The 103,992-nt window shown below is 36.9% G+C and overlaps 12 protein-coding genes, 1 long non-coding RNA gene, 2 other non-coding genes and 2 pseudogenes across 19 annotated transcripts; 11 read left to right on the top strand and 6 right to left on the bottom strand.

The window, feature by feature from the left end:
• Window positions 1-4,291: 4,291 nt before the first annotated feature.
• LOC103945298 lies at window positions 4,292-6,879 on the top strand. The gene is made up of 3 exons (XM_009355846.3): window positions 4,292-4,758; window positions 5,490-5,837; window positions 5,922-6,879. The coding sequence occupies exons 1-3, from the start codon at window positions 4,324-4,326 to the stop codon at window positions 6,543-6,545; spliced, it is 1,407 nt and encodes a 468-aa protein (XP_009354121.2). The 5' UTR covers window positions 4,292-4,323; the 3' UTR covers window positions 6,546-6,879.
• Window positions 6,880-14,792: 7,913 nt separating this feature from the next.
• LOC103945347 lies at window positions 14,793-17,688 on the top strand. Its single transcript, XM_009355906.3, has 2 exons — window positions 14,793-16,923; window positions 17,276-17,688. Exons 1-2 carry the CDS (start codon window positions 15,108-15,110, stop codon window positions 17,356-17,358), a joined length of 1,899 nt encoding a protein of 632 aa, XP_009354181.1. The 5' UTR covers window positions 14,793-15,107; the 3' UTR covers window positions 17,359-17,688.
• An 18,828-nt stretch (window positions 17,689-36,516) lies between these two features.
• On the bottom strand, window positions 36,517-38,203 carry LOC103945296 (3-oxo-Delta(4,5)-steroid 5-beta-reductase). The gene is made up of 2 exons (XM_048580207.1): window positions 38,015-38,203; window positions 36,517-37,915 (listed from the first exon to the last, which is right to left on the bottom strand). Exons 1-2 carry the CDS (start codon window positions 38,051-38,053, stop codon window positions 36,782-36,784), a joined length of 1,173 nt encoding a protein of 390 aa, XP_048436164.1. The 5' UTR covers window positions 38,054-38,203; the 3' UTR covers window positions 36,517-36,781.
• A 2,264-nt stretch (window positions 38,204-40,467) lies between these two features.
• Window positions 40,468-42,728, top strand: LOC103945294 (protein TRIGALACTOSYLDIACYLGLYCEROL 5, chloroplastic). Its single transcript, XM_009355843.3, has 5 exons — window positions 40,468-40,622; window positions 40,733-40,815; window positions 40,895-40,939; window positions 42,210-42,242; window positions 42,360-42,728. Exons 2-5 carry the CDS (start codon window positions 40,776-40,778, stop codon window positions 42,521-42,523), a joined length of 282 nt encoding a protein of 93 aa, XP_009354118.1. The 5' UTR covers window positions 40,468-40,622; window positions 40,733-40,775; the 3' UTR covers window positions 42,524-42,728.
• A 76-nt stretch (window positions 42,729-42,804) lies between these two features.
• Window positions 42,805-45,346, bottom strand: LOC103945295. 3 transcript variants are annotated; one of them, XM_048580205.1, is made up of 5 exons: window positions 44,936-45,346; window positions 44,394-44,504; window positions 43,628-44,263; window positions 43,352-43,535; window positions 42,805-43,129 (listed from the first exon to the last, which is right to left on the bottom strand). In XM_048580205.1, the coding sequence occupies exons 1-5, from the start codon at window positions 45,011-45,013 to the stop codon at window positions 43,107-43,109; spliced, it is 1,032 nt and encodes a 343-aa protein (XP_048436162.1). In that variant the 5' UTR covers window positions 45,014-45,346; the 3' UTR covers window positions 42,805-43,106. The 3 variants fall into 3 exon arrangements, with proteins under 3 accessions (XP_048436162.1, XP_048436163.1, XP_009354119.2); XM_048580206.1 differs by having other exon boundaries at window positions 44,390-44,508; window positions 44,941-45,346; XM_009355844.3 differs by having other exon boundaries at window positions 44,390-44,504; window positions 44,936-45,341.
• A 2,466-nt stretch (window positions 45,347-47,812) lies between these two features.
• Window positions 47,813-49,198, top strand: LOC103945293 (protein arginine N-methyltransferase 2). The gene is made up of 3 exons (XM_009355842.3): window positions 47,813-48,156; window positions 48,256-48,651; window positions 48,739-49,198. The coding sequence occupies exons 1-3, from the start codon at window positions 47,883-47,885 to the stop codon at window positions 49,050-49,052; spliced, it is 984 nt and encodes a 327-aa protein (XP_009354117.2). The 5' UTR covers window positions 47,813-47,882; the 3' UTR covers window positions 49,053-49,198.
• An 89-nt stretch (window positions 49,199-49,287) lies between these two features.
• LOC103945292 lies at window positions 49,288-51,835 on the bottom strand (annotated as a pseudogene).
• Window positions 51,836-62,634: 10,799 nt separating this feature from the next.
• On the bottom strand, window positions 62,635-65,542 carry LOC103945291 (subtilisin-like protease SBT1.7). Its single transcript, XM_048580204.1, has one exon. It carries the CDS (start codon window positions 65,280-65,282, stop codon window positions 62,967-62,969), a length of 2,316 nt encoding a protein of 771 aa, XP_048436161.1. The 5' UTR covers window positions 65,283-65,542; the 3' UTR covers window positions 62,635-62,966.
• Window positions 65,543-66,596: 1,054 nt separating this feature from the next.
• Window positions 66,597-71,467, top strand: LOC103945285 (glycine-rich protein 5-like). Of its 3 annotated transcripts, XM_048580201.1 has the most exons (3): window positions 66,597-70,606; window positions 70,685-70,752; window positions 70,838-71,467. In XM_048580201.1, exon 3 carries the CDS (start codon window positions 70,861-70,863, stop codon window positions 71,347-71,349), a length of 489 nt encoding a protein of 162 aa, XP_048436158.1. In that variant the 5' UTR covers window positions 66,597-70,606; window positions 70,685-70,752; window positions 70,838-70,860; the 3' UTR covers window positions 71,350-71,467. The 3 variants fall into 3 exon arrangements, with proteins under 3 accessions (XP_048436158.1, XP_048436156.1, XP_048436157.1); XM_048580199.1 differs by having other exon boundaries at window positions 66,597-70,752; XM_048580200.1 differs by having other exon boundaries at window positions 66,599-70,606; window positions 70,685-71,467.
• A 1,681-nt stretch (window positions 71,468-73,148) lies between these two features.
• LOC103945286 (acyl-CoA-binding domain-containing protein 3-like) lies at window positions 73,149-74,725 on the bottom strand. The gene is given in 5 exon segments (XM_048580202.1): window positions 73,149-73,590; window position 73,781; window positions 73,886-73,944; window positions 74,105-74,254; window positions 74,257-74,725. Coding segments are annotated over 5 exon segments (729 nt in total). The 5' UTR covers window positions 74,458-74,725; the 3' UTR covers window positions 73,149-73,272.
• A 227-nt stretch (window positions 74,726-74,952) lies between these two features.
• Window positions 74,953-77,704, top strand: LOC103945287. Its single transcript, XR_007256849.1, has 2 exons — window positions 74,953-77,277; window positions 77,466-77,704. It is a non-coding gene; the product is annotated as an uncharacterized LOC103945287 (long non-coding RNA).
• A 125-nt stretch (window positions 77,705-77,829) lies between these two features.
• On the bottom strand, window positions 77,830-81,812 carry LOC103945290 (annotated as a pseudogene).
• Window positions 81,813-82,702: 890 nt separating this feature from the next.
• Window positions 82,703-84,293, top strand: LOC103945284 (40S ribosomal protein S29-like). Its single transcript, XM_009355833.3, has 3 exons — window positions 82,703-82,864; window positions 83,228-83,327; window positions 84,077-84,293. Exons 1-3 carry the CDS (start codon window positions 82,803-82,805, stop codon window positions 84,083-84,085), a joined length of 171 nt encoding a protein of 56 aa, XP_009354108.1. The 5' UTR covers window positions 82,703-82,802; the 3' UTR covers window positions 84,086-84,293.
• On the top strand, window positions 83,590-83,696 carry LOC125475630. The gene has a single exon (XR_007256950.1). It is a non-coding gene; the product is annotated as a small nucleolar RNA snoR99 (small nucleolar RNA).
• On the top strand, window positions 83,830-83,954 carry LOC125475627. The gene has a single exon (XR_007256949.1). It is a non-coding gene; the product is annotated as a small nucleolar RNA SNORD14 (small nucleolar RNA).
• Window positions 84,294-85,358: 1,065 nt separating the features above from the next.
• On the top strand, window positions 85,359-87,313 carry LOC103945283. The gene is made up of 3 exons (XM_009355832.3): window positions 85,359-85,833; window positions 86,686-86,747; window positions 86,970-87,313. Exons 1-3 carry the CDS (start codon window positions 85,734-85,736, stop codon window positions 87,165-87,167), a joined length of 360 nt encoding a protein of 119 aa, XP_009354107.2. The 5' UTR covers window positions 85,359-85,733; the 3' UTR covers window positions 87,168-87,313.
• Window positions 87,314-94,823: 7,510 nt separating this feature from the next.
• LOC103945282 (QWRF motif-containing protein 2) lies at window positions 94,824-100,370 on the top strand. The gene is made up of 6 exons (XM_009355831.3): window positions 94,824-96,692; window positions 97,661-97,780; window positions 98,050-98,163; window positions 98,265-98,354; window positions 98,955-99,062; window positions 99,676-100,370. Exons 1-6 carry the CDS (start codon window positions 95,253-95,255, stop codon window positions 99,748-99,750), a joined length of 1,947 nt encoding a protein of 648 aa, XP_009354106.2. The 5' UTR covers window positions 94,824-95,252; the 3' UTR covers window positions 99,751-100,370.
• Window positions 100,371-103,992: the final 3,622 nt, after the last annotated feature.

Below are 103,992 nucleotides of genomic sequence, written 5' to 3'. Positions count from 1 at the left end.
AAATCAAGTGAAATCAACCGATTAGATTAAATATGGTGCCTGAAAAGTTAAAAAGTATGTGTTTATCAATGTCCTTCATTGAATAAATGACCCAAATAAAGTAAAATTAGAAAATAAAACATTGAGCAAAACAGGTCTATAAATCAAAACTCATATTTTAGCTTATAACTACTTATAATTGTACGTTTATGTTCCTATTTTAAATTTGAATTCTATAAACACAAAAAGGAAAGTGCTATTTACATATTTTAGCTTATAACTATTTATCATTTGTTAATTTTTACCTATTAATTTTCTTTAATTTATTCAATTCGATAGTTAAAAATTAAAACGTATTCATAAAATGTAAAAATAAATGTGTAGACTGTATTATCCGTAAAAAAATAGTGAAATGAAAGGATACCTAATTTTGACAAAAAAAATAAAAAGGATACCTAACTTATTCCAATCAATCAAAATCCTCCCTCTAATAATCCAATCCATGGATAAACAAGAAAAATGGAAACCTAACTTATTTCCGTGATTGGCGTAGCTGCTGTGTTTTCGCCGTTTCAGACTGAGGAGGAAGTGTAGGTGCGGGACACTTTATTTTATTTTCTGTTATTGTCTCCATCAATCAATATAAAATATGAAATCTAAATTGACCAATGTCCATCAGATACTTAAAAGTTGACCGGCTTACGTCAGTTTGAATCAAGAAAACAAAATTATATAAACAACAAGCTCTCACGTTAATTAAGAATACGAGGAAGAACTATAAAGATTTGGAAATAGACTTTGAAAAAAAAAATTGAGTATTTAGAGCAAAATAGAAGAATTGACACAAAATCAAGCGCAGTGGCGTTGTATGATTCATACAGCTAACCTCACTTAGTGGAAAAAAAAAATTATTGTTGTTGTACGAGGGTCTTATTTTGTTGAATAGAAACGTTGAGAACTGGAAATGGATCTTCTCCGGATCCCTTCTTCACTAGTCCACCAAGTTCACTGATTCGAGCCATTGAAATATGATCAAACGGCTAAAGCTATTATAACTTTTAAAGGGACCCTTTGTTTGTAGCCGTCAGATCAAAATTTCAATTATCCGGATGAGTGGACTTGGTGGAAAGGATCCGGAGAGGATTCCTTTCCTTGAAAACTTGATATTAGTTTAAGTTTATGCATCATATTTAATTTTACTAAACTAGCTAGTAGTTTAACAATATTTTTATGCCAATTATCATAATATGTCTTAAACTTGAGTTTCTTTCATTGATAAATAAGATGTCTAACCATTTGAGGAACTTGAACTTAGTTAAAAAATATTCATCTTTACACATGAAGTACCGAGTTTGATTTCCTCTCTTAAATATAACGTGTATAAAAATAACAAAGTTGGTTGATTTAATTTTTCAATTTTGCAAAAATCTATATGCTAGTTAGCTCATCCTCCAAAGTCCCAAGACCATTTAGAACCCTAAGAAGTTGACCAAAGTTTTAGGTCTAGACATATAATTGCAGGGAACAAGTAAACTCACTCACGCAGGAAGATTTTGTGGTGGCCTCGCATCGCATGGCAAGAAAATCTATTAAAAAATGACCCCACGAGTTCAACAACCAAGACTTCCTGTTGGGTCTATAACAATCTAGTCTTTTGTCACCCCCCTCAAGTCCCGCTCCATGTTAGGTGGCTAGGTCCATGGCCATCCTTTAGATTAAGGTTGCAAATTATTCAACAAATGATATTGTTTTGAATCGTAATTATTAGGTTGCAAATTAATGAAAATGTTGAAGATAATACTTAGGTTTACGTTGAATTACTAGATAGTAACATAGTATGTTACGCGTTGGCTTAACATTCTATTAAGTAGTCATGATTATAAGTCCATCGCATGCTGGAATAGACCAAAATAGGGTTATATATATTTTAATGATGAGAGGGGTCATTCGAGTATATCTAAACAGGTATTATGTTTACATATGGATCCCTACACCATTGCATTACATTTAAGATTAAGAATATGTGTAATTAGACCTGCTTTTTACACATCTCTTGCTATTTGGGATGTGACCCTATTCACATCACCGTTGGCTGTACACATTGGAAGGACAACAATGTTCTTAAAATGCTCGATTGCAAGTGGGCTCACCATAGAAGGACAAAAGAAAGAGGCCCAGCCGAAACTAAATTAGTTTCAGACTTAAGAGGTTATCTACGGGGACATCCCGTAAACTTCCTTATGTCACTATTCCCTATCGCTCTTGGAAATTTGGAATTACAAACATAGAATGTATTTATGACGCTTTTAAATTGGCATATTTATCGATTTGTTCTCCGAACTTATATAGAATTGTCAATTTCCCTCATGAATTTTTATAATAAGTCAGTTTCTTCCTTGAACTTTAGTTTTAGCTAATTACTCTCCTAAACATTTAAAATTAGCCAATTCTCCCCTTATTGCTAGATTTAAAAAAATTTAATCCAATTTTCCGTCTGTTTTGATCACATAGACAACACATGAAAACTGTATGAGGGTAAAAAGAATGGAAAATTTGATGGATGAAAATTAGATAAATTTTTTAAATCCAACGCTAGGGGAAAATTGACTTTTTATAAAATTTTAGAGAGTAATCGGCTAAAGTTAAAATTTAAGAAGATAATTGGCTAAAACTAAAATTCTAAGAAAAAATTGTCAGCTTAATACAATTACAAAGTAAACCAACAAATACCTCTTTTAAATTTACAAACGACGAGAAGCAGCAGCCCAGCAACAAGCCAACAACTAAAAGGCGCCAAACCCCACAGGACCTCATGGCCTCTGCCATATCATATTGGTCCCGAGAAAGATTATGCCCCCAAATTTCCCAGTTTTCCGAAACCAGAAAAACTTTTTGAAATTGTCAGGGCATCGTGGTATCGTATTGTATTTCCCTGCTGGCTTCCGTGGCTCTGGCTACGGTCCTATAGGGCTAACGTCCTCCTCCTATGAAACTCTAAATTTGAAGTATATCACATCACATAGTGTCAGTATTTTAAGTCAATAATGTTTCACAACTTAACTAAAGAGTCATCAAATATAGTTGTAATGTTATTTTTTCACCTATATAGTTGTTATGCTTGACTATGTAATTATTAGTATTACATAGTCATTGTTAGTATTACTGGGAGTAAATATGTAAAATGTTAGTTCTGTTTAACACTATAAATACAAAGTGTATGATTAATTATTGTTTAATGAGAAATACAAGTATTATAGTTAAAAGTTTTCTTTCACTCTAAGCTTTCTATGTAATAAGTCTCAATAGTAACAAGATTATAGGTGTGAAAACATGAATTTGATTTGCAATACTATTAGTGTTGCATCCAAAAAACAATTGATTGGATTTGGACGATTGAACTATATCACTGTCTAATCGAAAGACATTGATAAGACCATTCTCCTATAAGTACGGTTGGACGATTAATTTGGCACCTAGAGTCAAATAGCCACGTGATTCAGTTGTTAAAAATGTTTCTCCACTATAACGGTGTTTAGAGTTCAAAATAGACTAACATATGTATATTAACTTAAGATAAAGTCACATTCAAACGCATATAAGTTTTTGTCCAAACACACCAACTCAGAAAATGGGGAAGTGAAAATTGACTAAGCCGTCCGCCCTTTTCTTTAGAGGCAGATTGTCTATCCTCCTATTTAGATGTCCTTCTCATCCTCTTCTATTTTATGTGATCACGGTTAAGTCACATCAACATTTTTATATCAAATTTTTTATAAAGATAATTAGATAAAAAATAATAAAAATATAAAATATTAATATAATTTAACCGTAACTATATAAATACGAAAGGATAAAAAAGACATCCAAACAGAATGACAGACAATCTTCCACCCTTTTCCTTCATTTCTTCCCGCTGTTTGGCCAAACCCACCTGCCAGACAAAGAAAAAGTTAAAAAGTTAAAACACCACTATTCTCCTTTAATTAGTCATTTAGCAGATAAAGACAAACAAAATAGAAAATCAAAAGAGAAAAATAAGAGGTATCGCAGAATCAAAGAATTTCAGAACGTAAATAAATACAGTTCTCTGCTCTCTCTCCCCTACAGAAGTAGCAGTAGTACTGTGTGCTGCAGTGCTGCTTGTCTGTCTCGCGGCAATATATTTCCTTAATTTAATCATTACCACCCTTTTTATTTCCTCCAAAAATCAAAAACCAGAAGTTGCTTTCGCCAAAGCTTCCGTCTTTCTTCTCACTCTCTCACTTTTCCTGCAAAACCCACAAACTAAAGCTCTCATCTTTCTACATCTTCTGCAGAGTTTTGGGTGAGGGGCAGATTTGTAAAATGGAGAGAAAGCAGGGGTTTTTTTCGGCTTTGAAGGAGGAGGTGACGAGGGGTTTGTCGCCGGGGAGGTCGAGGGCGAAGAGTCCGGCACGGAGCCGGTCCCCAATGTCGGGTTTATTGAGGCGGAGGAGGAACCACCACGTGGCGCAGCCGGAGCCGCTGATGGTTCCGAGATCCGGGAGCTTGAGGCTACCCGAGGCGCTGTCGCCGCTGAAGGAGGGCCCGGATGGGACGGACGGTGAAGATTCGAGGATGGAGGGGAAGTGGGGCCACTGGATGAAGGGGCAGCTGTGCAGGGCTCCTTCCGTTTCGTGCTCCGCCTACAAAAGGTCGGATCTGCGGCTGCTGCTTGGGGTTCTGGCTGCGCCGCTCGCCCCGGTGCACGTTAGTACCACCGAGCCTCTGCCTCACCTTAGCATCAAAGACACACCCATTGTAAGTACTTCTCGTTACTTGTAAATTTTGCTGATTACTCCTCCAACTCCAATTAATTTCACTGCATGCTGAAAACTTGAAAGGGTCCAAATTTGGGTATAAATTTGACAACTTTGGAAGTTGTAAATTTGTTTATGTTCATTTTTGTGAAAATTAATGTCTCTGTAGATTTTTTTTTTTTTTTTTTGGGTTGGTTTGGTGAGTTGTTATTTTGTTCACTCATTGTCCAAGTTCCTGAAAGAATTAATTAAAAAAAAAAAAGTTCATTAAGTAGTTTACTATGCATGCCTGAATTATATATATAAAAGTTGGTAGGACATTTTGATTATTTGCTCGACATGTTTATTAAAGTTAGTTCCTTTGACTTTACGCATGCTGATCTCATTATCATAAGGGAAAGAATTTGATGGGTACAGTCTGCGTTGCAACCGGTTGTATACCTCTCGTGTCATGCGATGAGGACAGAAGGATATACAACCGTGGATAGATAAGAATCTCTCGGTTTGGTGGCGATTATGATCTCATTGTGCAGTTATCAGTTTCTTAATGTAAATTATATGAACTGAACTGGAATGTTGAATCCGAATGTTTGATGCAAGTATATCTACAGACTACAGATGTGAAATCTAAGGCTCTGGGGATTAATTTCATTCCACCATTTACTGGATTGGGGATTAATTTTCGGTTTTTATAGAGACCCTCTAAACATCATTTTTGGATATGTTTTGCAGGAGAATTCATCTGCTCAGTATATATTGCAGCAGTACACAGCGGCATCGGGAGGGCAGAAGCTTCAGAACTCAGTCCACAATGCTTATGCTATGGGAAAGGTGAGAATGATCGCTTCGGAGTTTGAAACAGCTAACAGGGTTGTACGGAACAAGAATTCCTCCAAAGCAGCAGAGTCGGGCGGCTTTGTCCTGTGGCAGATGCATCCAGACATGTGGTATGTGGAGCTTGCACTTGGCGGCAGCAAGGTTCACGCTGGTTGCAATGGGAAGCTTGTGTGGAGGCACACACCTTGGCTTGGCGCACATGCTGCAAAAGGGCCAGTTAGACCCTTGCGGCGTGCACTTCAGGTAAAATGCTAGTCCTACATTGTTTGACTCAGTTTTCTTTTTCCATGCACAATTTAATCATTGTGTTTATTTTATTTAATACAGGGACTTGACCCGAGAACCACTGCTAGCATGTTTACCAATTCAAGATGCATTGGTGAGAAGAAGATCAACGACGAGGATTGCTTCATCCTCAAGCTTTGTGCAGATCCTCTGACGCTGAAAGCCAGGAGCGAAGGGCCTGCGGAGATCATAAGGCATGTTTTATTTGGCTACTTCAGCCAGAAAACAGGGCTCCTTGTACACTTGGAAGATTCCCATTTGACCCGCATTCAAAACAACGGAGGTGATGCTGTTTACTGGGAGACCACAATCAACTCATTCCTTGAAGATTACAAGCCCGTTGAGGGGATTATGATTGCTCACTCAGGACGTTCTGTAGTAACCCTATTCAGGTTTGGAGAAACTGCATTGAGCCACACCAAGACCAGGATGGAAGAAGCTTGGACAGTCGAGGAAGTGGCATTCAATGTCCCTGGCTTGTCAATGGACTGTTTCATCCCTCCTGCCGAGCTAAGATTTGCTACTATGAGTGAATCCTGTGAGCTCCCTCAGGATCAGACTGTAAATAACTCCACGGCAGCAAGTGCATATCGAGCGAAGGTTGCATCATTTGAGAAGTCTCATGAAGGCAATGCAAGTAATCTTATGCGGAAGATGGATGTTTAGAAGGATAACTGTAATGGACTGACTTATATTAAAGGTAGGTATGGTAAGATAGAAGCTGAGTTGCGTGCAGAAGTTCTGCATTGGATCGATGTAGTTTCAAACTTGTACATAGTGAGTTGTCTGTAGATTTTCTCAGGTGCCTGGAAAATTGTCGTGCTCGAGTGTAAAATCATTGTGGAATCGGGGCTTGGGGTTTTGGTGGATGATTGAGCTGCGTAACGGAGCTCATTTAGAATCAGTATTCCTTTTAAGATCAGTTACTATTTATGTAAAATTCGTATTTTGTAGACTTTGATATGGTGCAAAATCGTACTTAATATCGGATTGTCTTCCATGCTCGGTATTGTACCTTTAATGGCACGAAGTCTAAAATGCAGTAAAATTGAAGTTTTAGGAACTGGGATTACTGAAGCTCATGTCAACATACACGAGTAAAAACTAAAAAAATGTGTTAACAAACGGGTTCTAAGTTTTTATGATTAAGGCCAGTAGTGACACTTTCTATCGTAACAAGTGACAATGATTTGTTAGGGAAGGAGTCTTGTCTACGGAAACCGTAACTTCTAAGGTTTAAGAATTAATATTGTAATATGATCTTGATTGTATTTCATCATGAGATTTTTACTTATACACAAAGCATATACATTTTGTATATTTAAATCTTTGTGCTATGAATAAAATAATCAGTCTATATTTTCTATATGTTTACGCTACGAGAGAGAAAAGCTTCTATTATAGTGTTCCATCAACCTTTTCCTAATTTTTGTTCCCCAATCTCATCCCAAATGCTAAAAAAAAAAAAAAAAAAAAAAAAAAGAAGTTAAAATTTTCAGCCTTCAGATGGTGTGTGCAATTGAGATTTTAAGGGAAATTAATGAATTTATAAATCTATGAATTTTAATGGAGTTTAAATAATTTGTAGAGATTTCATGTAAAATTTTTAATTGAATTTCTTTGAAATCTCAGGAGATAAATAAGTGAGATTTGTGGGGGATTAAACTACGCAACAAAATCTCTATAACTCCATTAAATTCCTCAATTTTCTAAAATTCTTTAAAATAAGTTCCTAATTGAATCTCAAATTCCTCAACTTTTTATAACTTTTTATAATTCTAATTGAATACACCCAGATTTTTAAAGATTTTAATAAAATATTTTAAAATCATGATTAAATATACAAATTTCAGAAAATCACTTAAAATTTTGATTAAATGCCTAGATTTGATTAAAAGTATCGAAATTCCTCAAAATCTTAATTCAATACACCGTAGAACGAGAGTTTTAATTTTCCATTAATTTTGTATGGGTGTGTGATTATTAAACTCTATTTTGAACCTAGTGCAAGTAGTGATACAATGAACATACATCCCTCCCTTGATGTTTATTTTACGATGCATTTCATGTATTAATTCTGCGGTTCATTTCGTGTGTTAAATCCTGATGTACTTCAACCAAACCAACATGAAGATACATTGGAAATATCAGTAGGGCAGTCCTATATATAAGAATTGGAGATTAAGAGTGTTTCAGAAACGCAGTGAGTGCCTACTGAATCGTAAAAAACTTTTAAACATGGAGTCGAAGGCTGTCCTTTCAGGTTTTGCAGTAATCGCGATGACGCTATTGATCGTTGCTGGTCATGCAGTTGCAGAAGAAGAACGTTGCTTTCAGGATTGTCGTAGTGCTTGTGATTTGGATTTGCTCACGCCAGATGAATGCGAAGAACAATGCTTCCAAAAGTGTCCAGTTCTACCTTCCTTGGCTCCAACTGCTTTTACCTTTTATCCAACTGATCGTTGCTTCACTAAATGCATGGAAGATTGCCATTTGCCTAAAGAAGTGGAATGTGCTAATACATGTTTCCTCAAGTGTGGATTTCCACCGAAGCCTTCGTTGCATTGAAATATGTCTATCACCTGTAGAATAAATGTTTGTGATCTTTAATAATGTGTAACAAGGCTCGTTCTGAAATTTGCCCTCTACTTTCTATTTTGTTTCGAGTTATTTAAATAATTCATAATTTATAAAGTAAAACATAAAAAATTGAGTTGGAAACAAACACTGCATTGGTTACTGGTTTGGTTTTGTACAAATGGTGCATGATTTGAATTTTGTAGGAGTTCTTTATTGAATTTTTTTGTAAAATCAAGCAAAATGAAAGTCATATGTTAGGATTTGAACTCACACGCTTTCACTAGGTTGCAAAACAAAAACCCACTAACTATGAGCGCTCTTCTCATATTTTGATCATGTTTCTTAAAAACAAGGTAGAAAAGATAAGGTCATACAGTGACACCACTTGCACACCGTCAAGGTTGGCCTAGTTGTATCTATAGTGTTCAAAGTGGGGAGTTGATTAATTCCCTCTTCACCACATATTTTTTATGATCTACTGTGATTGGTGATAAGATTTTGCAACTTAGATTCTTTCAATACGCACATTGATTGTACTAATTTTGTCAACTGTCCTAACCAACATCGGCTAAATATTCAGAATTTTAACATTTGATCAATGGTGTATTGGAAAGCCAAAACAAGAAAAAACTACATAATCACACAATGATACGATGCCTAGCACCTGCAAATCATTCAAAAACCAACTGCCTAACACTCCAGTATGAGGAGACTCGAAACCATGTCCCATTTGACTCGCATTCAGAACAACGACGGTGATGTTGTTTACAGGGAGAACACAGTCAACTCATTCCTCGATGATTACAAACCCGTTGAGGGGATTGTGATTGCTCACTCAGGACATTCGGTAATAACTCAATTCAGGTTTGGAGAAACTGCAAGGAGCCATACCAAGACCAGGGTGGAAGAAAGCTTGGACAGTTGAGGAAGTGGCATTCAGGGTCCGTGGCTCATTGCAGTTTCTCCAAACCTGAATTACGTTACACTACCGGATGTCCTGAGTGAGCAATTGTAGGGTCCGTGGCTCATTGCAGTTTCTCCAAACCTGAATTACGTTACTACCGAATGTCCTGAGTGAGCAATCGTAATCATTGAGGAATGAGTTGACTGTGTTCTCCCTGTAAACAGCATCACCTCCGTTGTTCTGAATGCGGGTCAAATGGGACATGGTTTCGAGTCTCCTCATGCTGGAGTGTTAGGCAGTTGGTTTTTGAATGATTTGCAGGTGCTAGGCATCGTATCATCGTGTGATTATGTAGTTTTTTCTTGTTTTGGCTGTCCAATATACCATTGATCAAATGTTAAAATTCTGAATATTTAGCCGATGTTGGTTAGGACAGTTGACAAAATTAGTACAACCAATGTGCGTATTGAAAGAATCTAAGTTGCAAAATCTTATCACTAATCACAGTAGATCATAAAAAATATATGGTGAAGAGGGAGTTAATCAACTCCCCACTTTGAACACTGCAGGTACAATTGGGCCAACCCTGAGGGTGTGCAAGTGGTGCCACTGTATAACCTTATCTTTTCTACTTTGTTTTTAGGAAACATGATCAAAATATGTGGAGCGCTCATGATTAGTGGGTTTGTGTTTTGCAACCTAGTGAAAGCGCGTGAGTTCAAATCCTAACATATGACTTTCATTTTGCTTGATTTTACAAAAAAAATTCAATAAAGAACTCCTACAAAATTCAAATCATGCACCATTTGTACAAAACCAAACCAGTAACCAATGCAGTGTTTGTTTCCAACTCAATTTTTTATGTTTTACTTAATATTATGAATTATTTAAATAACTCGAAACAAAATAGAAAGGAGGGCAAGTTTCAGAACGAGCCTTGTTACACATTATTAAAGATCACAAACATTTATTCTACAGGTGATAGACATATTTCAATGCAACGAAGGCTTCGGTGGAAATCCACACTTGAGGAAACATGTATTAGCACATTCCACTTCTTTAGGCAAATGGCAATCTTCCATGCATTTAGTGAAGCAACGATCAGTTGGATAAAAGGTAAAAGCAGTTGGAGCCAAGGAAGGTAGAACTGGACACTTTTGGAAGCATTGTTCATCGCATTCATCTGGCGTGAGCAAATCCAAATCACAAGCACTACGACAATCCTGAAAGCAACGTTCTTCTTCTGCAACTGCATGACCAGCAGCGATCAATAGCATCATCACGATTACTGCAAAACCTGAAAGGACAGCCTTCGACTCCATGTTTAAAAGTTTTTTACGATTCAGTAGGCACTCACTCCGTTTCTGAAACACTCTTAATCTCCAATCCTTTTATATAGGACTGCCCTACAGATATTTCCAATGTATCTTCATGTTGGTTTGGTTGCATCTTCTTAATTACATCAGGATTTAATACACGAAATGAACCGCAGAATTAATACATGAAATGCATCGTAAAATAAACATCAAGGGAGTGATGTATGTTCATTGTATCACTACTTGCTCTAGGTTAAAAATAGAGTTTAATAATCACACACCCATACAAAATTAATGGAAAATTAAAATCTTGTTCTACGGTGTATTCAATTAAGATTTTGAGGAATTTTGATACTTTTAATCAAATCTAGGCATTCAATCAGAATTTTAATGATTTTCTGAAATTCGTATATTTAATCATGATTTTAAAATATTTTATTAAAATCTTTAAAAATCCGGGTGTATTCAATTAGAATTATAAAAAGTTATAAAAAGTTGAGGAATTTGAGATTCAATTGGGAACTTATTTTAAAAAATTTTAAAAAGTTGAGGAATTTAATGTACAATTGTGTTACAATTGTTGAAAATTGTAGATTGTCTCAGGTGCATGGAAATTGTTGTGCTCGAATGTAAAATCATTTTGGAGTTGGGGCTTGGGATTTTGGTGGATGATTGGGCTGCCTAACTGAGCTCATTTAGAATCAATACTGATTAGCGATTCCTATTAAGATCAGTTACTATTTTATGTAAAATTCGTAGTTTGTAGACTTTGATTTGGTGTGTACTTAATATCTGATCCCCTTCCACGTTTGGTATTGTACCTTTAATGGCATGGTGTCCAAAATGTAGTTAAATTGAAGTGTGGACGTGATTTCAATAAGGGCTATTTTTAACCAGGTGCAATTACTGATAAAACGAACATACATCCTTGATGTTTATCTTAAGATTCATTTCATGTATTAAATACTGATGTACTTAAGAAGATGCAACCAATCCAAGGCGCAGATACATTGGAAATATTAGTAGGGCAGTCCCCTATATAATAATTGGAGATTAAGAGTGTTTTAGATGCGGAGTGAGTGTCTACTGAATCATAACACAGTTTTAAACATGGAGTCGAAGGCTGTCCGTTCAGGTTTTGTGGTGATCGCGATTACCCTATTGATCACTGCTGGTCATGTAGTTGGACAAGAAGATCGTTGCTTTCAGGACTGCCGTAGTACTTGTCATTTGGATTTGGTTACACAAGATGGATGCGATGAACAATGCTTCCAAAGGTGTCCAGTTCTACCTTCCTTGTCTCCAACTGCGGTGACCTTTTATCCAACCGATCGTTGCTTCACTAAATGCATGGAAGATTGCCATTTGCCTAAAGAAGTGGAATGTGCTAATACTTGTTTCGTCAAGTGTGGATTTCCACCGATGCCTCCGTGGCGTTGAAAAATGTCTATCACCAGAAGAATAAATGTTTTTTATCTTAATAATGTGTAACAGGACTGGTCCTGAAATTTTGGGAACCATGTGTTAAAATTAAACTATAACTCTCTATTTTGTTACTAGCTTTCTTGAGTTATTTAAATAATATAATAACTTAGAATTTATAAACTAAAACATCAAAAATTGAGTTGAAAGCAAACATTACACTGGTTACTAGTTTGATTTGTACAAATTGTCCATGATTTGATTTATGCAGGATTTCTTTATGTCAATTTTTGGAAATTAAGCAAAAATGAATGTCATCAATGTCAGGATTCGAACTCACTAGGTTGCAAAACACAAACCCACACTAAACCATGAGCGCTCTTCAAATATTTTCATCATATTTCTTACAAGAGGCCCTGTGCAGTGGCACCACTTTCCACACCTTCAAGGTCAACGTAACTGTACAAGTGTTGATCTGTGGGCAGTTGATCAATTCACTCTTCACCACATATTCTTTATGATCCACTGTGAGTCTGTGATTGATGATAAGATTTTTACAACTTAGATTTGACCAATACTCACATTGGCTGTACTGAATTTAACAACTGGCCTAACCAACATTGGCCAGACATTCAAATTTTCACGTTTGGTCAATGGTATAATATTGGCCCACCAAAGCATAACAAGAAAAAACTACATAACCACTCGATTATACGATGCCTTGCACCTAGGAGGAGGCTCGAAGATGACCAGTTTGCAGCAATCTTATGGCCTACAGAATTATTAAATTATCTGTTGAACATGATATAATCCTTCATATTTCATCATGCTTTTGCGGCTTGCAATAACACCAAAGAGAGAGGATGCAGTTTGTAACCCAAAAAAAAAAAAAAAAAACTCTTCCAGCTTAATTATCTCTCATTAGTTTTATTTAATTTGAGTTTTTTTTTTTTTTTTTTTTTTTTTTTTTTAAGTGAGGATATGTTAACATCTTTTGAAGATTGAAAACAAAGGTATTCCAATCATCATGAGCTTTAGAAACCAATGTAGGTATTCTCCACGCCAGTCGTACGAACAAGCAATAAACTAAACAACATCACAAACATGTCTGCACATCTCAATACCTAGTTACCAATCACCAGAGAGTCATGTTACACACACGAGTTTTCGAAGTGTATTGTTTAAACCCTAAGTACCTTTGTAGAGAAGATTATACTCTAATAAATCGCCTCTTTTCATGTTCTCTTGTTTGTCCAATCTATATATACTATGTGTATGTAACAGCCGCATATTCTTGAGACCTCCACCAGATGTACTAAATTACTAATTCTGTTTTCTAAAAGTTTTGCTAGTTAGGGATTTAATACTTGTTTGAATTAGGTTAAGTTGAGGAGGACCATATGAACTACCTTCTACTACAGCAGACTAAAGGAGAGTAATTTACATGATACGGGACACTGCCATGGTAGTGTATCCTTGCCATTTAAGTCCGAAACTGAAACCACGTTTTCAAGCTGTGGTCCCTCAGATCGCTCAAGCAACAAACCCCATCTGTAATCACAATCCATTTTGCTGCATTATTATAAGTTAAGTAGAATAGAAGGACCTAGATTTTGGCTTTTAGAACAGCTTTTGGAGGATTATTAGTAGAGTAGCATTAGACCTGTTGACAAGGGAACTTAAAACGAAAATCAAGGTTCCAGACAACATGCTGTCAAATGTGCATTGAAAAGCAGAAAGTTTTTTGTTCTAACAAGTGTTTATTGGTTGGAATTATACTTGGTAGATTTTGAGAATCTACGATATATCTTGCTTAAGCGATCCTTAAATAGCTGTATAAAGACAAACTAGTATTTACAAGAAACAATGCAGATTAATGAAGAAACTAAAAACTAATAATCCTGATTCAAAGAAATTAAAAGGCCTTCCATCCGAAATGAGGACCACTTTGCTTTGCAATGTCGAGTGACAATTGCGAAGGCCTGTTTCTTTGTTACTTTTATGCCTGTCACTAGGCCAGGAATTTGTAAAATATGTACCCGACACCACATGATTCCATACAAAAATTGGATTCAATATTACAGATTATATAAGAATTAATTAAGCTTCATGTAAAAGGAATTTAACAAAGTGCAAACCCACCTTAGAAATCAGATCCTCAATCGCGACGCATTCATATAATTTTTGTTTGAAGTGCCTAGCATTAATCTTAAATGTACCCATTCATATAATTTTTAATTTTTTTTAATCTTAAATGTACCCATTCTTAAATATACCAATTTGTTAGATGTAAAATGTACCTTTTTTAATATAAAATGTACAAATTTTTTATATAAAATTTACCCAATTTTTTAATATAAAATACATTCAAATTTTTTTAATCCATTTTTAAACTTATATATGGGTACATTCTTTTTTTTGTTGATTTAAGAATACACACACCCACACACACACACAATATAATAGAGAGTATAATTTATATTTTATTATTTTTAATTCCACAAATTATGGGTTTTAAAATCTCATTAATATAAACAAATACAAATTTCAATTTTTAATTTTTAATTTAAAAAATATAGTAACTTACATTATCACATTAATGTCAGAGACTTCGATAAAAAATTAAAAACAAACAAGATTTCAATCAAAGAATATTGATAACTAGGGACCGCATCTAAAATGTCCCTATAAATTTATACCAGTGCATACCAGAAAGAAATACACACGAGTGTATACATTAGTGAAAGAGAAGTTTTGTTTACGACAAACTATATGTACATATAATTTAAAGTAGAAAAAATTCTAAAGGCACAAATAATTCTGAAGTACAAAGATGCTTCACAATATATAATAGGATTTTTAAACACTATACATGCGCCATTAATGTCACTAAGCTACAACACCTGGCCACTCTGCCCACTTAAACAATTTTAACCTATTCCTTTCAGTTCCCCCTATTGCTCTCCACAAATCCAAAACCCTAAACTCAACGTTCGTCCTTCAGTCATGGATTACCTGAAGAAAAAGGAGAAGAAAACCTTGCCCACCAATGGTACAAAGGAGCAGGCTTGCACTCGACCGTTTTGCTTCTTCTGCACCATGAAAGAGCCAAACTCCTTCAAGAGAAGAGCTGGAATATCAGCCTGTTTTAAGGAACTACCTCTCAGAGAAGACCAAGGAAATGTTCTGGTGCTGAGCAGCCTATGGAATGTTGCTATGGCTCACCCTGACGACCCGGAGTTCCCATCCCTTGGAATCTTCGAGTGCATGGCAAGGTTTATCCACAAAGGCATCAACAATAAGAGTACTAGTTGGATTCAGAGGGACCAAAACATCTACATCCCTTACTATGCAGCTCATGTCATTGGTTCTTATACCATGAACAAGGCTGCGTTTGCCGAAAAGGCGGTGGCATCGGGCGTGATTCCTCCACTTTTGGAGCTTCTGAGAGGGAAGATGAGTTGGGTCGAGCAAAGGGTCGCGGTTCGAGCACTAGGTCACCTTGCAAGCTACGAGAGGACATTCGAAGCTGTGGCGGAATACGAAGAAGAGGTGGTGAATTTGGTCATAAAGTTAGCCTCTACATGTCTTGATGTGGTATATGTTAGTTTTGTCGGGGTGAAGGATGAGATAAAAAGACACAAATATCACTGTAATTTGCTCACAAGAGGTGTTGGGGGATTTGAAATGGAGAATTGCAAGGCTGAGGAATGGGCTAGTCAGCTTCAGTGTTGGTCTCTCTATATCTTAAATTGTTTTGCTTGCAAAGAGAGGTCTTTGAACCTCATTTGCAAGGGGAATTTTTTGAAAGAGTTGTGTGGAATGTGGGGTGGATTGGCAAATCACTCATCCCCAGCTGGGGTTGGACTTGTTAGGATTTTGTGCTATAGTAAATATGGAAGGAAAAAAATTGCTGAATCAAAGGTAGTTATTGAGAGCCTGTGTAATCTCTCAAGGTCTTCAGATGACTGGCAGTACATGGGAATCGACTGCCTCTTGTTGCTTCTCAAAGACCCCAATACGAGGTACAAAGTTATCGATATGGCCGCCTTGTTTCTTGTCGATTTGGTTGAGCTCAAAAGCCTTGGAGATAGATCAAACTTAGGTGAGGCAATCACAAAAGCACTTCTTCTGAACGAGTTGAACAAGAACAGAAGAATTGAAAAATGTTTGGAAGAGGTTTGGAATTTGAAGGTACAGAGGAGGAAGAAGGAGAGACTGTTGTCTGAAGACAAAATTGAGGAAAGTAGGGTTTTGGTGGATTTAATGAAACAAGAAGCAAATCATATGTTTTGTATAGGAGAAATAGAGGAAGCTATAATGAAGTATTCTGAAGCATTAAAAATGTGCCCATTAGGGTTGAGAAAAGAAAGAATGGTGCTCTATAGCAATAGAGCTCAGTGTGAATTGCTGATCGGAGACGCAGATGCCGCCATTAGAGACTCGACAAGAGCTCTCTGCTTGTCGAGTCCAGTGAATTCTCACAGCAAAAGTCTTTGGAGGAGATCACAGGCATATGACATGAAAGGGTTGGCCAAGGAAAGCATGATGGACTGTTTGATGTTCATCAATCGGTGCATCAAGTCTGAGAGTAGCAAACGTGTGAAGGTTCCATACTATGCCGCACGTATGATCAGCAAACAGATGGACGCCACGTGGCTTTTTGCCACTGCCAGGTCAAAGATGACAACTGTTGATGATCAAGACTTTCAAGAGATTAAAGAAGTACAAAAGTCAGAAAGTAGGGTTAACTTACACGAGAGTAGCAGTGACAAGCAAGATTACCATGATGAAATGATGAGAATTGTGATGCAGAAGAAAGGTATGTGAACTAAAATTAGCACTCGAATATCATAATAATGAGATCCTTAGCATGATAAGAATTTACATGATGACGCTAATATATAATTATTATGGCATCCTGTATTAATAATACAACGATATATATCAATTTTTTCTATAATGCGTCGTAACATTAGCACAGGATGCTACAATAGCAGTGTACGAGCTCTTTCACATTACAAAAGATCAGTGGTAGATGTTTGAAATTCAAGTACTGGGTTAATATATTTGTTTCATTTTTCCAACGTGCGGTGTGCGTAAGTCTATGCAACTTTTTAGGGTTTATATATGTGGAAAGTATCATTCACTTTTGTACTATATATCTTTTTCAGGTCTGTCCACCATTTTTGAAGAACCTTTAACTCAATTAAAGGAAGAGAGTTGGAGAAAGATGGAAAGGACGAAAACGATGTAATTAAGCTTTGGTCGTGGCCCAGTCAGTGTAAGTTTTTGTGATGGGTCATTGGGTCTCAATGCGATATGGAAACTTGTGGCCACAAGATGTTAAGTTTTTGTTGAAGTTAGGGTTTATGCAGTTGATAGTGTCTGTCCTTCTTTGAAGCTATATATACAACTGCATACGTTAATTTCCTTCACCATCAGCACTTAATTAGTGTTATCTTTAGGTTAAGCGATATATAAGGTAGTGTTTAATTTCTTGGCCAATCAGAATTAACAATATCTGATTTGACGATCTAAAAACTTACTTTGCATCTGATAATTAAGAGAATATTACTCAACTGTATTTATATGTTCGAATATATATATGGCAAAGGTGGAGAGGACCACTTGGGCATATTGATTAAACAAGTATATTTCAAATGAAGAGAAGGACGAAATGAAAAGGTTAAAGGTATACCTAATTCCATAACATGGCTTTTCTGGTTGCACATGCATGCCCTTGTCTTCTGAAGTTACTCCATTTTATGATCTTGAATATAATGTGTTTATCATAATTGTTGTTTTTGGATGAGAGATTTCTAAAAACAAATTAATGTAGGAGTCAAAAATGTCCTATAAAACATTAGAATGAAGGGTTGAAAATGCGTTTCTCAGGATTACAAAGCCTCTAGAAGGAAGATTTTCAAATGACTCATTTTAAGCAGTCGTTTTGAAATTTCTTCGTAATATTTTCAATTAAACTCAATCTAAAAAGCTACATGTTATATAACCGATTTTTTGTTTTCCCATGTTGTGCTTGAGATATGGAGAAAGTTTATGGTGGAAATAACTAATTAAGAAGAGTGGAGAAAGAATGATGGGAGAGATGTACAAGAAATTATAGAGACTAAAAACCAAAAACTACTTCAAGTCATTTTTACTTTCAAGAACTTGTTTTCGTTAATTCATCTTTGTTCTTTCCCTCCCTCTCACCACACTTCTTCATCCTCATTTCTCCTTTATATATTCGTCGTATCTAAGACCCAAAAAGTAGAAACAACTCAAATAATTATCAAACAAGTCTTAAAAGTTATATTTAAAATTTGAATGTGGCAGTAAGCATCTACTTTTAGATGGAAGGGTAGGTTTTTTTTAAAGAACTTTAACGAAAAGATCTCGGTACTGTTCAATTTAACGAAAAATCATATTTTTACATTAAAAAGTCAATCTTGGTACTATTCACTTTACTCTTTATTTTGTCCTTATCATTAAAATTTAAAGTTTTCAAACCATTTTCATTAGTGCTTTTTTTTTTTTTTTTTTTTTTTTTAATCTGGACTAGAAGAAAGACGTCAAGCACCCAAACCTAACCAAGACCCCCACCCAAACCTAACAAGACCACAAAAAAAGGCATTACATAATTCATCATTCAGAGGCCTCTAAGTTTCCAAATTACAAAAGATGATCAACTAAATTAACCAGTTCAATTTAACCCTAGAAGTCCTTTTCATGATCAATTAGGTAGAAAGAAAAAGGCGATGTCATGATTTTTTTTAATTTCTTCAGTCTATCGTCACATATTACAATTTGAATAAGTTCGGCAGAATTACACCCAGATCAGGCAATGCAACTAGCTAGACACAAAATCTCTACTTTATGATATGCTGTCTACTCTGATTTCTTTTCGTGGTAGGCAAGCTGTACATTTCTGACTTTTAATTCATTGTAACCTAGGTTAACTTATATATATATCGGCTCATCCTCAATAATTAGGTCGGAAAGTTGCATACCATCATGCGTTGTTATTAATTCATATACTTCAAGAGTGAAAGACCTTGAAATGTCAAATATTATCGTCCATTCATATTATAATATATGACTTATGAACACTTCTGATAAAACTGAGAAATGAGAGTCAAAAGAAGAAATGTAGAAAAACAGAAAGAGAAATATGACTATGTTGTAAAATCGGCGGTGTGTGTGCAGTGGAATAAATGAAACAAGACACAATATTTATGAGATTCCTTTACAGTCAATGTGACTGGAGTACATCCTCGAGGCAGCAGTGGTGCTTTCATTTATAATCTGGAATAATAAGAGTACAATAATAACTCTCTCTATTCTCTCCTCTCTTGTTCCTCTCTTTTCTTTCTTCCTCTTCCTTCCTTCCTCTCTCTACCGTGTATCATTGTGTGCATTTGCTCTCATCCATCTCATGCTTTTATAGGCACATATTTGGAATGTCAAGAGAATGATAGTGCTTGCTGCCTTGCTACCAGCCAATATGTACAGCTCCAAAGCAAGATTCCCATATATAAAAAAAGATAGGTTAGTGCTCATCTGGGCCATCCACATTTTATAACACTCCCCCTTTGATGGTCATATGTAAATATCGGCTACCTCGTTAAAATGTTGATCTGTTTTGGATGCTCCGCATGATGAGTATCTCCCCTTGATTTCAAATTCTTTAGGTTGATGCGTATCTACGCCATACTTGAACTTCTGTGGGCTCATCATTGATCATTCTACTTCAATCTCTTGCATAGCAGAAGTGGTGCACAACCTTTGCCTTTGAATGATCCTTCAAAACATCACTTCTCAGTGACTCATCCATGCTTGACATCTTCAGTGTAAAGAGCCAACATTATATCAACTGTTATGAGGTATTTGCTAAGGAAATTCAAGACCTAATAACAGTTGAAGATGATTACTTGAGAGCAATGTTAGGTAAGCAATTAGGGAAAGGTCCTAGGTAATCGGTTCCAGATCAGAAGTTTGATTTCAGATTTGGACTGATTGCTCTCTTTCTCCTTGTCTTGCAGGTAAGAACAACGACAAAGAAAAAGGACAAGGGGAAAGCATGATATAAGATACTTTTACTCTTGAAGAAAATAGTAGAAGGTTTTGATACTGATGCAAAACTTCTAGATCAAAACTATTTTCTTGTTGAGGAAATGAGTTAAGCATTTTGAGTAACTTGGTTGAAAAGGTATTCTCGGAGAGGAAGAAAACTGAGTATTTCGAGATGCTTCGTTGAAAAATGAACTCTTGGAGAGGATGAAGAGTTAGGCATTCTTGCAGGTTTGCCTTGCCATGGAGGACGAAGGTCAACATATATAAGGATTTTCCAATAGCAAGTAATGGTGCTATTTGGGATCATTTCCTTTATGCTTGTCAGTAATAGTGGTGTAATTGGAACTGTAAAATTCACACATTTCAACTTTATTAGAGATGTTTGACACAGTTGTCCGTGATATTCGAAAAAGCTGAGATTGCATCTGAAAAATGTCAACGAACTTTATTCTGGAAAATCTGACTTTTGAAATTCACAAAGTGGTGCCTCTTTGGTTTTTGAACAAGTGGCCATGTTGCCTCTTCTTTTATAGATGCATCAATTGTGTTCAAAATGCAAGCTCGAAAAGTTGTTGCCTGTAGAAATTTTCCCCTTTGCATTTTCCTTCATCATTTCTGAAAATGGCTTGTCCATCTGATCGTCGTTTTAATTTGAATGTTGAGGAAGATGTAGACATGTCTCCTCAAGACAATATATGGCACTTATTCTTCTTATCTGCTAATGGTCATCTTACAGTTGGGGACTCTGTGATGAAGAATGACATAACCACTATAGTTATAGATGGGAATCTTCTCACTCCCAAGGATAGCTGGATACTTTCAAAATGGTCTGATGAATTAGTTGTTCAAGACTTTTTTTCTTTCAGTGCTCAGTGTGCAGGCTCTGTATCTAATATGAGCCAACGTCTACTAGCTCTAACTCGCTAAGTCAAATCATTAATGGCTGGCAAGTCTTAGACAAGAGATTAAAAAGCTTAAACATGAAAATAGAGAATTGCACATACTTGCAAATAATTACTCAACGGTAATGAAAAGAAAGCTTGAACAACTGCAGGAATCTGAAAGTCGAATTCAAAGTGACCATCAGATGTTTATGGCCCTATTACAAAGGCACACATTGCCTCCACCGTCTGAAGATCTACCAAGTACAGAGGCTCCAAATAATCAACCTTTGATGATTCTTCTTTCTGGAGTCCCGCCAAATATTGAGGCATCACATGATCAATCTCAAGTGCCTCCTCCTTCTGGGGTTCTGCCAAGTACTTGAATGTATAAAAATTTCCTCCACTATGCCTGAAAACTTTTATTCCAACTTGTTAGATATATAAGCCCATGGAAACTTCTAGTTTCAGAATCAATAAATAAATGAGGAAACGATGAAATATTCTAGTTCCAGGAATAGAAATCAATGAACCTTTTAACGGATAAGAATAGTGTTGTGCTAAATACAATAAAGCATATACTTCACTAAGATATGATACTTCTAAATCAAATATCAATTCATTTTTACTCTCACGAAGATAAATGACTAGTGTCTAAATATTGGGTAATCATTTGAGTATTCAACTTATAATCTTCAATCAATATGGTTCTTTAATATCATAAACATCGTGGATAAGATTCGTGTTGGCATATTGTTCGATCTGTAGCTCGAGACTATATTCCTTTCAACATTTTATAATTTTTCTAAACCCTTCAAGAGTTCCAATCTAATATCATCAACTCTTGCAAGGGATTTTAGTATGTTGCAACAATATCATAATGAAAGTACTCACTAAGGCAATTTATACCATCCATTGGTATTTAATACATAATTTATGTTTTACCCCTTCCAGGGCTTACTTCAAGCAATTTGAATCCTTCATGGATTTTCTACACTTCATGACACATTACCCTTTTAGAACTTATACAAAGCAATTGCTCCCATGTATACTTAAGGGAATTTACTTATGGAGATATGATGTGGGCGACTCACAACCCTTCGTATATAATTCTCCATTCATATGAACTCGTTTACTAGAGTATAATTTCAGGTTTCAATTAGTAACCTTGTGTCATATTATGTGAGTGTATTTCACTGTATTACAAATGCACATATGTAACCTTCTTGGTTTAACATCATTTGGCTATTTGTATTATATACATGTATATAGGTCCATTTTTCCCACGTTCTTACAAAATTGTAATGGAATTGCCTTTCTCCCTTTTTGGCCAATAATTTTTCCTTTCACCGATGAAAAAAGAACGGGACTCAATATTAACACAACTCATTGATGAATTTAGTGGCTACTTGTAAAAACCAAAATTACCATTGGTTATTATCAATCTGTGATCCCATATTCTCATGTTCATGCGTATGCATAAAACCTTTTCATTTCTTTAGATATTCATTGCCTCTTCAAGGGCATTACAATATTTCTTCCAGGATAGTCATGGTTTAGAGAATGCGGATCATAATATCCTCTCGAGTGTTATATAGCTTGGATTTTAATCTCCACTTCTGAGAGTTGAGTCATTGGAACATATACATATATCATGCTGCATGCATGAGACATCAACATTTCCATGTACGCGGATTGTCCTTTCTGGGACGTGTATCCATGCAACAATTGTCATGCTTCCGGCATGTAACAGTTATGCTTCGAGAATGCAATAATTCAATAGTGTCATATTCTTTTTCTTTTGAATGATTGAATCTTTTGAGTCTGAAGGTCTGCCACACTTCAGGCAGTGCAACAGATAAATCATTTGCTGCCACATTATCTTGTCCAACAAGGACATCAATTCATGTAGGCACATTTGCATCAAGTATATGTGATTTTATCACTTTCGTTGCTTTATTAAATGCATCTGGCATTTGATTGGCACATCGTTGCATCATTCAATTATTCTCACTTCATTTTCAAATTGATTGATTCGTGAATCAAAATAAGACAAAATGGGTACATCCCACAACGATTCTCGTCATTCTTCTGGAATGGTATTTTCTCATCGTTCTTCTGAAATGGTATTTTCTCGTCATTCTTCTGGAATGATATTTTCTCATCATTCTTTTGGAAAAATCTTTTCTCCCCCTAACGACAAGAAAATTGTCTTATCAAAATGACAATCGGCAAACCACGCAATAAACATATCCCTAGTCAAGAGTTCCAAATATTGAATGATAGATGATGAATCAAATCCAACATAAATTCCCAATATGTGACGATGCTTTATTTTAGTACATTGTGGCAGTGCAATAGGCACATAGATAACACAACCAAAAACTCGTAAATGTGTAATGTTTGGCTAGTGCCTAAACCCGAGTTTTACTGAGAAGTATTAATGGTTGGCAACAAGTCTAAACCGAACTAATAATGCATCATGTAAAATGACATGTCCCCATGTAGAAAACTAGCAATTTTGTTTTCATGAGTAGAGCGCAGGTAATCAATTTCATCTGCTTAATAAATGCTTATGCTAAACCATTTTGAATATGGACATGAGGAACATGGTGTTCAACATCAATGCCCAGTGACATGCAATAATCATCAAAACTTTGAGATATAAACTCTCCAGCAAATATGCATGGATTATATCATCATTTACATGAATCAATGAACTTATGGTCCTTATTTAATAGTCTGTGGACTAAGACTTTTATGGCTTTTATTACAATAAAATTATGGCACTGCAGCACTTCAAACTTACAGTACTCATCAAGGAACTTCATGTCCGATCTTAAGAATCAAGGGACTTCATGCCCGATCTTTTTACATGATGGAATTTCAGGTCCAATCATTTTATATGATGAGAATAAAAAAATTGCAGGTTCTGATCAGATCAAGGAACTTCGGGTCCCATATATACTCATCATAACAAAAAGAAGTACAATAAACAAATTAAAGCAATATGCAGTAATTCCAGCCATGGTAAATAAATTGCTTTTGAGTAAATAAAGCTTGTGACAAGGGTTTTAATTCAGCATCATTCATATAAATAAATCAAAACTTCAAGCAAAGGGAGATAATTCCACCCACTGTAAATAAATTGCATTTAAGTAAATGGAACTTGTGAAAGGGCTTTAAACCAACATCATTCACATAAATAAAGCAATAATAGAAAAGGGTGATGATTAAGTTTCCATCATTTTTTCTTTTCTTTTCTTTTTCTTTGTATGCCACTTCCTTTTGTTTCATCCCTTTGATTATTATTATTATTTTTGTTTCACAGTTCTAAGTCCCTTTATTTATCCAAGAAGTGATAGTAACAATAAGTCTCAATAATATATATATATATATATATATATATATAGTTGCTTCAAGAAAATCAGTAGTACAGAGATTTGAAGATGAAATGAAAAGATTTTCTTATCTATGAGATTCCAGCTGACAGATGTGAATCGGATTTGTGGCATTGTGCATTGACACGAGAGTTTCTCGTGCTGATAACGTGTTGTAAAATCGACGGTGTGTGTGCAATGGAATAAATGAAACAAGACACAATATGTACGACATTCCTTTACAGTCAATGTGACTAGAGTACGTCCTCGGGGCAGCAGTGGTGCTTTCATTTATAATCTAGAATAATAGGAGTACAAGGATAACTTTCTCTCTCTATTCTCTCCTTTCTTCTTCCTCTCTTTTCTTTCTTCCTCTTCCTGCCTTCCTCTCTCTACCATGTATCATTGTGTGCATTTGCTCTCATCCATCTCATGCTTTCATAGATACAGATTTGGAATGTAAAGAGAATGATAGTGTTTGCTGCCTTGTTGCCATCCAATATGTACAGGTCCAAAGCAAGATTCCCATATATAAAAAAGATAGGTTAGTGCACATCTAGGCTATCCACATTTTATAACAGACTGTGTATTGAGAAAATATCTATTTCATTACATCAAAATTGCTTACAATGGTAAGGATTTAAGGGCTATATATAGTAAACATACATAACCCACATTTACAAGAATATCCCTTTAACTAACACACACAATTACAATTATATCTTTCTTAACAACCTTATACTTCTAACTACCTTAACCTCTTATAAGCACCTTGACACATATGATCATGCCATATGTCACAACCATATATCATTGATTAATACTCCTCTTCAAATGAAACTGGGAGTTGCCAAGCTTGGTTTGCAGAAGTACTTAACCTGAAACACAAACTTTAGTTGTGAACAGATGATTGTTGCAATGATGAACCTAATACTCCCAACTTCAAATTGTTATAGTGTTTCATAAAAGTTGGAATTTGAAGACCCTTTGTGAACACATCTGCAACTTGCACCTTAATAGGTATATATTGCGCCACAACATCTCCATTTTGAACTTTTTCCTTTATAAAATGGAAGTCTGTGTCAAGATGTTTGATTTTGGAGTGAAATACTGGATTGGAACATAGTGCTGGGGCAGAAAGATTGTCACAATGCAATCTTGGTGGATTTGAAATTAACTATTTAACATCTCTAAGTAGAGATCGAATCTAATATACATCAGTTGCACAATGAGCAAGAGCTTTATACTTTACCTATGTGGAGCTTCTTGAAACAGTTTATTGTTTCTTAGACTGCCATGACACTGGATTGGATCCCAGATAAACAACAAAACCAGTAATTGATCTTCTTGTATTAATGTCGGCTGCCCAATCAGAATATGAGTATGCCTTAATAATATATTCATCAGATTTAGTATACTTTAAGCCACATTGTAGTGTTCCCTGTAGATACCTTATAATCATTTTCACTAAATGCATATGCAAATCTATTGGTGAAGTCATATACTGATATTCCAAATTAATTGAATGTGCAATATCAGGTCTTGTGAATGTCAAGTATTAAAGTGCACCCACAAGATTTCTATACTAAGTTGGCTCAGCTAATGGAGTTCCTTCTGCAATAAGTAGTTGTGAATAAGGTTTAGAGGGTGTGGTTGTTGGTTTACATGTCTCCATTCATGCCTTCTTTAATAACTTCTTTGCATATTTTGACTGGTTAACAAGTAATGAGCCATCAGGTTGATATTGAATATGCAGACCCAAAAAATATGTCAATCTACCTATATCTTTGAGATAAAAAACAGCTACAAGATCTGTAATCATATATTGAATCTTGAGAGAACTAGAACCAGTTAAAATGATGTCATCGACATAGAGGAGAAGTAAAGTAACATTTGTCCCATCATTGTGGACAAACAAACTTGAATCTGATAATGCAGCTTTAAAACCAAGTGCAGGAAGAAAACAGGTAAATTTCGAATTCTATACCCTTGGTGCTTGTTTGAGGTCATATAAAGATTTGATAAGTCTGCACACATGAGTTGGATGAGTAGGATCTACAAAACCATGTGGTTACTGCATGTAAACCTCTTCTTCTAAGTCACAATGGAGAAAAGCATTTTTTATGTCTAATTATCTCAATTCCTAACTAAATTGAGCTACCAATGTAAGAATGATTCTTACTGTAGTATACCTAACCACAGTACTGAAGGTCTCAGAGTAATCCAATCTTTCTTGTTGACTGAAACCTTGAGCAACTAACCTTGCCTTGTATCTTGACACACTGCCATCTTGGTTCTCTTTTTATTTTGTACACCCACTTGTTGCCTATAATACTTCTATTTGATGGAGGATGAACTAACTACCATGTACCTTGAGCTTGTAATGCATCAAACTCCTCATGCATTACTTATTGCCACTGAGCTTACTTTAGATGCAACCTTGAAACTCTTTGGTTCTTCAACTTCACTTAAATCAGCCAAATTGAAAAACTACATATATTGATATCATGTGTAGATTCAACAGAATTGTCAATTTGTAAAGATGACAGTTCTGGTATAGTAGCTAAAAATGAGGAATAAGCACTTTTGGATATAGCTCTTGTCTTAAGTCTTGTCTGGATATAGTTATTTGAAGCACTAGATTGATTAATGCTCTCAATAGCAGAAGGAAATGGAAGAATTACCTATAAGTAGTGATGAATCAAGGACATGAAGCAAGGGAGATGTATCAGTTGGACTGGAAAGAGTATAGCTTGTTGATGAATGTGTTTCAAATTCTTGAAACCTGAGAGATGAAGCCAGAAATCCCATTGTGGGATCATGTAATCTAGATACAGTACCTATAGAACCTGATGATTGATCTGAGTTCCAGACGAAACCGAGTCATTCACAAATCTGTCTTGAAATTGAGGAAAATAAGACAATGTCTCCACATAGTGACTTTGAGTAGCTGTGTTGTCATGAACTGAATGCCTTGATGGGATTTGAACGGGAATAACTACTATTCTTACATTAGGCTCACTAGTGTTTAACTTCTGTGTTTGAACTAATTTATGAATCCTTTTATAAGGGAATACAATCTCATCAAACATAATGTGTCTTCAAATAATTGCATTTCTAGACTTTAAGTTGTAACAAGTAACTCCTTTGTATCCCATAAAGTATCCTAGAAATATACTTATCTCAGATCTTGTCTGCAATTTATTTGAGTTGTATGACCTTAACCATGGATAAACTGCACACCCAAATACTTTCAAAGACTTCAACTCTGGTGGTTTTTTGTACAACTTAAGATATGGTGATACCATTGACAGAAAAGAAGGGTTATTGCTCAAAGGAAGAAATGAGACTTCAACGACTCTGGTGGTTTTGTGTACAACACTTCTGATAAAACTAAGAAATGAGACTCGAAGGAAGAAATGCAGAAAAACAGAAAGAGAAATATGATTGTGTATTGAGAAAATATCTACTTCATTACATCAAACTTGCTTACAATGGTAAAGACTTAAGGGCTATATATAGTAAGAGAGCTGTTAAACCTACCCCATTGTCTTATTTCCCTACCCACGTTATATTTACACCCACTATAAATAGTTAAAAAAATAAAATGTCATTTTCCCACCCACTATTATTTCTAAAATAACCCTATATATAATTAAGGATAAATTTCTCTTAAAAAAAAAAAGAATATAAACAAAACTTCTAAAAACTAGAAAGAAAAAAACCTTGATTCCTTTCCAAATTCCAATTGGGGTGGGAATGAAGAATTTTGGGTTTTCATTCTTTGCCTTTCCCCTTTTGTTTTCTTTTTCATATGCAATTTTCATTTTTGCCACATATGTTGGAGATTCTCTTACTTTGTCACACATTTTTATACTTTCTGGGTTCATTCTAGTTTTATAAGTTATTGGTTAATTTGTGCCAGATTATTTATTTTTGTTATTGATAAGCTATTTTTCTTGTGTATAATCAATTGGATCTAAAAGAAGAGCACAAATTCTAAAGCAAAACAAGATAGAAAATCCCAATTCATATTCCCTGAGGAACAAACCAAGAGCAATCTAGTAAAAAAAAAATACAAAAAACATTGAAACACGAGAGTTTACTGGAAAAAAAATACAATGAATAGAATCTGGAATTGTCCGATGGATAAGCATGGTGGCGCTGCTTACTAGCTTCAATTTTCGTCAAGCTCCATGATCTCTCTAGTTATAACAGTAGACCCTACAATGAGTTTGAACTGTTGTATACGATCAATGTAGGGAGTAGCCTATTCTAAACTCCATGGTTCACAATATCTTTCCCAATTTGTCGTTATAAGAGGAATTGGATGACCTGATTTCAAGAACACCTGCATAAAAGTACAACTTAATTAAATTAGACTACAAGAAATTTATAACTTAATGTAAATGCACTCAATCCTTATAAGACCACCTACAAAAATTTCCAAAATAAATCCTTATATCCATACCTGCACAAAATGATGATTGGTGAATCCAATGGCGATCTCCTTACGTGTTGCTAGTGGTATAGGTTATGTTCGAAGAGGTAAAAATGTAAGACACTGTACATCCGATAGGTGGATAAGTACCACACCATAATATGACGCAATAATATGGCCTATGTCAGGCATAGTCATCCACTAATCAATGTTTACATAAGTTTCAAAATATCTCAATGCATGCTTCAACTTATGGACCCTATCTTCAGACCATATAGCTTGGAGTAGCAACCTGAGTAAGTCTCTAACTCTTGTAATAAATCTTTTCACACTTGTACCCATCCATCCTCATTATAACCCAATAATGATGCAATTGCTCTAAAACTGCAATGTCCATTAGCTGCCATATCTTTTACAAGAATAATGTATGGCCTCAAAGCTACTAGAAATGCATTAATTAACTCAATTGGCTTAACTTAATGAGCGCGATGCACCTTGTCCTTTGGTCGCCTCTTTTGTTTTGAACTCATTTTAGGATAAAGATCACCAGGTGAATAATTTCCTTGCTCCGATTCCACAATCTCAAACAATGACGAATCACGACAAGTAGATTTATCCGCCTTTTTACTTGGCCTACCTCTAGTCTTGGTTGTCACAAATGGTTCAACAAGTGAAGTAGTTTATGGTAATACTAACTCCATAAGTTTCCTTTTAAGGACCATTCTTGCAATTGCATCAATTTCTATCCAACTGATGCGAGTTTTATGCGCACACAAATTAAACCCTCTTTTTGTCAATTGTAGTGAAGTGTATAAGTAGGGATCGTTCTGGACCGGGGATTAGGAGGGATTGTTAATCACTTGGATTTTGACTCAAAAACGTAAAAACAAGTTTAAAACACTAATTAATGCGAAGAATACAAAACTAAAAGTAAGAAAGACTAAGACTTAAACAAAATAAAGGGGGATTGGATTTGGACAAAAATTGAAATAACAAAACAAGTAAATAAACTAGATAGAATGTAAATATGAAATTGATGAAATGGAATGAATGGATGCTAGCCAAGGGGTTCATCTCCACACATGTTACACTTGCATAATAAAAAGATTTCTAATTGTATTTCAATAAACCATGAATTCTCAACGCCCCGGGTTAATTAGGTCCGCTTTAATTAACCGTCAAGTTTTCCTTAAGTTAATGAATTGGATGATTGCATACGACAACCCAAAGCATTCCTCACAAGTTCCCTACATGAATTGCATAATAGAGATACAAGCAAGAATCATTAAGCACATTGAAAACTATAAGTGTTGACAAGGCATTCGTTACTATGATTGCATGAAACTTATGCCAAGAATTTGTTTAACGCGATTGTTTATAAGCAACCTCCACTACTTGTGAATATAAGTTCATAACTATTACGTGAAACTCACTTATATTCTAGCGTCAAATTCATGCATGAAAATTAAGCGTTCATTCTTAATAAACATACATAAATAGGATATCAATCAAATAGTTAAACAAATTGAATTCACAACTTATGAAACGTAATTAAAAGTAATCAAATCATATTGCAAGCATAAACATATATTTCGAATCACCCCCTAGCTAAGGGGGGTTTATTTCCTCATACGTACAAAACAAAGAGAATTGAAATTAAACATTGAAATCAAAGAAACGCCTAAACATTCCAACAACTCATGCTTGAATTGTATGAACGTTTAGGCCCTCTTATCTTCCTCTTTATTGTAGCATAAGGTCTAGGGATAGTTGGTTGGGGGGATGGAAGTGTTGGGAAATTATGGAAATGGATGAAGAGTGGTGGAAATGGAAGATGGTTTTTGGATTCTAAGGGAGACTCACGGCTAAGGGAGAAAGAAATGTGTTTGTGGTGTGTTGTTGTGTTGTGAATGAGATCAGATTTGAATGAATTAATGCAAGGGTATTTATAGGAGGAGTGGAGATGTATATGGCTATTTGTTTAAGGTGTTTGTGGTTGCAATGATGAAGAATTGCATGTGGAAATAAAAGGGAAAATGTGGTGAAATGATGAAGTAGGAAGGTGGAAATGCATGTGAGATGTTGGAAAGGAAATGGGAATATGAGTAGGCCATGGCATGGGAGTTGTTTTGTTGGTGTAAATGTGCCATGGTTGCAATGATGAAGAATAAAGGGTGCATGTGGGGTGGAATTGAATGAATGCAAAGTGAATGAATAATGAAATGAGTTAAAGAGGGAGAATGTGGTGAAATGATGAAGTAGGAAGGTGGAAATGCATGTGACTTGTTTGTGGAATAAAGAATGAATGGTGGAAATGTGAGTGAATGATGTGCATGTGTGTGAATGCATGTGTTGATTTAAAGAATAGGTATGCATGTGAATTAGTTTGGAAAGAGGTGGGTGTGCATGTGAGATGAAATGCATATGTTTGAAATGTGTAGATGATTATGAGTATGATAAGTGATAAATGAATGATATGTGGTGAGTGATAAGTGAATGGAAATGATAAGTGATAAGTGAAAGGTTTGATAAGTGATAAATGAATGATATGTGGTGATAAATGAATGATATGTGGTGAGTGATAAGTGAATGGAAGTGATAAGTGATAAATGGACTAGTTTAAAGGGCTAGGGTTTAAGTACATAGAATGGGCCTAAAATAGGTTGGTTTGCATGGCATAATATGTTTGATTGGGCTAGAGGTTTTCCATGGCTCAAAGGATTTGTTTGATTGGCCAGGCCCTTTTTGAGCCGAGCATACTGATTAACTTAATCACCCTGCCATCAACACTCATGTACTTCTGCTCCTTTCCCTCTTAGAGGTGAAAACACAAGAAGCAAAAGTTATTAATACAACTCACGTTTCTCAGCAGTGCATAATTTCTATCCAACACCTATGAAACAACTTCATCTCTGCATCATAATCGTACTCTGCTGCATTTCTTATAGGTGTACACTTCATGTCAAGTTTCCTCCAATAGGGATCAATGATCCCAAGTGGAATAAGTCGACTATCTTTAATGTATCTAACAATCTCATGAGCATATGGTAATCCATGAGTGTCTCATAAAACACAACCATATGCATCAGAGTCAATACCGTTCATTTTGGACAACTCGTACTCTTTTAGGACCATATATAGTGCACTAATTGAGACAAAGCCTTGAAGTTCCATGAAATCTGAATGTCTGAAATCATGATGCACCACTATCAAACTTTTCTCAAAAGAAGCCTTGATTTTAGTGTGCTGCAACCCAAGCAGAGCATGTATACTTGTCATGATGTCTTAAATGTTCCTTGGCTACTTCGAAGATATCTTTTTAATTTGGCATGTGAAGACTCGGCCCTGTTAAAGTAACAAGGGTTTAGCAATCTCAATAGAAAATGAAAATGAAAATGAAAATAAAGTAACAAGTGATAAATGCTTACCTATTTGAGGTTGTATTCCCAAAGTGCATAAATTTATCGATCCATGCTGCAACAAACCTTTCTTTATATAGATTCAACCAAGTATCTATAACATATTGAAGCATCTTTTGATACATACTAAACTCATTGCATAGTTGTCTTGCCTGCCTTATGAAATCAACTTCAGTAAAAGATGCAACCATTGTATTCCATTTCTCCAAAAATCTATTCAAATCTTCCTTGGACTTAAATAATTTTTTGAACTTGGCTAGCACATTCTTATTGATGTGCCATCTACATAATAAATGTTACGTGTACCAAATATAAGTTCAATGGTCCTCATCAAAGCCATTTCTCTATCTGTCACAATAACATCAGGCATAACAATACCATCCATGAGTCATCGCAATATACTCAAGGCGCATACGTAATTATCTTCTCGTTCTGCAGAAAGATAAACAAAACCAATAGAAAATGTCATATATGTTGGCGTAACTCCAACAATTTCTAACAATGACATACGATACCTATTGGTCTTGTACGTACAATCCATAATCAAAATATGTGGAAATGCATGTAACAATTCCAAACATGTCGGGTGTTTCCAAAACAAGTTCAAAATAGTATTAGTCTTTGGGCAACTCCTATGCCACTCAGTGTACCTATGCTCAAATAGCTTACTCATCAATTGTTGCATCTGAACCTCCCACCTTTCTCCAAAAGCCTCAAACGTTGACGTGCATTATAAATTGTCCTCAATGTAGATACGTTTCATTTGTCTCTTCGTTTTAGTGTAGTTAAAATCTCCTTTGGTTGCACCAAACTTTTAGACATATCAGTCAATAACGAAGTCTCTTCAGACGATAGTCTACCTGCAAATGAATGACCCTCCAAATGGCCTGCTGATGTGTGATTATGCACTCCAATAACTACCATCAATATCCAATCATCATCAGTTGCTAGCTTTTTACCTTTTAAATTGAAATGGGCATCCACATTTTTTCATTCCAGAATTCCTTCTATCCTTATCCTTTATGTCTTTTTTGTGAATTCGACTTACATATTGTCCACTCCTTTCACAACCCAATGTAAATCTAGGGCCCCTATGATCTTTTCTAACTTGATCGGATCATAACATTATAATAACAAAACCATTGACCTTCCCAATTTCTTGAGCCCATTGTATTAATTCTTCTCTACTCTTGAATAACTATGTACCAAAATTGCATATTATGAATAAACATACAAGAGTATAAGTGAATCAATTGCAAAGTTAAGCAAATATTATCATATTTGTGGTAAATTCACTAGTACAGTCCACCATATGTCTAGATGCTGAATTATTACCAGATTCGTCTACCAACTGCAAACGAATTCCATTATACATAAATAAATGGGCATTACATCAAGTTGAAAATAATGCCAATTAACTCAGAAAATAATAAACCCCATGTATAGCAAGAATGCTTTTCCGAGCATGATGTATATATTGACTAAACAGAAGACAACAGTCCACACAACATAAAATGAAAAAATTCAGTCACTGGCACCAGATGAATGTATGTTGAACGTAAATTGAGATATGTCTCGTAAAATTTAATGAAGCTACTCCCAATTAACTCAGAAAATAATAAACCTAGTGATATGTGAATGGTGATTTGGAGCTTATGGTCCCTCCTCCTTTTTCTTCATGCCCTTCTTCTTCTTTCTCTTCTATCTTCTATGTTTCTCACTCTAAAATACCAAAAACGAAATTAACCATAAACCATAACCCCCAACGTTGTTGTTCCTCTACATGAAATCTCATCCTAAACCCTCTCTCTCTTCTCGATCTCCCTAAAACCATGTCTTTGGAATCTTCACTTCCTCCGATCCCAGTCGTCCGATCCTCGTCGGAGCCCCAGTAGCAAGAACAACCCTTTCAGAATGGCAACAAGGCATCGGCCCTGGCCCCACGTCTTTCTTGTCTAGAGCAACCGCCCCTCCCGCGCCTACAACCTACACGCTGCTGCTCGGATATAGCAACAATTCCAGCAGCAGAGAGACAAATCGTGGTTGTCGCTGCAATGCAGCAGCACCAACAAGATTGTGACACCGCTGGTGGAACCTCCCCCACCCTCACTATTGCCTCGCTGGACCCTCCGTTCTATGTGGGAATTTGCTTCCGTAAACAAATTTACCCTAACCTAATGAAAACGAATTCCAGTTTTCCAGGAATTCTCATAGGAAAACGTGAAACAAATTGCACCCTAACCTAATGCAAATTCAAATAAAAAGTCACAGAGCTATACATGTCAACAATTCAAGATGACCCACATAAAATTATCTTTTACCTCTTCGACGAAGACATAATCATTTTCTTCCATAGAAACGTCATCTTCTAAGTTCATTCTTTTTGCTTTCTCTAAATGATTTTGCTTTCTCTTAATGAAAAGAGATGAGAATGATGAGTTAGGGCTTAAGGGAGACACATTTTCTAAACATTGCGTGAGAGTTATCATTCCCAAACATTTTTTTTCTTTTTTATAAAATTAAAAATTAAAAAAGTAATACAAAAAGGGGTAACTAAGGTCCTTATTAGTCAGTTTACAAATGGACAAATTTGTAATTAAAAAATTTATAAAAATGTGGATAGAAAGATAAAACATTAGGGTGGGAATAACACCTCTCATATGGTAAACATCCATAGCCCACATTTACAAGAATATCCCTCTAACTAACTCACACAATTACAATTATATCCTTCTAACTACCTTAACCTCTTATAACCACCTTGACACGTATGATCATGCCACATGTCACAACCATATATCATTGGTTAATATGACTTAATAACACTACATGATGGTATACCATATAACCAATATACTCAAAGTTCTCACATATAATACTAACCAATAGATACACATATTGTAGTAGAACAATCTCACATTACTACTACTATCACACTATCTGCGGAAAAAAAAAACATCTTTTTTGCAATTTATTATGCAGTTTGAGGACTTGTTTGAAAGTGTTTTTAAAGTGACTAAAACTGCTTTTGGTGAAAATGTTTTTGGAACTAATCTTAGTAAAAAAAAAAAAAACTAGTGAATCCTGGAAAAGCACTTGAAGTGCTTCTAGAATCCAAAAACATTTATCTAAAAACATTTTCAGATATTTGTAAAAGCACTTCCAAATGAACCCTGAATTTACATATCAACTCAACTTCAACCACATAATGCAAATTACAATCTTGTTTCCAGAACAGCAGAACTCAAAACCCTTCTGCAATTCAGGGTAGCTTTCATTTAATCTATACAAAACATTTAAATTACAAATAGTGCCAATATCTTTAACCACGTTTTAAGAATTGCCCTAAAATTCAAGACGAATTACCTTCAATTTATCAATTGAGAACGAAAAATCAGTTTGCTGATGCATTCACCACAGTGACTCCCATGATCAGTAAACACCATTGGAATTCGATCTGTAGCATCACGCAGCTATTTGCACGTCACACTAAAATTTCAACATCCCATCAACCAATGAGCTTCTATATAGCACATGAACTATTTAACCTAGACACTGAAACTAAGATCGCAAAAGAATGTGGGCCTAGCAAAAAGATTGAAAGTGTACTATTTTGCTTGATTAGTTAGGCTTAAAGCCCATTAGGATAAGGCCCAAAAGGCTAATTACCTCATATAGGGTCATGTCACATACTATTCAAGAAGTTTCGCACGCAAACACACCGACTAACATAATTTCTTTCTTTTTTGGGTATGAATTTGAGATATTTATTGAGAAAGCTCATAGCTTGTGTTTAAAATGTTTTATTATTATTATTATTATTATTATTATATAGAGCTCTAATTTTAATAAAATGTTTTTGTAAAAAAGTTTTGAAATAAATCTTTAGTAAAAATCAAATAGATTCTTAAAAAAGTACTTAAAATGCTTTTAGAATAAAAAATTAATTTCACTAAAAACGTTTTCTTTCCTTTCATTAACACTTCTGAACAAAACAAGTATTATCAAACTCTCCTGTTGAGTGAATGAGCTCACCCATCGGTATCAGACCAAAAAGTTGGCGATATTGGACAACGTTTCCAATTTGATAACGCTCAATTACACAAATCATCCGTGTTACCAAAAAAGCCTTTCAATCTCCCACAAACTCATATACGTCATTAAAGCAAAAGGTTTTAATTTCAAATCACATGACATAATTTTACGGTATAACCGACATAAATAATAAGAACAATTTCGATTATAACATTTTTGCGACGAAACAATTCCGATTACAACGTTTTTAGGATGAAATAATACCACAGTAGAGAAAATGACAACTTTCTTCCTTATCCAAGACAAACACAATAAAGTTCATCAAATTTCAAACTATAAAATCATAACAATAGCTTTTTTGGTAAACATCACAACAATAGTTTATGTGCTACATATGGAACAAGGACAAGACACCCACAACCAATCCACCAATGCAATCATCGATCGATCAAGGCACAATCTTGAAAGATTTCATCTTGTCAATCCAAGTAACAAACGAATTCCTTGAGTTTCGAAACCCGACGAATCCATGCTCCTTGCTCTTGTTCATGCTACAAATCATGCTCTCCCCACCCAGCATAGCATCCACAAACCACCACACCCCCACCTCCTCCAACCTCGTCGCCTGCAGCTCGTTCTCCCTCACTATTTCCTCCCACACCCCCTCCTTCCCCTTCATCCGCTCCGCCAAGCTCAGCCTCCCGCCTCCCTCCTCAATCCCATACTCCTCTATCCCGAACTGCTCCGCCAGCACCTTCCAGAAATGCTTCCACTTGAACACATCCCCGTTGTTTATATTAAACGCTTCGTTTTTCGCATACGGGTCCACCGCCGCCCATATCTGCTGCTCCGCAATGAGATCAGCATCGGAAGCCACCGAGTAACAATTCCACGCCGCACTGCTTCCCGGAAACTTCAGCGGCAGCCCCTCGTGCTTGCATATCGCGGCGTAGACGCAGAGCGTGCCCACGATGTTCATCAAGCTGGAAGGGGAAAACCCGAAAATCGTCTCCGGTCGGTGCACCGACCAAGTCAGATCCTCTTTCTTCTCCACCTCAGCAAACAACAAGTCTTCCTGGGTGTAGTAGAAATTTGGGGCGTCCAATCGGGGCAAGTCCTCCGTAAACGGCGGATCGTGCGGCTGGATCTTACCGAAGGACTCGAACGGTCCGACGTAGTGTTTGGCGCCGGTCTGGAGGCAGATGTGGCTGAGCTTCGGCGCGTTCGGGATGACGGAGTCTAAAACGTTGCGCAGCATATTACCGTTAACCTCGCAGTTCGCCGCCTCGGTGGATCGGTTGGTCCAGGTGACGTAGAAGATGTGAGTGACGTCGGTTAACGGAGAGAGCTTCGCTTTGGCGTCGTCGGGATCGGAGATGTCACACTGGATGTACTCGACGAGGTGGTCGGCGTTCCAGTTGGGGCGGGGACGGCGCGCGACGCCGTAGACCTTCCATGGGCCGCCGGGGGTGTCGGAGAGGGGGAGGATCTCGGCGAGGCTGTTGCCGACTATGCCGGTGACGCCGATCACGAGACCCACGCTCTGGGGGCCGCGCAGGTGTTCGTCTTCATCTAATTTTTTCTGCAAAAATCGGAATTAAAAACGTTAATTAGGAAAAAAATTGGAAAAAAATGGAAAAAAAAAATTGGAAAGGATCGATGGCGGAGGAATTGTGATTGCCTTGGCAGCGCCAACAGCTCCGGCCCACCACCAGCTCATGTTCTCGGATTTCGAACTCTCTGAGAAATTACAAGTTAATTTCACAAAATTTTGATCGGATTTGCACCTTCGCGTCTTCGATTTTTCAACATTTCTGCGCCAACTATTCACATGGAGTAGCGGGGTCGAATTGTCTTTTTGCGCCGGATGATTGATTGTGCCACGTCATTAACGGTGACGTGGAGGCTTTATATTCTTTTAGGATAAAATTTTCAATTTGACCGTCACAATAGATAGTACATCACATGTCGTTATATAAAAGTTAATAATTTTAAAAAAATATTTCTCACCACTTACATAAAAACAAATGAAATACTATCTGTATTTCCGTCACAATTAAAAATTTTTCTTTTTTTAAGGCCCAGCTCCAAGTCCAAGCCCAATAATCTAACAAATTCGGTTTAGTGTAAATTCAAATTTGCGCCCTGGAGTTCTAATATATGTAACAATTGGTCCTTGAAGTTTTATTTTTTATTTTTTATTATTAGCAAACAGCATTTCCAAAATTACAAATCGTTGCAACATTAACCCTTCTTTTTTCTTTTAATTTTTTTTTTGGACAAAGAACATTAACTCTTCTATCCATGAAGCACAGAATGAGACTATTTTTGGTGTTCCAACAAAAGCCATGACAAACACGGAAGAAATTTTATGGCCATAGAAATGCAATATAAGGAGCTTTCAGTCACTTTAAAAGCGATTTCAGTCATTTTACAATTGTAATCTTTTTCTACATTAACACTATAATCTAAAATATTATTATCTACATGTTACACGTAACTGACAAGTAATAAAATTCAACTCTCATAATTGATGAATTTAGTACTACTAACTATTATACGAAAATGTGAGGAACAAAATCTCACTCGGTGATGAACCAAACCATCCAAAAACTATTAGCAGCGCCAATAGCTTCGGCCCACCACCAGCTCATACTTTAGAGCCGCCGGGGTGGTAAATAAAACTGAGAAAAAACCAATATCAATAAATAGAAATAGTTTGGGGAGTGGACAGTGGAGGTGACATGTAGAAGTTGAGAAGGGCAGTTATCAGTCAAATATTGGGTGAAATCTAACTGCCAGTCTTTTTGTTTGCAGCGGTAGCAGCCTGCATGAGTCGTGACATAGTTTCCAACGTGGATCTTTGTCATATATTTGTCTGTTTATCTGCTTATTGGAATTAAATAACACTACATGTGAGTCATGATCCAAAATAATATTACATAATCATGCGATCAATAATAGTAATTCATATTTCTTCTAAAATATCTTTCAAGTGTCTCTTTGATTGTATAAAGAAATATGACTTATGTGCCAGTGTTCCGAACACATTAAAAATCTTTTCTAAATTTCTGACCAAGAGTGAGTTTAGTAAATAGTTTACATTAGGATAGATAAAGGTTTCGAAGAAATTATTGTATAGTATTGAAACCATGTATGATAATTTTTTAGTGGAGTGGTGACACTTTTACATGATGTTACTGATCCAAGTGATATAAAATGGATTAACGAATCTTGTATAGTATTGATAAGGATAATGCTAGGAAGACTAAATTTGTAGAAAAAATTTGTAAACTAAATGATATGTCACCAATAGGAAACAAGCACGTTTATTAACGCTTAAGTAATATCTCAATTATCAACTTCCATGTCATTTAGTTTAAAAATAATTCTACAAATTTAGTCTCCCCTATCATATTACTCTACTGATAATAGATGATGCTAGTAGGACCAATATATTGTCCATAGTTCATGCTCATACTTCTTATTTTCGGAATGAGTTAGTAACTAAAGCATTTGTATGTCAATAATTGCAATATTTTTTTAAAATTAGCACTATAATTTAGTGATATTATTCTCAACGTGTAAATAAGAAGTAATAATACTCAACTCCCATAATTGATGAGTTTAATATCAATAAATATTGAGTGTGAAAAAGTGAAGAACAGAGTCCCATGTCAGTGATGTAGGACAACTCTCAACACGTTCTACCTTTTACTTACCATTAGTTTATCGTAAACGCACTTCCTTCATCTCGTTATAGAAAAATATGGAAAATGTAATAATTTCAAGTTTTCTGTTCTTGGTGGCAGGAAAAGCAATTACGTATGTTCTATTGAAAGGTGATAAGATTGGGGTTCCACCATAAAACCAATTGGCAATATAAGGAGTAGCCCAAGACCATATAAGCACATAGCAAACTTGTCCCGTCACCGATGTGGGACAACTCTCAACACGTGGCCATTAGGCTTCACACGTGGGACAACCTGCTCTGATACCATGATAAAATTGAGTTCCACCATAAAACTAATTGACAATATAGAGAGTAGCCCAAGACCATTTAAGCACATAACAAACTTGTCCCATGGGCTGGCCCAAGCCTGCAATGGGTACAGAAATTTCGTGAAGGGCTTTATTTGAGAGCCGACTGGTCCATGGTCCATGGGTATTCCCGTAAAGATCCAGTCTTCAGTTAGCTAGCTGGTTTGATAGACGAAGAGAGGAGACTGGTTGAGCACACCGCATAGCAGTCGGACTCGGACCCAGTCGCCATTGTTGGAGCTCCATAGGTATTTGTATTTCCCTTTTCCGTGATTTCTTATGAACTTTGTCCACTCAAATTCCCTTTTAATTTAAACATTTTTAACCTAAATTTATACTGAATATGTAAATGCTGAAGCTTGATCGCTAGTTCCGGCCTGCAAACCGCCATAGCTGCAGCGATGGTTCTTACCAACTTCAATGGAGCTGGCGTTGGATTCGGTATGATTTCATAAAGCTTCTTTTGTTATAATCTATGTGGTGCGATGAGACCGTGACCAATTCAGTTTGTTTTCTTCAGGATTTGGTGTTGGCTGCGGATTCGGCGTTGGATGGGGTTTCGGAGGTTGGTTCCTTCTCCCGGTTGAATTTTGATTGCTTTTTTTAATTCATTTGCCTGAAAAATGTTTAATCTTTGTAACAATTAGAATTGTTAATTAGAAGATTTAAAACAGTTTTTGGTGCTTAATTTCATAGCATAATTCACTATTAATTAGGCATTTCCACAAATTGTGCAATAAAAGAAGTGTTTACAGCATATCATCTTGGTAGATATTGTGGATCCACAAGGCGAATGGTTTCGAAATGATTTCTGTGCTGTTTATGAGCAGTGAAGAAACGAACTTTCGAAGTGCAAAGTCTGTGAATTGTGAATCTGTTTTTTAGCACCGTTTCTTAGAATAATGGTTGACAAATAAACACCAATTCTCAATGGTTGAGCTGTTGAGGAGATGAAGTTGTTCTGATCACCTTGGCATCTTCGTAAATCTTGTGTTCTTATGGTCATTTGATGGTGTCTCTGTCCTATCTTTTAAGAAAAAGGAAATTTGTAGCAACTCGTGAAAGGACTGTAAGCTCTACTTGGTTCTTCACTTTCAAAATGTAGTGGGGTAAAAATTTGTTGATACTTTCTCAGAGGAGAAGTAGGCTCTTTGAATACTAGGGATTTATTCAAGACGGATGTGATGTCAATGGAATCCGCTTTTCAAGACAGATGCGATGTCAATGGAATCCGCTTTTCTTGGAGGGAGGGTAGTTTTAACTGAAAGGAATAGTAGGAATTGGTTCTTCCCCACGGGCCAATATAGGAACCTCAGAAACATGTTAATATTTGGACCATCTGATGGTCAATTGAGATCCTTTTTCATCATGTTGGTGCACTAACGATTGGTTTGAACTTAAAGCATCTGTACCTGGTGGATTATTGGGTGGGTTTTTCTTTTCGGCATGTATATGTGACTGAAAACGAGATATTCTCCTCCCCTCTTCTTTTCCACCAATGCAAAAATCCCTTGATCTGTCTCCTCTCTAGCGTGGCCAAAATTTTGATACCTTGCGAGTCTGGTTATGCGTTTGGATCAATTAGTGATTACTTGATCATTAGTCAATGCAGAAGTGTTGGACTGGTTGTGTCTCTTGAGTCGACATTGCAGCTGCATTTAAGCTTAATACAGATTATCATATGATGTGCTTAGTATTTGTTAGCCGCAATTTTACCTTAGGATTATCAACTAGCATTAAGGAATTATCCTTATTTACTTAAACACTGTTTGTTATTCGTACTGATGTACTGTGATACATCTTGTTTGCTGATTTACGACGTTTTTCTGCTACAGGCACACCTTTGAACTTCTTGGGCCTTGGTGTAGGTATAACCTTTCCCTTTTAATCAAACCGGAATCTCATGTTTATATTTTTGGAATGTGTTGGATCTATATCAAGTACATCACGATGCATCTGTCATTAACCGGTATATTGTTTCGTAGGCGGAGGCTGTGGAGTTGGACTAGGTCTTGGATGGGGCTTCGGCACTGCCTTTGGTAGTCAGTATCATTCATCTGGGGTCACATTCCAGGGCATAGACTTCGGCAAGAAGGATCAAGATGGTGCTTTACAGAAAAGCAACCAGGACATTCGTGCCTCGCGATAGCTTCTCGTTACAGCATTTCCTCATCATTGCTGTGAACCGAATCCATAAGCGCAGACACAGCTTATGTCGCTATGCAAGTCGACTTAGGTGCCAATGTAGAGAAAACGGGAGATTTTTTTATGCATGCAGTACTTCAATTGAGTTTGTAGAATACATTTCAATTCGAGTTATATAATATTGAGGATGGAAACGAAAATTTGTTTCATATCGTAAGTAAACGTAAGAAATCTAAATTTTATATACTACAGAAACAGTCACAGTACATAACGCGAAGCTACACGGAAAAGGAAAGAAAATTTATATTACAAGATGCAGTAGCACATATCTTTCAGCTTACAACTTTCGCTGATATCGCTTGTATAATACAACAGAAGTTTTCCTCCGCCAAAGGAATCAAAATTGGAGGAGGAAAACATCAAAACAAAAGTGGAATCCTTTGAGGTTCTCTTAGGTTGTGCTCATCGCTTGGCACTTCAACAACGTGTGAAAATAGTATTGCGTTTTCCTACTTCTAGGTCCATCGATTGATAGTTTCTCCCCGTTCTGTCACGATCTACCAAAAACTGTGGACAAAGGCCACAGCTCAGATCGCACGCAACACAAAGACTGCAAAGAACGAAAATGCCAAACTCATGAATACAAAACTAGCTTTCAACAAGAAATGACAGAAAGAGACAGACTCGTTTAGCATGACAAACATTTAAAATAATACCATTAGCTGGATAAGCAACACATATAAGCTATTCAGACAACATTCGTGTCCAAATTGTATCTCAACATTGTGTCTATGTGCAAAACAAAGATCTGGCAGGGTTCAGTGAAGCTTACCAATCAAGAAAAGGAGTACACCGATCCAAAGTGCTACGCGTGCAGGCCAACTATATTGCATATAGTACTGAGACCGTTGAAGTTGTCTCTGGATAGCTCCGTACCAGCCATACAATGGTTTATCGTAACATTCATCGCAACTATCCAAACAACTCTTATTTTTTTCCAAGCAAGCATTGATGCCCTAAACGGAAAACAAGAATTTTAATCACTAGTAACACAATGCCAAGAATGTAAGGTCTCGTAGTAAATTAAATCAGAGTAAAGCGTACATACCCTAGTCAACTGAGTAGGTGGCAACAATGCAGTATCAGCGTCTTCATGACGGTCGACTGCCTTCCACTTTCTAAAACCATTCTTTGACCACTTCAACTTTGACGCGGTTTCCATGGAACTAAGAAACCCAGACATACTAGGAATCTTTCGTACAGGATGCTCAACCATCATAGCAGAAGAACTTGGTACGTATCCATCGTCAAAAACAGCAATTTTCCAGGCACCAATGTCAGCACTATCACTAGCTGTCCTCCTATGCCCATGTGACTTCTCCTCCCTAGTCTTCTGGGAGCCCAACTCGTTCGAACCACATGAGTTCTTTGAACAACCTGGCGCTGTATCTCCATCTGTGACTCGTGGTTTTTCAACATCCTTGTCGTTATTTTTGGCAACAACTGTCTCTTCGGAAGCAGATGGTCCAGAAAGAAAAAATGCAAGTTCATTGCACTCCCCTTCATCCAAACGCACCCAAGGCTGAGAAGCCTTGCCCTCAGAAAGGGCAGCTTCCTTGAACGATTTTTCAATTTTGGAAACCTGCTCCTCGATGGCAACAATGAATGCACGGTGCCTCTCTCTTGCGTCTTCACATGAGCTTCTTGCATAACTTGACCTGACTGCTCGTGTAAACTCCTCTAACTGCATTGCCACAAAAAAATTCAATCAACTATTCACAACACTGATACGGGGCATAACACCAATTCCTAACGTTGGTCTGTCTAAACGGCAACAGCCATAGCTGAAGAGTGAAAGAAGGCAGAGGACCTGCCATTTGGTAGTTCCAAGAGTTGTACAAAGATCCCTGCGAAGTTCCTCGGAATCCCACATACTGGAAGCGTCTTTCCTGGCGTGGATCCATGTTCGATATGTAGATTCCATCCTTCAGAACCACATAAAAAAACAAAATTAACATACAATTTACAACAAAAACCATATATCATCCTTAGCAGTCAATGCACATTGCATTTGAAGAACAAGTGCAGACAAAAACCACACTTCCGGTTTTCATATAAACACGTCACGGATAAACACCGATTACTCAATGGGTTTATAAACAGATTGTATAGGGAAACAAATAGAACATTAAATCGTAAATCATGAATTTTAATTAATTGGGGCCAAATTTCGTTTCTGCTGAACGTCGCCTAAAGCTGAGATTTGATTCAAATGTGCTGGAAGCTATCAAATTAAAGATGCCATTCAAAATTGCAATAAAACTTCGAAAAGCTACAAATTTATTGGAAAAAACTACAAATTGATTGAACATATTTGGCATTGGAGCGCCAGAAATAACAGAATGAGAAATGCTACCTGTCCGGCGGATTCTTGAACTTCTTCGGCCGCCGGAAAAAATGGATCTTTCTCCCATCGATCAAAACTTGACGCCATTAATTAATCAGCCCAAATTTATATATGAATTAGCAACCAATCTTGTTTTATTCCAAAAAAAAAAAAAAAAAAAAAGAAAAAGAACCCTAGCTCGAAAATTGATTTAATTCCGAAATTAATTTGAGTAAAAATTGACAGTGGAAGCAAATAGAAATTAGAAATAGACAAAGAGGGTAAAGGGGAAGTTGGGTGAGGAGAGATTTCGTTATTTCAGCGATGCAATTTGGATTTGCAGGCGACAGAAGATTTGGGTTGGGGAAGAGAGAGAGAGAGGCATAAATAACTGGGAGTTTCTAAAAAGCCCAGAACGATGTCGTCTGGTGAAGTTGAGAGTTTGGAGAGGGGTCAAAATTGGTGGATTGCATGGTGATGGTGATGGTGATGGTGATGCGCCAGCGCGTGGGTGATTGCGGTCCACTGACAACTTCCTTGGCTTTTAATTGCTACTTTAATTGTTTAACAATTTTCTTGGCTATTTCCTTTTCTCTCAACCGTTTTCCTCACTCATCGAGAGTATTTTGTTAAACCTCTATTTTTCCTAAGATACAACCGTGATTTTAGTCACTTGAATTGAGTTTATTATACTTAAGATATAACGAAGAGTTGTTCACGTTTGAGTACGCTGATTCTAATTTATAACTATTGATGAATTGTGAACTTCACACGCATTAGTGAACATGATTCTTCACAGGATATAAATTATTAGTCTTAGCGATGTTTTTATTCTACTAGGCTGCAACGTATATAGGTGTAGCTCTTTTTCAAATTGAGGATCTCCGAATCTCTGTGTCTGGAGTAGTCGGACTCATAAATTGAAGTCGTTCAAGACAAATCTAGGCCGTTTAAAGACTTCATTTTCTATGAGATAGATTAGTGAGATGAGCTAATGAGAATTATAATATTTAAATTGTACAGTTGGAATTTTAGTGTCCAACAGCTTCGGACACAAGAGATCTAGAGAGGATCTCAACTCCTCTTTTTCTTCTCTTAATACAAGCTATAAGCTATACATCGTTTTTCAAAATTAAAAATTAGCTTTGGGCATGGTCTTTCCTTGCCCACGTCGAGTAGGACAATGATTTTCTGCCCTCTTACTTTCGGTGTCCTTCGATGCTCTCATGTTTTGTGTGGTCAAGGTTAAGTTACGTCAACATTTTATATTATTTTTTTTATAGAGATAATAAGACAAAAATGAATAATGATATAAAATGTTGACTTGGCTTAATCATAACCACACAAACAGAAGGGCACTAAAGGTGGAAACAATCCTTGTCCCATTTAGTATGCATCAATTTTCACCCAACATTTATTATACAGTATTACATTGTACTTAATTTTCCGCCCACCATTTATGGTCTCTTTACCCAACAAACTTCCAATTGTACCCGTCAATTTCATTCATCAAATACACGCACGAGAATTTTATAATGATTACAACCTTTAAGTGTTGAATTAACCAAAACTGGTTATTCTAATAAATACATCTAAATGCTGAATTAACCAAAATATTGTTGAACTACAAAGATAAAATGAGTTATACAAAAGTGATACAATGAGTTTCAGGGTCGATCTAGAGATTTTTGAGGCTCAGGGCGAAATAAAAAAATATGCCATTATTTTATATAAAAAATATTTGTTTTCATACGTAAGACATCGATTAAATTATATTTAGAAAAACACTTCAAATCAATAATTTAGAAACACAAAATAATTAATTTATTTTGTATCAAGAGAAGGAAACGAAAAAGCTTCGGTCTTACAAGAAGATAGATTATGAGTTTTGTTTTCCATCTGAAATTTTAAAGTGTTTTTGTATAAATCGTGAGTTATTTTTTTTCTTATTTACTAACCTCGTCAATATAAGACTAAAAAAATATTAATGTTTTTGAGTCTTTAAGGATATGTATAAGTAATGAATGAACACTAAATTAAACCTTTTGATGACATGTAATATTATTTGCAAATTTGATCAAAAAATTTAGTCTATACATTACTCTTTGCTGAAGATTAGACTTGAATTGAAACGGATATTTAAAAATAGCAATCCACATAGCTACTTGCTAGTAAATAAATTAACAACCGAACAAAAATTTGTAAAAATTGAAAAAAATAAACATGTACATAGCATTTCGAACTTAGAAGCTCTCGTTAATTTAAAACAACAAAAACTATTGCTTCTAATTAAACTTCTTAATTATTTAGCCAAATTTTATAAATTTATTCTATTATGAAAAAAAATTCGTAAAAGTTAGAATGTAAATAAGCACACATGGTGTTTTGAACCTAAGACCTCCTCATTCATTTTAAACAACAAAACCACCAAATTTTATAAATTTGTACTCTTATAAAAACATATACAAATATATCACCCTAATAATTTTGGTGCCTCAATTTTTTTAGACCTTGAACGGTCACCTTGCCTGCACTAGACTTGGGGGGGGGGGGCCTGATGAGTTTAAAAGAGTGTTTGAACACTTACATAGCATTTCGAACTTAGAAGCTCTCGTTAATTTAAAACAACAAAACTATTGCTTCTAATTAAACTTCTTAATTATTTAGCCAAATTTTATAAATTTATTCTATTATGAAAAAAAATTCGTAAAAGTTAGAATGTAAATAAGCACACATGGTGTTTTGAACCTAAGACCTCCTCATTCATTTTAAACAACTACTGCGACAAAGATTGATTTTTTTTTTTTAATCAATTTTAAGCCAATATATTCTTTAAAATAATTTGGAATGTTTAGGGGTAAATTGGATGTTCATATTTTGTTGGGTAATAAGACCGCAATGCTGGGTGCAAATAGAAGAGCACACCCTTTATAAACCTTGACCAGGGTTTTGACCAGCACTGTACACTGAGACAGACATGGAAGAAGGCGCGCAACTATGTGAGGCGGCGAGGAACGGCGACACCGAGAAGCTGAAGGCTCTAATACTCGCCGGAGCTGACGTTACGTACTTCGACGGTGAAGGCCTCAATCCGCTGATGCACGCCGCCAAGCTGGGCCACGCCGACGCCGTCACTGCCCTTCTAGAAGCTGGCGCGCCCTGGAACGCCTTATCCCCCTCCAATCTCTCCGCCGGCGATTTCGCGATGGAAGCAGGCCACGAGGACGCCTACGACATCCTCCTCAATGCCGGTACGTAATTTAGCATATAAATTAGAAAATGATTGTAATTTGGATTTTTTCTTATGAATCAGAAATGCAAGTGTTTGATTGATGTGAGTTGAATATTAGGGATTCAAGCTGAATTGGTACTCGGAACGATTGCGCGGAGGGAGAAGAAGGATGGGGATAGCGATGGTGATTATTTGGAAGACAGAGTGAGCTTTAGTGAGGATAAGCTTATGGACTCGAATTGTAAGGCGGTGATGATGGCGTGGGAGCATCCGTTAATGGAGGCACACGCGAAAGCGGTTTGTTCCGGAGGTGGCCATATATTGAACATTGGATTTGGAATGGGGCTTGTGGATACAGCCATTCAGAAATACTCCCCTGCTTCGCACACCATCGTTGAGGCTCACCCGGAGGTTTATCAGCGTATGATTCGAACCGGTTGGGCTCAGAAGGATAATGTGAACATAATATTCGGTCGATGGCAGGATGTGCTACCTCAGCTTAAATCATATGATGGTAGGTGAAATAGAAATGAGCTAATTCAATTGACGGTTTAAGCTTCAATTTATGTAAATTTATGAAATTTTGGGTTCGTTTGTGCAGGGATTTTCTTTGACACCTACGGAGAGTACTATGAAGACCTGAGAGAGTTCCACCAGCATCTTCCCGTGTTGTTGAAGCCTGGGGGAATCTACTCGTTCTTCAATGGCCTTTGCGGAGGTAATGCGTTCTTCCATGTTGTGTACTGTCATTTGGTCTCTCTAGAGCTTCAGAATTTGGGGTACTCTACACAGTTCATTCCATTGCCTGTCAAGGATTGTTTAGGAGACGAAGTTTGGGAAGGTGTCAAACAAAAGTATTGGCAGCTCGATACTTATTACCTCCCTGTTTGTCAGTCTGTAGATGATACGGAATGATAGTTGGACTTCGCTTTAGTTTATATTTTAGCTTTTTTTTCTTATTGTAACTTCAAGATATTTCATTGTGATTGATTTCATGATGATTGCATTGTAGACATGCTCTTTGAATTTCCAGTTTTATAGTGATATGTTGAATTTCTGAATGTCTCTTTTCAACTGCTAAAGGCTTTGTTCTTGTTTGTCTCTTTTCAACTGCTAATTCAGTGTAATTCTCAATATGGATTTCCAAAAATAGAAAATTGATGTGTTGTGGCCGATAACTTGGACAAAAAAAACAACAAAGCCTTTGCCCACTAAGTGGGGAAATGATTGTTGCTAAAGTTAAAACCAGCTGATAGCAATGGGACTACTCACTATGTGTTTCCCATCGGACCAGACCAGGCGGGCAAATATGTCTGTACCAGATGGCATGGCACCCGTAACAAAAGTCACAGTATAAGTCTTCTTCTCATATGCTTGACTGAAACTCAGTGATTTTGGTTCAACCAAGATCTTCACTGAGTTGCGAGTGTAGAGTCTATGGACACAGAGACATTGTATCTTGCTGGTGGACCAACATTGGTCAGAGTCCTCGTGTATTTTTGGGTACCTGCTCCACCGTTGTCTGAATTTGTGTATAGGCCTACAGCAAAAGATGGATAATTAAGGTCTCCAACGCTGTAATTCTTGCTGGAATTGCAGGTGAAGACTCTGTGAGTCAATTTCTTGATATCTGTTGTTGTATAATGCAAGGCACAGAGGAAGCTTAGGTAGTCCTCGACTGTAAGATCGTAAACAAGGCCAGGGTCAATGGCTGCCACTGGATCTACATGCCCAGCACCGTAATCGTATGGTGTTGCAGCATTTCCAGTAGCAATATCTTTGATTGTTTTTCCATTTTTGTATGATGTATAAGATGTGGTCATGAGAGCAGACTTAATGGCTGCAGGGCTCCATTTTGGGTGAGCAGCCTTGAGAATGGCGGCCAACCCGCTCACATGTGGGCATGACATGGATGTACCTGAGAGGATGTTGAAGCTCACCCACATGTTGTCGTCATCTAGTCTTGTTGGTCCAACTGCACCAGTCCACCCAGCTAGGATGTTCACTCCTGGTGCTATTAGGTCTGGTTTGAGTACGCTCGGAGAGACTGGATTTGGTCCTCTAGAGCTGAATGCTGCCACCACTGGTGAGGGTTCCACGCCTAACTGTGTCTTCCCGAAAGCAAAGTGCGCTTTCGGATCTGCCTGGGAGGCGGTATATCTTTTTATTGCCTTACCAGCTTCATGGCCAACCATTATTGTAGCCAGTAGATGCACGTTGGCAATTACTTCTTCCCCGTTAGTTTCAGCATCCGCCAAAATCATCCCTACACCACCAGCCTTTTTAACCACCGCACTCTTTTCAACCGCAGGGTTTTCCCCTTGATCACATACCACAATTTACCCAGCAACTTTTGCAGGAACTAAACTGTCAGGAATGCATAGATTGCTTCCATTGCTTCCATAAACAAGTGGAAGTAATCCACTAGGTAAGGATGTTCCGCCATAGACTGATATACCTCTGTATTCTTTTCGATTTCCAAGGCTAAATATGCAGGGAAATCCCGGTCTAATGTTCCAGCACCCACGGTGGTTATCCAAGGTGCATTATTGCCCGAGCTGACCTTAGATGGCCCCTGATTTCCGGCTGCGCATGACACGAAGATTCCCTTTGCCACGACAGAGAAAGCTCCAATGGCAATACTGTCTGTGTAATAATCTTCGTACCCTATTCTCCCAATAGACAAAGATAGAATGTCGACGTCATCTTCAACAGCCTTGTCCATTGCGGCCAATATATCGAAGCTGGCGCACCCACCAAGCCAGCAAGCCTTGTATGTGGCCACTCAAGCTTGCGTAGCCATTCCCTTTGCTGTCCCTGAAGCATAGCTGAAGAGGCTAGCTCCTGGAACAGGGGACCCGGCTGCAGTGGTTGGAGTGTGAGTTCCATGGCCATCATCATCTCTTGGTGATCTTGATTCTTTGGTTTCATTCATGGGATGTCCAAGTCCTGCTTCATACCCCCTCGAGAAAAACCTCGCACCAATGAGTTTTCGGTTGCAGCTTGAGGAGTTGAAGTTCTTTCCCTCCTCGCACTTTCCTTTCAAGCTTCTAGGCACAGGGCCTAGACTTTTGTCTTCGTAGCTTTTGCTCTCAGGCCACACACCTGAATCTACAACTCCAATAACCACATCACTCACTTTATCGGATCCAGGGAAGACAGCTGCATGTTTTCCTGATATTCCAAGGAACTCAGGCGTCTGAGTTGTTTGAAGTTCGTATCTCAATTCAGGCAGAACAGAAACAGATCCCGGTTGTTTCTTAAGCAGCACAGCTTCCGCAAGAGTCAGCCTCGCGCAAAAGCCGTGGATTACGTTTGTGTATGTGTAAAGCATGTCTGCCGAATCCGACACGAGCTTCAAAGACGAGCCGTACCATTGGAAATGGTCATCTTCAAAACTTGCTGGCGTATTGGACTTGTCCATGTGAATGATGTACATCTTCTTCATTTGCTGCTCTCTCTCCTCTTCCGTGATTGCGGAGATGTGAGAGAGAAGCAGAAGCGCAAGTGCCACGGCAGGTATGAAAACCGACGTTCTCATCTTCTCAATTTTTGCAAGTCTGAGAGCATCCGAGTTTCTGGCAAATATGGAGTTTATCTCCAGTTACTCTCTGTGTACTTTGTTCTGCACACGAGTGTGCCAGAGATTCCCGCTATTAGAAACCCACTAGTACTAGTATTATTTTCCTTTTGGAATTATAATCCGCACGTGATTTTTCATTTTCTGCACATCTTGTTAATTGGATTTGGATCCTCTCCTGAGCAGGGTCCGAATCCTCTTGACCCAATAACACGAGTCGTTGAATTTTGATTCAACGGTTACAAATAAAGGGTTCCTCTAAAAATTATAATAATTATAACCGTTTGATCAAAATTCAACGGACCGTATTATTGAATCAGAAGGATTCAGACCCCCTGCATGCTCACGAGAGGATCCAAATCCTTGTTAATTTACGTTAGTGCCATAGATTTGTTCTGCACATGAGAGTGCCAGAGATTCCCTCGATAAGAAACCCACATCACATGGCACTTGAAAAAAGAAAAGAAAAAAGAAACTTACATCACATGGCACTGAAAATAGTACTAGTATTATTTTCCTTTTGGAATTAAAATCTGCACATGATTTTTCTTTTTCTGTAAATCTTGTTAATTTATGTCCATTGATTTTTTTTTTTTAATTTATTCAATCTAAATGATGTAAGACATATTTTGAAATCACTACAACAAGACATTAGAATCACGAATAAATCAAATCAATATAAAATAGAGATTAACTAATTATATTAAACTTATCTGTAGAATACGGAAGACATTGCAGAGTTCTAAGTTGTCTTCTACTTCCAGTACTTAAATAATATCTCTCTGCTATATGAGTAGGGTTCAACGTATCAGAGAGATTGAGCTTATGGAAGCAAGGACTTAACCATAATATTTATATCAATAGGGTTTAATCATAGTTGGCCTATTATTGGTTGTGAAAATCAAACCTTGTCACTTAAGTGATTGAGTTCTACCATGATTCTATATCTTTGTAGCGAAACCTATTAGTTTCTTTGAGGTCAATTGCAAAGGTTAAGACTCCATAATCCTTATTTGACTAGGACCATAGATTATTTATGTCGTTAACATCTCGACAAACAAGTGGTTTACAACACAAGTAATCCAATACATCATTCATTGTCATTCACAACTTTACATTCTCCTACTTGAATGTCAATGATTTATCCTAACAAATAAGAACTCATGGTGATCACTAAGTCTTCATAAGTATGCAACAACCTTTCCTAGCAACCTGTCACTTTGAATTGAATGCAAAACCAAAGAAAAACAAAGAACAACTTGGTATGTTCCTTGCACTCCAAGATCACATGCACATTCAACTTAAAGTACTTTGTTGCTAACAAAGTCATGGTGTCAAGAACTAGTAGTCAAAACATTAGCTCACAATAGTCGAAAAGTAGTTCACAAAAGAACTCAACAATGTTGGTAACAAAATCCAACTTTTCTGTCAATTTAGGATATAATAAGAGAACAAATAAAATATGATATACTGTTTACAAAATCAGGACCTCTTATTAAAACTTATAAACAAAATTTACTCTTAAAGTATCAACCTCTAAAACTTCAAACTTTCAATGCAAAAGGTAATCTTGTACTCCCACTGATTAAAAGAGACAAAATTATATAAATTATTATTACTCCTACTGATTAAGAGAGTAAAAAAATAAAAACTTTGTAAGTTTTCTACATAATGAAACAAATGTCACATCCCGGCCCGCTTCACCACCATAGCACGATATTGTCCGCTTTGGACCCCGACCACGCCCTCACGGTTTTGTTTTTGGGAACTCACACAAGAACTTCCCGATGGGTCACCCATCCTGGGAATGCTCTTGCGCGCTACTCGCTTAACTTCGAAGTTCCCATGGAACCCGAAGCCAGTGAGCTCCCAAAAGGCCTCGTGCTAGGTAGGGATGGGAATATACATTTAAGGATCACTCCCCTGGGCGATGTGGGATGTCACAATCCACCCCCCTTAGGGGCCCGACGTCCTCGTCGGCACACCACGGCCAGGGTTAGGCTCTGATACCAAATTGTCACATCCCGGCCCGGGGCGGACCACTTCCCGGGCCCGCTCCACCACCATAGCACGATATTGTCCGCTTTGGGCCCCGACCACGCCCTCACGGTTTTGTTTTTGGGAACTCACACAAGAACTTCCCGATGGGTCACCCATCCTGGGAATGCTCTTGCGCGCTACTCGCTTAACTTCGGAGTTCCCATGGAAACCGAAGCCAGTGAGCTCCCAAAAGGCCTCGTGCTAGGTAGGGATGGGAATATACATTTAAGGATCACTCCCCTGGGCGATGTGGGGTGTCACACAAATACCTTTCAAATACTCTCATTAGCAAAACATTAGTCATGGGGTATAGAACATAAAATTTGTGAGCTTAACATCTTTATTCTAGATATCTGTAGGGAAGTGACTCTTGTGACTGAAAAACTATACACAATCATTTGGTCAGTTTTGTTCATCTAACATTTGACAGAAATATAAAACTTTAACTAAATGTTTTCTTGTTGCATCAAAAGCATATAATTCCATAATTATCTTTAGATAGAAACTAATTATATTAGGTTTGCATAGGTAAAACATAAAATACAAGGGCAAACGTATATAGCTTCAACACTGAGCAAATGAAGTATATACAATCTTGTCAATTCCATGGTTCACTATACGTTGATTTATAGTTGTACTGAATAAGAAAACACTTTTGAGCAGATTAATTATCCATCAATAATATATAAATCACAAGTCCAATTTCTTGAACAACAAACAAGAATTAATAAGCAAAACACTTTTGACCAGAATATACTCATTAACCCTTCTTGAATTTCCTACAAGATTTGTTGCATATATAACAAATAAAATATAAACAAGTATGTTACTATATGTTTTATCAACCAAAACTATGACCATTAAAAGCATGCAAAATTGATGAAAGTGAAGCCCATAATACATTATTTCTCCCACTTGGGCAAACACTCAAATTGCAAGATTAAACACTAGAGAAAGTGATTTTCATATAGCAAAATATAGGCTAGTTGAATCAATAAAGATAGTGTATACAAAACTCCCATAATATAACATGGCAAATTTTCACAAAGTTTGGAGTTAGGAAAATTTATCAAAATCGTAATCAAATAGGACACGTTGCAAGGTATGCAAAACTTCCTCAGTATTTCCCAAGCTCTACCAAAATTTCAAATTTATTCATAATTTAAATAAAACCAATTTACAATCTTTAGTCTGCTCAAAACACGAAAATTTCTTAAATAAATTAAAGGTTCATTTCATTAGATAAATAACCCTTAATACGCCCAAAACATTAAAATTTCTTAAACAAAGTTGTTGTGTCACAAAATAGTTGGTTTGAACAAAATAAACCAATCTATATGTATTAAAATTAGGCTTATATAAGGAACAATATCTCAATATTATTAATCAATCTAAAAGTGACAAGTGATTAGATAAACCAATGACAACAAATTTTATTTTAGTGTATGAGAGAAGACTCACATATGTGTTAAAGATTAGGTCATAAATTAAAATGAAACCTAATAAGAGAATCCAAACTCAAAAATTATGTTTTAATTCTAAAGTCGATTAAAATAAACTGACACACCTTGACCAAAATCAAGGTGTGATGGTCGTCATGTGAGGGTGACGTGGCCATGTGCACAGTGCGAAGCAATAATAATATAAGAAATGCGAATAAATAAAAACCAAACTAACTAGAACACTAAATAAGAACAAGTGTAAGACGAAATAAGTGTGAATTCACAACCAGAGCACAAGTAGCCTAAGTGCAGTCCAGCAGGACGAAAACTAATTATACAACACCCAAGGGTGACCATACAATGGTGGTAATCTGTCAGAGCTGCCGTGGATTCCTTGCAAGCCCCCAAAAAGCACTCCTAACTAGAACCTGGAGGGTACAAAACAGAAAGTGTGAGTGGGCAAAAACAAAGCTTTTCAAAATCATTTCATTTCTCAAAAGTTCTAACCTCTCGCCGTAAAACCTGTATAATTTCCCAAAAAACAGAATACATACATATATCGAAACCATTCTCGAATTAGCAAAATCCACATATATGCCATGTCAAATATCTCAGCATAAAACATGTAAGCCAGGTGATATAAATCAATGCAAATGATATGTCAGTTGGAGTCACCTAACGTAACCTGTACGGCTGAATCTAGAGCTCATCCATCTAACCGGAGTCACCTAACGTTACCTGTATGGCTCAAATCCACATCTCAACAAATATACCTGCACATGAGTCGAAACCACCTAAAGTGGTCTGTACGACAGGACTGGGTGTAAATAAATACGCTCAAGTGTTACGATCACGTGAAGACTATGCGAATAATCGCGAGTCACCTATGAGTCAGAACCACCTAAAGTGGCCTGTACGACAGGACTGTGCACCTAACTTGGATCCAAAGTGAGCGTATGGTTCGGGAGGCGAACATCACGTGAAGGACTGTGCCCTAACTCTGGGCGGGAGCACTAACACCAGGGTGCAGGTTTATGAGCTTTCAACACATCTCACATAATCATCAATTCACATAAATAGTCTACAACTCACCTGGTACATACCTGAGCGTCCACCGTGTCAAATCACAATATGCACATATCATACAAATTTATAGTCTAAGCATAAATCAATATGCATGGCATTTCAACATAATTTCATTCAACTCGATTTTCTGGGAAAAATCTCAAGTATATAGGTATATACAGAAAACCAAAAGCCCATTCACTGGTATGTGGAATGGTCGTAGCCCCCAACCTCGATTGACTGCTCTCGTCCTGAGAATAGGTCTCACATATATGCGAAACAACTATATAAACGTTAATTTAAAGCACATAAACAAAACTAGCTAATAACTTCTCATACATTGCTTAAATAGGGTGTTTGAATATACCAACATGATCTACTCAACACCACAAACATCCCCATATTTTTTGAAAAATTTTCCAACCACCCACGCGCCGGCCAAGGCACGGCCAGACGCGCCCCCACTCGCGGCCAACCCTAAGGTACCGTTTGGTATGTGGGATGGGACGGAACAAAGTGGGACAAGGCATTCCGTCCCACGTTTGGTGCGCCTAAAACAGGTGGAACGAGCTCTTCCACGGGACGAGTTTTGGGTGAATTTTCGTTCCACCTCACCCCTCTGGAACGACTCGTTCCACATCCGTGGAACACAAAATTATAACCTCTCCGTCTCCCTTCTTCTTCCTCCTTGTTTCCATCCAAGAGCATCTTTGCTCCCGCTTCGTTCCGTCCTGTCCCGTCCCATTCCGTTCCGTCCCGCCCCGTCTGCATACCAAACGATACCTAATAAAACAGTTAACGGCAGTTAGGAATATTCCGTTAAAACCTTAACAGAAGTTAACGGCGTTACCTGACGCTGTTAGAATATTCCGTCAACTCTGATTGAATATTGGTCTCCTTCTCCGGCGAGCCTCGCCGGTTGCCACCGTCTACAACTTGAATTGTCGCAGGTTTCTGGAAAACTTTAAAACTTCATATCTTTTCCATTTCTCAACCAAATTCCATGAAATTTGTACCAAAATGAAGCTTACAATGAGTAGAACGAAACCTTATCACTTTTAGGACTTAAATCCAACGGAATCTTATTGGAAAACCCACGAAAGTCCGGCCAAACTTGAAACTCACCAAACTCAACTTCCCGACGTCCAAAACACTTCATTTTTCTTCTCCAAGTTTCGTGAAGACGTTCTAAAGGTCCCTAGAAGCTTAAAAACTTCCAGAAACTTCACGATCACAATTGCATAAACAATATCCAAATCGAAGCTCGCGAGAAACTAGGGTTTTCAAAGGTTTTAAGTCCAAACAAAGGTATAGATCAACTCCTAGGCTTGCAAGGAGTTTGAATGCTAACTTTAAAACCTCGATCCATGCCTGAACTGGTTGGTTGAAGGTTTTTCCGTACAAGTTTTATGGAATGCTAGAAAATTCGAGATAGATGAGAGAGAGAAGGTCAACGGGAAATGGTTTGGGTGTGTGTGCGTGTGTGTGGTCCAGATGGCAGCCAACCAAAACAAAAGAAGATAAAACCTAAGTCTAAGTTCCCAATTGGTTCCAAAATATTAGGGACTTAACATAAATGGTCCACATCCAAAGTAAAACCACACGATACTACAAAACGTCCAAGGGTAAAATAGACATTTCACGCCATCAATACAAATAATTCGAGACCGGCTGTCACATAAACACTTAGATGTCTCAGTAACATCAATTTTTCAACAATAATTTTAATCCAATTTAGAACTCAGAGAAAATTAAGGCAAAAGATTGGCAAATTTACCTACTCATTATTGATTATGCAAGATTCATCATGGAAGTAGTCGAGTTGTGGAGGTTTGAACCAATTGCAAATTGCATAATTGTTACACCTTTGGGCAAAAACTAATCATGCAAAGAAAATACCTGCATAGCTAGCCAAAACATAAAATACACAAAATACATATAGCTTCAACATCTTTGGTCAGATGAAAATATGTTAGAAATACTTTATGTTGCTATAATATTAATTTATAGTTGGTAAATGATTTCCTGAAATTCCCTTTGGGACAAAAGTATTCACCATATAAATTAGAATTTTGATTTTTTTTTTTTCAAAATAATCCTTTAGAAGAATATTAAATAACCGTTTTGTTGGATATTCAATGATTCTCAAAAGATTAAATCAGACACAAAAGTATGTCGTTATTGACATTGAACAATAGAGTTCTCGAAAGAGGAAACATGGTTATTCAGTTATTCAATAGGGACCAAAATGATCAATTAGTAAGCTGATGCCACTTTCCGAATTTGTCTCAAAAGACAATTATCATCATAATCAGAATTGATGACCAAGCAAAACATTGGTTTAAGCAAAATAAACCAATACATCTTAAATCAAAATTTAATCAGTGTTGTCTAATAAAAGTCATTAGTATTGAGATGCATGAAATAAGGACATTAGGAAGTATGAACTCGTATAATAATCGGTACCAATAGATGTGCACAAATCACTGAAACAATATCCCAAAACACAACCAGTTGTTTGAAGTCCCACAATTCAGCAGTACTAAATTATTTTGTAAATTCACTGAAAACTCAATTCTTGGTAGGTTGTCATGAAAATTTTCAAGTATGAACTAGACATATATGGCTACTATTTCCCAAAATTTCATGATTTTTAAAATTTTATAAGTGAGCCAAAAATGAATTCGAAAAGAGAGGTGCTGTAGAAATGTTCAGTACATACCTGAGATTACAAATTCACCAAATATTCATTGTTCATCCGATATGCATGAGAATTTTCAGACATAAATTAAACATACAAAGCTGTTAATTCCCAAAATTTAATAAATTTTGAGACTTTACAAATGTACTAAAAGAAAATTAGAAATGGGATGTGCTGCAGAAACGGCAAAGATTCTGCAGTACATACCGGAGACTAAATAATTCTCCAAAAATTCAATTTTCCTCCAATATGCCTGAAAATTTCAGAAATGAAGTAGACATATACATTTACTGTCACCCAAAGTTCCATTATTTTTGCAATCTTAAAAGTGGGCTAAAATTAAAATTGAAATGGAATGTGCTGCAGAAGCTGCGTAAATCTGCAGTACAGTCCCGAGATTAAAAATTCACCCATAATTCATTTTCAGACCAATGCTCGTGAACATTTCCATATTTAAAATAAACATCTCAATGTATACAATAACAACAACAAAGTCTTTTCCTACTAAAATTTCATACTAAAATTTCATGAATTTATGAGTTACATAGATATATCAAAATAATATCATAAACAAACTATTCTGCAGAAGTCTGCAGAATTACAGCAATATGGTATCACACTTGAAAACTTACCATAAATTCATTTCTGGTAAAAAAAACGTGAAAAAATACCACCGAGATTATTGACATGAATGATTTTCTTATCAAAATTACATCAGTTACATAAAAACACTTAAGTAATATTTATCTTTTCCATGTCATAATTGAAACGGACAATCGATTTCAAAGATAATCAAGAACCAAGACTTACTTGTTGATTTGCATATGCTCAACGAGAACATCAGTATTAAAACAGCAAGACTGCAGTGATCAAAACCCAGATAAACACGGAGAAGATTTTTGTCAGTAAAATCTCTGCAACTAGACATGTGCCTTAGCCCATTCATCAAGGCATTAACGGAAGACAAAATTAGAATAGCAGAAGCAACATCGATATGAAGAAGAAAACCACAATCAATTGTTACCTTGTTCTTGCTTCATAAGATGAAAAAGTAATAAGCATCCTGAATCCCATACAGGAATTGACAATATAATCCAACAAAATGACACAAGCCAAAAGACCAAATCCGTAAGATTAATTTGATCCATCAAATCAAAGTAATATCAAAAGACTATAACAGAGAACAACTAAAAAGAAATTCAAAAGAACTTAGTGATTCAATTAGAAACCCAAAAGATACAAGCAAACCTACCAAATTACAAAAATTTCTGAAGGATGAGTTTAACACAATAATAAGTAGATCTTCAGCATATTTTTTTTTTTTTTTTTTTTGGATAAAATAAATTGAAAAGAAAAACACAAGCACAAGGTTTGAATAAAATAAATTTTAACGAAAAATTCTTAGTCTTGTTTACTTTAAAGAAAAATCACATTTTTAAATTAAAAAGTTAATCCTGATACTATTTAATTTACTCTTTATTTTACATTTATTGTTAAAACTCAATATTTCAAACCTATTTATTTTGTTTTTAACGTTAAAATTCAAAATTTTCAAATTTTTTTTATTAGTCTCTCTCCTCCCTCCCACCCCGATTTCACCACATTGACATGGTTGTTGCTTGTGCCTTCTGCGTTGCGGCACAGCCTTAAACCCACAACGGCCACATCAGAACAACAAACCGCAAAGACCCTCTCTCTCTAGCATCGTGGCTCTTCCGCATCCTCTAAAATCTCAAAGCAAAATTCCATGGGAGCTTCACTCTCATAAACCCTGTACTAAAAACCCACAAAATCGACTTACCCAGAACATGCATTTTTTCATGGATTTGAGGAGGCTTTCAATCCCAAAATCCCAACTTTTTCTCTTCTCCTCCATCAACCGCCCGTGCGTGACCTGCACCGCCCAACACCGCCCCCAAGAACCTCCGCAACCGCCGCCATTGCAGCTTCCGGATCAACCGGAGCCGACCGATCAGCGTTTGCACAACTGGGTATCTTCTATTCTCTCAAAACCATCTTTAGATTCTTCTAAATGCAAAGTATCAGTACTGTAAATAAAGATGAGGTTTTATTGGCAATACGAGAGATAACTTAATTTATTATAAGTTCACGTAATCTCGCTTGTTTTATCAGTGTGATTCATTCGCAACACGTGTGGTGTGGTGAATTTTCAATCATAACACGTAGACAATATAACGGGATGATATGAAATACAGTTGGCCGTTTGGCTTCACACATGGAAAAATTTACTCTAACACTGTAAAAAAAAGTTGAGATTCTATCATAAAATTAATTGGTAATATGAAAAATAATTTAATCTCTTATAAATTCATTCAAGATCTCTCTTTCTACCAACGTAGATTCATTTTCTGCAAATTCAACAACCATTTTTCCTAGTCTTTTTAATTTAGGCATTAGATGGTCAATTGGAACCAAAAGCTTTTGTAATAGGGAGCAGGTGTCAACACCATGCGTGAGGGTGTTCCAGAAAGGAAGACAACCCTATATACTCAAAGAAAATACCAGACTACCAAAAAGAAGTAAAAAGACAATTAGCCGATGACTAATTATGAACTCCAAATTCATCATGTAATTAAATTATTTCCCTTTATATTTTCCATGCCCAATTTCAATTTATTTGGACCTAAATCACTAAACAAAATTGCAGACTCAGTGATACAAAATTGCGGAAGCATCTTTATGAAGTCTCACAGGATCGATTAGTCAAAATAGCCAACCAAACGATGAACACAAATTATGCTTCACTTGTGTTAATCATCTACAGTTAATCAAATTACATGTCAATCCAACTCTAAACTTGTTGTGTGACTCTGATACCATATGTAAGACATTCTGAAATCACAAAAACACATTAGAATCACGCATAAATCAAATCAGTATAAAATAAAGATTAATTAATTATATTAAACTTATTTGTAGAATACGGAAGACATTGCAGAATTCTAGGTTGTTTTCTACTTCCAGTACTTCAATAATCTCTCTACTATATGAATAGGGTTCAGCGTATCTGAGAGATTAAGCGTATGAAAGCAGAGACTTAATCATAATATTTATATCACTAGGATTTAATCACAACCGGCCTATTATTGGTTGTGAAAATCAAATGCTATCACTTAAGTGATTGAGTCCTACCATGATTCTATATCTTTGTAGCGAAACCTATTAGTTTCTTTGAGATCAATTGCAAAAGTTAAGATTCCATAATTCTTATTTTACTAGAACTACCATATCACTTATATCGTTAATATCTTGACAAACAAGTGACTTACAACACTAATTCAATACATCATTCAATTCACAACTTTACAAATGTCAGAAATACATAACTAGTGTCCGTGTAGGTGGAAAAAGTCGGGATTCCATTCACATTGATTTGTTTCATTGATTGGACTTCATGAATGGATTTGGATAAGTGGTCCAATTCAAGCATCAAAGGATAAAGGAAGAAGTGAATCGTGCTAAATTAATCATCTTCTGGTCAGCGGTACGAAGGAGATGCCTGTTGGGGTTTATCACATTGAAAACTGTATTCGTTCAGGTTTCGAGTCATGTAACTAGACGTACCCAAGATTGGTAGCCTGTCTTGTTCTTTCTTACAATATGATCCCAGGTGTTCTTTAGGTGTGAAAAAAAAAAAAGGCCCAGAAGTGAGAGAATGGAAGATTAGATCATCTACATATTTTAGCTACATATCATATTTATGAATACAAATTGGTAATTCTTTTCAATGCCCCCATGTCAATTCCTTATACAGTTTCCTGTACAATTATTTTCCATCCGTTCTTCTTTCCCCTCTTAACTTCAACTGTGAAAAGAAAAAAACCACATCAACAGGCTACGTTCGTGCGGTTGCTACGATACAAGCGAGGTACAGGATAATTTCACAACATACTTAAGAAATATACAATTGGATTTTTTTTGCAGGAACCTTAAAAGCCCTGATCTGAGCTAGATCAGTTCTTCAATGCTGCTCTTCAAAATTATATCCAGGTGAAAGCTATTGGACTACCTACTGTGCGTTTCCCATCGGACCATACCAACCGAGCAAAGCTGCTTGTACCGGATGGCGAAGAACCAGCAACAAAAGTCACGGTATATGTTTTCTTCTCGTATGCTTGACTGAAAGTCAGTGATTGTGGCTCAACCGAGATCTTCACTGATGGCGCCTGTGAAGATATCGTGACCTTGTATGTTCCTGGGGAACCCACATTGGTCAGTGTCCTTGTGTGTTTCACAGTTGTTGAAGCACCTGTTCCACCCCCTCTGCCAGAAGATGTTTCTAGAGGAACAGCAAAAGACGGGTAGTTGAAATCTCCGACGCTGTATTTCTTTCTTGTATCGCAAGTGAAGTCTCTGTGAGTGGTTAGTTTGATCTCAGTTGAGCTATATTTCAAGGCGCAGAGGAAGCTGAAGTAGTCCTCGACCGCATTATCATAAACAAGGCCAGGGTCGAGGGCTGCCACCGGATCCACATGCCCAGCACCATAATCAAACGGCGTTGCAGGATTTCCAGTTGCTACATCTATGATGGTTTCTCCAGTTTTGTATACTGTGTAGGATGTAGTCATGAGTGCAGACTTAATGGCTGCAGGGCTCCATCCTGGATGAGCCGCCTTGACAAGGGCGGCCAAACCACTCACATGCGGGCATGACATGGAAGTACCTGAAATGATGTTGAAGGTGACATGCCTCTTGTCTTCGGCTAGTCCGGTTGGTCCAATCGCACCAGTCCACCCAGCAAGGATATTTACTCCCGGTGCTATTAGGTCTGGTTTGAGTAATTCCGGGGTGACTAGGTTCGGTCCTCTTGAGCTGAATGATGCCACCACGGGCGAGGGCTGCACATGTAACTCCGTCTCTCCAAGCGCAATTGTGGCCGTAGGATTAGATTGCGAGGCAATATAGCTTTTTATCGCAGCCCCAGCTTTCGCACCAACTGCTGCTGTAGGCAGTAGATATGCATCCGCAACAAGTTCTTCTCCGTAAGCATCCGTGTTCGTCAAAATCATCCCTAAACCGCCGGCCTTTTTCACCACCAAACTCTTTTGGACCCTAGGGGTTCCCCCTCGATCACATACCACAATTTTCCCTGCAACCTTTGCGGGAATCAGACTTTCTGGAGCGCATAGCCCGCCCATGGAGGACTCACTTGCATTGCCAGCATATACAAGCGGAAGCAATCCACTAGATAAGGATGTTCCCCTATAGAGCGATATACCTCTGTATTTCTTTGCACTTCCGAGGCTAACAAAAGCCGGGAAATCCCTGTCTAATGTTCCAGCACCCACTGTAGTTATCCAAGGCGCAACGTTGGACAGACTCCCTGCGTCCGGTCCTCCATTACCAGCTGAACAAGACACAAGGATCCCCTGCGCCGCGGCAGAGAAAGCTCCAATAGCAACAGTGTCTCTGTAATATTCAGACTGTGATCCCCCAATAGACAAAGATAAAACATCGACACCGTCTTCCACGGCCTTCTCCATTGCGGCTGTGATATCAGAGCCGAAACACCCACCAAGCCAGCACGCCTTGTACGTGGCCACTCTAGCTTGTGGCGCCATCCCTCGCGCTGTCCCCGAAGCATGACCAAAGAGGCTTGCTCCTAAAACTGGTGAACCGGTTGCAGTGGATAAGGTGTGAGTTCCGTGACCATCATCATCTCGTGGTGATTTCGATTCTGCTTTCACATCGATTGGTCCAACTGTAGCTTCATACCCTTTCGAGAAAAACCTCGCGCCTATGAGTTTCCGGTTGCAGTTTGAGGAGCTGAAGTTTGTTCCCGCCTCACACACCCCTTTCCAGCCACTTGGTACTGCCGCGAGACCTGTGTCATCGTAGCTTTTGAGCTCGGGCCACACGCCAGTGTCCACCACTCCGACAATCACGTCACTCACTTTACCCGACGCCGGCAAGAGGGCTTCACTCTTTCCCAATCCAAGAAACTCGGGCGACCGAGTTGTATGCAGCTCGTACCTCCTTTCGGGCAGAACGGACAGAATTCCCGACTGCTTCTCAAGCAGCTCAGCTTCCTCGGCGGTTAGCTTGGTGGCGAAGCCGTGGATTATGGTCTTGTAAGTGTAAAGCATGTCGGCTGAACTCGACACGGATTTCAAAGAAGAATCATACCATCGGAAATGATCATCTTCAAAACTCGCCGGCATTTCGGACTTGTCCATGTGAATGATGTAAGTCTTTTTCACCTGCTGCTCTCTCGCGTCTTCCGCGACGATAGTGGAGATGCGAGAGAGAGCAAGAAGCATGACTGGTAGCAGAAGCATGAAACTGGATATCTTCATCCTCTCAGTTTTCTGCAAGCTCTGAGATTTTCTGAGTTTTCAGGGAACAGGGGAGGTTTTATTTTTTTTATATTGGAAAATTACAAAGGCCGATGGAAGTGGAAGTGCAATTTCACATAGCACTGAGAGATTTTGTTTGATCCTTCTCCTCCATTTAAATGGATGTCCTCAACTAGAAAACTGATGGAGGGAAATTAAAATTACAAAATACTACTCTTGTCCCATTTTTAATATCAAATTTATATTTTTGATAGAGACGGAATATGTGTTGGAAGACCTCAACTTTACCAAAAAGATGTCACAAATGTAATATAAAATATGATAATTGTAGTATTACTTTTTTATTTTTGGATTATTTATGTATTTATTTTGTTGTTATTGCTTTTTCTCTTTTCCAACCAACTTTTGTGATTGCAAATTTGATTCTTATGCTCCTCCTAGGCTCCTAGGGTTTGAAAAGTGATTTGTCCCTACATAATTGGTGGTGTTTAGTGGGGCAGCCTAAATAGCTGAAGTCAAGAAAACGAAAAAAGTAATTAAGTATACTTAATTAAGTTATTAGGTTTGGTTTAATCATTATGGTAGGACTCAATTATTTTTCTGGTTTTCTTTATTAAATTTGTGTAGCAATGTCTTGTGAACATAGTATAAAAGCTTAGAGGGTAAGGTGCTGCATAAGCCTACCCTACCTAATAACAATTTCAGATGAATGGGTAAAATTCACTAAATTTGGCACCATGCATTTACTTTTAAATGTTTTTAGGATCCGTTTGATGAGTTAGATGAGATAGGCCATGAACTATTAAAATTGATTTGAGTCTATTGTACTATTTTTTATGCGAATAATGGACAATCACGTATCGGATTCCTACTTTAGTTACAAGTCCAACCAGAATAGTGTGAGTTCCATAACTTGTCGGTTAACATATGTTATGAGTCCAACATCGTTTTCCTTTATTCTATCCATCGACACCATCACCAGGGTCGTGGGAAAACAATTTTGATATATATTGAATTGTGAAATTGAATTTTTGGACATGACAATTTTTGTTTCAATCTGTTTCATAAGGGAAAACAATTATGTTGCTCTACGACTTTTCGGTAATTAATTTTGGACGTGAAATAGTAAGGCACCTTTTTGTTGTTCGTCGTCTGATTTTGATCCTGATATATATCCCTTCCACATTAGAGCAATCATCATCCCTCATCCGATGGTTTTAGTGGAAATCTCACTTAAATTAGCATTAACATTGATTGGGCTAATGTGGACTGCTGCTGAGGGTGATGATTATCATGTGCCTTCAACCAACTTTCAATCTCACCATCATATTGATATTAAAAAAACATTACAATCTTGTGTTAATAGCACTAAGATATAAACTCCTTATACAATTTTGGTAACCGAAATATTGCGATGTTTCATTTGATACGAATATATAAAGTTCATCAGTAGATAGTAGCAAGCCAGCATTTTAGTTTAGGAGGAGTCCAAATGTCTCAATCTGAAACACTTTCTTGATCTTACAAAAATTACTCTGTCATGTGGTGAGCAACCGAGTACCATTGTTTGGGCCTGATATGGTGACGTTCTCATCATCCTCTTCCTTAAACCTAAATCCCAAGCCTTTAGGACTTTCTTCCTCTTTGCTCCACTGGTATCCAAAATAGAGTCCTCCTCAAAGCGCACAAGCAACAAATTGGTTGAGCTCCATAGAAGTAAAGTAAAGTAAATCCAATAAAAAAAAAAAAAAAAAGTAAAGTAAAAAAGTTGAATTTAGGCCTTGAGCCTACGGAATAACTTTGAAAATCAGAAGCATAAAACTAAATATTTATACGTAAAAAAAAAAAATGTTAGGATAAGTCTGGGACCATCCTGGTCCCTTCGTAGCTTCCCCTCTGCCGCTAGACCCATATCATGAAACATCAATTAATAACTAAAATTTAGTATACATAGAAACGGTGGTGTTTGTAGTGGCATTAAAAAAATAATCTCTAAAAACGATATAATACATGTTACTTTTAAATCTGTGTCATGAAAATGAGCACAATAATGATCAGATATTGAAATTGGCCGTCAAATGTGACCCTGCGTGCGTGCAGCATGGTAGTGGTAGAGATTAGAGATAGAAAGCGTACATGAATCAAAGTTTATCTTGTGTAAATTATGCACTAGTTGATACTATTACTTGATCATACTTCATAAGAATCTAATTTATATATTGGTAATTGTTATTAAATTATTTAATCATAGAAGAAAAAGACATGCACGTTGTGTATTTATATGCTAGATTGGACTACCTCCTAGTCCATTAGCTGGAAAAGGGACCCTACCACTAATAATTCATGAGTGGAAGCTCCCATTGGATTCCTGCTTATACTGTTTAGCGTACGAGTGATAGTTAAGTGTTCTTTCGACTTGAGGTTTCGGGTATGTTTTTGCGTCGGTGATGAGAGTAGCCGATCTATCTATATAATTGCTTCTCTTTACCAATCGAAAATTAAGGACCATACATGTATTCTAAATTAATTAAGCTAACTTCCAGTTGAAGCTAATAGAGAATTATGTGAAATTTATTCAGATTTCAAGGAAGATATGTTTGGATCATAAGCATCTAATTGAGTTTATATCATTTCTTATTGCATTCGATGGAGTCCACATTTTGGCCAAAATGATTGACAACATGTGAAGGCAATGTGATTGTGAACTTTGTATAATCAATTTTGAAGTTGATGATTAGCGATTATTGTCAAGATTTTCAAAGAAGCAGAACAATGGCTAAATATTAATTACACCAATATTGTTTCAGCTTGCATTTAATTACCTAATAAAACAACAGGGGTGCGGCCATGCGAGAGCTAATGTATCGATTGTTTTTAATTTTGTCATATTTCCGATGTAAGATTGTTAAAATACAATAATGTTCAACATTGATATCATGATAAAGCAAGCAATGGTACTATTGAGTTCTTAAAGAATCACTAATCTAGCTAGGTTGTTCAAGGAATCTTTACTTTTGCGGCCCACTCCGTTGTTTTTGCCTCCTTATAATTGTCCCATCAAATCTTTACCAGTAAATTGGCATCTAGTTTCTTCTAATTTGCGATATAAAAGGCAACCGCAAACCAAAAAAGTTTTTCGTTATGCGTGTATCGGAAAAAAAACGTCTATCGCACGTACGAAATTTCATCTTATATTTTGTAAAGAGATTGTTTTCACGACTAAAACTCGTGATTTTTTTATCACAAAAAAGCAACACTTCCATTGTGATATAAACCCTAAAATTAAGTTTAATGGACTGCTTCGAAATTCCCATAAAATATAAAACCGTCTATATGCATTATATATACGTAATTAAAATTTTAATCACATATGACAATCCAGATGCAAAAAACCTTACTGGAAATCGGGTGGGCGACGTATGCTGGAAGCAACTGCCACATGGCATGCATAATTAACAATAATGTAAATCGTAGTTGAAATGTCATTTTCTCTCCCACTTAATGTCTCCAAATAATTAATTAGAAGATTTGAAGGTGGTCTTAATTAGTCAATTGTCGTTTGATTGCTTATGCATGTTGAATTGTCTTTTCTGATTACTACACACAACCATCACATGATAAGAAGAAAATTCCAACTTGTGTGACAACGTTTTTTATGTCTAAAACGACCTTGCGTTCGCAAAGCATTTTATAACCGGAAAAAAAAAAAAAAAAAAAATCGAACTTGTAACATCTTTCAACATCGAGATGATAAGTATCATTAAACTAAAAACTAGTTAAGAACTCGTTTGGAAGTGATTTTCAAATGACTGAAATTGATTTTGGTCAAAATATTTTTGTGTTTTAAAAGCACTTGAAATTCTTCCTGCTTCTTGCACTAGTTGTGTGTTTCTTACCGGGAGTATTTCAAGTGTTTTTTCAGGATTCACTTGCATATTTACTAAGAATTGATTTCAACATCACTCTCATCAAAAGCGCTTTCAGTCATTTTAAAAGCTCTTCCAGACAAGCTGTAATTCTTCTAATTAATACTCGTGTTAATCATACGTCCATCCCCATCATATAATGTATGAAAAATGTAAGAAAACAAAACAGGATGTGTGATTAGTGGTAAGCTTTAGAATATACAGCTCTCTTATTGGTGTCACCATGTAGGGCGGCACAGCCTCAGCCTCAACATTATGGGACCATCACCTCGTTGATTGACACTCTTTTTCTTCTGGGTTTTCAAACCGGCCTGGCAGCCAGGTAAAGGCAAATTGGAAATAACCCAACTTTCTTTTGTCCATTAGCTCAACAAATTATCTAAAAAAATAATAATCCCAGTTTGATTTGAGACCATGAATAAAGAATCTTAAGGTAGAAACATTACAGAAACCCTAACGGTGGTGTCCACCATTATGTGTGGCTGGTCAGGGTCGGATTGCAGGAGTTTTCAACACTCGACATCACTCGCAACGGTCCGTACCACCCTTCTTTCAACGCTACACGTCCATCATCCGACTCGCATGACTGTGTCTTAGGTGATAAGGGCAAACTTACATGATTACGAGTATGAGTGCTATAACGTCTCTACTAATAATACAATGTCATATTTATGTTTAAGGGTGTTGCAAGTCCCTTGCGCTATGAGCAGACTAAAATGAAATCGAGTGTGACCATTATATAAGTGAGAGGTATCATACTAATAACGTTATCGAACTTCTCCATGTCATAGTGTTTTGGGTTAGAAACATTTTGCAACAAGAAGCCCAGTTACAAATACGTGGACGAAAATGACACTGTGTGGAACCTATATGGACAATAAAACTTGTTCAACCTTTTCTAAAACAAACGATAATTCACTTTTAAGTATTTAAACTAACGTGAATGGGATTCGACTCAAGTGCACAAAGAGGAGCACGTCTGCTTCTACCAATATGCGAGCTGCATGTTTCGACATTAGATTTTAAAACGAGTACCTAATTTATCACCTCAACCCGACCCAATGCCCTCTTAGTTCGCATCTTTCAAGCCCATCCATCTCGGTTTTTTTGAAGAAAAACCCAGTTTCTGTGCTCTTGTTCGTTTTGGACCTCTAGGAAAGAAAGGGAACAGCCCATGGACTACTAAGCCCAATAAAAGTAGAAGCATAAAATTCCAGAAGCAGAATTATAATGCAGCAACTTTGAAGCCTTGTGGTCATGCAAATCGACATCACCACCAGAATCAAGCTGGCACGAGTCATCGTCATCACGCAGACCTGCAACCTTACCTTCCTCCCCAGGCCAATCTGCCATGCAGCTCTTAGAAACTCATAACCTATGACAGACGGCCTTATAAATGTAAGGAACCTACCTTATTTCGTTAGGGTCATTGACTAAAGCTCACTCTCTATCTTAAATTCGGTTTAAATCTCTCAGCTCCAGTGATCATCAAGGCCCTTCAAAGCTAGTAAAGCGGAAGACTAACGACGTCACATAACTTAACGGTCAGCGCTCTTCTCTCTCTCTCTCTCTCTCTCTCTCTCCCCCTCCTTTTGGAATACTAACATAGGTTTATCTTCTCTACTGAAGGTGCAAAGGTAATACGAAAAGTCATGGCGAGGAGCAATGCAGTTTCATGGAGTCTAATGTTCTTGGCTATGGGGATTTTTAGTTATGTAGCAGTTGAAGCCACCAGAGATGGGATTCAAGGGAGGGATTTGATAGACAAGAGACTTGGTTTGGACCATGGGATAAAGAATTGGCACAGTGAAGAGGCTGCTGCTTCTCAAGGGCTGACAGCTGATGGTTACGGAGGTTATGGCTCAGGCTCTGGTGGCGGCAGAGGCTCTGGTGGTGGCGGAGGCTTTGGTGGTGATAATGGCGGTGGCAAGGGATATGGTGGTAATGGTGGTGGGTTTCACAATGGTGGCGGATTTGGTAATGGTGGCGGATTTGGGAATGGTGGTGGATTTCATAATGGTGGTGGATTTGGTAATGGTGGTGGAGGAGATGGTGGATTTGGGGGAGGCACAGGCCCAGGTTATGGTGGTGGGATGGGTGTGGGCGGTGGAGAATATGGTCATAATGAGAAGATGAACTAGGTCCATGAATCTTCCCTAATCTTACTAGAGCAAGATGAATAACTATTTTCCAATGTAGCATGCCTATGGGGACAAGAAGCAAGAAAAACCAAATAAAATGTCTTACTTCTGTTCTGTAGCTCTTTACTTTGCCGCCTTCGAAGCTGCAACTCTGTTATGAAACAAATCAAAGTCTCTTCCCCTTGCACCCCTAGTATTACGGTTACAAGTAATAAAGTTAGAAGCCTGAAATAATTCTAGATCGATTGTAACACATCCCGTTCTGTAATGCTATGGATCAATGAGAAATTGAAAAATTAGAAGCCTGATATAAAGAGGAAAGATTGCGGAAAAGAGTCAACTACGCGTTGCAAAAAATATATGTCAACAATTTTAGCTTCAATCACAAGGAAATGAAAGTGTCGAGTAAATCACATCTATGCATGCATATATGCAGAACAGAATTTGTACTGGGAACTAAGAAATGACGCTGTTTGACCTAATCACTTGCCCGACTCAGAGAGAGAGAGATTTCCCATAGATGGAGAGGGATAGCAGAGTTAGTAGGTAGTTTTTTCAGACCGTTGGCAAACGAATCCCTTGCTCATAAGGTGGAGTACTTAGTGGGAAAGAAATAAAACAGAACAATGCAAACATTGCAGACCAATAAAATGTATTTAGACGGTCACAAAGAGTAATGGTAGATAGACAATCACTCAAGTAATAATCCAATCATCAACCACGTCATATAGTTTACAAAATTTAGTCTAAGTAGCTGATATCCTAGCATTAGGGGTGTAACTCAGGCGAGTTGGGCGGGTTGGAAGGTCAACCTAATCCTAGCCCAACTTTTACAATCAGGGTTTGGTTCGAGTTGGGTTTCACTTGGGTTCATTTGGACTCAGGTTTAATTGGGTTGGGTTCGAGTTGCTCAACTTTTTCAAGTTTAATCTTGTATCAACTTAGTTTTCAAGAATTCCTAAAAGAATTATGCCAAGTAGCATCAAAGCTAGGTAACTTTAATTTCATAAATCAATCTCTCATAAAGCTTTAGGATTTAGAGACTACAAATATGAGCTGACTAATCAAAACCTCTTATTCCCTAAAAGCTTAAGTAATTATAAATGGTAATTTATTATAAAAAAAAAAATATTAGAAAGGGTGTTGGTTTTTGGACTTGGCTCACTTGGGTGTAGTATGAGCATTAATTGATTTGGGTTACAATATAGTTAGATTGGGTTTGGTTAGTCGAGTTGGGTTGGGTTGGGTTGGGGATGGATGGACAAATGATCAACCCAACTCAACTCAATCAATGAACGGGTTGAAATTAGGTTTGGTTCGGGCAGGTTATAACTAAAAAAAAACCCGCTTATTTGGATTTAAAGTCAGATTAGACATGAGTAGGTTCGGATTGACCCAACCCAAGTTACACCCCTAAGCATTGCCCCCAACAAAATATAAGAAATAACAATGACTAGGCCCTCTGCTTCTAATATAACTTTATCTTGATTTTTTTTTTTTTTTAAAAAGGGCCAACTGGTGGCGAAGCAGCCCACTTTTTTGAGTGTCGTAAAGACTCACGTAATCATTTCAGCTTTTATTGTGAGATTCACTATTGACATAAATTGAATGTACTATATGAATACAGGTCTGGAATTTCCAGCTTGTATTTCCACATTTTTCACATTTTTCCAGCTTGGTTAGTGTTGGATATCTTGCTTCGCATTTACCTACTTTTTTTTCTGTTTTGAACACCTTGTATTTCCACATTTTTCACATTTTTTCAGAGTTGAGACCAAGTAAAAACAAGCACAGAGATATGGATAGCTACACAAATTAATTATATTAACGGAGAGATAATAGGAAGTCTAATACCACTTGGCACGCTCTCAAGTGTTGAGAGCCGTTGGATACCTGCACATGCCACCGACATTCGCCGACCCATCAATCGTGTCCGTCAGATTTCACCGCCGCAGCGTATTCATCATCCAACTCACTCTTCTCGATCCCCTCCCAATCATCCTCGTCACTGAAATCTCCCGATTTAACCTCACTTGGCGCCACGTGTGTCTTCTTCTTAGTTTCCTCGCAATCCACAACCCTAACCTCCTCCGACTGTTCGGCAACGACGTCGTTTCCTACTGACTTCGCGCCAAGTTCTTCCGCTTCTCTGTTTTCCGAGCTTCCGCGATCGAACTCGCTCGCTTTCTCCATTTCCCCGCCATCCGACCGCTTCCCCGGCAATACAACCGCCACTGACGACTTCTCCGGCAATACAACCACCACCGACTCTTCCTCCGTCAATCTACGACCTTCTCGATGCTGCTGCAGCGGCTCCACAATCACCTCAGCCCGATGAACCGCTTCATCTTCGAATTCCCCGCCATCCGACCACTTCTCCGGCCATCCTACAGCCATAGACGACTTCTCAGGCAATACAACCGTCACCAACTCTTCCTCCGTCAATCTACAACCTTCTCGATGCTGCTGCAGCGGCTCCACAATCACCTCACCCCGATGAACCGCTTCCTCTTCAAATTCCCCGCCATCTGACCACTTCTCCGGCAATCCTACCGTCACTGACGACTTCTCCGGCAATACAACCGCCACCGACTCCTCATCCGTCAATCCACGACCTTCGCGATGCTGCTGCAGCGGCTCCGCAACCTCCTGAGCCCGATGAACCGCTTCCCCTTCGAATTCCCCGCCATCCGACCATTTCTCCAGCAATCGTACCGCCGCTGACCACTTCTCCGGCAATACAACCGCCACCGACTCTCTCCAACATCTCCTCCGTCAATCCACGACCTTGTCGATGCTGCTGCAGCAGCTCCGCAATCTCCTCAGCCTGATGAACCGCTTCCCCTTCGAAACGAACGACATCCTTCACTTCTCCTTCAAGCTCTACCCTCCTCTGACTCTGACCGCGAAAAGGCCTTCCACTTTCAGCCTCCTCTCCTCGAAGCTCACCTCCTCCACACCAACTCCTTCACCGCCGCCATTCCCACCCTCCCCGAGCTCCGCCTCCGACTCGCGGCCAGCAACCGCCACGGCGACGAGCTTGGCGACGAGAAAAGAGAGGATCAGAGCCAGCGACGCCGTCAGAAACAGGTCCTGAAAGAGGTCCATGGTGTTTAATTTACTAGAGGCCAAAATTCTGCGAACAGCGAATTGAAATCGAAGGATGAAAACAAGGGGAGATTAAAAGCGATTGGGCGATGAATTTAAAAGTTAATTAAAAATAATAATCAAAGGTGAGCAAAGAGAAAGGGATATTTGCAGAGCAGAGCGAAGCATATTCTGATGTTTTATTAATGCTGTTTCTGCTGCCTTGCCCTTGCGTCACTTTTTCTGACGGACACACTTCCGTTTCCTATTGGACGTCCTCAAATGGTCCATGCATTTACATTTTACAGTCCCCCGCTCGAAGACCTCGACCCTCAGACAAGATCAAATATTCTGCATTTAAAATAAGTGTAGCAGTAGAAAATTTGATCCCTCCCCCAACCAACACATTACGTTTCAGACTAATAATATAATGCACTTTTACGCAATTGAAATTTCGTCACATTTCAAACAAATAATATAACTTAATTGAGATTTTTTTTGCATTAATAGTATGCTACATAACTATTTCTACATTCGTATTTCATGTAAGCATGTTCTCAAAATATCTGCCTAGATGCTAGGCCGCTAGTCATAGTCCGAATTAAATTCCTATGCATTTGAAAATTTAGAAATGACGTTAAGACCTACTTAGGCACCTCCTAGTCTCACATAAGTCGCAACTCTCACATATACAGAAAAGTTATACTTTCATTTTTCATTTTATTTTTTTAATAAAATATAAGAGGTTTGTTAATGCTCGAATAAACTGCTCATTATATTTATAGTTCATTTTATTTTGTAACTTATATCTTTCAATACAATTATGTATATTTTTTTCTTTTGAGTACATGTATATTTTTTTAACTATAAATAAAAACTAATTTGTACTGTGTATAATAAATTTACTTAAATTCTCCTAAACTCTGTCTAACTGCCTAAGTATTAAATTTCAGTCAACCGCCCAACTAATGGCTATTGTGCAATCAGTCTAATCTAAAATTCTACAGTGGAGCTGGTTAAGCTTTCTTGGAAGTTAAATTTGTCATTTTGTGATGCTTTTTCATTCTTATCCTGTCTAGACAAATCGGTGACGGCGGTCAGCGATAGGGTGGGTGTTTGTAGATTTAATAACAGTTGGTGGCGTCATGTGCATTGTTGCTGCCGTTTTTTATTTTCTGCACACCTCGTGGAGAAATTTTTTGTTGTTTTCGTATCACAAAGGTATACAACGTATTATTATATAAATGGTAAAAACTTTTATTTTTTATGTTATTAATTTTTAACATAAAAATCTAATCACTTATGTAATAATAAATGATATATCACCCCATATATTGGACCCATAAAATAATATTTTGACATCGTGGTCAGGTTAGCCACTCACTCAAAGAATCAGGTTTTTTCGGTTCACTATTTCAACTTCATTTTCAGACTCAAGGAATCAGCGAATTGGGTCACACATTCTTGTGGTGGGCCTATCTTGGGCTTCAAAACATGGGCCTCTTATTGAGTGAGCTAAGTTGGGCTAAAAGGAATGAGTTGTGTCCGGTCGGGATGTGAGGTGACAAGTTAGAATTGGGCTATCTGGCAACGAAGAGTTCAAATATGAGTTTTATTGGACGGGGGTGAGGTAAAGGGTCAGGATTGGTTATTTGGTGGCAAAGAGTTTAAAGATGAAGATAAATTTTTTTAATACATACGACATTGTTTACACGAAAGAGTGGAGGCTAGACTAAGTCTCACAATGGATAGCCAAATAATTTAGTTCAAATTCGTATTTGGTGAGAATCGAACTTAAGACCTTTTATATGTGAAAAGAAATATCACTAAACAGTAGCACTAAGTGACAAAGATAAAGACAAACTTATGTGCAAGCGGATGTATGATATTTCGTGCTTAATTATCTTATTACATGACACATCATATGAAGAAAGAGAGATAGATATAAACTAATATACACCTGTTTACACCTAAGATTTTGCCTAGCTCTATTGGATAAAAGCAGTTGGTTATTGGTGACACAAGAAAATTGTGGGTTCTATTGGTTTATATTGGGTGTTTAAGGAATGTTCTATTGGCTCTCTTATTCAGGAGAGGATTTGCGGTAAACCTCAAAATAAGCCAACAATAATTAGTCCCCAAACTTAACACAAATATTAAACCGTTATTGCATACATGTGACTCAAATACGAGATTTTTCTATATCAATAGACTTGAAGTGCTAATTGGAAAGATGAACATTTGATGTCAATAGAAATCCTCATATTTCTAGTCAATTTATTTGCTTAGCTTCCAAACCACAATTTGTTGTGAGCTCCAGCTGTTTAAGCACACACCACTAGTGAGCATAGCACCACGTGTGGTATGAATTCATTTGCTAAGTCAATCCAAATGAAACATTTTGTAGACTATGGTGCCACCTAAGTATCTCAAATCAATGATATAATATCACGTAGAAAGTTAAAACACATGACTTTATATTATCTTCTAGGATGCCGTAGTGGCATCAGAGAGCGTAGGTAAGTCCCCGGTGTGAATAGAGCCTCAAGGCTTGAGTGGAAGTTTCTAGGTAGCCCTTGGATATGTGGTTTCTTTACTGGCTCCAACAATACCTAATTGATGACAGTGATCTATAGATGTCTTTTTCATCATCGCAACTTCTTGGCCATTCTTAAAAGTAAAAACATTCATCTTTCTCTAGCATCATTAATAACCCTGCCCTAGAAGCATTCAGAGACTAAGAATGAGAAGAAGGAGAAGAAGCCATGGGAGGAGGCAACAGCCAGAAGTCGAAGATGGCTCGGCAAAGGAACATGGAGAAGCAAAAAAATGCTGCCAAAGGTACCTGTCACCCCCCTCCCATCTTTCAATTTGGTTTTCCTCATAAACTACATTGTGTTCATCTGAGCAAAGTAATTAAGTTGTAGTGATGAATTTTCTTTAACTCATTTTCTAAGCCGCCAAACAGAAGTTAGCTTTGTAACGAAGGAATATATGTGTTACTAATTTGTGCATCTCTCGACACGCAGGCAGCCAGCTTGAATCAAACAAGATATCAATGACAATTCATGTAAACGAAGCTAATTGGCACCAAAATTTCATTGTACTTTGAGCATCTGCAGTGTTTCTGATGCAAGGTAGTGATTGATGATTGCATTGCAAGGTGTGTATGCAAGTATTCATATGCAAGACGAGCGAGGTGAAGTGCAGGGAGCATGCAGAAGCTAAACATCCCAAATCTGATGTTTACACATGTTTCCCTCATCTTCAAAAATGACAAGTTCCCGACCCGAAAAGAAGAAATTGTATAAATGTGTTTGAAAAGTGCATTAAGTGCATGTTTGTGCATGCACTTAAATCTATTTGGGGAATATGTTATAAAAGTGCATGTTTGTTGGTTGATTGAAGATTGTTTTTGGAATTTTGATTGTTGTTTTAGCACGCATATATGGACCAACATAATGCAAAATCTAAAATACGCAAACCAAAGCAAACAGGTTTTGAGACCATCAAATACTGTTGCATTGCATTCTGATTAATTACTAGGTCATAACAAGTGAAAAATACAAATATGTGCTTGGAAAAGAAAGAATATCAGCAATAAAATTTTGAAAAGAATGGATGTAATGAACAACCTAAGTTAGGTAAATATTTTTCTTTAGTGATCATTCACAGTCTAGTAGTCTACACAGAAAGACAAAGGGGATACAAGTTTTTTTACCAAAGGATTCTATTGGAGTCTGGTGTTATTGCGTCCGTATTCAGCTATTTTCTACACTTCTCACTTGGGAGAAGTATGCACGAGCCTGAAACATGGAATACGTGAACTTATTATCTTTACAAGTATAACAATAAACCCTGAGCATGTGTAAAATGTGAAGGTACCCAACGATAATTATGTTTTGTGCTTAACAGTTGAACATAATACGTAATTAAACTACTTGACATTATGTATCTGACCACTATATAGACATATGTTAAACTCACATGAAGGAAAAAGAAAGGAATGAAATGAAACAACAATTAATCTTAAAAAATACCATTGCTTCTCTTGCTGTAAGCCTTTCCTGGTGATCATATCGAAGAACTTATCTAGAAAATCAATGGCCTGGGCATAGCGAAAAAGAGGATCAAATAATCACTAGTAAGGAAAAGAAGATGAAGAAAAGAAACCCAAAAGAAAATTACCTCTGGAGAAACCAAATGCTGATTTTCCGCATTGATAAATCTAGACCATGGCTTCCTGCTTTGCCTAAACTGGAAAAAAAAAAAAAAAAAAAAAAGGATGAAATTAGAATGATGTGTGAGTATGGCATAGATAACTGTTTTTTGTTCATTTGACTCCTTGAATTATTTGTTCAGCTATTTACTCATTATTTATTTATCCACGAAGAGGAGGTAACTTCATAAAAATGGAAAGATGAGGATAAATTTTTACTCTATAGCTTTGCTGATACAACTGCAATGTTTAAGCATCATCTAACGGAAAGACAGACAAAGCGACGCCTTTCCTTTTGGGTTAAATATGAACCAAAGGCCTAAAACCACTTTTTGTCTTTCAACCATAATGATTTGATCATGTAGGTGTATCTTCCGGTTCCAGGCTAAAAATGAGAAGTATACCTTCCAACAAGAACATCAAGCTGAGGGTCAAGCACAAGGTTATATTTATTCAAATATACATTCAATTCTTATGTCCCAAGAACCTGAGGAAGAATTCATGAACATAAGATAACAAGTTATATGAATATAGACACTAGCTAAAAAGACTTCACTACCATTTCTGACGGTTTGTGAAACCTCAGTGCTGCAACAGTATAACAGTAAATGTTTGATCAACTTACAGACAAAAGGTAAAACTCAACAATCTTGAGGTGACTTTTAAACTAGTTTTGGTGGATTAAAGTGCTAAATCATATAGGTTATGGATTGCCTATAATAAGATCTTCAAGCCAAGTATGAAACCAAAATTACCTTAGCAATTTTACTAGTTGGTCCTGATTGTCATGACCATAAAAGAATTGTTCCTTGCGAAAGATCTGTAAGAAAGAGAACACCTCGTTGAGAAAAATTCGTCATAACTAACAAAAATGTAGCAGCTACAAAAATCCTAAATACACAGTAACAACAGGGAAGCATAAACCTTCACCATTCCTGCAAACATACATCCAAGGCTCCACAAGTCTAACGAATAGTCATAGTCTTGTAGATCTACGAGGAGTTCAGGCCCTTTATAGTGCCTAATAAACAACATTCAAATTTATATACTTTCTGCAAAGCAAACAGAAAATTCGCATGTTGACAATGTAAGAAGTTGGCATTGAACTAACTATAAACCCTTTTGCCATCAGACACCATTGAATCTATTGATAATAAACTTAGTCTCACTGCAAGTTCTGTTTGATAATTGTTCGAGCAATAACTGCACAAAGCACCATCTTCACAATCCCTACAACTATTATTCAACTTAAGAAATTATGTCCATGTTTGCTCGACTTATGGAAGATTCTTGCCCGAGTTGTCCAAATTTTGGATTGATTGGGTTGATCCAACCCAAGTCTTACTCTTAGACGAAACATAGAATGAATAGATATATGCCTTTCCAAAATCTAGAAGAAAACTAACAATTCAATGAATTGGTAATAAAGTTAGAGGATCGAAGAGATTCTACCTTGAAGCTACTCAGACATTGTACTCATTTCCAGGATGGTAGAATTCAGCGAGACCCCAATCAATCAAGCGAAGTTTCTAGAGATCATGATCAATCATAACATTGTGAGGCTTGACATCTCGATGCATTATGCCCTGCGAATGGCAGTAATCCAATGCTTGCAATTAGGAGACCAACTTTTGATTAGCCAAGCATGCAGCAGCTAAGCAGTACAAGTTGGAACCATGACATTCTTTCACACAATTAAAAGACAAATTGTTGTCAGTAAAAGTATATGTACCGAAGTGGTTAGAAAAATAAACGTTTAGCAAAAGGATAAGATGAGAAACCTTGAGAAGTTCATATATATAGTAGCGAATGTCATAATCCGTCAGTGCAGGGTCCAACACTTTGAAATCTGCACTGTTCACATACTCAAAGATCAAGCTAGGAGTTTTTGAGTGTTCATCCCTGACAATGTCAAGCAGCTTCACGATGTTTGTACCACCACAAAGATTCTGTAGTATCTTTATCTCTCTTTTTATCTGCATGAATACGAACAAATTACTGTATTTAAATGAAACAGGAATACAAAAATGTGGATTTAAAAAAGTTCAACATATCATTGCCATGACTCACAAACTATATAAATTACCAATCCATCCTAGAACATGCCCACCATGAAACAAATTGAAAGAAAGGGAAATAAGTTAAAGGTACAACAATGTATATGCTAGAGTATGGGGACAAATTAAGAAATCACAACCTTCATTTTCTTGACGGGTTTAAGGATCTTCATAACGCACTTTTCGTTTTTGGTGACATTTACACCTTCAAAGACCTCATTGTATTTTCCTCTTCCGATCTTCCTAACAACCTCATAGTCATCTTGTTCACTGAGCATAACAAAAAAAGTAAACAATAAGTACAGGAGTTGAAAAAATGCACCTTCAAAATGTCATGCGGAGATACTAAAAAATAATGTTAAAAAAAGGCCGACTCAAGCCAACAAGGTTCCCCCTTTGCGATGGTCAAGGAGGGAATGAGCGTTTATCATATGCAGCCTTACCCTTCTTTGCAAAGAGACTGTTTCCACAACTCAAACCTGTGACCTTTCGGTCACAAAGAAACAATCTTTCCGTTACACCAAGGCCCGCCTCGAGATACTTAAAAATAAAATCTCTAAAATCACATATGCGAAAAGCACTGCTTTTGAAATAGCTAAAAGCGATGTCAGCTAACCAAAAGCGCTTCTTCACTCGAACGTCCCAAGCGGGCCCTAGCGTGAGTAATTCTACAACAATTTGATATCAAATGCAAATCCAATACCCCAAACCTTCAACAAAGACACACAATCAAATCTATGAACCCTAAGATTGCAAATTGACATAAGCAGGTGTAGTAAAACATTCAAAATAAAAAGAAGAAAAATAAATCAAAAGTTCAATTACAAAGGTGGTTGTGATTAGACTATTACCCCCATTGTAGAGTGACGGATTCGTAATCCCAGTAATCTCTGGGGTGCTGAACGTTGACGTCTACGTATACGCGAGCCTTGGACATTACTCTCTCTTTTTTTTATTTCATTTTTTAATTATTTTGGTACGCTCGAAGATCGACGTTCAGAGGGACTGGTTCATCAGGGTGGCAGATGCTTCCCAGGAAGATGTTACAGGTTTCCGGACCCTTTTTTTTTACTTGGGTCAATTGTAACTTATTTATTGGCCCAATGACTGCAGTAACGAGAATTGTGGCCCACTTTAATACTATCAACTATTCTAGAACTCCAAATCTTCTATGTAAAGATTTTTTCTTGGGGTGTGATATCGACACACCCCATTTTACTTCTCACGCACCTTTTTTCTTTCTACTTTCATACCTGAAAGTAATATATTGTCTTTAACGGGTAAATAGGACGGGTCAGGTAACCCGTTAATTTTATTGGATGGGTTTGGGTTTGAAGTTTTAAACGCATTAAAATAACAAGTTAATACGATACGATTCATTAATATAACGAATTTAACACACAAAAAACACATTATTACTAGCTCATTGTAAGACTAAATTCACTCACTCTCCCTTAGTGTAAAGAATATCACTTGTTAAAAAAAAAAAAAAAAAAAAAAAAAAAAAGGAACACAGCAAGCATGATCTGTTTTTCTGGTTTGCTTTTTTTTTTTTTTTTTTTTTTTTAACAAACGATATTATTTACAGGTAAGGGATGAGGGAGTGTGCTAAACCTCACAATAGGCTAGCAGTAAAGTAGTTCAAATTTGCCTTCAAAGGGATTCAAACCTAAAATATTTCTTATAAGTAAAGAAGAATACTACTAGATTGTAAATTCGTAATACGAAGTGATCGTCTTTTGTGTGCCTTCAATTCTTGGGTGGATAGATGATGTGGCACGAGCACTATACAAAAAATTCTCTTCTTATTTGGCCCAACATCACATATGGACTCAAATTCTAAACAGAGCCTCGAAGGATTGGTTCCTAAAGCCCAAATGAGGCCTGGTTGGCAACAGCACGTGCCGGTTGGAGGAAGAAGCGCAACGTTGCACAGAGGGGGCAAACGACCAAAACGCAGCGTTGTACCTGGTACTATATAACCAACGACGGTTCGCAAATGCGAGTCACAAGGATTAGGGTTTTAGATCTCCATCGTATTCCCGCAGCTGCCGAGGCGACGCAGAAAGAAAACCCTAGCGTGATTCAAGATGGGACACTCGAACGTCTGGAACTCTCACCCCAAGAACTACGGCCCTGGTTCCCGCACTTGGTATGAATTTTAATCCCCAAATCTCACTTATTTTTCTTAAATTCTGCGTTTATGTTGATCTGGGCATGATTATTTTACCGATATTTCTGCAATTAATCACCATTTCTTTCCTGAGATTTGGATTATGTATGAACAATTACTTTTTTGGTATTATATCTGTGTTGTACGATTTATGTGTAAAATATTATCTGTATTACCGGAGTTTTTGAGTTTGTATTAGCTTAATTAATCACTTTTAAGAATCTTAATCACGGGTCTGGATTTATTGTGTATTGCATATTTTTATACTTATGTGCTGCTAGTGGTTTTGTTATGTATTTTTTTGGGTGTGATATATGGAATATTTTTTGTTAATATGAACAGCCGAGTGTGTGGAAACCCTCATGGGTTGATCCGGAAGTACGCGCTGATGTGCTGCAGGCAGTGCTTCCGCAGCAACGCCAAGGAGATTGGCTTCATCAAGGTATGAATTCAATTTCTTTTGTCTTTTTTTTTTTTTGTTTCTGTTTTGATTGTATAATCTGCATTTGGTTCCCTGGTTCCCTGCCTCGATTGAAGGGACCTTTAATACATTGTGAAGCAGCTTGATTATTCTTCTTTAGTATGTGTTGCAGTTTTTGTATTTGATTTCGATACTTCTGTTCTGTATCTTCATTTTATTAACGGACTGAGACAATATACCATATAGTTTTTGGACTTTACGTTATCTCCTTAGCAGCGGTTGATTGCTTTGGGAATGTACAAGTCCATGAAAGCAACCTACCTCCATCCTTTTACTTTGTCAGCTGTTTTTGTTTTTGTGACTTGCTGATTATTGTTGGATGGAATAGGTTATTTTTGTCGAACATTCCCTTTTGTTTGTTGATATTTTGAAATTCTTTTACTTTGAGTTTTGTTGATGTTGATGTGGATGTGATTCGAGATCTTATTACCAACTGTTATAAATCAAATCGTTATCTTACAAATATCGATGATGACAAAAACTGAGGCTTGTTTCTCAAGAACGTTCGCAGTGGCCGCCTAAGAGCTTTCGCCTTTCGCCAGGCTTGAGAGCTAATGCTGCTTTATCCTTCCTTGGATGTCTGAGAATTTTTTGATATTTAGAATTATCCCCTCTTCTCTACATCTATCTTGCTTGTTATTAATTTGTGTGTGCATGTCCATGTCTTGAATTTGGATGGGTACTTATGCTGCGTTGTATCTTCATTGCAGTACCGCTAAATGGAGACACCGCCTGATTCAGATTGGCCATCAAGTTGTCTTAAGTATGGAGCTCAGGATCGTTTTTATTGTTTCTGTACCTTTTCATTTTCTTATCCAAGACCATAATGTAGTATAATCTTAAAGTTTTGACAATTAGTTGTTGACTGAGCCGTTGTTGAAACTATTCGTTGAATCGAAATCTTGTTATCCAGTGGGTATTTCTCTCTCTTTGGTTTTATCATTCCTTCTTAGTCTGAGATTTCATTTATCTTTCTAACTTGCTTCACAGGTTTTGATTAGATTTGATGCTAGTCATTAGCGAATGATGTTTGTCGTCGCACATACGTAAGTTGGCTTTAGTCCATGCCCTTGTTCTCTCATCTTTTTGGTGAAGAAGAATTTAAAACAAGATGAGTCATGTGCAAAGGATACGCCCATAAGACCGTCAATTCATTTTCATGCAACTCACTTTCTGTTTGTTTCTTCAGAAAATTCACGGAATTTACTTTCACATCTTTCAAAAGCTACGTTTTTCCGATCATTTTCCTTTGTTTTCTCGGCGACCAAACAAGAAATTAACCAATTAACATGTAATTCTGTATATATCAACCTATGAACAATATTTGGCTAGTCAAATATGAGTAGCAAATCCTACTCAAAATTTTTAGTGTTTTAATCACAGAGCTTTGTACTTATGATCAGAATCGTTCATACTACGAATCACATTGTAAAAATCATCTTTACAAAAAATAAATTAAAACTAAAGTTGTTTAGTCAATCTATCGTGGTAAATACATGGATGGTTCGCAATACTTTTACCAATACCGTTCATTTGTTTTTAAACAATTAAATGATTAAATGATCTTAGTTTTAATTGTTTTTTTGCGGAGGCGATCTTTATAGGGTTATTTATAATATGAACGGTTCTGATTATAAACACGAAGTTCTATAAGTTTACAACGAACAATTTTAAGAAATTTTGAGTAGAAGTTTCTATTCATCTTTGAATAGCTAAGTATTCTTTTAATTTAAAATGACTGTTTAAGGGTGTTTTATACCGTGCAAATTGGCTCAGCCAAATGCAGCAGACGTGCCCAAAAGCTCACATTCCACGGCAACCCTTGAACACCAAAGCCTTTCAATTCCCCCACCCGAGACTGCTCTCTTTCTGTGTCTGCAAAAGCACAGTAAATGAAGCTCTTAAATGCTCTGCTCTGTTATGACTTATTAGAAAGAAAACGCAGTAAATGAAACGTCAGTGACACGCACATTATATTTTGAATGCATTTTTATTCACCATTATTTATATAATGTATGTTCATTATCCTATTTATCACTGTTAAATGAGTTTGAATTTTGAGATTTATACTTATTCATTACATGAATCTCGAAATTTAAACTCATCTAACGGTGATAAATAAGATGATTGAGCACTGGTGTGGTAAGCAAAAATGCTATTTTTTATCACTCAGTCACCGCCACAAAACAAACCACAACCCACAACCCCCCCCGGCCCCCAAAAACACAAAGCAGTACAGAAAGAAAGACATGAGTTGTTCTTCTTAGCGCCGGAATTCCTGGTGGTGGACTTCGTTGTTGTCTTAAAATCCTTGGCGCGACGGCAGGCCGGGTGTTTGAGAGACCAAAAAAGAAGTAAAAAAGCTCCATGAAGGCTTCTGGATTCTGGGTTTTGCCTTTTGTGCTCGGAATACTTGTAGTGTTCTTCCTCAGTGTCTCCAGCAGCAGAAATGGCTCCTTATTTCCGGGTAAAGTTTTAATCTTTTTGGGGTTGAATTTGGTTATGGTTTTTTAATGGTGCTCTCAAATCTATAAATAGTAGTAAAAAAGAGTGGCTTTTGGCTTTTGAGTATAAGTTGGTTTACTCACTCATTTGAGGTTGTAATCTTGTGTAATTTGTAGGGCCAGTGCTTTTCACTACTAACCATTTTGTTATATAATTGCATGGCGGGCAGAAAATTCATACATAATCCCCTTGAAAATTCTTTACTTTCATGTGTTGAGCTACCATGTTTTATATTTTCTGATTTGAATTATGTAAGTAGTGATAATTTTGTAATTAGTTAATTATGAATTGTTAATGGCTTAATAGCAAGGATTAAAATATCGATATAGATGGAAATATCGATATAGATGGAAATATCGATATGCAAATTTATGAAAATATTGATGGATGTATCAATTGATATCAGTTATTGCCTTCGACAAAAATTATGGGAATTCGCTATAGGATGGGTGTATCAACTCATTCAGATTTAGTTGAAATTAGAGAAAATATCTCAAAAAAAAAAAAATTTCCGAAGTTCGAAATTTGGAATGAGTTTTGGCAAATTTTCAATAATAAGTTAGTAAATAGTATTGATATTCATTGATTTTCCTATATCTTACCAATATAGGGTGAAGTTTGCATTTGACCCCTCTCTTATCGATTCTTGACTTTTTGAATATTTGGACGGAAATACCAACAATTTCGTGGATATTTTAAACACTGCTTAATAGGAGTGAAAGTCACCATATTTTTGTTCTAAATAAGACTAAAGTTACCAACTATTTATCCTAATTTCCGGTTACCAACTATTTATCCTAATTTCTTGTTACAGATAGTCTCTTCAACCTCCATGCTGTTGGGCCAAAAATGATTGTTACAAACAGAAAGCTCAAGGTACATGCACAAACCTTTTGAAAAAAGCATGTATCACCCTCGTCCGAAAGTCAGTCCGAAGATATTATTATGTAATATGTGCACAATAGCATCTCCGTTGCATAGAAGTCCTCGTGTCAAACACTATTCACAAGCTCAGAGGACGTTATTGCCTGTTTAATCATCGTACTAATAGGAGTTCTTCGTGATGTTGGGATTTGTCTTTTGTTTCTCAAACTGCAGGGGAATGGCTACACTCCAAGGACACAGAAGAAGGGCAGTGCTGGCAATGTGAATCTGGATGATTACCGCCCCATTGATCCTTCTCCGAATTCGAAAGCTTCCATCAAACATGGTCCGATCGAGCACGGTGCGCCTATAATCCCGTACATTCCGAAGCCTTCGCCTCCTGCTCGTCCCAATCCCGGCGGTACTCCTTAGCCAGCTTTAGACCTGTTCCTTTCATTACTAGAATCTTGATGTTATCGTCAACTCCGAAGTTGTTTAAACAAACCTTCCATGCATATTTTGTGTGTAACGCTCTTGCAGATTTCAGAATTCAGACTACTTGTGTCGTTTTATCATGATATGAATATATTGTGTCTTATAACATAAATAACTAGAGGTGGATTCGGATTGGAATCCCGAACCGAAATGCACAAACCAAATAATGAATCGATTCTTTTCGGGACGGGATTTTGAAAATCAAAACCGAACCAAAAATTCGGTATTTTGGTACGGTTTGGGACCCTATTTCAAAATCCCTAATTCAGATACCCTAATTCAAAATCTATAAGTTCAATCACTCTTTCCGATACTTTAGATTTATTTAGTTTAGATTGTCGTTTGTATCATAAAAGAACTACTATATAAATAAGTATTAGTTGGACAAAACTAGGCCTTACTATTTTTGTTGAAATTTTATACATAGGAACCTGCTTTAGACTTTAGAGCCTAACTTTTTCGAACGATTTGACATTCCTAAGCTTTAATTTGCAAATTGTTATAATATAAGTGGGGTTGGCTCAGGAAAGTTTAATAGTATGGTAGTTAAGAACTTAAGGTCACGTCTTGTTGGAAAAGGGTTGACATTGAGATAAACTAATAGTATCATGTTAGTTAAAGATTAGTGTGTTCAAGTAATAGCATTTGGTTAAATACCACAAGGTGATATAGTGGTTGTAAACGGATTTCAAGCCCATATTCCAAAAGGTACATTTTGTGTTTGATTTCTAACGTTGGTGAATCATACGATAGTGACCAGAAGGAGAGTGAAATACATCTGTGAGTCTTTCCAACCTCAAAATAGTGAATTACCTTAACAAAGCTACTTGCTGGTCTCATTTTAAAAATAAAAAATAAAAAAAAGGTAAAGTGAGAGCTTTTGGTTACTAAATACATGTTAGTTGGCAGCAGAGACAAATTCATTGCAAAACAAGAGAGATAATCGTATTTATCGCTCTTTCATTTTATTTATCTTCGTGTCATATACTATTACTATCTTAGGTTATATATTTATTATGATTATCTCTGTCATCATATGATAAGTGAAAAATAGAATACATAAAAGATGTCCGCCGACCTTTTCTCTCAAGCTTTGATGGTCCATCTGTACTGTTTTCTTTTTCTCCCTGTTGGGTCCTACCTCATTTCTACTTCCTACCTTTCACTTTTCCCTGATTCAATAAACAGAATGATTAGTCCTTGTAATGGTAATTAGGGTCCTTAATTAACTAATGATAAGAATTGGGCCGAAAATTAAAACATCATTTGGGTGAGAAATTATGTGACTTGTATACTGGCAGGCAAGTTGCAGAAAATATTGAGTATCATAATAATAAGAGTTAGGCAAAAGAACACTAAGCCATTGCTGTCCTTACTGTCAAGCTCTTTTTCCGGCTTTGGGAGCGGAAAGATTAAAGGATAGAAGCATCTTATTGATTAAAGCTAATGGGACCATGAAAAATATTATCACTTCTCCTAAGCATTTGAGTACATAAATATATAAGAATTTTAGCCATAATAGTGGCTGAGATTGGTATAACTCTTTGTCCTTAAGATTTGAAATCAATAAAAGTTGTCCCTGAATTTGTCCACTATCAATCATTTTGTTCATTTCGTGAAAAATATTTGTTAAATAAGGACCAAAATGATATAAAAAAAATCCTCAATTTAATACACAATAGGACCAAATGATTTGACAAAAATTGAGGGTGTTTTTATCATTTTCTCTTTTTTAAAGGGGATTTTTCTCTGAAGAATCAAAATGACTGACAGTGGACAAACTCATGAATCATTTTTATCGATTTTAAATCTCAATGACTAAGTACGAGTTATGCCATTCTCATATATTATTTTACCTAAAAAGCCACATATATATAGCTTTCAACGTGAGATATAGCTCATGTTTTGGATGGAAGGTTTACCTAACCTAATCACATTTAGTTCCTTTAATTAACATCAATTATATGATGTGGATTAAGTAGTATTTCCCAAGTCATTTTGCTTTCGATCTCCGAAACCCATCATTTATCAACGAAATCGTACCCCGGTAGTCCGCCTATGGTAGGTTTCTGATGGTATGTATGTCCACTAGTTGCATAAATTGGTATGTACGGTAGGCGTATGTCCGAAAATTTGGTAGGATTTGGTTAAACATTGATATTAGGTTTCCATAAATGAGAATTTTGTTCCATCTAAATTGTTTCTGTGTCTATATCCTTTTTGCGACTAAATTGTGGAGCAAGATTAGTAGGTTTTGTCTACGTTAGTTGCTAGTCTTTTGTGACAGATTATTTTGATCACTCTTCTAGCAAAAAAGAGAAGACGGTCGTACCATGTCATAATAACGACTGAAACGACATCAATCCGTCATAAATTTGCAGCCCTTTGTCCCTTTATATGCTTGATAGAAACTTAACAGAAGATTAAAGTTTGGCTTTTAAGTGTGGGATATTCGGTCATTGTCCACACATTGATGAGCACCACCATCTTTTGTCCTAAATCCTATTTTTACGCTATGATGGACCAAAATTATCTAGTAGACCAAAATTCATGTGCATCCAGCCTAAGTAAAAGTTCAAAATGATGATAAATTGTAGATAGTTTTAATCAATTTGGCTTTGTGTACGATGTTTTGTCTTTCTTAGATTTTTGTATGATGTTTTGTCTTTCTTAAAGACGTATGCGTTAATATCTCACTTGTATTTAATTTTCTTCGACTTTTCTTATTTAGTGACATAAAGTGCTTTTAAAATGACTGAAACCGCTTTTAGAGAAAATGTTTTTTAGTTCCAGTAGTTATGTTCTTCTTGCATAAAGCACTTCAAGTATTTTTCCAAAATTCACTTGCATTTTTACTAAATATTGATTCCAAAAATATTTTCATAAAAAACTCCAACCGTTTTAAAAACAGTTCCAAACAAACCCTAAGGTATTAATCTCGGATTTATCAACTTATCATGTTTCTTCAAACGTCTTGGCTCATAGAATCTCTCGTCTTCTATTATGTATAACTTAGTGAACAAATTTGGTGTCTTAATCCAACAATTGGGAGCTAATTAATCTCTCGTCTTCTATTATGTATAACTTTGGATTGTGCCTAATATGTATGAATGGTGAATATTACAAATAATCAGTCTACCCAAATTGCGTCTAAAAAACCATCATACAATTAAATTCCACGATGAATGTTATATAAACAACAAAAATATACACTCGGGCAGGGCAAATGCATTGAGGGGTAGGGGGGTCAGCTGATCTCTCGAACTCAATGAATGTTCAAGGATAACTTGAGCGCTGATCCTTCTGAACTTTGATGAATGTCTATGGATGACTTGGGTGCTGCCTCTTTAAAGGTTGGAGTTGCCCTTCATATATGCCCTTCAATTGCTTGATAAAATGCATTAGAGAGGTGTTGCCCCTTTACAGACTAGTCCTAATATTTTTTACCTCTGGCTTGTTTGTTGGTTGTGATTGCAATTGTAGGCAGAAAAAATGAACCAAGTAAAAAATTATCCAAAAATGCAAAGTAAATGAAATGGTGATATCAGAGAATAACAAACCATCATCATTCTTGGACAAACATATTAATGAGATGCAATGATATCAAACAATGTTAGCGTGTTCAAGGTAAGTGTGTTTTTTTGTTAAGCATTCATATGGGAGCAGCCTTGGAACATGTTAGTTACCCACGCAAATGAGGCATTAACAGGTGTGCAATATGTCTTTCCAAATGACTTTAAGTCTACCAAAACTCGATGAAATGACTACATGCATGCTATTTTTGTTAAGCATTGATATGGGAGCAGCATTGGGACATGTAAGTTACCCATGCAAATGAGACATTAATAGGTATGCAGTATGTCTTTCCAAATGACTTTAGGCGTACTAAGACTCAATGAAATGACGATATGCATGCTATTTCTGTTAAAAAAAAATTACGCGCACCCGCTAATATTATTTCCTGGATCCGCCACTGCACTGGGGTCCATGCAAGTCTCTCTTCTCCTCCTATAAAACTCGCGTGGAGAGAAGTGGGACCCTGAAAAGACAGGCAAACGAAGCAAAGTGGAGGAAAGATAGAGGCAAGAGGGGACGGAGCATCCTACAAAGACGCTTTTTCTTTCTTCTCTAAGATTGTCCCTCTTTATGTTGAGAAGTGGGGATGGCCTTAACTAATAGGGGTTTGATCTGGATTAGGCAATAAAACAGTGATCATGGGTGGTCCTTTAGCAACAAACGAAATGGAATGTAGGGCATCCGATTTAGCTTTTGTTTCTTCATCGAATTTAGGCAGGTATTTATTTCTCTCCTCTCTAATCAAAAGCATTGCTTCCCACAACTAGTATTCTATACCTACTAGTTCATCATTCTGCCTCTGCATTTATTTTTTTTGTATTTTAAGTTTCTCTCGACACTTGATTGAATTTGCACGAGATACCCTATTAAACGTAAAAGACATAAGTGGAAAAATTCTATGAGTTCGGAGGGAAACTTATCAACAATCACAATGACAGTTCTCATTTCAATCACACATTTTCATGTGTTTTTTTTTTTACTTTTTCACGCGACATACATTGTTAGTTTATAATAAAGTCATTGGAATCTTCCCGATATAAGTTATTTCTTCTCGTAAAATTGAGTGGTCTCAGCATTTGTTCTTCTTTAGAAAAATCCGAACACATAGAGTGTTGAAGAAGGGATAGAAAGGAGAAAAAGGAGAAAAAGGAAAGGGTGATAGAGCTAGTTCCTTGAACAAAGGAGATATAACAAGTTGAAAATAGAAGTTACTGCAATTTACAGCAGTGAAATATGCAGTAACTTCCAAACTAGGTTTAATACTGGAAGTGAAGTCCAAGTTTGAATACGATGCAATTTTGAGACAAAAAGCAAGCTAAGTCTTGGAAGAGACCTCCCTCTTCCTTTAGAGAAAATTTTCAGTGTGTTTGAAACACAAGGCGGTACACCACATGTCATTAAACAATTGAAGAAAAGTTTATTTTTCAAGTGTTTTTCCAATTGAATAATAACATGTGACGTATCGCTTATTATTTCAGGCCCTTCCTTTTCAAGTATGGCTTGGTAGGTTTTAATAATTTAATTAACAAAAATTAGCATAATTAAGTTTGTTAGTTAATTAAGTGACATCATGCAAATAATATAAAAAGTTGGCTGCAGCTGACTTGCTTGTTTTAAAAACTACAAGTCTTTAATTATGCTTAATTCCTTTCGAGTCATTAACGTATGAAGTGCTTTTATCATAGGTTAGCTTTAAAAGATGTACAAAATATTATATCCTAAATAAGTTGTGGACTAAAACGATGCAGTTTATTGGTGAATACGACTGATAATCACATCACTAAAAGTTTGTTTAGTGACAGATGAGTAATCGTAATTACTTTATTATATAAAAAGTAGGAATTTAAGTTGGCTAGAAAAGATATGTCTTCAAACTACGGTATAAGCATTCTTATATCTACTACACTCATCATTCATTACAGAAAGATAGTTAGTAGTTACAGGATGAGTGTTTTAGACAAAAAGCATGTGATAAGTGCTCTAAACAATCGATACATATGCGCATACAATCGAGAAATAGTTAAGATTGTGGTAAGAAAGGGAGTTGGTTTGCTCTAATATCATTGCATTAAAAGGGCAAGATTTAGAATGACTTAAAATTAACTTAAAGAAAAGAGAAAGATAAGGAAAGTGGAGTTACAAAGCATGAAGGAATGTGATTGTCTTCTCACTTTTGTATGATTCGAAGTTAGCTAAGCCATCCAATACTAATACTAGAAAACCAATTAGTACATAATAGTAACTTAACCCTTCATAACTGAGCAAGTAGTGAATCATTATAGTGGATAGAGTTTTTTTCTTTAATCCGCTATAAGTATCACTGTAAGTTTAGCTCAAAGCTATCGGGATAGAACACAGCCCCCTTTTTGAGAGATTTTTCAGTGTGTCTAGAACATAGAGTTGTATACTACACGTTATTATACAAGTGATTATATACTTGAAAAAATAAATTTCAACTACTTAAATTATACAGCATTATGTACTAGATCGTATTTCCAACACACTAAAAAATTTCTTCCACTCTTTTTAATATCAATTATAATCAAAATATAATTAATAACTAAAAATGGAGCTAGCTTATGATAACACACCCACCTGGAACCCTATAAAAAGAAAAAGAAAACTTCAATGAGTGGCAAAGTTTTGGGATATTAATTCGTTATACCCAAGAAAGGAAAAAAAGAAGAAGATATGAATTATATCAAATAATTAATTTTCTTATCGTGTGATTGAATTGAAAACATCAATTTTCCTTTCCATAATTGTGTTTGCATATCTCATCGAACGTCAGCCGTAAATATTATGAAAAATCATTACCAAAATCATAAATTTGAAAACAAATATTTTGCAAATAATGATGTCTCTTCATTTATTTGTAATTGTTTTTATTTTATTTGTATATGACAAGAAAATTGATAGAATCGAGATATTGTAATGGTTTGGTCAACTGAAAGCCAAATTTTTATTGACCAAAAAAAAGGCCTAATTTTTAGTACCCGCGTTGAAGAAAGGATAGCGTAACCGTAACGTTCCTTCGCAGATTCACATTCGTCCTCTACATTCATTCGCATCTCTCCTTTGTTCCTGGCGACACAAATTACGCACCACCTCGTGGATGCAATTCATAAGCTTAAATCACGATAACGATATGTCGACTTCGATGCTTGAAGTAACAACACCGTCAAATTCGCTTATCGGTAAGATATTGTGGAAAATGAGAACATGAAAATAAAACATGATCTTCGATGATGCAAGTGTGCATAATATCATGATATAAGTTAAATTCGACATATTTTGAGCTCGGCGACCATATAACTATGTCACATTATTAGTTTATATGTTATAATAATATATTTTTGGTTAAAAGCATGACACAATGCCGATAAATCGCAACACAAGAAGGAGAAATTTTCAAGTGTTCCTGTCACTTGTGCCCCAATGGTGTTCTTCACCTGTGAAAATTTAACACCTAATTTTAGTTAATTAAAATGAAAGTAAAAAATATCTTATGAAATTTTCACTTTGAGAACATCACCTGCCGCAAGTGCCGATACCCCTAAATTTTTCTCCACAAGAAAAGGAAAGAAACTTAAATTGCAGAGCTAGTTTAATAAAAATAAATAAAACTCGCAGTGATGGAAGAAACAGCTCTGGACCAAGGGACTCCAACAAGATCAATCAAAACAGCAACAAAAAACTTCAGAAAGTACAAATGATTAGTACGTTGCATACTTAAAATATATTCTTAACTAAAAAATGTAATAAAAATTCTCAAGTTATAATGTAATAAATAACTGATTTGTTGCATATGTAGTATTAATTAAAATAAGAAAATTGTTATTAACACTTTAAATATTTTATTCTACACTCCAAACATTTTACTACTTATCTAAAATAATTACCTATTATAATATGATTGAATTAAAAATAATACGAGGCGGTTAAGACTGAACAACTTCTCAGTCACGTCCCAACCTACTATTTAAGGTTGATTAATAAGAAAAGATCCCGTTGCCTAAAACCCAGCGTGCGACCAAAATAAAAAAGGCGAGAAAAAACCAGGATAGAAAAATATTTATTTAAAGGGAATTGAATTGAGCCACAGCCACCGTAGCACGACAGTTATACTCCCAAATCTCGCCTATTCAACTTCTTCTGTCGCCGATTTAATCGTAACGGTCATATTTCATCATATATTCCCACATTCCCAACTGTCCGATCACTCCCCGAAAAAGCACTTTTGTGAAGCCGCCTTCCTTCATACTCTGTGATTTCTCACTCTCCCTCTCGCTCTCTGCTTTCCTAATTTTTTTTTTCATTTTTTTCGCGATTGTTTACTTTTCTCAGAGCCGCGGAACTCGCAGGGATAGTCGGAGGTTTTGCTTTTAGGTCCCTGGAGTTTTGTTAATTTGCGAGGGGTTAGGGTTTTTGGAGGATGATATTTGAATGGGATTTTGTGTTTCTGCGATGGTAGCTGCTGTGTCGACGACATTGAACCCCAAGGCCGCGTCCCAAGGAGGAGGTCGTCCCCAAAACGGCACCGTAAGGCCTCCTCTTCTGCCTTCTGAACCCGACAATGGCGTCCCCGTTCCTCGCCGCCTCAAAGCTCGGGAGGTCACTTCCCGGTACATGTCCTCCTCATCTTCTACTTCTTCCTCTACTTGTTCGAATTCGAGGCGTTGTCCCTCTCCGTTGCCGTCCAGAACCGGCGGTTCGACGGCGGCGACGCCGTTGTCGCAGTCTGTGAAGCGCTCGCAATCGGTGGAGAGGAGGAGAGCTGTCACTCCTCGCCCTAATTCTTTGAATTTGAGTACCGGGAATGGTGGTGCTGGCGGCGGTGAAATGTCCGCGACTCAGAAGCTACTGTTCACTTCAACGAGGAGCTTATCGGTGTCGTTTCAGGGCGAGTCGTACTCTCTCCAGGTGAGTAAAGCGAAACCGGCGCCGTCTCCGAGTACAAGGAAAGGCACGCCGGAGAGGAGGAAGGCGACGACGCCGTTTAGAGCAGATCAGAGTGAGAATTCCAAGCCGACAGAGCAGCAGCGGTGGCCTGCAAGGTTGCGACAACCGAATAGTATGAATAGGAGCTTGGATTGGACGGATGAGAGGAAGAGGATGAGTGGATCTGGCGCCAATGTGGTTAGAGCATTACAAAGCTCAATGGGGGTTGATGTTGATGGGAGATTGAGGTTGAATTCCTGCAATTTAGGCTCAGTGAAAGCTACTAAGGCTGTTGATGGGGGCAATTCAGGTAATACACAGTCTGAGACTGAGGCTTGTTCGAATTTTGATAGTGTGTCTTTTGGCAGTTCTACTTCAGGACCGCAAGAGCTTGGTAGTGGCGGTGGTGGCGGCACCAATGGCTACGTTGGCGTTGGACAAGCACCACGGCCTAGAGGGATAGTTGTGCCTGCGAGGTTTTGGCAAGAGACTAACAATAGATTGCGCCGCCAATCAGAGTCTAATAAGGGTAATGCAACCAAAAATATGGGTTCTCCTAAACATATTGAGAGCAACAGGTTATCTATGGATAGTCCAGTGTCATCTCCTCGAGGTGTTATGAATAGCAGGGGGCAGTTATCCCCTATTCGTGGAGCTGCTGGGCCTGCTTCGCCTAGTAAGCTCAGCAGGTCGTTGGTGCCATCTTCGCCTATGAGGGGATTGAGCCCTTCTCGGATGAGGAATGGAGTGTTGGCTACTCCAAGTAGTAATTTGAGCGTGCCTTCAGTTTTAAGTTTCGCTGCTGATGTTCGAAGAGGAAAAGTTGGAGAGAACCGGATGGTTGATGCATATGTGGTGAGGCTATTACATAACCGACTCTTGCAGTGGCGTTTTGTAAATGCAAGAGCTGATGCCGCCCTAGCTGCACAGAGGTCCAATGCAGAGGTATAACTTCTGAACTTTATCCTTAATGTCTGGCTTATTGTTTGGTTCCACATATTGAATAGATTTGTTTTGTTAACTATTTTCTTGTTTATGGGACCTTTGTTTTTATAGGGGAATTTGACTGCTTTTGGGTTTCTTTTTCTTAATTGACCACCTTTACATCTCTGGTTGTAGAATTTATCATCATAAATTTAAGTTGTGATTCAGGTTTCGAGTCTCTTAATATTATATGGCATCCCTTTCAGTTTTGTTCATAATATATTGTCGGTTATCCCCTCGAATGTTCCAAGTTGGATATTGATGCGTAAATTGAAAGGAGACTTGTATTTGCAGTCAATGTTGAAGTAAGCTAAGGTATTCTGTGTTGTGTGTTCTGATCTAAAAACATGTTTGGGGAGGATGAATGACATAAAACAGGGGTGCTAAGTTGTAAGTTGTGACTTGTGGGAAAGGGAAAAAATGGATTCTTTTAATTCATTTGGTGTTACTTGTCATGTCATGCATATTTATGTATTGATGAGAACCTTTAGGGTGGTTAGCTTGATAGCTTCTTGGCGCAAAAGCATGATGATTGAAGTTTAACATGCAGCTTGGTGGCAAAATGCTGTATTGAATTATTATTGCCATATGAGATCAATAGGCTTTTGTTTGGGAATCTTCTTCCAAACACATACTAGATTAATTATTTTCCTGTTTTGACTATCAAAGTGGAACTCGTTGTTGTGCAGGAATAGTATTCTATAAATTTTGTTTTCAGAACTTGGGATGAAAGTGATTTGTAGATAGATGTGGATAGTTACCACTGATTAAAACTTATTGTTTTAAAAAGGAATCTAAAGTACCGTGAATAAATATTGAATGAGTGAAGGATGCCTGAATTCAGGATTAACTGCTTCTCCTTGCTTTGTTATATGTGTTATACTTAATTCTTAACTCTAATTTTAGTTGTCTCAAATTCCTTCCATCAGGGAAGCCTCTATAATGCATGGGTAACAAGTTCAAGACTTTGTGAATCTGTAAGACAAAAACGGATTGAGTTACATCTGCTGAGGCAACATTTGAAGATAACATCCATCCTAAAGGGGCAAGTAAGACCTCTGACTACATTTTGCTTTTATTTCTTATCAATCTTTGGACTGGTTATTCATGATTTTCAGTTCATGTGCATGTTAGTTCTGCTTCTAAAGGTCATCTAGTGCTCAATTTTCAGTTTCACACATGCACAGATAGATCGACTTAAATCTGAAAAATTACTTATTCTTTAGAGGAAAGAATTATGTCTTTGTCTTCATGGCCATTTTGTACTCCTCAATGCATGCATTGTGTTGAGTTTAATCCTTTATCTTGATGAGTGCAGATAACATATCTGGAAGAGTTGTCACTTATGGATCGGGATTACTCGGATTCTTTGTCAGGGGCCATCGAAGCTTTGAAAGCTAGCACACTCCGTCTTCCAGTTGTTGGAGCAAGGGTATGTACCTCTCATATATCTCTTCTTTAGTTAGTTCCTTATATACCCTGACAGCTCATTGCCTAACAATTTATCATTTTTTTGGCTCTTCATTGCTACAGGCTGATGTCTACAATGTGAAGGATGCTATTTCTTCAGCAGTTGATGTGATGCAAGCGATGGCATCATCAATATGCTTATTGTTATCGAAGGTGACTTTCTTTTATTTTTATCGTTGGAATCCTTGCATCTATGTTTGTTTTTTGTATCTATAATTAGTTCAGGACCATGATGAAGGGTGAGTTGATTGTTGTTATCCTCAATTTTATTCATTGTGCATGCCTTCTAAAAACCTATGCTTAGAGTCCTTCCAGGACGGCAAATAGAGGTTGTGACATAATCCATGTGGATTCTAGAGTGTGATAGTTGACTTACTACTGGTTGTAGATATAAACGATGTAGTTTAGAAATTTAGAATTAGTGCTGCTACCTGTGCTGGCTTTTTGAGCAGAATACAGTATAAATCACACGTGACAACTATGAAATCTAATGGGTATAACAAAAGGGTTCCGTGGGTTTTCACTTATCAATACCAGTGGTTAGAAAGATCTTATAAACATGGAGCAATATGTATGTAAAATGTTTTATATCACTCGCAAAGCATTTAGCTCTAGCTCTCTTTGGATGTGGAGCAGCCAATAATCATGTCCAATAACAATGCATTTGGCCCTAACCGAGTAACTATCTAACTTCCTGTTTAAAATTTTGATTTTTTTTTTTTCAATTGGTCTGAAACCACATGTAATTGATAGGTTGGGGATGTGAACTTTTTGGTGGCTGAACTTGCAAATATAACTGCGAAGGAGCATGCTTTGCTTGGTCAGTGCAGAGATCTATTGTCAACAGTTGCAGCCATGCAGGTAAGATTCGTATTTGGTTTCGGTTTCAATATCTCATCACCCATTGGATAGGAAGTAGACACCAGTTTAGTAGTAATTGATGTGAATTTTCCCATTATTTAACCTTGAGATAAACCCGACCCTCGTCAGTTATTCCTGAACAATTCTGCTCTATAATCTGTACCATTGATTTGTGAAAAGGTAGAATGATAGATGTGACAACAATATATGACGTTATCGGTGCTGATACATTTTGTGGTTTATAATAATGCACACTGGCCTTCTTTCAGATTCCTCGTGCCTTATTTCTATCCACTTGACATAAAGTATCACGTAGAAGAATATGATCCGGATCGATCGCATTATTCCCTGTACTTCTACAACCTCAAATTTTATTCCGATCCAAAACCAATCATGAAACTTTGTTCATAACGGAAACTCCTACCTCAGTTTAATTTCTAGAAACACAAAGGTCCCGAAAACTTCGCCTAATTTTGGGAGGCAGTGTAACCAATCATTTTAGGGGTAGAATATGAGTGGTGCAGCTTTCTATTCTCCAATACCTTTTAACATTCCTGTCCTCTCTTTCTCATTGTTTATCTTATCTGCAAAAATTTCTGTTTTTAATACTCAGGTGGAGGAATGTAGCCTCAGGACACATATTTTACAACAGAAACGCGTACCTGACAGCCTCGCGGCGGAAGTGTAAAGCTAAACCGTATTATGACTGCCTAAACAGCTAACATCAACATCAGATTCTTTTTCCTTTTGCACAAATTTTACCTTCGAATCCGTGAAGCCGAAGCGAAAACAAGAGAAGAAGACTCTAATATGCCTGTTGCTGTGTTTAAGGTACTACGCGGAATTGAGATGTTTACGTGCATAGATAGCAAGAAATTTGTGTTGTCAATACCAAATTAATTTGTATACACCTTTACTTCATCCATAAGTAAAGAGGAAGGATAGGGATCTACTCCGGATCTTGGATTAGGCAATCCGAACCACTCAAATTGAATCCGACGGTCTCCATTAACTTATTCCGTTGGCCACCTCACGTAAACCAATGCCTTGGATTTCCTGGTTCTTAGGTTTCGGACACTAAGGTCTGGAGAGGATCCAAATTCCAAGAGGAAAATATGTGTAAATATGTGCAGTGATGCTTTTAATATTTGTTTAATTTAATAGCTTTTGAAGATAACATCGATAAGGTTTGAATGTAACAATATTTTATAAAGTGTACGGGATAATTAGTTGAAATTAAGGAGGGTGTAGTCAATTTGGATTTCAGATGATTTTAATAGACTTTATTAAGTGATAGATTTCAAAGGATTTTAATAGACTTTTCAATCCTATATCGATTTTGACAGATTTATATAGGATTTTCATTATAGATTTCAATCGTTTGGGTAGATTTTGATTATGGATTTCATAAGATTTCTAAGCACCATCAAACCAATACAAACAGACCAAATCAACATAAATTGAATTTCTTTGAGATATTTCATAAAGAAGTTAATTATCATCATCTCCAACACATGCCCCATGGTCCTTTCAAGGCCTTCTTCTTCTTCTCACTCCCTCCTTCTCCACGCTTCAACTTCTTCTATCCCATTCTCCCACTCCAAAAACCCCAAAAACCCTCTTGCGCTTTTTATCAAACACCTGGAGGACCCAATTCACCACAACTAAACAAACCTCGCTGCTCTTTTTTCAAATACCCATCACCCACCAACTAAACACACCTCTTCATCCAATTCCCATAACCCAAGTCATAAAAATCAAATCTATGGATGGCAAGAGTTCTATGAGATTATATTACGACCCGCTAGGGTTTGGGAGAGAAGTTGGAGAGGAAAGAAAGGAGTGATAAAATGTGAATAAGCTGGATTGAGAATCCTAGGGGTTGAGGTGGGGTTCTTTTTTCTCTTGGTTATGTATATTTGTGATCACAAATCCAACAAAATCCACAACTTCATGAAATACTGTCAAATCCTTGATTTTTTTTAATACCCCTAGATTTATAATCATTTTAAAAATCCCTATCAAAATCTATATTGACTACCCATAGATTTAGATGTATTTTTAAAATCCTCTCAAATCCTAATTTGACTACACTATGATTTCAAAGTTTTTTAAAATACTCTTTCAAAATCTTGATTGACTATACTCTGATTTGAAAGTCTATTAAAATCTGTATTAAAAATCTTGTGAAATTCTATCAAATCCTAATTTGACTATACTCCTTAAAGTTTGTGAGAAAATTTTTACAAATGAATTAGAAGTTTAGGGAGGATTTTGACAAAAAAATAGTGTTATCCACACTTACTTCTCACCAATACTTCATAATTTTAGATCGTTAGATCAAAAAAATTGAAAAAAAAAATCAATAATAAAAAATTAACAATGATCGGTCAAACTAGAAGTGCCCGCGTGTTGTATGAACAACGCAATGCCAATCACGAGAGAAAAGAATGGAGAGAAGTGTAGGTGGGGGACCCACACAGCATCTTTGAGAGACGCGGCGAAGCGAATGGATTAGAACAAATAGTTGATGTGTGTCCTTTTCCTACGTCTGCCTTTTTTATTTTCGAAAAAAACAAAAATAAAAATAAAAATAAAATAAAATAAAACTATAGGTGGTGACGCCGAGGAACCCACTTCCAACGGCGGAGGTTTTTGCCCGTGGATGGGGGCTGACGTGCACCGCACCATTTCTCGCTTTCTTTTTTCTTTTGGTCAAAAATTTCTTGCTTTTCTGGGTCCCACTTCTCCCCCACTTCAAATCCATCCGTTGATTCTCCTTTCGGTTGCGGTCCTCTCTTCCCTTTATCCATCCCTGCCTCGCCAGCCTCTGACACAAAACCTCCACCCTTATGTTTAGATGGCACGTGTTAGTTTTCTGATCTTCTACTCTTTGTACCTAAATATACCACTATCATAATAGAAAAACGATGCAACTCACAAATCACCATTTTCAAATTGAGTGAACTTCACCTTTGTTTTTTTCTTGATGAGAATGGTTCAATGAAGTTGAAGTGTATACATACGAATTGTTGATTTAACGATATTCAGTCTCTACTTAGTTAGAGGAGGTTTGAGATTGACTACATGAATGCAAAGATGATACATATTTTCTAGGAAGTTGAATTGTCATGTTATAGATGTGTTAACAACTTGTTGAAAAAATAGCTTATTATAAAATGTTGTGACTCATTCTCCACTTTTTAATGCATCTAAAATGGGACTAGCTGATGACTTCCTAACTGATGTTAGCTCTCGAGTTTTTCATCTCGACACTCAGTTAATGTTGTGGTCCACAGATTAGCTAAGTTTACTTTATATTATAATGCTATCGCTTTGCAAAAAGATCTTTTTGTATGGAAAATCTTAAAATACCCAAAAAAAAAGAAGAGAAAAATCAGGTTGATGCTTATCAGTTATGATGAATATAAGACTTTTTATTAATCTTGTTGGGGACGGGTGGGCAGTTGTATATTCGTCACATTATCATTTTTTTTTTAATAACCGTTGGTATCTACATCAAGGGATGAGGGAGTGGGATAAACTTTACAATGAGTTTATCATAATAATGTTGTTTAACTTCGCTTTTGGTGCGAATCGAACTTAAGACCTCTCACTTATGAGAGGAATATCAGTAGATCGTATGTAGTACTAAGTTGGCTCGTTACATTATCACTTAACATGTAATTTAATGTCAAATTTAAAAATTATATAATGATATATGACATTGCAGCTAAATAATAACTCTATATATAAAATTGCAATATTTTAAAGATATGTATATGGTTACATTGAACTCAAACTTGAAGATGCAAAGTATAATTTACTCTATCAATACGCACAAGATAAAGCAAATGGCATGGCATTTGCATTTCCCCAATCTTTGTGTTATCTCAAACAAGAGAAATGTTAAGGAGACTCTCTCAAAAGTGGAACTCTTTACCACTTCATGCTTGTGGCACAATGTTTTATAATGTCGGTATGAAAATTGATGTTAAACAGTGAGGTAACAGAGAGTACATGTAGAATCCCGCTTTGAAAGCTAATTTGGGGCTGATATGCTGTGAAAAGGAAAAAAGTATTGTTTTTTAAAGTATGGGTAGAGTTGTTTCTGCTGTTTTGAACCCATACTTTTGAAAAAGATTTTTTTTTTTATTTACCAAACACAATTTTAACCTCAACCCTTTTAAAAAGCGGCTTTAAAAAAAAAAATCTGCAATGCCAAACCGGTCCTGAGAGTGCTCCCTTAACATTTCTACTCGAACAAAATCAGAAGCACATCTGACGTCGACTAAATTATAGACCACATGTTGTCACCTGTTACGTAAGCATTTTTTCCATTTTTTCAGGTTGAGATCATTTTTCCATTATTGTTTCCCTTTGTTTCAAGTTCAAGTTTTTATTTATATGCTTGTTGCTGCACATGTTTTCCAGGTGGTAGAACGCCATCAACCCATAGTTACGCATAAAGTATTGCCATCATGGCACATGTTGAAAACTGTGGTAACGAGAAAAACTTTCTTACACCTCGATACGTCATTATCACACGTTGAAATACCGCTCAACACGCAATATTATGTGCAAACGCCACCGTCGCACTGTGGCAAAAAATGAAAATACATTTGCGTTGTTAGTAATTCACGACAGTGTATTGAGAATATTGATAAGTTTTAGTCCACGATAATAATAGAAATTTCAAGAGTAAATTACATAAAATTATCTCAATTATAGACCGAATCACAATTTCATACCTTATATTTTAAACATTGTAATGTTATACCTCAACTTATAAATTCATTACAATGTTAAACCTCCGTTAAAAAATCTGTCAATTGCTGACGTCGCAGATTCGTTTTAGTTTGTCTTCTCTGTTCATCGGCACATGGACTGACATTCAAATTGAAAAAAAAAAAAAAAAAAAAAAAAAAAA

The sequence above is a fragment of a genome, unplaced genomic scaffold, assembly GCF_019419815.1.
Source record: "Pyrus x bretschneideri cultivar Hongxiangsu unplaced genomic scaffold, Pyrus_bretschneideri_v1 Contig15, whole genome shotgun sequence".
Classification (NCBI taxonomy): Eukaryota; Viridiplantae; Streptophyta; class Magnoliopsida; order Rosales; family Rosaceae; genus Pyrus; species Pyrus x bretschneideri.
The sequence above is the reverse complement of the archived record's forward strand: the minus strand, read 5'-3'. Positions and strand labels throughout refer to the sequence as shown.

Bases quoted from the DNA above. Each gene is read 5' to 3' on its own strand.
- LOC103945298 (XM_009355846.3), top strand. From the start codon at position 4,324: ATGGAGAGAAAGCAGGGGTTTTTTTCGGCTTTGAAGGAGGAGGTGACG. The intron at 4,759-5,489 runs GTAAGTACTTCT...TATGTTTTGCAG, and splicing joins GCATCAAAGACACACCCATT to GAGAATTCATCTGCTCAGTA. The intron at 5,838-5,921 runs GTAAAATGCTAG...TATTTAATACAG, and splicing joins CCTTGCGGCGTGCACTTCAG to GGACTTGACCCGAGAACCAC.
- LOC103945284 (XM_009355833.3), top strand. From the start codon at position 82,803: ATGGGACACTCGAACGTCTGGAACTCTCACCCCAAGAACTACGGCCCT. The intron at 82,865-83,227 runs GTATGAATTTTA...TAATATGAACAG, and splicing joins GGCCCTGGTTCCCGCACTTG to CCGAGTGTGTGGAAACCCTC.
- LOC103945282 (XM_009355831.3), top strand. From the start codon at position 95,253: ATGGGATTTTGTGTTTCTGCGATGGTAGCTGCTGTGTCGACGACATTG. The intron at 98,164-98,264 runs GTATGTACCTCT...TCATTGCTACAG, and splicing joins TTCCAGTTGTTGGAGCAAGG to GCTGATGTCTACAATGTGAA. The intron at 98,355-98,954 runs GTGACTTTCTTT...TGTAATTGATAG, and splicing joins TATGCTTATTGTTATCGAAG to GTTGGGGATGTGAACTTTTT.
- LOC103945294 (XM_009355843.3), top strand. From the start codon at position 40,776: ATGGTTCTTACCAACTTCAATGGAGCTGGCGTTGGATTCG. The intron at 40,816-40,894 runs GTATGATTTCAT...TGTTTTCTTCAG, and splicing joins TGGAGCTGGCGTTGGATTCG to GATTTGGTGTTGGCTGCGGA. The intron at 40,940-42,209 runs GTTGGTTCCTTC...TTTCTGCTACAG, and splicing joins CGTTGGATGGGGTTTCGGAG to GCACACCTTTGAACTTCTTG.
- LOC103945291 (XM_048580204.1), bottom strand. From the start codon at position 65,282: ATGAAGATATCCAGTTTCATGCTTCTGCTACCAGTCATGCTTCTTGCT.
- LOC103945295 (XM_048580206.1), bottom strand. From the start codon at position 45,013: ATGGCGTCAAGTTTTGATCGATGGGAGAAAGATCCATTTTTTCCGGCG. The intron at 44,264-44,389 runs GTCCTCTGCCTT...GTGGCAATGCAG, and splicing joins TTGGAACTACCAAATGGCAG to TTAGAGGAGTTTACACGAGC. The intron at 43,536-43,627 runs GTATGTACGCTT...TTTTCCGTTTAG, and splicing joins CACCTACTCAGTTGACTAGG to GGCATCAATGCTTGCTTGGA.
- LOC103945285 (XM_048580201.1), top strand. From the start codon at position 70,861: ATGGCGAGGAGCAATGCAGTTTCATGGAGTCTAATGTTCTTGGCTATG.
- LOC103945296 (XM_048580207.1), bottom strand. From the start codon at position 38,053: ATGAGCTGGTGGTGGGCCGGAGCTGTTGGCGCTGCCAAG. The intron at 37,916-38,014 runs GCAATCACAATT...CGATTTTTGCAG, and splicing joins GAGCTGTTGGCGCTGCCAAG to AAAAAATTAGATGAAGACGA.
- LOC103945283 (XM_009355832.3), top strand. From the start codon at position 85,734: ATGAAGGCTTCTGGATTCTGGGTTTTGCCTTTTGTGCTCGGAATACTT. The intron at 85,834-86,685 runs GTAAAGTTTTAA...TTCTTGTTACAG, and splicing joins AAATGGCTCCTTATTTCCGG to ATAGTCTCTTCAACCTCCAT. The intron at 86,748-86,969 runs GTACATGCACAA...CTCAAACTGCAG, and splicing joins TTACAAACAGAAAGCTCAAG to GGGAATGGCTACACTCCAAG.
- LOC103945293 (XM_009355842.3), top strand. From the start codon at position 47,883: ATGGAAGAAGGCGCGCAACTATGTGAGGCGGCGAGGAACGGCGACACC. The intron at 48,157-48,255 runs GTACGTAATTTA...GTTGAATATTAG, and splicing joins CGACATCCTCCTCAATGCCG to GGATTCAAGCTGAATTGGTA. The intron at 48,652-48,738 runs GTAGGTGAAATA...TCGTTTGTGCAG, and splicing joins TCAGCTTAAATCATATGATG to GGATTTTCTTTGACACCTAC.
- LOC103945347 (XM_009355906.3), top strand. From the start codon at position 15,108: ATGGATTACCTGAAGAAAAAGGAGAAGAAAACCTTGCCCACCAATGGT. The intron at 16,924-17,275 runs GTATGTGAACTA...TATCTTTTTCAG, and splicing joins AATTGTGATGCAGAAGAAAG to GTCTGTCCACCATTTTTGAA.